Here is a 144,179-nt window from a genome sequence, read left to right as displayed (position 1 = left end):
GACGACGACAGGGAACGGACGACTCAGACTCTGAGTCGGAGGTCGTCGAGACCTCTGGTTTTTGGCCATCGTGGCTAGTGATGGAGGGCGCTGATGACGACAAGCCCTTGTCGGCTCTCAGCCCCTTCGCTGTCCACAAGGGCTTTCAGTGTCTGGCAGGATCGCTCAGATCCATCAAGAGGCTGAGGAGCGGAGCGTTTTTAGTACAGACAGAATCCAAAAGACAGACACAGCTCCTTCTCAAGGCGACCACTTTCGTGGATAGGGCAGTGAAGATTTCCCCTCACAAAGGTCTCAACTGCTCAAAGGGAGTCATCAGATGCCCGGAGTTGAAAGGTGTGTCTGAGGCCGAGATCAAGAGCGAACTGTCCTCTCAGGGAGTGACCGATGTGTACAGGGTGACGGTGAGGAAGGGGTCGGACAGAGTCCCGACCAACACTTTCTTCCTCACCTTCTGCTGCCCGGATGTCCCCAAGGACATTCGGGTCGGATACCTGCTAGTTAATGTCAGCCTGTACGTACCGTCCCCTCTGAGATGCTTTAAGTGTCAGAAATTCGGACACGTGAGAGACAGATGTAAGGAGGAAGAGGCGTGTGGCACCTGTTCGAAGGCGGCGCACCAGGGCGATTGCGTCAGTGCAGCCCTGTGTGCGAACTGCGGAGGTGGCCACCCGTCCTCATCGAAGGACTGCCCCGCCTGGAAGAAAGAAAAACAAATTCAGAAAGTCAAGACAGAACAGAAAATTTCCTTCTTTGAGGCAAGGAAACAGGTGGAGGCCGCGTCGCCTAGGACGTCGTATGCCTCTGTCGTCAGATCCGGGACGGTGGACGTCGCAGTCCAGACGACGTCCACAGGAACGCAGACGGACGACTTAACCGCCTCGTCAGAACCGTTGGCCTTGGGTGGAGGCGCTGTGTCCACCCCTTCCCATCCTGCGCGGCAGTCCTCAGGGGCTGCTGGGCGGGAGAGAAAAGCCTCGGGCGGAGGCACGTTGTCCGCCTCCCGCCCCACCCCACCCCCCGGCCCCCCTCGCCCCGCCTCTCGTCTGCCTGGCCCTCGGGCTGGCGGAAGTGGCCGGAAGCCCCCCGCACCTCCAAAACTCAAGGAGGGGAGGGCTGCGGCCACGGCGGGATCGGGAGGGGCCGAGGTGGTGGATATTCCGACCCGGTCGGAACCCGAAAAATTTATGTCAAAGAACAAATATTCCATCCTGGCGGACCTTGAGCCACCGCAAGTGGAGGAGCAGGGGGTAGCGATGGAATAGGCTGCTGCTTTATTTTTTTTTAAAAAAAAACCTTTTTAATGGCAGTGATCCACTGGAATATCCGGGGATTCTATGCCAACTTCCAGGAACTCCAGCTGCTTTGTCGTGCTTTGAAACCTTCAGTGCTGGCACTGCAGGAGACTCTGCAAAGAGATGGCAAGGTTTTATCTCTCTCTGGTTTTAACTCCGTTTTTAAACCCGCTCAACCGAAGCAAGAGGGGTTGACGGGAGGTGTCGCTCTTTTTATTCGAAAGTCCCTTTTATACAGTACAGTTCTTTTAAGCACCCCTTTACAGGCGGTGGCAGTCAGAGTCACGCTCGAGAAAACCATCACTGTCTGCTCTCTCTACCTTCCCCCTTCCGTCCGTGTTCTGAGGCAGGACCTCATGAACCTGGTCGACCAGCTCCCACGTCCGTTTTTACTGTTGGGCGACTTCAACGGACACTCCCCGCTCTGGGGAAGTGAGATGACATCAGCCCGAGGTCTTCTCTTAGAAAACCTTCTCTCTGACATGGACTTGTGCTGTCTTAACGACAAGTCTCCCACTTACCTGCATCTGTCCTCTGGAAAGCTCTCGTGTTTAGATCTGTCGGTCTGCGATCCATCGTTGGTCCTGGACTACGAGTGGAAAGTGCACGACGATCTGCACGGGAGTGACCACTTTCCTGTCGTCCTCCGCCCCACAGATGGAGAAGGTGACCCTCTGCCTGACCGCCTGTACTACGACAAAGCAGACTGGAGTTTTTTTACCACCAAGATAAGAGCGGAGCTGCAGGAAGAAACAGTATTAAAAAGCAAGGACCCTGCTGACGCTCTGACTCGGATCGTTTTAGATTGCGCCAAAGCAGCAGTCCCATCGTCTACCTCCAAGCCTCAGGTCCCTAGAACGCCCTGGTTCAACGCGGAATGTCGGGAGGCCCGCAAGTCTCGGAAGAGAGCGCAGCGACGCGTCTTTCGGAGACCGGAGTCCGATAGCGTTCGAACCCATCAACAGCTGAGGGCGAAAGCCAGGTATGTTTTTAAAAAGAGCCAGAGGAAGTCTTGGAGAGATTTCTGCTCTTCCTTAACCTCCAACACACCCAAGAAGAAAGTGTGGAGGGTTTTAAAAAGAATTAAGGGCAAAAACGCATGCCCGACCTTCCACCATCTTAAACTTTCAGACGCTCTGGTCACAGAGAAGAAAGCAGTTGCCAATTTGCTTGCCTCCACAATAGAACAGAACTCGAGATCTGCTAACAAATCTGCTCGCTTTCTTAAAACAAAAAACCTGTCAGAAAAAACACCATGTAACTTCTTTTCCGACAACACAGAGAATTACAACCTTCCTTTCACAATGAACGAACTTAAATCTGCCCTTCAGACCTGTACGGATTCCTGTCCAGGAATGGACGAAGTCCATTATAAACTCCTAAAGCACCTTCCCCAAACCTGTCTGGACACCCTGCTTAAAGTTTATAACCACATCTGGGTCACAGGTTTCTTTCCACCCTCCTGGCGGAAAGCCCTCATAATCCCGCTGCCGAAACCGGGAAAAGACCCCTCGAACCCCTCCAACTACCGCCCAATTGCACTGACCAGCTGCGTCTGCAAACTGATGGAGAAGATGGTCAACGGTAGACTGATGTGGAAACTAGAGACCGACGGCCTTCTGGCGAAGGAACAATGCGGTTTCCGCAAGCATCGCTCTACCGTTGACCATCTGGTTCGTCTGGAAACCACGATAAGAAATGCTTTCGTCAACAAACAACATGTGGTGGCCATATTTTTTTACCTGGAGAAAGCTTACGATACCACGTGGAAATTTGGTATTCTTTCCGACTTGCACAAGCTCGGCTTCCGAGGACACCTGCCTCAGTTTATCCACAATTTTTTACAAGACAGACAATTCCAGGTGAGAGTCGGCACCACCCTGTCCGACATTCACGAGCAGGAGCTGGGTGTCCCGCAGGGGAGCATCCTGTCGCCGGCTCTGTTCAGCATCAAAATTAATGACATCGTTCAATCCGTTCAGAAAGGATCGGACAGCTCGCTGTTCGTGGATGATTTTGCCTTATATGCAACCGGCAGCACGTACGCCAGCATCCAGCGACGGCTTCAGCTCTGAGTCAACAAAATCCAGTGTTGGGCAGAGGAGAATGGCTTCACATTTTCGTCCTCCAAAACTGAATGCATCCACTTTCATAATTTTCGCCAATTCTATCAGGACCCTGAAATCCGTCTGGGAACATCCACCATCCCGGCGGTCAAGGAAGCCAGATTTCTAGGGGTCGTCTTCGATCAGAAGCTGAATTTTCTCAGCCACATTAAACAGCTGAAAATATCTTGCCTAAAAGCCCTGAACATCATCCGAGTTGTGGCACACACGAACTGGGGTGCTGATAAGAGGACTCTCTTGCACCTCTACAGAGCCCTGGTCCGGTCCAAACTGGATTATGGAAGTGTCGTATACGGCTCGGCCAGACCGTCCTACCTGAAACTGTTGGACCCTGTACACCACCAAGGGCTCCGTCTCAGCTTAGGTGCTTTCCGCACCACCCCTGTGCACAGCCTGTACGCAGAGGCGGGGGAACCGCCTCTTTCCAACCGCAGACTGAAGCTGACCCTGAACTATTATTTGAAATTGTTTTCGGAACCTACAAACCCTGCTTACGATGCTGTATTCAACAACCCTTTCGATAAGAAATTTACAGACAACCCAAACTGCATACCTCCTCTCGGACTCCGCATTCAGCCGCACTTGGAAAATGCCGATCTGGATGTCGGTGGCATCTCAGATTTCTCTAAGTTCCCTGACAGCCCCCCGTGGACCTTTACAACACCTGAGGTCCGATTCGATCTGGCCTCGTACCGTAAGGACACCACCAGTTCTCTGGCCTACAGAACCTACTTTTCGGAACTGTGCCACAAATTCCCCACCTTTCAAGGCATCTTCACTGACGGTTCCAAGTCAGAGGACGGAGTCGCCGCATCTGCGTTCTGTCCCGCCTTTCCTGACCGGCCCTCAACGGAACACATCCTGTCTGACAGCTCGGTATACACCGCGGAACTGACTGCACTGGTCCTGGGGTTAAAAATGGTTCTCTCTTCCAAACAGAAGAGATTCATGATCTTTTCCGACTCCTTATCAGCCCTGGAGGCGATCGCCTGCAGGAATATCACTCATCCCAAACTGCTGGAATTTTATGAAACTTTTACTCTCGCAACGAAGAAAGGATACGAGGTTGTGTTGGCCTGGGTTCCCGGACATGTTGGCATTCGTGGTAACGAAAGGGCGGACCTGCTGGCCAGGAATGCTGTAAAGAAAGAATTGTCCAGATCCTTGGTACCCTATACAGACATGAAGCGGAAGGTCAATACTTACGTTAAGGATCTTTGGCAAGAGAAGTGGAACACCCAGATGGACAACAAGCTCTTCCAGATCCGTCCGGACCTGGGGGAGACCCTCCCTTCGGGGGTGAAGAACAGAAAGGAGGAATCTGTGCTGTGCAGACTGCGTACGGGGCACACTTTTTTTACTCATTCTTACTTGTTGAAGGGGGAGGAGGCCCCTCGATGCGTTCCCTGTGACGAGCCTCTCACCGTGAAACACGTGCTCCTTGACTGTTGGGATCTGCATGACGTTAGACGCAGACATTACACGGCGGTTTCTTTGAAGACTTTGTTTCGTGATGTCCCTCCGTGGGCGCTGATGGACTTCTTAAAAGAAGTGAACCTTTTTAACCAGATTTGAAGGTTTTAAACTATGGAAGTTTTTTTTTTTAACTTTGGAGTGGAAAGTTTGAAGTGGTGACTCGTTTTAATTGGTTGGTTTTTTTAGCCTTGTAGCAGTAATTGACGCGGCGATAGCCTTGAGATGGCCTTAGTGGTCGGCGAGGCTCTAAGCACCATAATTTCATTTCATTTCATTTTTTAGAACTTTGTGTTTATAAACATTGTGATCAAGTTTGTGTTTATAAACATTGTGACTATTACATGTATGTTATTGTTGTTTTTATTGTTGATAATGTTGTGTCCTTTGTGTTTTTCAACACCGTAACAATATCCACCAGATATACACAGTTGAGAAAATCTCTCTCTCTCTCCCATTCAATCCGCCTTTCTGTCTGTCTGTCCATCCATCTCTCTCTCTCTCTCTCTCTCTCTCTCTCTCCATCACAACCACCACTGGAAAAAATTGTATTGAAATTTGCACAGGTAAACACAGAACTTTACAAAATGTACATAAACCCAATGTTGAATTAAGTATTATAAATGACACATTTTAGCCAGGATTCATGAGAATGAGAAATGCTGCACTTGCACACACATGCACCACACACCACAGGGAGCATAAGAAGTAGTTGCTTATAACAACAATATAGTCAGTTTCAGTTCAGTTGCTCAAGGAGGCGTCACTGCGCTCGGACAAACCATATACGCTACACCACATCTGCCAAGCAGATGCCTGACCAGCAGCGTAACCCAACGCGCTTAGTCAGGCCTTGAAAACAATATAGTCATGCATATGCATACAGTGCCTACTGTTTGAGGACATTGGATAAACCAGAGTATTTCCCATAATATCCAGAGACACCGGATATAGCGTCCACAAGGACAAAAATGGCCGCTACACCCAATGCGTTGGATATAGTGGACAGTGGATAAATTGACATATATATATATATATATATATATATATATATATATATATATATATATATATATATATATATATACATGATCTCCATATAGAAAATGGCAAACACAGGTAAAGAAAAATGTGCAAGAGTGTGCAAATTCTGTGGAATATCAAAAGATGAGTATGATTTTCTCAAGAAATGTGTGAGACATAATTATTTCAAGAAGTTGAACAATATAAAGTTTGAATTAACAAATGTTGATAATACTTATACAGTCAGTCATGTGTAAATATGACCCTGTACAACCTCATCTAGCACAGTGCATATTATTATGTTGTTTCAAAGTACACATCAGGTTTAACTTAGTATTAGATGTGTTATATCTTACTATGAGTTATACAATGTTTGATTGGTTTTACCCTTTGTTGTTATGTCTATAAACCTTTATTAATGGTTTTCATGACAAATAAATGTGATTGACACAAGCACACAGTGTAAAGTGACTCAATGCTATCTTTCAGGAGAAGAGCTGGAGGTGTTGACTTGCACAGGCACTCAGGACGACTGGTGGGAAGGACACATCAGGGGGCAGACAGGCATATTCCCAGCTAATTATGTCAAACTGTTATAGTGCTGCTTTGGTACATCATGTGTGGGTGGTGGTGGTATGGTGTGTCAGTTTGCCAGTGAATGAATAACAGTGTGTGTATGTGTGAGTGTGTGTTTGTCAGAGATTGAATGACAGTGTGTGTGTGTGTGTGTGTGTGTGTGTGTGTGTGTATTTTGAAGGGTCTCTAGCCCTGAAACAGTCACTGTTGGTCTGTTGGGCAATAAATAAAATGAACCAGAAGTGAATCCATGCCGCTTTTCCTGCAACTGAGTATTTGTATTTCTCTTTTTATCACAGCAGTTTCAGTTTCAGTAGCTCAAGGAGGCGTCACTGTGTTCAGACAAATCCATATACTCTACACCACATTTGCCAAGCAGATGCCTGACCAGCAGCGTAACCCAACACGCTTTGTCAGGCCTTGAGAAAAAAAAAAAGAAAAAAAAAGAAAAAAGGAAAAGAAAAAAGAATTAATTGATAAATAATAATAATAATGAAAATAAAATACATAAATAAAAAAAAAAGAAAAAAAAAGACAACAATGATGATAAGTAAGCAACAAAAAAAAACCCCCAAAACAACAACAAACAAAAAAAAGCAGACTCACATTCACACATACACACACATATGCATAACAGATATGCACCAAACATGCAGTTTCACAGATATGAAAGCACAATCAAATACACATAAACGTACATGAGCCCCAACCCACACACACAACCACACACACACACACACACACCTTACCCTGCACCCCCTCTGCCCCCCTCCACACACTCATTTCTTGGCTACGTATCGCAGCTTCCACATCACACACACACACACACACACACACACACACACAGGCACACTTACTTGTACAGGTGCACACACATATGCCCATATCCCCCACCCCCAGCCCCACACACATATATACAAAGATATATATATGCACACCCGCACGTTCCAATATTCGGTTGCACCCACAGTGTAGGCATGCATACACACACATACCTCATCCTCTACCCCCTCCCCACCCCCCACTCCGCGCCCCCCATAACCCCCACCACCTCCCACACACACACATACGCACGTGCACAGAACTCTCCTGACACTTGTGTACACTTACACCTTTGCGCATGCACAAATGCATACAAACACACAGACCCACACAAACACACATACACACACACACAGAGGCTGCCACTGATTGGCTGCAAGAGGGATGGGAAAAGATCTCTGATGCCAAGAGCGTGGCATCTGGTGTGTTGCTGTCTATTGTATTTGGAAAAGCCCACAGAGACTCTGTTCCGTTTTGAAGAAATTTGCGCAATGTTGGTTTGGAAATGATGTCGATATTTGTTTGATTTGCAAAGCATCATGCTCTACCTTTCATGCTAGACTTACGGCCACTCCCTCTCTCTGCCTTTATCTCTTTGAGGCAGTCGATGGTGTGATGGCCTTGTACCTGTTCTTTTTGATATTCTTTGACTTTTCTGAGGATTTCCGATTTTCCTAGATGTAGGCTGCTCATTGTTGTTGCGTTACCAGCAAGTCTGTCAGCTCACTCATTTCCCTTAACACCTGCATGTCCCGGGCAGTATGACCATGTAAGTTTTTTAATCTGAAAGTTGCGCATTGCCTTATGCCACTCTGGGCTTCCCATTCCAATTTCAGTTTTCTGTATGAGGTTCATTGAGTTAGAATCATGGCATGTTGGTTTCCGGGCATATGGATAGACGATAGCCACTGGAGGGCATGTGTCACAGCTTCAGCTTCCATCATTAGGCTGGAGGTTGTGACTTTGTAGGCAGCATTCTCTTCCCTAATTGTTTTTCCATTTTGTTTCGCAGTGAATCCCCAACCGGATTGGCCTTTGGTGACTGAGCCATCTGTGTATATGATGATGTCCTCTTCTTTACTGTTTTCTTCTATGAGTAGCTTCACTTCCATATCAGTTTTGCCCTGTGGCCATTCCCGACAATGTCTTCCTAGAGTGGGTGAAATGGCTGTGTTGAATAGATGGTTGAGGTTTTTTTTTGTTTTTCTCCCATTCTTTTGTTTCTTTCAGGCCTTGTAGTTGGCATACTAGCTGGATTGTGTCTTTTGCTTGCCCCATCCATGATCTTCCTTGTCCTAGACGGCTGCCTTTTGGTTCTTTGACTGCGTCATGCAGTGGGTTTTGAGGGTTTTCTGATGCTTTGAAGTAGGTCTTAACCTGTTCTAACTTGTTTCTGGCCTGTACTGAAGGAAGGTCAAGCAGGTATCGCATGGTTTCCGTGGGCGTGTCTTTTGTTGTTCCAAGGATCAGCCTCATAGCTTCATTTTGAACTCTTTCAAATTTTAGGAGGTTGCTTTGAGATGGTGTTGTTAGCCCAAGTCCATAGTCGATCACACTGAGGACGAGTGATTGGTATAGCAGGAAGAGGTGGCGTTGTTCAATACCTTTGGTTGCCATTGCTTTTAAGACTTAAAGGCCCTTTTTGCATTTGAGAACAGTATTTTCCATATGTTTTCTGAAGGTCATCATCCTGTCAAAGTGTATTCCTAGGTAGTGTAGGCATTCAGTTTTCTCGATCTGAATCCCATCGAATGACACAGGTGGTGGTGATTTGCTCGCGTTTCTGTTGTTGAGGGTGCACAGCAAGGTTTGGGCTTTCACTGGATTGATGGAAGATCCTGTGTCTTTGCACCATTGAGCAATATTGTTTAGTTGTTTCTGGACGGCTTTAGTTCTTTCCTGAGCATCTTTCGAAGTTTTGAAGACCAGGCCATCATCCGCAGAAGTAAGGACCCGAGCTATTCCATTGTTGTTTAAGTCTGCAAGGCTCTTCGTGTAGACATTGTAGAGGACAGGAGAGAGTGGAGACCCTTGTGGCAGTCCCATGGGTGCAGACATCTAATCTCCGAGGTGTAGGACGACGGTTCTTTCCTGAAGCACTGCTGCTATCCATCTTGTCAGTGTCAAACTTACTCCATACCTTAGTAGCAGCTCCATGAGGTGTGCAAACTGAACTTTATTGTAGGCATCTTCAAGGTCGATTGCAAATGCTAGTGTTTCTTCTTTTTTTTGAAATCCTCCTTATATCTCATATGCAAAAGCAGCTGCATTTTCCCATGTGGACTTGCCTGTTCTGTAACCACCTTGATTTGAAGGGAGAATGTGCCTGTGTTCAAGATCCCTTGCAAGTTTCCTGGCTATCATGCGTTCCATGAGCTTTCCAGCACTGTTTTGCATGGTTAGGATTCGGTAGCCGCTTACCTGACGATGGTCCTTTCCTGGTTTTGGTATGGGTTTTAAGAAGCTGTGTGTCCAGTCCATTGTGGAAACTGTTTTGATACAGATTGAAAAGTTTGCTTCTGTCTTCTTGATAGCTCCTTGATGTCCAAGTTGCGAACTTTGTCTGGGCCAGGAGCCGATTCTTTCTTGCATTTAGCTATTGCTTCGTTTGGATCATCTATTGTCAAGTCATCATTGGGTCCAGTCTGCATAAGGGTTTGGTTTAACTCCTCAACATATTTCTTTTTTTCATCTAAGTTTCTTTGATCACTCTGTTGTATGAAATGTTTGAGCAGGGCGGATCCTTTTTCTTCGTTTGTCTTAAGCTTGGTTCCGTCAGTAGATTTCTCTCCCCAGGGAGAGTGCGTCGCTATGCTACAGCCCCACACATTTTTTGGGGGTATTTTTTCCTGCGTGCAGTTTTATTTGTTTTTCCTATCGAAGTGGATTTTTCTACAGAATTTTGCCAGGAACAACCATTGTCACATGTCAGATGCATGGTCTGTCCTGTGTACAGTCAGAATGGTTGGTGTGGGATTTGCATGTCACAGTCGGAAACAGAAATCCACACTCAATATTATGAAAAAACACAGGGTCAGTGTTTATCAGGCAGTGCTCATATTTTGACAATACAACCTTCTGCACTTTTTTCACTTTTGCAGTGTGTGCAAGTATTATATATAATAATGATTACAACGATATCAGCACAGTGATATCACAGTGGAAAAAAAAAATCAGTCAAGTTGTTTTCCCACAATATTACAGTCAGTAAGCCTCTCTCAATTGGCAATATATATGTGTGTGTGTGTGTGTGTGCAGAGAGAGAGAGAAAAAATAATAAATCCAAACCCAGATGTCTTCATTTCACAGAAAGAAGTGGAAGAAGTGTAGAAGTGTAAAAAAAATTGCTTTAACTTTTTACCATTCAAACTGATTTGCACTTCGGGTGGTATTCTTAAAAATCTCTCATTTATACTCATGTTGGTCATGCTGTTCCTCCAATAGGGAGGTTACTATGCACCACAAGTAGCAGCTGTTTCACACTGTATTGTGCTCTTCAGGTTTGCTACCCACTCCTGATTGCCTAACACTTTCATTCTAACCTGAACACCTCACGGATCGGCAGGGACCTCTTTGTTCTGTTTTAAGAATGTCTCTTTAAAATGAGCATGAGCTGTCAGCAGCAGGGGGCAAGCCCAAACAGTACCACATATTGCGCAACAGCAGTCACTTGTTGTGCATAATAACCTAATAACCTCCCTACTAGAGGAACAGTTAGACCAACATGAGTATTGACGACATTTTTAAAACCACCACTACTCATGTTGGTTTTTTACAGCACATGATATTAAAAAGTTATGGCTAGCTAACTCGTGAAAGAAGACAGGATGACATGTCTTTGTCACTGCATACCATTGGAGATGATCTGCAGTTTTATACAGGCTTCTGAAGATCTTCTAGTGGAGACATTGATTATTTTTCATTTTTGTCATTGCAAATTTGATTGAGAATTGGTTTCTTTCAGTGTTTTCTGTTTTTCAGCTGACGCATTTCTATCAACTTGTTTCAAATTGGCTTCAAAATTTGTTTGGTGTGCTGTACTGCTTTTCATTTTTGATTTGTAAGGCCTGAAATGTCCTCTTGTGGTTAGCTGGGCAATAAACAACATTGATGTGATGTTTGGGGAAGTCTTTGTGGACATGATCATCATCTTAGTAGTCAACCAGTTCCAATGATGACAGCTTGCACAACTCATCTGTTGTTGACTTTAAGGTGGCTGTGGAGTGCAATTTTTGAATGACATGGTGGTTCATAGTGGGGGTAAGGGAACAGTCCTGGTTCAGCTGGCACAGTTGCTGCTACCTTCCTCCTAAAAAGGGCATTTGTGATGCTTGCACAGCATCCCTCTTAAAAGCTGTCATGTGCCTGCCTTGAAAGAGCATGCCAGCCAAGCCTATCCCGTGCATGGCGCTTGAGCTGCCTTGGGGTAATCCCGGCAAGGGCTGCATTGGCCTTCACAGTCTTTGAACTGCTTGCAGGGCCTGCATTGGTTCTGCATGCCTGAGCAAAGCTTGCCATACAGCAGCTGCTTAGGCATGCTGGAGTCTTCCATTCGGATGATGTGCCCTGTCCATTGAAGCTGAGTTTTCAGAAAGATCATGGTTTTGATGCTGGTTGTCTCAGCTCTTTGACAGAGCACCCAGTTTGTGATTCGGTCCAGCTAGAGGCACACGTGGAACTGTTCCAGCTGTTTCAGGTGTCTACTACTACTAATAATAATAATGGTATTTATATAGCGCTGGATCTTGTGCAGAGACAAATCAAGATCTTGTGCAGAGACAAATCAAAGCGCTTTCGCACCAGTCATTCACATGCATGCATAACTCTAAAACTGTAGAAACTAAAGACAAGGAAGGGCAGGCAAGGGAGGCTATTTTGGGAAGAGGTGGGTTTTAAGGCCAGACTTGAAAGAGCTGAGTGTGGAGACTACTGTACAGAGTCCATGTCTCACATCCATATAGGAGACTGGAGAGAATGATGGGCTTATACATCTTCAGCTTCGTGGACAGCCTGATGTTGTGCTGATTCAGGACACATGATCTCAGATGACCAAGAGCATGGCTTGCTTTGCAGAACCTGGCAATGACTTCTTTGTCCAGGGTTCTATCACTGGAAACGACACTGCAAGGTACTTGAATTCTGCCACTGTCTTCAGCTCTGTCCCTTCAATGGTCAAAGAGGGGGGACGAGCAGTGGAAGTGGGGGCATGTTGTAGCAGGACCTCTGTTTTGCCCAGGCTGATGGCGAGACCAAAGAGAAGGAGGCTTCCAGCAAACTTGTTGACTATGAGCTGAAGTTCAGACTACTTGTGTGCCATGAGGGCACAGTCATCAGCAGAGAGTTTCCAAGATTATCCTCTCCATTGTCTTGGTGCTGAAGTGGTGAATATCAAAAAGAGATCTGTGCAACATGTATCTCAGGTAGACCCTGAGTTCAAGGTCCCTGACAGCATGATTAAGCACACAGGTGAAGAAGAGGACAGGAGCCCGAACACATCCTTGCTTGTCGCCATTTGTAATGCTGAACGGCTCTGATGCTTCTCCACCAGAGAGTACCAGTCCAGTTATGTCATCATGGAACAGGTGAATCAGGTACACAAACCTGTTCGGACATCCAAACATTGACAGGATTGTCTAGAGGGCCTCCCTATTGACAGTATCGAACAACTTGGTCAAGTCCATTAAAACAGGGTAGAAGTCCATGTTCTGCTTGATACATTTCTCTTGATGGACTATAAATATGTCGATGGTGCTGCTACCTGGACAGAATCCACAATATGCCTCTGGCAGGTTTTCCTCTATGTTGATGATAGTGCTGATCATACAAGTGTTATGGACATGACAGTGTTCATCATACAGGTGTTCATGGACATGATAGTGCTTATTGTACAGGTGTTAATGGACATGATAGTGCTGATCCTACAGATGTTTGTGGATATGATAGTGCTGATCCTACAATTCAGTTACTCAAGGAGATGTCACTGCGTTTAGACAAATCCATGTATGCTGCGCATCTGCTAAGCAGATGCCTGACCAGCAATGTAACCCAATGTGCTTTGTCAGGCCTTGAGGGAAAATGAAATAAAGTAAAATACAGTACATGAATAAATGAATATGATCCCACAGGTGTTTATGGACATGGCGGTGCTGATCCTACAGGTGTTTGTGGACATGATAGTGCTGATTCTACAGTGTTTGTGAACAGTGATAAGAAACTCTTGGGAGACCTGGACAGTACAAGGTCTTCAGAGAAGAAGCCCCCCCTCATTCAAGTGTTTCGGCCCTTAACTCCTTACATGCTGTGGGGGCTGGGCCGCACCCAGGTCATGACTCCTGGATGCCTTTGTATTGCCACATTTTATTGTCAAGAAACATAAGGTTTATAAGACATGAGGGACACACACAAATAGTAGTAATCATGTATTGGGAAAGCATTCTAAAATAGATGTTCTCAACACTGGTTAACTTAGCGAAGTAAAATCAACTGACTGGGAACACTGACTTTGGTTTTATATTCTTTGGTTTTGTATTCTTGTTCTTTAAAAAGACCTGGTTGTATAAAAAGTTGAAACTGGGATCAAGGAGATGGATTACATCTTCCAATATTTTACAGCTGCAAGAAGAGAAGTATATTCAGTAGACTGATAATGCTGGACTTTACATGAAGAATGAAATATGACCCAAGCATCCATTCTGATCACACAAAAAAAGCAAGGAATAAACATCTTTTGTTTTTAAATCTGTCACTTGAAATAAAACGTTAATGCTTCATTGTCCTATTACAATCAAGAGTAAAACATGTGATGATGATAACCTTAGATCCTTCACCTGACTTGAAGAGGATTCTGTTACCATACAAGGCAAGAGATGTGCAAATACAATACTCCACAATAGTTTTTTCTAATTTCAACTTTATTCTCCTTATACAAAAAGACAACCACAGGCACTCACCTGATCAGTGTTTCAAAACAATAGAACCACAATTCAGTACAAGATAATTCTCACACTGCAGAGACATTTGTTATTGTGTGTCAGGCACCTATGGTGGAAGCGTGGGATTTTCTCAGACACACTGCTCACTGATGGACCCCTACTTCCTACCTCCCTACTCTTCTCCCCCACCCCCCTTCCATGGCATCTATCCCCACCAACACCCCTCCCCATACCCTCTCTCCCTTTCCCCCCCTTCCCTTGGCCAAGTACAGAGGGAGCAAGTTATCAAGAAATACTAAGTAAAGATGGTCTCTCCTCTGACCATTCTCTTCCTATACACTCCCCTGCCCTTTTCCTTCCACTCCCATCACCCTCAACCCCGTCCCCCCCAAACCCCCTCCTTACCCCCCATGTCGATCTCTGGCAGGATGGCATCTGCCTCAATGGTCACCACATGGTGTGGTGTGTTTATCATGAGCTGTTTAGAACAGAATCAGGGCTGGGTGATCTTTCCTCCTCCTTCCCTTCCTCTTTTCATCACCCCCCCTCCCCTCCCCTTCTCCTTGACAATGCTGGGTTCTGTGAGAAAAGTGCTGATGTGCAAGTCTAGCACTGTTGGTCCCAGATTGGTCTGTTAACTTCAGCCAATTGGAAACGTTCTGGGTCGGAAGATAGTTTGCATACAGCGCCAGCTTGTGAAGAGGATAAAATGAATAGGCAAGTGGGGTTTCTTTCTTTTCCTTCCTTGAAGCAGGCCAGGAGAGCTGGACGGTCAAGACTACCATGGGGGCTGTGAGTGTCAAACTAGCATCTATTTTTCGGACTTAGTTGAATGCTTGATTTATGGTATACTTGGATTCTGTGACTAATACACTGGCTCAGTGGGATTGTGTTCTGCTACATGAATATAAAGTGAACCCTGTAACGTTGGGGGCTGTGAGTAATGCTTGTACTGGTAATTTGGTTTGTTGGCAATTTACTTTTTGGTTTTTGGAAACAGTTTGGAGTTCGTAGAATTGTGATGTTGTATCACAAGAACATTATGACACTTTTGGCTGATGTGGTATTGCACAGTTAATGTAACTGGAATGTGTTGATGCAGATACCATGACTTGTGAGAGAGCATAGCCAGCATGTGTATGGCTTAATTGTATTTGAGGCTAGTGACTGAGGGAAAAGTGGTTAAAATATACAATGTAGCCAATACATGACTAAATGGAGTACTGGTTTAGGGTATTTGGGTATCCCCCCCCCCCCCTTTTCCTGTTTCCTACAGGTTGATATTATGGTATGATGCTTGGACATGTTTGGGTTTACATGTTGTGCATTTTGGCTTACATAAATGATAATGTTCAGTAACATGTCAGTGGTGTGTCAATTGTTGACATACGGTGGGAACAATGTAAGCATTCAGTCACAAAGAAACACAGAGATTATGTGTGTGTGTTGCATCTGCGTAGAATGTTTTGGTTGTAATAGTTGGAGTTATTTTGAGGTATGACATACTTATTTTGTATGTTAGGTGGTGATGGTTATATTCAAGGTGAACAAATTTACAGGCTAATTGGATGTTCATGCTTTTCCATGGGTGATAATGCAACATGGGGAACATGTGCGACTTGGTAGTTGTGATTACTATGTGCTGTAGTCATGTGTTATATGCCAGTGGGGTAACACACAGCTGTATGTGTTCAATAAGATTTGAGACCACTGAGAGGCAGTCCTATGTTGGTGCACACAGGTTGCTATATATTTACCAAATTACTTGGTAACTATATGATTCCCATGTAAAAAATTTTACCACTGAGATACTTTGCTGACACAAAGTACAGATTTGTTCAGTTTTAATGGAAACAGTTATTACTGTATGGTGATTTAACTGGAGTTAAACACTGGGAGTTAGTATTTGTTAGTCATATATTTGGTGCACATTAACTTATGTGCCACTGATTGTTGATAGTAAGCTAAATGAAGTTTGTTTTACATTTTTACATAGATCTCTTTGAGAAGAGAGTGTACAGCTAGACATTGAGTGTCAGAATGGAGAAAGGTTATCTGTGGAATTGTTTGCTTGTCCAGACAACATAATGATGTTTCTGTTACATCAGTGTAATTATGTCTAGCATATGTTTTGGTATTGATTTAACCTGGGTTTTAATATTGTGTGTGTTCCAGGTGTGCTGTTAAGTTAGAGAAATAAACACCTCAATTCATCTTTCTAAAAGACCCTGCTGTGGTACGAGGAGAGAGTGGATTGTGCACCTATCCTCTGCCTGTTATCCTACTCAACCCCTACCCCCACCACTACCACCCCTTTAACACATTTTTCATACAAAGCAAAGATGGAGGAATGTTAGTCCTGCAGAAGAAAAAAAAAAGTAGCTGTGCATACAATTCTGACAATCTTTCTACGTAGGTGTAACGTTCCACAGCACTGAGCAGTCTGGTTCTGTCACCAGAATTATCAGTAAACACTTTGCTAAAACTGACAAAATGGTGTTAGTTTGGAAACGGAATCTTCACTTTTATCTGTCACAACGTGAAAACGGGGCATGCAGACACCTGCAACCAGCATCACAAGAGTTAAACAAAGTGACCAGTGCACAATGAAGTGATGGTGAACACTTGTTGGGACAGAAAAAAAAGTGCATCTCATCTTTTTTTACTTTCATTTCAGCTGTGTAAACACTGACAGCAAATAATATACATGGCACATCACTAGGAGTTGCTAAGACTGCAATCTACAATTTAGTATTATGTTTTGGGGAATGATGGGGTTGGGGGGCGAGACTGAATGGGATTGCATCACAGATTGGTAATGTTGACAGTTGACAATGCTAGGGTGTTGGAGAATAGCATCATAGTTTCATGGAGGTGTCAAAGCTTGCAGACCGATCCATATAAGCTGCACCACATTTTCTTCAGAATTTTTTTTCTTTCAAAGCAGATGTCTGACCTACGCGTACACCCAACACCTGCTCAGGCCATGAGAGCCCACCACAGGTATGTAAACTGCATCATAGATAAATGCTAATTTCATGACAACTTGATTAAACAATTGTGATGATGTCGTTACTGTTACACAAGTCATGGCTAATACGCAATGGCTTAATTTACAGCTGGACACCACAAGACATGGGTAAAATAGGAGCATGAAAGTTTGGTTGATTTATTTGTCTGTTCCTACTATCTGCAAGAAACCGCTTCGATGAGCTTAGATGCTAAGCCACATGTGAAGGCTGGAGATTGACTTTGCTGTCAGAGGCCTTTGGAGCATTTTATAGAGCATTAGCAGCTAAAGTTATCCTCACTGTCCACCCCAGGCATAACAGCATTTGAAACCAGAATATTTGGTGGTTTCAGAGGCAAAGTAAATAAAAATACTGTAACTGTCATTGAAATCATAGCAGAAAACAAAATAATATACCAATTCAAATATAACAACGCAAGGAAGAGGGGGGGTAGAGAAATACAAAAAGTATTTACAGCAAATTTCTTCACAGGCTATCTATTATGCAGTTAGCTGGTTCCAAAAGAGACCTTTTTGAACAGTAAACTATTGTCCAATTCATTTGAAACTGTCAACACAATCATAAACTTCATTTTCAGTAACTTCAAGGGTCAAGAAAAAAAATTTTTTTTTTTATATACAGTGGAGCAAAATGGACTCAACTGTTCTGTTTTTATTATACACATATTTAATTTCTTTACACTTTGTATTGTATGGAAATAGATGATGCGGATGATGACCTATTCCTGAACCCCTTCAATTCACTTGCTCTTGCTCTCTCTCTCCAAGCTTCATATACAAATAAAGAAGTGGTTTAGCTTGGAATCTTTATTGTGGCAAATCACCATGCCCCTAGGTCAGCTTCACCTCCTCACTCATTTTGGTTCTCAAATGCTACAATTGTATTATGGCCAACTTTTGTTGTGGCCTACTTTTTCTGTAGCTCACTTTTGTACTGTGGCACACTTTTGTGTTTTGGCCAAAGGCTAATGACAACAAATCTTTCCAGTTATTGAATTATCCCCTCTCAATCTTTTTAAATACCACTCATTTCCTTTCCACACCCCTTCTCACACCCTCTTTCTTGTTCTGTGCATGTGAAAATACAAACATCAAAACACTTAGCCAGAATGCTAATGTCTATTTTTCCTGCAAAAACTCTCTGCTCATGATCAATTTCACACATGATATTTATTGCCAGTTTCTCAACATGTTGATACACCCACACTCCAAAGCACACCAGATACAGAAGCTAGTTTATTTTGTCATATAATCCGGATAAGGAATTCTATACTGTTGATTCTGCACACGCGCACTTTCAATATTCACAGCATCTGACTGGTTTCATCAATAATACTCTGTCACAATCAGGCATTTGGCATGGCTTATATGCACATATTTTTAACAAAAGGTAACATTTTTAACAAGCATTTTACACAGACATTTTTTGAAAGCTATTTCACATTGAAACAAGAGCTGCTCTAAACTGCTTGAGGAAGTGAGTGCTCACATATGCTATGATTCAAACACTTAACACCAATAAAATCCAACACTGAACAGTGAGAGAGAGAAGAAAAAAAAAAGGTACCTTGCAAGTTCCATTGAACATTATTGTTCTCCGACTTGTGTGAAGGTCTTTTTCCTCCCTTCTCTTGCACAGGAAAAACACAGCAAGGAAACTGACAGTGGTTCAGATGTCATTTCCTTGTCCATCACAACATGAACAACAGGCTGAGAAACAGTTGCTGTGACTTGGGGAGGGGAAACAAACTACCACACTTCCTGTTCAATCCGTTTGAATAACAGGGTCAGAATGGAAAAGTTGCAACAAAAAGACTTTAAAAAAAATGTCAAAAGCTGTCAAAAAGTTTTTAAAGTTCTGTGACTGGCATGGCAGCTGAGTGGTTATTGATTGATGCAGGTCATATACAAAAGGAAAACAGTGGGGGGGATTGAGGGACATTTGCTCCGTTGCCTGCCTTGGTATGTGAGGCTTATGTCCCTTTTTTGCACTGTTGTATGCCTTAAGGACACATCTCTCATGTCCTATTTTCATCAGTTGATAGTTAAGGGGACTACTTTGTTTCCCTGTCTTCAGAATGTTTGAAGACTGTTTACATCCCTTGGACTTGTCAGATCAGAACTGTATGACTCATGGGCAGTAGGAAATTCCGAAGTCATTTGCAGACATGGTTGGTCAAAATGGTGTTTTCTTGCAAAGACTGATCACGGCTCATTTTCTGAAGATTCACAGCCTTATAGGTGCCTTAGGAAATACTGAAAGATATGGATTTTGGAGAAGAAAACCTGTGTAGTAGTGAGAGTGATGAAACAGATGCAGATTTGGATGATAAGTCACAACCCACTTTGTGACGCAAGAGCGAAAGTAACAGGGTGAAAGTTTTATGCCCGAGACTGATCAGTCTGGGTCTGTAGCACGCCAGAAGTGACAATGAACTTTAACCAGTGGCCAGCGTAAGCATCATCATTCTACATATCTGCCACTCTACATATGTAGTTGGAAAGGGAAAGAGGGTGAGGATAGGGGTTGGTCAGTCAAGCTCACCACCAACCCAGCAGGGGAGTGGGTTGGGGGGTGGGGGCAGGCGGGGGGGGGGGGGGGGTATATCTGTTGGCCAGGTTTTAACTCACAGCTGGCTGGCCATCAATTTCTGGTGTAATAGTGGGCCACAGGCACCCAACAAAATATGACTGGGAATCCTGGAACTGATTTTAATGCAGATAATTTTAACCACTTCATTTCATGGAAATTTTCTCTGACTCGTATCTAACCATTTGAGTGCCTATAAGATGTCAGCTGACATCCTGCAAGTGTTGTTGCCATAGTGCCGAAAACATGTCCACTGATGTCCTGAATGTATTTTGATTTTCCGACATCACAGTTTGGTACAATGATTCTGAATGGTTAGTTTTATTTGTCTGGATTATAAACATACAGTTTAAGTGAGCATTCATCAGGTGGAAGATCCCCTTTTTCTCAATAATGATTTGCTAACTGGACCACTTGGTGCACGTATGTAAGGCGTTGGACACTTCATTATGGGAAGACATAGATCCTAAAAAGCGGATTTTCACAATTTTGCTACTGTGCTGATATGTACGAGTGATGAGAGATGAGAGATGGATCTGTCATCTTACGATACGTTTGAACTGGAAGGTGACGACAACAACAATGATAAAATTGACGACATCCAACTCTTTCTTCAGCCCATCTATCCAATCAGACATCAGTTCTGAGCAAGTGACCATGACTGACAATGAAGGGCAGCATTTTCACGTGATTCCAGAAGAAGGGGAGGAGAGAGAGAGGAGTGGTGTAAGACAATAGGTCAAAGGCCAGACAGAAGGCTGGTTAGGGGTGTGGCACCTGTCTGTCACTTTTCACAGTGATCAACTGCCAGAAATGGCAACAGCCAATAATCCATGATTTTCCTGAATCCCAGGGTTGACAGTCGACAGGAATCACATATTTAAAAAAAGTTTTTCATGCACGCTGATCAACTGACTGATCTACTTATAGAGGAGAAAAACTGGATGCACAGCAGGCACTTTGTCTGATCAGTTACAAATTAGAGGAAAGGAATATCAAAGTGCTCTCTCTTCTAAGGGGGGACACTCATAGGTGTATGAAAAACTTGACTGCTTACTCTCTGAGAACATTACTGACTTTTCTGAACCCATGTATGTCGTTGGGACAGTTATTCACTTACATGACTACAAGTATTGTGATTGTTATCATAAATTTATAAGCCATTTTCTTTTACAGGTATAATCGGACGATAAGCTTATTATTTCCAGCTGTATTCTGTTTGTTTTCTTTCTTGGTGTCATTCTGTGGAGGTGCAAAGAATTTTTAATGCATAAAAATTATTATCTTCACCTAGAAATGCCTGAATAGTTATCTAGATTAAAAATAATTAGGAAAAAGGCCTGGATTTAGAATACACATTCATTTTCCTTCACAAAAACATTACATATTTTTTTGTATCTCCTATAGTTTTTGTGCTAGAATTAAGAAAAAATGATCACCCCTGAATCCTCAAATTTCAAGGAGAGAACACTTTTTTTCCTCTTTTTTTAAAATACAAAATTCTCTGGCACTGAACTTGTTAAAACAAAAATAACAACAGTTATCCAATGTAATTATAATAACCATCATCTGCTTAAAGCATTATTATTATTATGATTATTTACATCTAATCTTGAAAATAAGCCCTAGGCGTTTACAAATAGAACACACATAAATATCAAAAAAGAAAAATTGAACACAAGACACACAACACACTGGGTAATGACAAGAAACCAACTCCAATAATAAAGGAAATATTTTTATAAAAATAAGGGGGACTTCCCACAATTTCTCACAACTGAGAGAAAATTTTGGAGGGGAACCACCACGATTTCTCTCACTTTGAGTGAAATTGTGGGCTTACATGGGTCTTCAGACTAGAATTGAAAGACTGCAGCAAAGATGAGTGACAGAGAGGCTGAGAAAGCTGATTCCAAAGAATGGGGGCGTTGGCCATATGCTTTGGTTTGAACAAGAGTGATCCTAAGCAGGTGGGTGTCAGAAGAGTGGAGTTGGCATGAGGGTATGTAAGGATGAATAAGATCAGAGAGATACTGTGGACCAGTAACCTGTCGCCGGCTCTGTTCAGCATCAAAATTAATGACATCGTTCAATCCGTTCAGAAAGGATCGGACAGCTCGCTGTTCGTGGATGATTTTGCTTTATATGCAACCGGCAGCACGTACGCCAGCATCCAGCGACGGCTTCAGCTCTGCGTCAACAAAATCCAGTGTTGGGCAGAGGAGAATGGCTTCACATTTTCGTCCTCCAAAACTGAATGCATCCACTTTCATAATTTTCGCCAATTCTATCAGGACCCTGAAATCCGTTTGGGAACATCCACCATCCCGGCGGTCAAGGAAGCCAGATTTCTAGGGGTCGTCTTCGATCAGAAGCTGAATTTTCTCAGCCACATTAAACAGCTGAAAATATCTTGCCTAAAAGCCCTGAACATCATCCGAGTTGTGGCACACACGAACTGGGGTGCTGATAAGAGGACTCTCTTGCACCTCTACAGAGCCCTGGTCCGATCCAAACTGGATTATGGAAGTGTTGTATACGGCTCGGCCAGACCGTCCTACCTGAAACTGTTGGACCCTGTACACCACCAAGGGCTCGTACCGTAAGGACACCACCAGTTCTCTGGCCTACAGAACCTACTTTTCGGAACTGTGCCACAAATTCCCCACCTTTCAAGGCATCTTCACTGACGGTTCCAAGTCAGAGGACGGAGTCGCCGCATCTGCGTTCTGTCCCGCCTTTCCTGACCGGCCCTCAACGGAACACATCCTGTCTGACAGCTCGGTATACACCGCGGAACTGACCGCACTGGTCCTGGGGTTAAAAATAGTTCTCTCTTCCAAACAGAAGAGATTCATGATCTTTTCCGACTCCTTATCAGCCCTGGAGGCGATCGCCTGCAGGAATATCACTCATCCCAAACTGCTGGAATTTTATGAAACTTTTACTCTCGCAACGAAGAAAGGATACGAGGTTGTGTTGGCCTGGGTTCCCGGACATGTTGGCATCCGTGGTAACGAAAGGGCGGACCTGCTGGCCAGGAACGCTGTAAAGAAAGAATTGTCCAGATCCTTGGTACCCTATACAGACATGAAGCGGAAGGTCAATACTTACGTTAAGGATCTTTGGCAAGAGAAGTGGAACACCCAGATGGACAACAAGCTCTTCCAGATCCGTCCGGACCTGGGGGAGACCCTCCCTTCGGGGGTGAAGAACAGAAAGGAGGAATCTGTGCTGTGCAGACTGCGTACGGGGCACACTTTTTTTTACTCATTCTTACTTGTTGAAGGGGGAGGAGGCCCCTCGATGCGTTCCCTGTGACGAGCCTCTCACCGTGAAACACGTGCTCCTTGACTGTTGGGATCTGCATGACGTTAGACGCAGACATTACACGGCGGTTTCTTTGAAGACTTTGTTTCGTGATGTCCCTCCGTGGGCGCTGATGGACTTCTTAAAAGAAGTGAACCTTTTTAACCAGATTTGAAGGTTTTAAACTATGGAAGTTTTTTTTTAACTTTGGAGTGGAAAGTTTGAAGTGGTGACTCGTTTTAATTGGTTGTTTTTTTTAGCCTTGTAGTAGTAATTGACGCGGCGATAGCCTTGAGATGGCCTTAGTGGTCGGCGAGGCTCTAAGCACCATAATTTCATTTCATTTCAACCTCAATGGACTTGAAACAGAGATGACTTTGTAAATAATTCTTCCTTGTACTGGGAACCAGTGTAAAGTACAATGTATGAGCAATCATCAAGCAAAATTTCAAGGAGGAAGTAGTGCATGTTAATGCACAATTAGGAAAGACAAAATTGTCAATTAAATGTCAGACAGGCAAGGGGTTAATGGCTGTAACTGTTAGCCTCCTGCATCTGGACATCACTCAGCCACTTGCCATGGAAGAGAAAACGTGGATTGTGCAGTCCCTGTGGCAACGTCAGCTGCACTGAAGGGAACCTGGACAGCAGTGCCTGGTCCATGTCACCTTCACCACATCATTGGTTCTGGTGATCTCCACCTGTTCAGGTAGCTGCTATCCCTGGTTGCTCATGTTTCTGATGAACAAGGAAATACTGGCTGCTAATGGTTTAAAAGAGGAACAAGTTTAAACCCACTGTTTAGGTTCTCCATATTTCACAAGAACAAGAGCAACACTTACATTTCAGTGGTAGTTTCAATAAACAAGGCGAACAAGGTGTTGGCTGTTGACTTAACATTTCAGCAAATGCATGCTTTGTTCTTATGACCTCTGTAAAAATGTATGATAAACAATAAAATATCATATAATCATATAATAACTGCAACGACAATCTTTTAAAAAAATTTATATTAAAGATTCCTTCAATCAGTTGCCAACACTCATTTAATAATCAGAATCTGTGTTGGCTGATACACACTTTGACCAAAGTGTTAAACATTTTCAGTGAGTGAAAAAGACAAAACAATGTTGAACACTGCAATGACACAGGATAAGCGAAAGCATGAGAATGACTGTATGAAAAGCCACTGTGAAAAATAAGCTAATCAAGGTATTCTTCATCTACAGTTGAACCTATACTTGTGAAGCCAGGTATCTTGGCCCAACAACAAACTGAAGTAATTAAAGCCCTGTGAAAACAGAAATTGCTCTGAAATTTAATTTCAGAATCCCAGTGGAGGTAAAAAACAACAACAAAGGAACCCCAGGAACCAACTCCCCATCGCCCACATCCAACTTCCACCTTCTGCCTGACCCCTACTATCTTTTCCCCACCATGATCTATCTCTCCTCACTCCCATCAACTGTTTCTCATCAGCATCTCTGCTGCCCTCTCCTGGTCAGGTTCTATCTCCAGGTTCTAACCTTTCCCACTTTATCCCTGCACCACAGGGATCTTAATCCCCCCACCCATGCCCCAGGATACAATGTCACCCAAAGGATGCCTCCCCCTCCCTCCCCTGATCCCCGCCCCTCCACCCCCAATCACTTTTTACCCATTTGCTAACCACGATTCAGTATGTCACTGCAACATCCTCCACCTTCCCACCAGGATCCAACTTACCCCCACTGTCCTCCCATGACCAGAATCTAACTTTCCTCCTCCCAAAGATCCAACTTTCCCCCATCAGGATCCTGGTGTCCTCTATTGATTTTTCAGTGAAAGCTACCCCCATCCACCTCCATTCCTCCCTTAAGACATCCTACTCTTCTCATGCCATAAACCCCTTACCAAAGGTCTCCCCATTCCCACCTCCACATCCTGTCCTTCCCTCAAACCACCATGCATTTTCAAAACAGGGCTGCTTGGAGAGAAGGCAACGCTGGTGAAAAGGACTGCTGAACACATTTTCCAGGCAAGAAATACATAACACAGCTTCACTGCTTCCTATATCAGAAAAAACACACAAAATACAACAAACCCCCCACCTCATTTGGGAATAAATTAAACAAATTATCCTTATGGCAAAAAACTGAAGTGAACAAATCATTCACTAACACTTATCACAAAACAAAATTGAAAAATCAATGTGCCATTTGATTAGAAATATTCTTTAGCGAGTGAAAAAGAATTTGTCAAGAAAAATGTCTGAAAGTAAAAACAAATCATGATTAATTGAACCCATAACACAAAAATATGTCTTACTCTGAGCATTTGCCTTTGAAGAAAAAACAAATGAAATAACCAAAACACACAAACTTGAAAGCCATAATGAAATGGTGACTTTCAGTTTCAGTTTCACTTTCTCAAGGAGGCGTCACTGCGTTCGGACAAATCCATACACGCTACACCACATCTGTTGAGCAGATGCCTGACCAGCAGCATAACCCAACGCGCTTTAGTCAGGCCTTGAGTGCATGCTTACATATTTGTGTACCTATGAAAGTGGATTTCATTTTACGTAATTTCGCCAGAGGACAACACTCTCGTTGCCATGGGTTCTTTTTCAGTGCGCCAAGTGCGTGCTGCACACGGGACCTCGGTTTATCGTCTCATCCGAAAGACTAGACGCTCAGTTTGATTTTCCAGTCAAACTTAGGAGAAAGGGCGAGAGCGGGATTCGAACCCACACCCTCACGGACTCTCTGTATTGGCAGCTGAGCGTCTTAACCATTCTGCCACCTTCCTCCACTGAAATGGTGACTGACAAAATGGAATGAAAAAGTAAAGGCAAAAATTATGAGGTCTGAAAATGTTTCACAAGTGAACTGCATCATCATTGCAACCTGTCACTTCGGCTGTCAACCCCCCCTGAAAATAAAAAGTGAATAAAAAAGAAAAGACTTCTTGTCTTTTTCTTTGAAATTATTTTGTCAATAAAACTAAATAATATATGTCATGTACAGTGTGCACACAAACACTTCCACACACATCCAGCCATGACCTTGCAAACAGAAGATCATCCTGAATACATGCACATGTGCAAAGTTAAGCATGAGTGTGTTAGACTTAACAGTCATGTCAATATCTTTAAAGAAGAGATCTTTGTTTTGAAAGTTCCAAAACTATCGCAGTCAAACAACAGTTAACTTTCAATAACTGTCCAAAATTTGTCTCCGAACTGATTAGCAAACTGAAAAGCTGGGGAAGTAGGAACCATATTAAAACAGCTGCAGGCGCACATTATGTTTGCTTCAAAAAGAAAGAGAAAAAATTATTTATTATTTTTTTGCTAACGTTTTTTCACACTACAAAAAAAAAAAATTACATAAAGATTCCTTTTTCTTCAATACACATGCACATACATGCTCACATACAAATTCACATCATCTTCCTGAGTCTATCTGAATAAATTTCCCATAAGTAAACAATAAACAAATGCTCAAATTATCTTAACTGATTTTAATTTTGAACCATAAAACTAAAAGGAAAATAATCAGCCAACTCCTGCCACCCACCAAACTGTTCATTTGCTATCTCTCTGCATGGTGTGCAGTGTGAGCACTGATCTACCACCATCACAGGCCACCCATGTTCCACACATCTTTCACTTCCCTCTTCCATGCACCGTAATGGAAAGCCACCAAGAGTCCTCCTTGGCTCTATTTCTTTTTTCAACCACCGTCAGTAATACTCTTTTCCCTCCATCTATTGTCACCATGCTTTTTGAGGAATTGTTGTCTTCCTTTGGTTCAGACATACCAAAGGTGTTTTTCTTTGGTCAGAATCCAAGCATTCAGCCGTTCTACATGCACACAGATCAACTGCTTTCTCTGTAGACTAGAGTGGCCAGCATTGCTGACGCACAATGCTGCCAACATTTTTGTTGTTGTTGTTTTTTGGTTGCCTCAACTGAAGAGATGTTACAGGACACTACCAGCAATCCACAGTTAATTTTCTGCTTGCTTTAGTACAGAGTGTCAACAGAACAAGAGGTGAAGATGTGTTAAAGAAATTGCTGTTAAAGAAATGGGGGAAAATGGTCACCACTACATCAAAGTTCTGCTTTGTGTGAAAGTTCGTCTTGATTTACACTGAAAATATGATATACTCTTTTGAAGTATTAAAATGTATTTTTGTTTTCTTGTATGTGCAGAAAAAAACAACATGAAAGGAAGTCCATATTCTATGCATGTGACATTCAATGCAGCTTTATCAAGCCATCTTTATCACTGAATCATAAACAGTGCTACACATCTGATGACTAAATGCAGCTAATTAGTAGAGGGCACACTCTGACAAAGGAATCATGTATTAGTTTTAATTTGATCTTTAATCTACATGATCATCATTTTCACACAACTGCACTTTTGCTACAGATATAAAATTTTATTGCCTTTTGCAGTGAAAGCACACAGGCTAAAGACTTACTTTCCCTAGCAAAGCCAGCCAAGGTAAAGAGGTATAGCTTTGAATAGCCAAAGGTATAAGGGAATAGTTTTCAACAAACCTCAGCCATGAGAACCAAGGTTTATGGAATAGATTTCAACAGACCTTACCACGAGAGCAAAGGTTTAAGGGAACAGTATTCAACAGACCTTACCATGAGAGCCAAGGTTCAGGGGAACAGTATTCAACAGACCTTACCATGACAGCCAAGGTTCAGGGGAATAGTACTTAAAAGACGTTACCGTGAGAGCCAAGGTTTAAGAGTACAGTTTTCAACATATCTTAACCAAGACAGCCAAGGTTTAAGGGAACAGTTTTCAGCAGCTCCAACAGAGACACAGCCAGAGAAAACCCAGAGCTCTGTGCACAGGCAGTACAGCTGATGGCCTGGATTCCTTCCTAAGAAAACATCTCCTCCTCCACGGGTTTCTTCACCCAACCACAACCCATCCGCTGGAACTGGCGCACCATGGCTGCCTTGGCCTGCTGGAAGGGGCGGGCGGGCTTGCTTATTGTTGTGGTAAGTGGGGGCTTCCAACAGGTCATGGCGACCCAGCCGCTGGGCCACCACCTTGAAGCTGTCGTACAAACTGCGCTTGGCCAGGCGTGAGAACAGGCATTTCTCCACTCTGTTAAACAAACAACATTCAAAGTTCAATTACATGTACTTTTTTTGTTTTTGACAGAATATCTTGGAAGACTTTTGTCTTTCAACAGTGAAACATCAACAGAGATCATTCTAATTATGAATACCTCCCCATGAACAGTTATTCTTTTTAACCAGCTGAGTACCTTTAAGATGTCAGTTGATGTCCTACAAAAAATCATTTATTCATTTATAGCCTGTTCATCTAAGATGATGATATTAAACTGAAAATAAATGATATTATCATTATTATTTGTATTAAATATTTCTGTCATAATGATGATTATTATTATCATTAATTAGAAATCATCATTTACGAAAATCAATGGCAGGGGAAACAAATATTCAACTGAAAAGGTGGCGGTTGAGGTGGAGGGGGTGTGGGGGTGGGGGCGAGGAGGAGGGGATTGAGAAAGGAAAAGAGAGAGAGAGAGAACAGAATGTGGAAAAGACAAGTACAAAATGTTAAAATGGAGAGGGTGGGTGAAAGTGACTGGAGAAAGAAAAACATAATATTGGAAGCATGTGTGTGAGAGGGGGGATGTGGGAAGTGGGATAAGGTCAGAAAATTAATTGTGAGAGGAGGGATGTGGGAAGTGGGATAAGGTCAGAAAATTAATCAATAATCAAACATTGTATGCAATACTTCTACAGATTATTATATGAAAAGAGGATGATGTGGGGACCGACAATAAACAACCAACTGGACAATTTAACACATAACTAGCTAACTTTAATAAAGAACATTTTGAAATACATAACTTAAAAAAAAAATTCACATTTGAAACTGGTAACATGTGTTCAGTAATTTCTGGAGGCAAAAAAGGTTTCATTTCTAAACAGTGGGTTAAAACATACTCTACCGTCAAACAACCCTTGCAAATGCATTCAATATTTTCACAATATTATGTATATGGGGCATTTAGTAATAACCTAAATGCCATGCTCTCCAAGTTTTGCAAGATGATCTGCAGTTCATTAGAAATAAGCCCACAGTGTGAGGGAATCCAACATTTCAATATTAGTTCCTCTCATTTGAATACAGTAAATCAAAAATCTTATTTAAAAAATGATGTTATAATTAATGTTTGTACCACTTGATTTGATGGACTGCAGAACTGATTTTGAATTGACACAAAATGAAACATTAATCAAGTTTAGGGGCAGATCAATTACATATGTTAATGCCATGAGAATGACAATTCAGCTGTAAAAATTGAGAAGACCTTTCCAATATATGACTTTTCAATTTTCAAAAGCAGGAATTGTATATCCAGAACCAGCAAAGTGACTTTCTAGAACAGAACCGTCTATATATTCTTAAGTGATTTGGGTATGTTTCAGACAAGTATGATTTGACCTGAGAAGCTAGAATATTGGGATTTTCATTGTTGTTAATGTCACAATATTGGATGTCAAAAGCTGCTCCAGTTAATTCCCATAATGGAACTGGTGAAGTGCTCATAATACAAGCAACATTTTGTGAATGTACATTGGACTGGTCAATAGTATCAGACCCATATGCAGAAATAGTTTCTAGATTTCTGTTCTGTTTCGTTTGTTTTGAAAAAAAGTTTATCAGACCATACTTGTCTCAGTTTTGACAAAATTTTCTGTAGCATTTGTTCTAATTACATATTTTGCCGATGCTAGCTTTCTTAATTCATAAAGAGGTAGTATTCCTGCAGCTCAGTATGACTGTAATGTGTTTGTATGAAACGGAACACCTAGAGCTGTCTTTATGGCTTCGCTATCTAGGCTTTGTAATTTTTTAAGGTAAGCATTTAGAGCAGAGAAAAATACCTCCTGTCCATGCGTCAATTTAGATCTTATCAGTGCAGTAGCGAGATGAATAACTGACGATTTTCAGAAACTTTAAGCTTTTCATTGCTTTTGATACAAAAACAATTTGCCATAGTGCCTATAAGATGTCCACTGGTCCTTCATATATTCCAATTTTTCCTTCAGAGTTTAGTTTAATGAAAACAGACTCTGAATAGTTAGTATAATGTGTCTGGATTTTAAACATACTAATTAAATGAGCATACGTCAGTTAAAGGACCCCTTTCTTCTCAATAATGTTTCACTAACTGGACTTCGTCGAGAGTGCCTGAAAAGGGGTTTGCGTCATATGCAAAAATAACGTCAGAAACTTTGTCCAGCTAAGACAATGGTCCCAGTCTATATATTTACAAAGGTCTGCAGACTGTGCAGATGATTTTGATGGTAATAACAATGACAGATGTATCTATCTTGTCTGATGATTGGTTTGAACTCAAAGGTGATGATAATGACAGTGACAAAACTAACAGCAATGTTCAATGCTTTGTCAAGTCCATTTATCCATTCAGACATCAATTTTGAGCAGGTGACAATGACTGACAGTAAGGGTGCAGTGCTTTCATGTAATCTGAAAAGAGGGGGAGAAGATCAAATCAAATCATGGTGCTGAGAGCTCACCAACCACTAAGACCACTGCCACGTTAGCATCTACTTCAAGTAAATAGAAACTAATCACTGCTTCAATCCAGCTTTAAAAACATTCAAATCTACTTAAAAATGTTCACTTCTTCTTCAAGAATTCCATTAGCATCCACAAAGGGACATCATGGAAGTAAGAATGAGTAAAAAAAGTGTGCCCCGCACGCAGTCTGCACAGCACAGACTCCTCCTTTCTGTTCTTCACCCCCGAAGGGAGGGTCTCTTTTAGGTCCGGACGGATCTGGAAGAGCTTGTTGTCCGTCTGGGTGTTCCACTCCTCTTGCCAAAGATCCTTAACGTAGGTGTTCACCTTCCGCTTCATGTCTGTATATGGCACAAAGGATCTGGACAATTCTTTCTTTACAGCATTCCTGGCCAGCAGGTCCGCTCTTTCGTTACCACGAATGCCAACATGTCCGGGAACCCAGGCCAACACAACCTCGTATCCTTTCTTTGTTGCGAGAGTAAAAGTTTCATAAAATTCCAGCAGTTTGGGATGAGTGATATTCCTGCAGGCGATCGCCTCCGGGGCTGACAAGGAGTTGGAAAAGATCATGAATCTCTTCTGTTTCGAAGAGAGAACCATTTTTAACCCCAGAACCAGTGCGGTCAGTTCCGCAGTGTACACCAAGCTTTCTGTACTGTATAAAAGGGACTTGCGAATAAAAAGAGCGACACCTCCCGTCAATCCCTCTTGCTTCGGTTGAGCGGGTTTAAAAACGGAGTTAAAACCAGAGAGAGATAAAACCTTGCCATCTCTTTGCAGAGTCTCCTGCAGCGCCAGCACTGAAGGTTTCAAAGCACGACAAAGCAGCTGGAGTTCCTGAAAATTGGCGTAGAACCCCCGGATGTTCCAGTGGATCACTGCCATTAAAAAGGTTAAAAAAATAAAGCAGCAGCCTATTCCATCGCTACCCCCTGCTCCTCTGCTTGCGGTGGCTCAAGGTCGGCCAAGATGGAGTATTTGTTTTTCGAAATTATTTTTTCGGATTCCGACCGAGTCGGAATATCCACCACCTCGGCCCCTCCTGATCCCACCGAGGCCGCAACCCTCCCCTCCTTGAGTTTTGGAGGTACGGGGGGTTTCCGGCCACTTCCGCCAGCCCGAGGGCCAGGCAGACGAGAGGCGGGGCGAGGCGTGCCGGGGGCTGGGGTGGGGCGGGAGGTGGACAACGTGCCTCCGCCCGAGGTTTTCCGCTCACGCCCAGCAGCCCCTGAGGACTGCCGCACAGGATGGGAAGGGGTGGACACGGCGCCTCCACCCAAGGCCAACGGTTCCGACGAGGCGGTTAAGTCGTCCGTCTGCGTTCCTGTGGATGTCGTCTGGACCGCGACGTCCACCGTCCTGGGTCTGACGACAGAGGCGTACGACGCCTTAGGCGACGCGGCCTCCACCTGCTTCTCTGCCTCAAAGAAGGATATTTTCTTTTCAGTCTTTACCTTCTGGATTTGTTTTTCTTTTTTCCAGGCGGGGCAGTCTTTCGATGAGGACAGGTGGCCACCTCCGCAGTTCGCACACCGGGCTGCACTGACGCAATCGCCCTGGTGCGCCGCCTTCGAACAGGTGCCACACGCCTCTTCCTCCTTACATCGGTCCCTGACGTGTCCGAATTTCTGACATTTAAAGCATCTCAGACGGGGATGGCACATACAAGCTTACACTGACCATCAGGTATCCGACCCGAATGTCCTTGGGGACATCCGGGCAGCAGAAGGTGAGGAAGAAAGTGTTGGTCGGGACTCTGTCCGACCCCTTCCTCACCATCACCCTGTACACGTCGGTCACTCCCTGAGAGGACAGCTCGCTCTTCATTTCGGCCTCAGACACACCTTTCAACTCCGGGCATCTGATGACCCCCTTTGAGCAGTTGAGACCTTTGTGAGGGGAAACCTTCACCGCCCTATCCACGAAAGTGGTCGCCTTGAGAAGGAGCTGTGTCTGCCTTTTGGACTCCGTCTGCACTAAAAATGCTCCGCTCCTCAGCCTCTTGATGGACTTCAGCGATCCTGCCAGACACTGAAAGCCCTTCTGGATAGCGAAGGGGCTGAGAGCCGACAAGGGCTTGTCGTCATCAGCGCCCTCCATCACAAGCCACGATGGCCAAAATCCAGAGGTCTCAACGACCTCCGAATCGGAGTCTGAGTCGTCCGTTCCTGTCTTCGTCTTTTACCCGAGTTAGGGGTGTGTGATTTTTTGGAAGTCATGTTGAAAAAAATGTAAATTCATCCCTCCCTTACCCACCCACCATGGGGTCCAACTTAGGGGCCAGGGTCAAGGGAACACCAGCTTGACCCCTTCCAGGTTTCAGGGAGGGATATACGACCAACAGTCTAGCTCCAACGTGTTCCCCCCCGATCATGCCCAGCTCCCGGGGACAGAGAACCGAAGCACTACGGGGGTTACCTTCGTCAGCCTCTAAACTGCCAGTCTTGACCCAGCCCCACGAAGGGGTAGCCGATTGACACACACGGGCCAATGTGTGCCGCCTGTCTTAGGAGAGGTCCGAGCCAAAGGGATGTGTTGAGAGCAGCGTGCTCTCTCAATCCCCAGGATCTCATTCCCCTCCATCACAGGTCGCGCCGCACGGCAAACACGGCGGGCCTAAAGAAGGCCGCAGAGAAAAAAGAATGTGGAAAAGAAGGCTTGATGGGGAGCTGAGGACAGAAAAGAGGCAGTAAAAAGAAGAATAGAGAACAGCGAAAGGGACAGTGGGTCACGTTTAGTTTGGGCCTCACTCACGACCTGTTCGGCATGGGAAGCCCTATCAGGGGCATCAGTACAAAACCACCACTTATTCAGCCCTAACAGCTACGATGGCTATGTAGGCTGTCAATTAAGACCTGGGACCAGAGCACCAAACCCCAAGAAGCACTGATGCCCCCGCCGACATAGCTCGCTCGATCACTGGCCACTAAGCCTCCCGACCACGACAAGGTAGTGACCCTCCCGGGAGTGGGTCAAGAGAACACCAGCCTGACCCCCTCCAGGTTTCGGGAGGTGATAATATGGATGTGAGCCATGCCCCCTCAAGTCTCCAACCCCTCCTCTACACCCCTCTCACACGTCCACTTTATCCATTTCTCATCAGACCGTGTTAGCTGAGTGCCAAGAAAATCGCTCACACTGTCCTGCTAATAATTCAGTCACTTTCTGTCGTCTGCTATAGTCGTACAGCCGACATCCACTCACTGGTAGTCGTATCTTGGCCACCTCTCTTGATTGCTCCCTTTATTTTTCTATCAAATTGTCTATAAATGTCATTCACTGTCTTCTCCTTCAAATTTACACTTCAATTCTTTCTCAGCATCAGCTAAAGAAAGTAATTGGTTGATTTCGTTCTCCACAATTGCATGTCTTGAGCACGGCGTCAGTCCAACATTTTGAGTGAGGTGAGCGAGGAAAGGAGCCAGGCAAAACACTGCTACAGTAACCCAACCAAAACGTTCAAATAAAGGACTGCCTCATGAGTAGATGGTGTTTCTAGCTATGAATAGAATCTAGAAAGATTCCACAAGCTAAAGCTACCAGGATTTTTGTCAATGAACTGAATGCCAACCAGGGAAAAGTCAGAATATTCGATGATGAGTTATCTCGTCACTGTGGCAGCAAAGCATACATGCTTCCAATGACGAGTTGTCTTGTCATATAGGCAGCGAAGCGTACATGCCTGCGATGATGAGTTATCTCATCATACAGGCAGCCTAGGGTTAAGCAGTTTCAGATGTGTCAGATTCCTGAAGCAATCGCCTCCAGGGCTGACAAGGAGTCTGAAAAAATCATAAAAAGCTGTGTGTTTTGCTTGTAGAACCATTTTTAATACCAAGCCAGTGCGGTCATTTTCCACAGTAAAATGGGATGTCAGACGAATGTGCTTCGCTGAGGGCTGGTCAGAAAAGGCAGGACTGAATGCAGATGTAGCAACACCCTCCTCAGACTTCGAACCATCAGTGAAGATTTCTGATTGTGGGAAATTTCTGGCAGAGTTCAGAAAATTAGGTTTTATATGCCAAGGAACTGGAGCAGCTTGGGTTGTTGTCAAATTTCTTACTGAAGGATTAATAAAAACACTATCGTAGGTAGGGTTTTTCAGTTTAGAGATGAGTTTCAAATAATAGTTGAAGGGCAGTTTCAGTCTGCCATTCAAAAAAGGTGGTTCACCCTGCCTCTGCATACAAACTGTGCCCAGAGAAAACGTCAAGCAGAGACAGACCCTTGACGGTGTTTTAGGGTCCACAGTTTTAGATGGAAGATCTTGCCAAGATGTAGACTACACACCTGTAGTCTTGTTTTGACTGGACCAGGCACTAGAGGTGCAATGATATTTTCTTACAGCATCCCTTTCTGTGTGTGCTACAACTAGGACGATGTTCAGAGCAAGTTTTCAACTGTTTAATGTGACCGAGGAAAGAAATGAATGAAATTATGGTGCTTAGAGCCTCGCCGACCACTAAGGCCATCTCAAGGGTATCGCCGCGTCAATAACTACTTCAAGGATAAAAAATTAAAAAAACCCAATTAAAAACAAGTCACCACTTCCCAAACTTTCACTTTCAAACATGGAATGGAATCCTAGAAGATTTAAAATACTTGGTCCCCTGGTTTAAAAGATCTTTCCAATTTACAGAAATAAATTCAGAAATTTAAATAATCATTAATCCTATCAAAATTAACTCACTCGGACGAAAAAATTTTCTCCCTTGCCCTTTTCCCCAAAAGACGGCCCATTTGTAAGGATTAGGAAAAAAAATTACAAAAAATACAAAATACTGTGTAAGAAAATGAAACTTTCAGAACTGGTTTATTACGTGTTGAGCTATCACAAGTAAAAAAATCAAATTTCTCATAAAATTTTTACAGTTTTGCCATATGTAGAAAAAAACTGCCAATTTTTCACCCCAAATCACCATACCCATGCTCGCTTTCTGCATTAAATTCGCTTTCTTCTTCGTCACATCCACCTCTTCAATGTCCGACCCTTCAGTTTGTAGCATTTCAAGAAACTTCGGCAACCCTAAAACATTGCCGATACTGCCTTGTTCGCTTCACAACATTCCGAGAAGAAGCCGCTTTGCTAGCAGGCTGGCACGCGAGCAGACGACCGGGTCAGTGACTTTGTCAGCGTGTGTGCGAAAACAGGCCACACATCCCATATTAACCAATCATACTGTTCGATTGTGGAGTGACCCAGAATAGCGCATTTCTGCTTGGCTAATCACAAAATCACGTGAACAGCACATGATGGAATTTTACTTTTGGAGAATGCTATTCCATTCCTTCGCCCGAAACCGAATACGTTTTGTGTAGGAATGCGTGAGCATTCCTTCATCCGGAAAGAGTTAATATACCTCTGGATTTACTTCTGAACCCACCAGACAGTCATATTAAACAAATTCAAAAAATGCGTTACAAACCAGCCGCCGGGTGAAGTGGTTAGCATTGCGGACTGACGGCGGAGGACGTGGGTTCGAATCCCAGCAAGGTGGGTTTTTTCGGGCCCGTGGCTGGCTCCTACCCAAGCTGAGTGCCTGTGGGCTTAATGGGAGACTGGACCCCAACAGTCGAGGGTCATCCACTTCAAGGATGCGTCTTTGGGCGTGTTGCTCTTATAAACCTTACCAACACTGCAAGTGTCTGTATCTCTTGGGGGCCCGGTTAACCCCGGGATATCATTATGACAGGAAGCGTAGAGTACAGCCTTGTTCACGCAGTCCCAAACCAAATAGACCTCCATAGCAACATCGTCATCATCATCCTCCTTCTCCTTCATCATCATCAATATAAAAAAAAACAACCTCAAAGTCTGTGGCCTTTCATGCCCTGCTCTCATGGTGACCTCAGTTTCGATACCCCTCCACTTCCATGCCTGGGGAGAGTCCTGTCAATGTCTTCAGTGTCGGCAGATTCATGGGGGTTGTTTTTTGGAGGGACGTGGTGGCGGTCCCCCACTGTGGGGGAGACGCTCAATCAGTCTGGCTCCGCGACCAAGCCATTATTGTCGTTAGTAGGGGCTTAGTAGGTGGTGTCCCTAAGTATGTTAAATCAGAACAGGCACAACTGAACACCACCGATTGACTCAGCAGCAGTGCAGGGTCTCCTTTGGGTGTGTGGCCTCCGGGCGACCTAACACTGATGGCTCCCTGTGGACTGCCAACATTGGAATTGCAACGGACGAACCAAGTGTGGCCGTGTATGGGGGAATCTAAATGAGCGCTTGGGAGTAAATGCCACGAATGGAGCAGATGATGGGGCAGCAAAAAAAAAAAAAAGTGTTACGAATTTGTATGGGACAAAAAACTGAAAAAATTTAAAAGAAAATATTCTGTTCATAATACAGAGAAAGGGGAATAGGAATTCAAACATCGAAGTATACATAAATGCATTAAAAGTATGGGGATCAGAAAGATAATTAAAGGGACCCCAAAGTGGATGGAGTTTAAATGCGATCTGTAAACCCCGAAGTAAATGATATCCATAAATTTGGTCCGAAACTGTTTGAGAAGAGCAAATTCAAAGCTTTTTGGAAAATGTTTTTTCAGCATACCGCATGCAAAATTTTGCAACAGGTCAATTTAACAAATGGTAACGAATTATTAGCTGAACCGATATTTCATAATGATAAATTCAAGATTAATCTGAATGTTGTCAATCAAAGGACATGGGCACAACAATACTGTTTTAGTAAAAAATCGGGTGAATAGAAAAGGGGAGTTCTTACTTATGGAGAATTGTTAACAAATTCAGGATCAATGCACATTTTTTGGAATACACAAATTGCCTTAAATCAGTTTAAAGAGTACAAAAAAAAAATCAACATTAGGTATCTGACAATAACAGTGACTCTTTCACAAAAGCAGTACAGTGTTACTCAGTGTGAGAAAAGGATCAAAAACATGTTACAACATTTTACTTGAGGAAATAGAAATATTTGAAAAAAAAACCATTCGTCAACTTTGGGGTCGAAAATTAGATATACAGACGGACTGGGAAATAATAAATTAAAAAAAATAAAAAGAATAAAAGAAGTAAAGTTAAAATGGTTTAAAACAAAAATATGTTACAGAATCTTGGTGAATAACAGCCAATTTTTTTTAAAAAGGGTATGCGAGAGCGACAGGTGCAATTTCTGTGACAATGAGAAAGATGCAACTGAACACTACCTATATAGTTTTTATGCTCAAACCTTTTGGGAAAAACTAGAATATTCTAGTAAAAAATGTACACATATTAACAGATTATTGTTTTGACGTTGATCTGATTCTATTTGGTACAAACAAATCGTTACAACCGATGAAGTATTGGACTTAATTATACTACTTGGGAAGCTTTTTTCTATATAAGTGCAGACTAAACAAAAGAAAACCAAATATAAAAATGTTTCAGAAAGAATTACGTGAACAGTAAAAAGGTTGAAAAATAAATGAAATTTTCTTCAAAAGAATAACGTCAAATTCCAGAGGAAATGGTTCCCATAACCCCCGGTATCTTTGAAAAAATGAATCTCATTAATAATTATAGGAATGGGCAACAATCCCGTAGGAGGGTTTGGAATAAGCAGTTTTTCATTAGATATTTAAAATGATATTCTATTTGGGGAAAGTAATGATGATCACCAATTTAAAATCCAGCATACTCTGTGCAGGTATACCCAGGAGATACTGATTAATTTATCAATCTAATTAATGACTTATTTTTTAGTACAGATCCTTTTGAATGGGGACACAGTCATTGAGGAGCATTCATTGTTTGTATGGCTATGTGTCTTTTTTTCTATTCATTATTTGCTTTTTGTTGGGTTTGGGTTTTTTTGTTTGTATTTCTTCTGTATATGTTAATTTATAAAAAAACAAAAACAAAACAACAACAAACAAAAAAAAAACAAACAAAAAAAAACCAAACCCATCTTAAGCGATGGCAAAGGACAGCAGCACAAAAAAAGACCAAACTGATGACCAACACCTCCGACAGCATCAGCAACCATGTCAGAATTAACAATGAAAACTCAAAACCGCCCAAAGCTCATGTGTCTCGGGGCAATCGTTTCAGACAAAGGTTCTAAGCCGGAAATACTCTTCAGGATAGCTCAGACAGCAACAGTGCTGACAAAACTGAGGCCCATCTGGAAAGACAGCTCAAAGATCAGACTGATGCGCTTCACTGTCATTTCCTGCGAGACATGGACCTTTACAGCTGAACAAGAAAATAATATACAGGCCACAGTATCAGTATCTCAAGGAGGCGTCACTCCGTTTGCACAAATCCATATATGCTACACCACATCTGCCAGATGCCTGACCAGCAGCGTAACCCAACGCACTTAGTCAGGCTTCGAGAAAAAAAAAGGAAGAAAAAAAGATAATAATAATAACAGGCCACAAAGATGAGATGCTTCTGGAAGATCTTTGGCATCACATACAGGGACCACATCACAAATGATGAAGTGCGTAGAACAGTCAAATAACCTACTGAGCCACATTATGATCTACTTACCACTGTAAAGAAAAGAAAATTGAAGTGGTATGGCCACATCTCACGTTTATCAGGACTGGCCAAGACCAAGATCAGGGAGCAAGGAAAGGAGGCAGACAGAAGAAGAGATGGGAGGACAACATCTCAGAGTGGACAGGTCTGACCCTGAGTGAGACAGTCAGAAAGGCAGACAACTGCAAGGGATGGAGGAGGCTGGTTGCTAAATGTGTGGAGCCCAAACTGTCTATAAGACTATGGGATAGATAGTGTTGAATTATATCGTATCGTATCATATCGTATTGACTCTTCTGTCACAAAGGATTTCTCTGTGTGAAATTCAGGCTTTTCTCCCCATGGAAAGCACGTTGCTACAGTGAGAGCTCCAGCCATTTTTTCAAATATTTTTTATGTATCCAAGTGTATTTTTCCTAACAAAGTGGGTTTTTCTATAGCATTTTGCCAGGGACAACCCTTTTGTTGCCATGGGTTCTTTGACATGCAGAATGTAGATGCTGCACATAGGACCTCAGTTTATCATCTCATCTGAATGACTAGCATCCACACCATCATTTACAGTTTAGTGGAAGGGGAGAAAATACTGCTGAGTGGGGGATTTGAACCAGAGTGCTAAAATTTTCTTGTTTTTTTGTCGGACATGTTCCCATAAGCCAACACTACACACACACACACATATATATAAGCACAGATCTATAAAAACACCTGCAAACATGCACATCTGTGCATGATTTTGACATAAATATATAGATATCTGTACAAACATTTACAGTCAGCTTAAAAAGTTTTTTTTCCTTTTAAGTTCACATATACTAAAATCAATATCATTCTGAGGTGGGGGTGTTCCTTGAAGACGAGTGTATGTCTGTAGGTGTGGGTTGAGTGCCACAAAAAATGCTGAGCGGTGCACAGCCTGAGAAGCTGAGCATGGATGAGGCACTGCTACTGGGTGAGGCTGTCAGAGGCTGATAGAGGCTACTTATATATAGCCTGCAAGAGGTCATGAAGACCCAATGAAACTGAGAAAGAACCACCCATGGCTGGTAGTAATGTTGCCTTGAGTGCCTGGCCGAGTAGGTACAAGGGAAGTTATCACTCTGCTAACTGCTGTGGGTTCAAAAAGTGAAGTTCCATCCCTTTGTGTCATCCTTTTGTGTGATGCCTTCCTCCAAGTACAGAGGGAGGATATCCCAACCCAAACTGGGAGAGGCATGCTGTGTGATGGTGTCCGCATGGTAGATTGCCACCATAGCCATCACAAGTGAATATAAGACCGCATGGTGATGGTTGGCCCAAGGGAGAAAATAGTTATGTCCCTTGGTGCCATGGTCATTAGTGAGGGGTTGGGTGCATTATTTGTGTGTTGGATTGTCCCCTAGTGGATCACCTTCATCCCGAGTAGAGGAAGGGCATCCCTATATGGTGTCAAATGGGTCACAGACAACCTCTCACATCAATTATGTACACAGCAGTATGCGACAATCTTGGTGAGTTGTAACCAGCCATGTTGCCTTAAGTCTCTAAGTACCCCTTTCCGTACTTTCTCTCTCTTCTCTAAATCTAGGAATGAAGGGACCACAGTATCATTGGAATCTGGGAACAAGGGGAAGTAATAGTTCATAGAAAAACAGGAACAAAAAAGTTTAAAAAACAACAACAACAACATGGTGATCACAACAGGCTGCCATCAAGAATAGTGCACTACATGGTAAGTTTATCCCTATTTCTTCATACTTGTCAATAAAAATATACTGAGAAATGTTAGTGAAAAACAAACTCATATATTATTGAAGGTATATTCATGCTGGTCACACCAGTCTAGATCAGGAAGAGTAAGCAAATTTTGTACAAAAGTTAAAATCGTACACTGAAAGGTAGGTTTGTCCCTATTTCTTCATACTTGTGAATAAAATTATACTGAGAAATGTTAGTGAAAAACAAACTCATATACGGCGAAAGAAATAATGGTTGAATTTATAGTCTGATTGTGACTTCTGTTGTCTTCTCATTTTCAAGTCTTATGTTCTTGTTCTTTAAGTTTCGGTTCATTTCCCTATTACCAAAGGTATATTGATGTCACACCAGTTTTGATCAGGAAGAGTAAAGCAAACTTTGTCCAAAAGTTTCTTCATTAAATATCATCAGAAAACAGAAATGTACACTTACAGCTATCAGTCAGAAATAGTCTTTTGGGCCCTATATCCAAGCATCTTGGAAAATTACTGTACGTGAATAGAGACATTTTGTCTTCAATAGTGAAGTTTGGCGGCCAAGACCCACTGAGTACCATGTGGAAGATTTCTTATACAGCTGTGGGATAGAACAGTGAGAAGACTGCAAAGGTGTGCACACTCCCTTTAACTCAGATGACAGTTCCTGTCTGCTGGATGACTTGTAATGCTGTGGGTTCAACACATATGCCACAGTTGCAAGCTCATCATGGATTTGATATTGGAAGAAGACTGGTCCCAAGGTTGTCATAGCCGAGGGGTGGCAATGGGGACAAGCTCCCATTGTCTATAAAATGCCCCTCACAGCGCGCGTCTCCAACAGCCTCTGACAACTAAGTCCAGCTCCTAGCCTGCTTGTGTGGCTTAGATATAAGCCCGGCGGAACTGCTACTACTGATAGGAGAAGGGGCGAAGGTGGGTCACCTGGCACCTGAAAACCAGTGCTTTGGGTAGATGGGGCTCATCAGTCTGGGAAGACAGCTCATCTAAGAGAAGGAAAACTCTGATTTCAAACCTCCGCTGCCTTGCGGCCATACCCACTCATAGGAAAGGCTTCGGGAGTCAACCCTGAGGAAAAATCCGGGCAGATGGAGTCCGTTAGCCTCAGCAGGCAGTTCTTTCAAGAGAAGGAAAACTCCCAAGAGAAAACCCGGCCAACTGTAAACCGTTACCAGAACAGGAGATCACCGAAGACGGTGCCACAGTGGCCTCTCTAAGGGGCGTGATCTAGTCAAAACCGGCTGTGCACGCACTCTACGACACATGGCTACGCAGACAACGTTAGACTGATGTGGTGTCATCTTCCTGGACCATGGCCGGGGGGAGATGGTGCCGGGCCCTCAGCCTCAAAGGGGCCCATCCACTACTACCGACCACGGACGCGATCCTTCCCAGACTCTTTGGGGAGAACAGAATGGAGCACATGGGCAAGCAGCACTTCGTATCGTCCACTGGAATGCGGAAGGAGTACAGCGCAAGAATAATAATAATAATAATAATAATGGATACTTATATAGCACACTATCCAGAAATCTGCTCTAGGTGCTTTACAAAAACGCTTTTGATAACATAAAACATTATATCTATGTTACATACACACACCAAAATGTGACCACACACACACACACACACACACACACACACACACACGCACGCACGCACGCACGCACGCACGCACTGCATACATACATTTTAACATACATGTGTATCTAACAGCTACCCTAACACATACACACACATAGCAGGCACATACTTACATAAACACACGCACACACAATACACATTCATATACATGCATGTAGTTGTGGGCCTGCCACAACTGAACTTATTGCTGAGGGAAAAGGTGAGTTTTGAGACGAGATTTAAAAGATGCGAGGGAATCACAATGACGGAGGTTATCAGGGAGCTTGTTCCACGTCTTTGGCGATTGAAAAGAAAACGATCTGTGTCCATAGGTCTTACTTCTGACGTGAGGTATCCTGAGAAGTCGAGTATCAGAGGAAGAACGGAGTTGGCGAGACAGGGTATAGATATGGATGAGTTCAGAAAGATACTTTGGGCCAGATCCGTTGACTGCAGAAAAGGTCAGAGTGGATAGCTTATAGTCTATTCGATCAGAAACAGGCAACCAGTGGAGAGACTGAAGGAGAGGAGAAACATGGTCAAATTTAGAAGCTATGCAAATGAGTCTGGCAGCATTATTCTGAATTCGTTGGAGTCTGTCTAACAGGTATTTGGGAAGGCCGGCCAAAAGAGAGTTGCAGTAATCCAATCTTGAGAGAACCAGAGAGCATACAAGTGTCTTGGTTGCATCGGTTGAGAGATAGTGGCGGATAGAGCTGATTCTACGCAGTTCCAAATAGGCAACTTTACAGATATTCGAAATGTGCTGTTGGAAGGAAAGAGACTGGTCCAGGATTACACCAAGACTGCGAACAGAGGGAGAAAGTGAAACAGGTGTGCTACTGATCAGAACAGAGTCAGGAAAGGAAGGATGTTGACGAAACTTCTTTGGACAGGTTATCATAAATTCAGTCTTATCATCATTTAATTGCAGCTTGTTGAGAGTCATCCAGTCCTTTAGGCCAGCAATGCACTCCTGTGTTTGAGTCACCAGTGCATCAAATTCAGCTATGGAAGCCGACTGATAAAGTTGTGTGTCATCAGCAAAGCTCTCATGCGACATCGCATGATGACTGATGACATCCGACACAGGAGCCGCATACAGCACGAAAAGAACAGGACCTAGGACGGACCCTTGTGGGACACCATATTTCAAGGCAGATACTCTAGAGTATGTACCATTTACACACACTTTCTGTGTACGATCTGACAGGTAAGACGTGATCCATGCTAGTGCAGTGTCACGAATACCAAAGGAAGTTTCAAGTCTGTTCAAGAGGATAGAGTGGTCGATAGTGTCAAAAGCTGCTGACAAATCTAAGAGAGCGAGAACAGATATCTTATCCTCATCAAATCCCGAAAGCAAATCATTCACTATTCTAAGAAGGGCTGTTTCGCAACTATGACCACGTCTATAAGCTGACTGGTGGGAATTAAGTAAACCATTCTGCTCCAGATGAGCTAAGAGCTGAGACAATATGATCTTTTCTAGCAGTTTTGATAAAAATGACAGATTAGAGACAGGTCGATAATTTTTCAAACAATTATGATCCAAAGATGGTTTCTTGATAAGTGGACGTACAACAGCAGACTTGAAGCTTTCAGGGAAACAACCAGACAGCAAGGAAGAATTGATGACATGAGTAATATGTGGCAGTAGAACATCAATACATTCAACCAACAAAGAAGACGGGACAGGGTCAAGCTCACAGGATTTCGTACAAGCGCTCAGACACACTTTCTTCACAAAATCTTCAGTAAACGGTTGGAAACAATGTAAAACAGGACCACTGTACACGCGTTCTTGAACGGGTGAAGAAGGAGACACAACAGTCAAGCTTCTCACGAATGCATGATATTTTGCCGGTGAAGAAGTCAGAAAACTTTTGAGGGAGTTCCTGCACCGAAAATGTTGTAGGGAGAGGAGTGTTTTTCATTTTACCTAGTAGATTGTTCGTAGCGTTGAAAAGCTGTTTGGCTGTGGTGCATGCAAGTATTTTAGAAGAGTAGAACTTTGACTTTGCCCTGTCAACAATGTTTGTTACATTATTCCTGGCTGTCTGAAAAATGTCCCTACTGATGGTCAAACTAGTGGCATGCCAGTGCCTCTCAGCTCTCCTTCTCTCCCGCTTGGCCTCCAACAGCTCTGGTCCCACGGTGTTGTACCAAGGCGACGGGGGACGATTGCAGATCAGGCGCCGAGTCGACGGGGCGTGCCTGTCGAGTGCAGCGCGTAGGACAGTGGATAGCTGGTCAGCAGTCGGCTCAAAAGGGATATTAGTCAGCAGGTCAGCTTTAAATAAGTCTAAGTCAATTGAGGTCAGTGTGCGCACCTCCCTATACACACGGGGCATGGGAGGTTTGGTGAGGTTCAGATGACACGTCACACTGTGATGGTCGGAGGACAGGGTGTGATCGACGGTGGTAGACTTCAAGAGGCAGTCCTCATTTCTGTGCAACACCCAATCGACGATGTGACCACGATTGTGTGTAGGCTCGGTTACAGACTGGTTAAGATCGAACAAACTGACAATTTCAAGTAATTTAGAGGTATAAAACTGTGTGGGTGAATCAAAATGAAAATTAAAGTCACCAACAATAAGTAGGGAGCCTGGTAAACTATTAGCATATTCTAAGAAGTCCGGAAACTGTTCTATGAACATCGTATCAGAAAGTTTATTTTTCTTGTTTGGTGGCGGACGGTAGAGGCAGAACACATTGAGGTGGGAATGTGGCAGCGACAGTGAAAGCTGGGCCAGTTCGAATGAGGCATGGTTGAAGGGAAAGGCAGATGTGTACGTTGTGTGTGGGAGCAGCCTGTCTGACACAACGAAGGCGATTCCTCCCCCGCAAGTTGTTGTAACACGAGGGAAGGAGGTGGTAGTGTAGCCAGGGGGAGCGAGATCTCGACATTTAGCTTCATCCCCAGTACTGCAAAGCCAAGTTTCTGTGATACACAGGATGTTGAGGCTGATTGAGAGCAGATGTTCGTTGATCGCTGAGCGTTTGAGGCGAGGACCAACTGACTGGGCGTTGAACAGACCTAGAGAAATTTGAGTTGAGCGGTGGGAGGGAAAGCAGGACAGAGGTACACGAATATGGTTATTAAAGTTGATGCATTTAACAGGATGGTCAGTAGAAGTTACACGTCCAGTACCACACACAACAGCTATCTTCCTCTGCTTGCGACGTCCTGCACGATGAGTGCGAACACGGGGGAGGTGACAACCTATACCCACAACTCTGATGGCGTCGATGACAGAAGGGTCAAGTGCTGCAGGAGGCACGGACAGGAGTTGGTCCCGTGTGTAAGACACACGGGGAGAATGAGCATTAAGCAAGGGCCTGTGGTAGAGGTCAGGTTCAGGAACACGCGGAGCGGGCTGCGCGTGCGAAAGGGGATGGTGAAGAAATGGCGTGCTCTGACAAGCAAGAATACTTGCCAGGTTACACAGAAAACATGTCCAAATAACTTAAGTTCCGGTGGCAGAATCGCACAAAACAAGCACCAGTGTATACTCCACTCCATCATAAAGTACATACACAACTTTTACGTCAACGCACAATCACATTCCAACACAACTGACGAAAGAAATGAGAGCTAGGACTATGCTGCCTGTCAGGCGTAGCCCTTGCCCTATTTTGTTGAAGGTTTCTGCGTGAAAATGCGATCGATGTATGTTGCATCCAAGAGACCCACCTCAAGAACACTCACCGCTTTTTCATAAGAGGTTATGAGTTGTTTAGACAAGACCGAGAGAACACACCAAAGGGAGGCCTCATCACCCTGGTAAGAAACAACATCCCAGCGGCAGAGACCCAGACTTCTGGTCAAGCTGATCTAGACACAGAATTTCTGGGAGTCAAGTTGGTGTTGCCAGGCACGTCAGTGACAGTCCTCAATGTCTACTCACCTACAAACCAAATACAGCTTGACTCTATCCTCGTTGACTCCCACAGCTGGATCATCACAGGAGACTTTAACAGCCACTCACCCAGCTGGGGCTACCAAGATCTCAACAAGAAGGGAGAAGATGTGGAAAACTGGGCAATCAGTAACCAGCTGATCCTCATCAACAGTCCAAAAGATCCACCTACGTGCTACTCACGAGCATGGAGGACCACAAGCACTCCTGACCTGGCCTTCGCGACAGACGACATCCATAGCATTGCCCAAAGGGAGGTGTCGCCCCAGCTTGGAGGCAGCGACCACAGGCCAGTGATCGTTACAGTACAGAGACATTTTGAAACCCATCCCACCAGGCTCCCAGCAAGCTGGAATTACAAGAAGGCAAACTGGGACCTTTTCAAGCACGAGGTAGACAAGAGGACTTCTGCGCTGACACTGTCGCACCAAGACATCAACGAAAATGCCAAGAATTTTAATAAGGCAGTATTAGACGCGGCGCAGGCAGCTATTCCACAAGGCAAACGCAGGAACTACCGTCCCTACTGGACACCTGAGCTCGACACCCTGCACAAGACCCTCAGTGAAGCCAGGGACACGATGGAGAGCTCCCCCACTGACGAAAATGCACACACAACAGAGCGAAAGCTGCGTTCACAAAGGAAAAGCTGCAAGCAACACGCAAGAGTTGGCAAGACAAGACATCCTCACTGAACATGGAGACAGACATGCAGGGGCTTTGGAAGCTGACAAAGAAACTGAATGATGACAACCCCAGCAGAGGCAAAACCGTCATCGAGCAGGACAACCAGCTGAAAACAGAAAAGGCCGCAGCCAACACTTTTGCGGAACTATACCGAGAGGATAGTGCGATCCACATGTCCAGACAGCGCATCAAGCAGGTACGAGAGGAAACCACAAAACTTATGACATCAGACCCACATGGCGTAGATGACAGCTGTACGAGCGAACCACTAACCATGAAGGAGCTGAAACAAGGCATTCACAAGCTGAAGCCCAAGAAAACTCCGGGGCCTGATGGTGTCACTGGCGACATGCTGAAACACCTGGGACCAGCATCCAGAACAGTGCTGCTTCAGATCTTCAATTACAGCTGGACAGCAGGAGTTGTGCCTTCCATCTGGAAAGAGGCAGAGATCATCCCGATCCCAAAGAAGGGAAAGAACAAGAAGGACCCCCAAAGCTACAGACCAATCAGCCTTCTGAGCTGTGTCAGCAAGCTGCTGGAAAGGATGGTCAACTGCCGCCTCACCTTCCTCCTGGAAACACAGAACATCCTTTCACCTACCCAGACCGGCTACAGAAAATTCCGAAACACAGAAGATCAACTAGCCCTCCTTGTCCAGGACATCAAAAACTCTTTTCAGGAGAAGAAGAAGACACTGGCCGTGTTTTCTGACCTGTCGAGAGCGTTTGACAAAGTGTGGAAGGAGGGCCTCATCCTGAAACTTCTCCAAGCCGGCGTACGTAGAAAGATGTACATGTGGATCCAACACTACCTCTTCGGCAGGACCGCAAGGGTCAAACTAGACGGCTTCCACAGCAGAAAGGTCAAGCTACGTGAGGGTGTCCCCCAGGGAGGAGTGCTTTCCCCAACATTGTTTCTGTTGTATATCAACGACATCAGAGACAACATCACGAAGCACGTCTCCAACAGTCTGCACGCAGACGACCTGGCAGTATGCACATCCGCTGAACACACCAGCACGGCCTCCTACCGGCTTCAGGAAGTCGTCAGCAATATCGCTACATGGACAGAAGACTGGGGTCTTGAGCTCAACGCCACAAAAACCAACGCAACACTTTTCTCTCTCTCCACCGCCAACGAGCAAGTCAAGCTGAAGCTCCAGGGACAGGTCTTGCCCCAAATGAATATACCAACATTCCTTGGTGTCAAGTTGGACACCCGCCTGACCTGGAGGCCCCAGATTGAGGAGATGGAGAGGAGAGGCATCCGCAAGCTAGCCCTGCTGAAGAAGCTGGCCAGGACAACTTGGGGAGCAGACAGCAGGCTTCTCACCAGGGTCTACATGGGAGCGGTCAGACCCACCATGGAATACGCCTCAACCTCGTGGGGCACAGCCTCCAAGACCAACAAGAGCCGGCTCAACAAAGTCCAAAATATGGGACTACGCCTCATACTTGGAGCCATGAGGTCCACGCCGATCCATGACATGGAGAAAACTGCTAACGTTGAGCCCCTGGAGAGAAGACGCGACCTGAAAGTCCTGATGCAGGGAGAGAAGCTCAGAAGACTGCCCTCACATCACCTACACCACAGACTGGAGCAGCCCACCAAGAACCATCTCAAACGTCAGAGCCTCAACCACCAGTATAAAGCACTCAGAGCACAGCACAGCGATGTTCTGGCGGCAAAAGGGGAGTCTTGCACTGACCTTGCCTTGCCTGACTGGAGGCTTGACCAAGAGATAGAGGCCACCATCAGCCTCAGAGTTCCTGGCATCACCACCAAAGACCAGCAACCAGCTACTCTCAAGATCCTGACTCTGGCCATGATAGAGGAGTCCTACCCAGCCAGCTCCTGGACCCATGTATACACGGACGGATCAGCGGAGGAAGCCACACACAATGGAGGCAGTGGTGTCTACGTCAGATTTCCCGATGGAGAGCACAGCAGCATCGTACTCCCTGGAGGAAAGCTCTGTTCCAATTTCAGAGCTGAAGTCCTGGCCATCAAAACAGCAGCAGAATTCCTCTCCTCCTGTGGAAAGCCCCTTGGCAGCATCTCCATCTTCACTGACTCCATGTCCACACTCCAGGCCCTTGACTCCCCTGATCCTGGTCCACTGATCCAGTCCCTTAAGGCCTCCCTCACAACCCTTACCCAAACAGCCCCAACGACCCTCCAGTGGGTGCCTGCACATGTAGGCCTCCCAGGCAACGAGCGTGCAGACCACCTCGCTAAGGAAGGAAGCCAGCTCACACAGCCAACCATTCCTGCCATGTATGAGGAAGCAAAAACTCTCCTCCACAGCAGATTCCGAAGAGGCTGGGTCACCCTGAACGGAAGCTACCAGGCACACCAAGATCCCATCAGAACACTGGAGAGAAGACACCAGACTACCATCTACCGCCTTCGCACAGGACACTGTGGCCTCCGAGCACACATGAAGAGGATTGGAGTGGCAGCCACATCCCTATGTGATTGCGGCCAGGCTGACCAGACCCCATCCCATATTCTCCAAGACTGCCCCCTGTATGAGAAGATGCGGCAGCAGTCCTGGATTGGGGGTGCTGACCTCAACACCAAGCTCTGGGGGACGGCAGCTGATCCTCACCGGACGTCCGAGTTTGTGGCATCCCTCGGACTTCGACCCTGACTGCATAGCTGTCGAACGCAAAGAAGAAGAGAAGAGGAAGAAGACCAAGATGATACACAGTAGGTTTATTGTCCTAAAGTACACGGCACTTCCATGTTGGATGCATACCATTCTGGGCAGTCAGAGAGTACTTTTCTTCTGTGGACAACATGCATTGATGTGAGAATTGTATTGTGGCTAGGTGTTGCTGCTGGCAAGGCAAAATGAACAGGTTGATGATTTACAGTTCTTCAATCTCTGTGGTGCCTGCGGATGAAGACAAAGAGTTGCTGTGCTCCTTAACATTGGATGTCTCAGACTGTGAAAGGACTTTGAAAGTGAGAGGGAATGTATTATTCACAGTGGTAACCCCTATTGCCCAAGCAGCAGTTCCAGCAACATGGAGAGCTACTTGAGAGGGGAAGACTTTGCCCCTCAGGTAATGGAAAAGTGCCTCAGTGCCAGAGACATCAAACTGGGATGAAGCTAGTTATATCAGCCGCAGAGCATAACATCAATGTCCCGAATCTTACACAGAAGACAACAGGTGACAGTGCAAAGAGGAATGGTCAGAGTCCAGCTAAGAAAGACATAACGCAAAAAAGGTGTATCTAACAAACAAAAATGGAGCAAAAACATAAAGAGCTTAGAAAAAAGGGAAAGGCATATAAAATTAAGTTAAAAAATAACAAGGGAGGCAAGGCCTTCAAGCCTCACTTGGGCCAAGCACTTTATTCAGTAAAGGAATCAAGAGAGAAAAAAAGTGATAAAAAAAAAGGTATTGTATTAATGTATCAAATATCAATAAGCTTTGGAAAAAATAACAACAACAAAAAAAGCCAGGCATGATAGTGGTATTGAACCAAGGATGTTCTGTTCCGAAGCAAATAGTCTTATCCACAACGCTACAGCGAATCTGACATCACTCCGCCAAACTTAATATTCAAAGCTTTTTTTCTTTTTTTTTTAATGCTATAAATACATTATTGCATTGGAGGTAATAAAATCATTTAAATCATGTTTTGGATACAACTCTTATCAATTTAAAAAATTCTTTTAATTTGGCAGTAAAGGAGATGGCTTTGTCATCGCCTAAGGCACACCTCAACATATATCTGCACAAACCAATCTCAGGCTACAACAGGCTGACCGAAACTGATAGAAACAATTTAATTTTTCTTTTATGTTTATTCCAGTCAATTCAGTATCCACTTTAGAATATTCATAAGAAGCAAACACGTCGATGGTGAAGTCAGTATCACTTAAGTGTTCTGTTCAGAATTTGTATTTCTTTTCTTTTCATAACAAACAAGAAAATCGATTTAACACCGTCTTCTTACCAAACACAACCAACGTTCTGGCAACTGGGAAGCAGTAATATGGTGTTTTTGGATTCCAGATCGAGCCTCAATGAAATAAACTGTTAATAATCTGGATGTACAGCCTAAATCGGAAGACTTACAACCTATTATTGGTATGACTGTGAAGATTTTTTTCCTACAATGTTTGATCCAAATCTGGTAAAGATAAAGTATTTCTAGAGAAAATGGCAATGTTAAAGTTTACCATGTACACACAGACATACATACAGACACACACACATACACCTGAATACCAGGTTATAGAATAGACTCACTTTAGACTGTTAGAACGTGTTCTGTATATGATATTATAAAACTTCAGGTAAAAGAAAAAAAAGGCATCAAAGTAGATAAACCAAGCATTTTGGGCACGAGTAAACAATCTTACTGACAGCCCTAATCTGCATCAACAAATGACGTTCAAAAATTGATGTTTTTTCAGCATGATAAATTGGTTATGGTATTTGAGGAGATAACGCCAATTAAATCATGTTATTTTGGTATATTTCCAGCATTTCAGAAATTCTTTAAAGTCCGCGGTAAAGGAGACGTTGCCATTGTCTCAAGCACACCGCAACTTGTATCTGCTTTCTCCATATCTGTAGAGATCTTGTTCGACAGGCTCAGCCGGCAGAAACTACAGTCCATTCAATTTTTCTTTTATATACATTTTAGATAATCAGTATCCACTTAAAACATTCATTTGCAGTAAACATGTTGATGATGCAGTTAGTGCCACTGTATGTGTTCTGTCCAGAATTTGCATTTCTTTTCTTTTAATTGTGAACAAGAAAAAATAAAGTCATGCCAGCTTCAAACTCAATCATTTTTTGGATTCAGATCCTTAATGAAACACACAGACAACCGAACACCAGGTTAATACACAGACTCGCATTGTTTACACAAGAAAGGCAAGGCCTACAAGACTCACTTGTGATACACTTTTACAAAAATCCAAGCTTTTTATGTATTGAGTATAATGCATTTACTGTTATATTTATATTTTTTGTATTCTCTAAACTTGGCACTTTGATCTGATATTCGACCCAACAAAAGATCTGTCATTATTATCATTATTTGTTCAAACAGGAACTTCCTTTGCTAAGCATGGAAGTTTTATTTATTGCAAACGTTTTGGTGGAGACATTAAAACAAGGGAAATTACTCTGCTGGGGAACTTAGTTTGCTTTAAACTGATCTTTCTCATCTTAAACATTACATTTTGAAATTATACTCAATACATAAACAGCTTGGATTTTTTTTTTTTAAAGTGCATCACAAGTGAGTCTTGAAGGCCTTGCCTCTCTTGTTTCAAAATGTAATGTTTAAGATGAGAAAGATCAGTTTAAAGCAAATTAACTCCACTAGCATTACAGAGTAATTTCCCTTTTTTACTATCTGCATCAAAACGTTTGCAAAATAAATAAAACTTCCATGCTTAGGAAAAGAAGTTCCTGTTTGAACAAAAAATGATAATAATGACTGCTCTAGCTGTTGGGTCAGAATATCAGATCAAAGTGCCAAGTTTAGAGAATACAAAAAATATAAATATAACACTAAATGCAGTTTGCATATAATTAGGCTTCATTCTTTATTTTTTTTGTGCCCATCCCAGAGGCGCAATATTGTTTTAAACAAGATGACTGGAAAGAACTGAATTTTTCCTATTTTTATGCCAAATTTGGTGTCAACTGACAAAGTAGTTGCAGAGAAAATGTCAATGTTAAAGTTTACCACGGACACACAGACACACACACAGACAACCGAACACCGGGTTAAAACATAGACTCACTTGTTTACACAAGTGAGTCAATAAGTGAGTCAAAAAGGGTGAGATAGTCACAAAACATCTAGAATCCAGACAATAAGGCCCACTATACTCTTCAGCATTTTGCAGGAAATCACCAAAAATAAATCTAAAAAAGAAGCTGTATGACCATTTCATAAGAAGTCAGAACACAGCTTTTCACATCCTTCTAGGAGGACATGACATGGGAGCAAAGAAAAACATACAATGCATGCCTTGTTTTAGAGCAGCCACAGAAGGTAAAACAGCACACAGAAAGCAGCATACAGAAAGCAGAAGGCCTGTACACTTCTGTACCATCTGTGCATCAAGGACAAAATTAGACAAATCTGCAGAGAAATACTTCTCAACACATTTGGACTGAAAGAGTGGAAAGTCAAGTCATGGGCAAAAAGGGCAACACAGGAGTCCATTCAAATCCATCCACTTCACCATATACAACAATACATCAAGCAAAGGTCAAACAGGTGTGTGTCTTTGTTGAAGCCTTGCCAAAGTTATCTTCTCACTTATGCTGGTAAGATACCGACAAGACATTCCTCGAGGGCACAGAACCCAAAGGTAGGCTCTACAGATTATTTTGAAGTTACTGCGATTCACAAAATGCAAAGCCTGTTTGCAGACAGATATTCTTTCAGACTTCACAAAATCTCAATATTGGAATACAGAAACCCTGTGAAGACCTATGCAACATGTGTTTGTCCTATAAATATGGGTACTGAACATGAAGAGTAAGACTGTGGCTCAGGGGGAAAAAAAAAAAAAAAGCAAATGGCAGAAGATGATGAACATGTATTGGTACTTACAGTGGACTTGCGACTGGTCCTTATAGCTCCTATGACTGACCCACAAGAAATGTGGCATGAAGGCCAAGGTGACAACAACTTTGTTTCATGCTTTGTTAACAACTTCAAAGTGCAAACCCGTACTTTCATATCCAGCAAAACTTTTCTATTCTGCAAAACATTCTTGTTTGGGGGTCAACTTAAATATAATTTGGAGCAACTTATATTGCTTACACTTTGTTGAACTGCAGTAATTCAATTGTTATTCTAAAAAAAAAAAGAAAAAAGTTTTTTAAGTGGAGTGTTGCACAAGCATCTGGAGTTTTGTTATGCTTTTTTCAAAACCAGAAAATTGTGATGAAAACAGGGAACTTTAATAAATCTATTCCTTTTATGATTGTAAAGCAATGATATATGCAGGCTACTTTAGCTGAAAACATTCCTTTTCTAGCATACGACTGTCTGACACCCATTCATTTCTGATGGTGAACAAAAATATGATTTGGATTAAGATATGTGTGTACTTTAGAAGTCTACTGCAACACTTGTATGCCACATATCTGCTTACAAGAAAAGAAATCAAACCCAGAAGCTTGACCTACATATAAACCCAAATACACAGGTGAGACTTTAATACCCTATCAAATTCTCAATACATATAAAAATCAAAAACAAATATAAGCAAATGAAGCAAACAGCCAGGCAACAAGTTAGAAACTGACTTTGAAAGGTGCCAACACACAGAATATGAGGCACTGACCCAGTGTAGCAATGGCCCAGCGTACCATCCAGCACCTCAGCCTTGGGGTCCCCGATGGTCCAGTTGATGCTGAATGCCTTGGTCTTCTGGGTCTCCCTGAGCGGCTGACAAGCCGTGACCCTGCCCAGCCAGGGGTGGTTCAGGCGGTACCCAGAGGGCAGCTCAGGGGTCAATGGGGGATCCTCCTTGGCCAGTCGGCAACACACCGCCCGAGACAGGTGGCCATGGTCATAGAGAAAACCTGAGGGGCCATAACAGGACTCTTGGTTTGTCTCACTCCATCACCAGTTTCTTGGAGGATTGTTTTAGCAAGGTGTCAACATTAGACTGGGGGATAAATTTTCTTTTTGTACTTGCTTTTTTTTTTTTTTTTTACATTCCATTTTTTGCTATGTTTTAAAAAGTCATTTGTAATACACGAGAGAAAAAAAAAGCAGGCATCCACAAGCAAAACCCATCAATGGTTAAGTCACACATCCTACATAATACAAGTGTCCAATATGAATTCCAGTGAAAAATTTTAAAAGAATAAAAGAAAGAAAAGATTTTCAAGAGTAAATACAAGTGTCCATTGGTATTGGTTCTCTGATTCCAGACACACTCGGAATCAAAAGTTAAAAATGCAAGCAAGTTCAACTTTTGATTCTAAGTTGTGAAATTTCTTCCATAAATACAAGTGAATGAGGGACTGGGAGTGTGGAGGATGTTACTTTTCAGTCATACTTGCCACCTATTGTAGGTTCTATGGATGTCCTGTCACAGAATGAATGAGGACACACTGCTGAGGAAAAGCTATTCCTTTTATAAAGAGATGAAAAATCAACAAGGAATAACAAGCCCAGACCTGCCAACCCCTGACAAAACTTGAGAATAGCATTTTCATGATATGAGCAAAGCTAACAGTGTCTGACAGTTGCAGCACCAACACTCAAAATCATAGTCCCACTGACATTATAAAAGAACTAAGTGTTGCCGCTTTTCCCAATTATCATGTTTAGAGGTTTTAACATGTTATAAAACACCATTCATTCCGCTAAGTGACACTCTGAAGTCGAGTAGACACAAAGTGCACAGAGCACAGTTTGAACTCTCAGACTAAATTTGAATATACTGGTATTCTTTGCTGTAAGCATCATGTTTGCATCTTTCTGGCACTCATTTTTTTTGCTGTGGTATCAGTTCATTGCTGGCTCTTCTTGTACCAGAGGGAAGTGAACACCACAGGGGAAAGAGAGCTGTAGGGAAGAGTCTAATTCTCAAGGATGGAAGTGGGGGAAAATATAAACTGACCTCCTACTGGCTCAGGCCAATTACAAGCCACAGAATGAAAAACCTTGTTGGGAGAAAGTACAGCACCACCTATATCACAGGCCAATTTTCCAGCCTCCTCTTTTCCCTTTAACGCCAGTTCAATGAACTCACAGTAATGAGTGATTTACCAAAGAAAAATGCTCCTTGATTTTTGTTGCTTTTGTGAAGCATCTTTATTGTAAACACAGTAGTGTAGCATTCTGAATCTTAGCCGGGCATACTATGCTCAAAATGTAGTAGTTGGCAGGTCTGCAAGCCAATCCATCCAGAAGCCAACCCATCATTGTACCAAGGGTGAGGGAATCCAGGTAGACGGGCTCCACGAAGTGAGAGAGTAGTGCCCCCTGCAGTCCCAGGACATTCCAGCGACAGATTTTATCAGTGCAGGACATAGTGCGTAGTCGCTCCCCACGCACCACACCATCCCATGTCTGCATGGTGACTTCTCTGTTGTCCACAGGGATCGTCCCTTCTCCTGACACACCACTTGTATTTTTACTACACACGTGCACTGCTGGGCTTTCCCACCAATAATACACAGCAATTACACAAGCAGATTTTTATATAAACATACACCCACACATACACACACACACTACATACACACATCCACATAAATCTTCTCTCCTGCAGCAAATTTTCACAGGCAAACATGAATGCAGACACAAGTAAAACATTTTTTCAGTGATTTTTTTTTCGTGGTTTTTTTTCTGTTGCTCAGGTTTTCTTTCTCAAGAAGACAACATAATTCTTTTTTTTTTTTTTCTTTTTTTTTTTTTTTACAATACTCACATCAAAATACAATACCATACACTGGAAAAACAAAATACACAAAGAAAATATTTTAATGATGCATTCCAAGCAAAATGAAATCTTTGTATCATATGACCAAGTTTTTTTTTTCAAAAATCTCCCATCTGCCGCCTCCATACCTATACCAATCATTTGCTCACTCTCACTGCTGCTAATTGCATTATATCATGCATACTCCCTCAGTTTTCTACCTTACCCCTCGCCTCCATATGAACTATTCCTGACACACTTAAAAGAACCATGTCCTACATGTTGACCACTAATGACATTTCCCTCCTTTACTTTCACAGCACAATAACAAATGAGGACATGTGGCTAAACACACACAAACTTTAAAAAAAACCCACAAAACCCCCCCCAGATGTTGGTATCTGCTGATGTTTCTCCCCTACAATGCTGCATACATAAATATGAATGCAGACTCATGGTTACACATCCACACACATACATCCAAATACATACATGTACACATCCAAACACACATATCCACACATCCACAATTTCACATGCCCACACAACACATCAGCATGTACGCATCCATGATATGCACAAACACATAGCCACGGACATACACACACACACACACACACACACAAGAACATGATCATTATGGAACAAACATTAACAAGAACACAAAGAATGTGGACTGTCAAAACATGTACAAGAGACATCCGATCATTGCACTGTGCACTGTTTTGCATTGTATAACAATATTGTGTAATATTCTCTTCTTCATGCACATATCATTAGAGATTATTTCATTGCAGTCCACAGGCTTAATCAGAGAGGTAAAAGTATGGAGCCTGAGAAACAGACATTATTTGTTTGTACACTACATAAAGTGACGACAGAACTAAATTGAGATAAACATAAATGTAAATGAATATATTCACTCCAGTGGGAAAAGAAAAAACTAACCTCCTTCCATCTTGGTCCGGAGGAGTCCCTGCACGTTGCTGGTGAATGTTGGATGATGTTCTCGTTTCTCTGTGTCAGCCAGTTCTGCTGAGTTAGAGGCCATGTCCCTGTGCACACATCAACATCATCATCACTTTGCCTATCAAACTTGTTTTTGTCCTTGCCATTAGTGTCAATGTAAGTACATGTAATACACTGCAATGCAGAGATAAAAATACCCAGCAACATTCAGTGTCATCACTTTCATGACTGGCTCTGTCTCTGTCTTCAACCTGCTGTCATTTCAATACACTTGTCTAATTGCTAGACAATTCAGGTCTAACTTTTATTATCAGCCCTACACTTCAGGTCTAATTCTTATGATCAACCCTAATCTTATGATCAGCCCTAATCTTCAGGTCTAACTGTTATGATCAGCCCTAATCTTATGACCAGCAATAATCTTCAGGTCTATTTTTTATGATCAGCCCTATCCTTCAGGTCGAACTTTTATGATAGTCCTATCCTTCAGGTCTATTTTTTATGATCAGCCCTAATCTTCAGGTCTATTTTTTATGATCAGCCCTAATCTTCAGGTCTATTATTTATGATCAGCCCTAATCTTCAGGTCTAACTTTTATGATAGCCCTGATCTTCAGGTCTAATGTTTATGAACAGTCCTACACTTCAATGATCAGCCCTACTCTTCATGTCTAATTTTCATGATCAGCTCCACACTTCCAGTCTAACTTTTATGATCAGCCCTAATCTTCAGGTCAAACTTTTATGATCTGCCCTACACTTCAGGTCTAACTTCTATGATCTGCCCTACACCTCAGGTCTAACTTTTATGATCTGCCCTACACTTCAGGTCTAACTTTTATGATCAGCCCTAATCTTCAGGTCTAATTTTCATGATCTAAATCCAGTTGACATGGAAATTTTATTCTTATCCCAATCACTTTGAAACAAAGAAAACCTGCCTGTGAAAAAAAAAAGAGAAGAAAAAAAAGGAGAAGAAAGCCAGGTATGCAGAGATCTAGGGTGGGGGTGGAGGGAGGGGGCTGTGAAAGCTCCTGGTGCCACCTCACTGGAGGGTCTGGGGAGCAGAGCCACCTCTGAAGCTGACCAAATAAAGTTTACAAACCCCAACAGTATGAGAATCACCAATGTTTCATTGTTATGCATGGGATAATATAACCTTTTTTTTCTTCTTAAATCGTACAGACACACATAGGAAAGAACAGTGTTTCCTACAAGACTAAAATCTGATACAAAACCAAAAAAACAACAAAAAACAAACCATTTCTGTTCATAATGGAGATGAATCTTTTGTAGTTCGTCTATAGATCCCAGATCTAAATAACATCTACAAGCTGCAGCCACCAAATGTATCACTGCATTATCATCTAATGTAATTTCATCACACACGCACACACACAAAAGTAATAGTCAAATGATGCAGTTTTCATTCCTTAAAGTGTCCCAATGGCCCTTGTGGCTAGATAGGGACAGAGATCCCGTGTGCACAGGTGTGTTTGTATGTTTGTGTGCATGTGCTAGATTTCATCAAAATGACTCGGAACTGACTCACAGTCAGATCTAAGTAATGCATAATGTTTGGAACATGAGATCTGCCATCAACACAAAACAGATTTTATATCAACGGGCCTTTCATTATCAGTCGTGCGGACAGACGAAAAGAGTGTGGCTTTTTTTCTTTCCATGATTTTGTCGTCAAATACTCAAATACGTCAAATACATCAAATACATCGGCAATAGCATTGCAACACCATGGTATCCAGGTGACATCATACTTAAGTTTCACTCCCTTCCCCCTCCCCATTTTTTCTCCGGATTTGCACATATCTCAGGAATGGCCTATGACTGGGGGTTTTCTGCAGCAGTCACGCCTGACTAACAGTAAAGGGTTTGTTTTTTTTCAATAAGATCTTAAAGCCCATTCACGAGTAGCTCTCACATCACTTGATCCAGCGCTTGAGTAAATGCATTCAAGTTTGCTGAAAGAAAAGTCAAATTTGCTTTATGGACATTAACTCACTCCATGCCAAGAGTTTTTCCCCTTGCGAAACCCAGAAAACCCAGGGTTTGTATAGGATGGGGAAAAAATTCTCAAAAAACAAATAAACACCCAGACAATTGAAATTTAGTATGTGTATTCAGTGAATGTTGTTACATATTTGTGCAAAAAATTAAATTACTTACTCACCATCTTGTTGTTGATCACATCCTAACACTATTTGAGGAACTGAAGACCTAGTACATGCAATGAAGTATGAACAGATGGTGGAGAAAGTTGAAATTCACGCACACACACAAAAATATTGTCTCTACATAAAAAAAGGAGTTCACTGTACACAAAATCCTGATGTATTATCACTGACAATAGTCTTGTCTGGAGTGCCTCATGGCAGGTGATGTTGAGTCCTGGGCAGCTTCACACACAGTGGAACTCCACATTTTGGACACCAGTTGGCAGTTTGGTGTCTTGGTGTGTTGTGGCACTTGAATAGGTCTTCACAGACCTTGCACTTGCAGTAGCTGGTCACTCATATCCACTCCAGCCATGTTGGTGATGTAGTCTTGTACTGCTGGCTTCTGTCTTTCAGGATGGTGTCGTGTTGTCACACTGACCATGGTAGTTGGCAGCATGACTGTTGTCAGCATGTGAACTGGCTTTTTGTCCTGCCACTTCAGCACAGCAACATGACCTGCAACCATACACACACACAAATGATCATGCAGGTCTGACTCTTTCTTCTTATTGTTGTTTAAATTATTTGCTTATTCCCTTGTTTATTCTAAATATTTATGTGAATGGAAGAATAATGTGGTAAGTTTTTTTTACATGTAGTCAAAGAAAACCACCTTAGATTTTTTTTTTTTTACAATATTACAAACAATAATGACAGTATCATCAGTATTAGTACTATTACTGTCATTTCTATAGCACCTTGTTCTACAAATAAACTCCATGTTATTGTAAAACAGAAAGTAAGTAAACATATGCATGCAATCACACACACACACACACACACACACACAGTTGTACACCTGAGCATGTGACATTGTTTTCTTTCAAACACACACACGTGCGCGCGTGCACACACATATATATATTACATACACACTCACCATTTTCAGTCCAGTCACTGGTAAAAACACCAGCAAAGTCCCCCGTTTCCTCAGTGATTTCGTTGTCAGTGTCAGTCAGCTGGCACGTGTTCAGGACTCGCTTTCCTCTCCACTGTAAACACCCTCTTCAGCGGCCGAATCTATTTCTAGTTCATCGGGATATGGTTCAAAATCACTGTCCGATGAATCAACATTATCTCCTTCAACATCAGAGCCTTCAGTTTGGATCATTTCCAAAGTAGCTTCAACGCTGTGTTGCGTTTGACTTCTCCTACTGTGTCGAACACTTTGATGCGACGCCATCTTGTCAAACAACTTGCAGAGCTGACCGAGGGTATGCTTCGTTGTCGTCTGCTAACGAGCGTGTCACTTCACACACGCAGTGTGTGTGAATGAAAAGCTGGCCGGAGATAACTTAAGAATCAGTTCTGCTTTTGATTTTCGTATCCGGCACGTCACTCCAACAGCGCGACTTTTTAAAATCCAAATCTGCATATGCGGACATCGGCATCCAATGCTTTGTCCGACGACATCCGCATATGCAGACAATGGCAGCGAGTGAGTTAAAGTGTGGGTTACTGTACACCCACGATGTACAACAACGTCTTGTTTCTTCAAAGAAAGCATGGGTTACTGTACACTCATGACCAATGGCAAAGGGTTAGTTTCAATACAAAAACCATGGGTTGTTGTACAGCCGCGATGTACGGCAAGGAGTCATTCCTTTATAGAAAGCATGGGTTTCTGTACACCCACGAAATATGGTGTGCAAAATTCTAGACTACGTACGGGAAAGGTTAAGCATGTAATGTGTGTATATCTGAGGGTGGGTGTTTCTGTGTGTGCGCGCATGTATGTGTAGGGCATTTTTTTGTGTGTGTGTGTGTGTTTGTGTTTGATCTTATCTGGAAATGGTAGTAATGTCTCAGTGTATAAATACTAATAATAATCCAGGCGGGGTGACTATCCCCAACCCGGTGGGTCCCCAGATGGCGGATAGGGGAACGGCTCCCAGATATGAGTGTTAGCTGCGATATAAGTCAGGCTTGCCTGGTTGCATAAGCAGTCCCGGACCAAATGGCCAAGTTTCTACCAGGACGGGGCGGGGTAACAGGTGGCACTGTTACACCATATCAAATTCCACATGTGCCCTATGACGGGTTCATCATGCGAGTAAGAGGCACATAAAAACCTCTAGCCCGGGGGAAGGAAAACCTCAGAGAAACAAACCAGAGTAGGGGATGCTCTTAAACCTTGGACGGCAAGTCACCTATGAGAGGAAAACTCGGACAAGAAAACCAACGCTGAAGACTGATGTACTGGGCCCCTGGTGCGTAACAGCAGTACAACGCATTTACGTCATAGATGAAAAACCTCAAATCTTTTCGAGATGGTGCTCTACCAGTGGAGTCCTGCGAGGCTAGTAGAGTGCCGGGCCCTATGCCTCAAGAGGGCCCACCCCATGCTACTAGTGGTCACCCCGTCCCGGTGCGAGGAGCCAGGCTTCGGAGGCAGAGGAAAACTGCAAATCGCTGAAAAACATCTGACCCTGGAGAAACCTCTAGACCACTCAACATTCTCCAGTGGAATGCAGAGGGCGTCTACCACAAAAAAGATTCCACTTACTGAAAGATTGTATGCAGAAAACATTGATGTGGCCTGTATCCAGGAGACAAACCTGAAATCCAACCACAGGTTCAGAGGTTACCAAACTTTCAAGATGGACAGAGGAGGAAGATCAAAAGGAGGAGTGCAGATACTTGTCAAAAACAGTATATCAGCCTCAGAATTTACAATGGATACAAATCAGGAAGCTGAAATCCACAGAATCAAGATTACAGTGGACAAGACTGTCATTGCCATCTTCAATGTGTACTGCCCTCAAGACAAAGAGCTCTCTATACAGAGAATGGATATACTATCAAAGAACTGCTTGGTAGTAGGTGATTTTAACAGCCACTCAACCTGTTTGGTTTACAGTGAGAATGACCGAAGAGGAGGCAAAGTGGAGGACTGGCAGACAGAGAGCAATCTTCTTCTGCTGAATGATCCAGAAGACCCACCAACCTCACCATGACCACCCCAGATCTTGCCTTTGCCACTGAAGTCCTTGCCCAAAAAACAGCAGGAAGGCACAAAGACAGTTGGCAGGCAGCCACCACAGACCAGTACTACTGGCCATCAATTTGCAGTATACATCAAGCGATGCCAAGTCCTTTCCCAGATGGAATTACAAGAAGGCCAATTGGGAGATGTTCGCACGCCTCTCTGACGAGTACTGCAAGACCATCAAAATGGATGATTACAACATCAACAGAGCCACCCAAAACTTCAACCAAGCCATCCTGAAAGCAGCCTCAAAGGCAACTGCACGTGGCTCTCGCAAGAACTACTGGCCATATTGGACAGAAGAGCTGCAGCAGCTTGAAGATGAAGTGACAAGGACTAGAGAGGAGATTGAAAACAACCCAACACAAGAAAACAACATTACTCTCAAAGCCTGTACTGCCAAATACAGAAAGGCCTACATCCAAGCTGCAAGAACAAGCTGGATGGAGAAAACAGAAAAGCTGAACCTTGACAGAGATGGCAACAAACTCTGGAAGAGACAAGGTCAGCACATGTCACGCTTCAAAAAAACCAGGAGATGGTCACAGGGAGAGAGGCAGCAAACTGCTTCATAGACAGCTATGAGTAGATCAGCAACATCACTGTGTCAGAGGACAGAAAACAAGTCCATGATGAAATAAAGAATCATCAGGATGACCGAGACCAACCTGAATACATGGGCAGGCCTTTCAAACTGAAGGAGTTTGAAGAAGCCATAAAGTCTTTGCAGGACAAAAATTCTCCAGGTCCTGAAAAAATCACCAACGAAATGCTAAAACACCTTGGCACCAAAGCAAAGACCAAACTCCTTGCTCTCTTCAACAACAGTTGGAAGACAGGGCATGTTCCACAGAGCTTGCGAAAAGCTGACATGGTGCCCATCCACAAAAAGGGCAAAGACAGAGCCAGGGCTGACTGTTATTGCCCTATCAGCCTCACCACCTGCGTGGGAAAGCTCCTAGAGTGTATGATCAACTCGCGCCTAGTTTGGCACCTGGAGAAGAGCGACATCGTCACTCCAGAGCAGGCAGGCTTCTGCCAACATCATTCCACTGAGGACCAAGTGACCTACCTAGCCCAGAAGATCGAGGGTGGCTTCCAGGACAAACAGCATACACTGACGGTGTGGACAGACATGGAAAAGGCATATGACAAAGTCTGGAAGGATGGCCTCCAGAGGAAGCTCCAGAAGAGTGGTATGACTGGCTGTATGTACCAGTGGATCTTGCAGAACCTGAACAATAGGAAGGCCCGAGTCCATGTCAATGGAGCATACAGTTGGAAGAAGACACTGAGAAGGACTTCCTCAAGGAGGTGTCCTCAGCCCTACACAATTCCTCATCTTTATCAACGACATCATCAAAGATATGCCACGCAAAGTCCAGGAAGCCATCTATGCAGACAATCTTGTCCTATGGTGCTCGGAAGAACACCTCACAACTGCCGACTACAGACTACAGCAGAGGCTGAATGTTCTCAAAAGCTGGACAAAACAGTGGCTGGTGACAATTAATACCAAAAAGACCACATACACTATTTTCAGCCTCTCACCCAAAGAACAGAAGGCCAACCTGCGCATCAATGGACAAACTCTGCTTGCTGAGAACAACCCCACGTACCTGGGAGTCACTTTTGACAAACGCCTGACATGGAAGAAGCAAACAGAGAAAGCAGAATCAAGATCAAAAGTACAACTTGCCCTCATGAAGAAACTGGCAGGAACAACATGGGGCGCAGACAACATAACCCTCAGGAGCCTGTACACTGGTAGAGTCAGGCCAGTGCTGGAGTATGGCATGACTTCATGGGGCACTACGGCCAAGTCCAACTTTGAACGGATCAGCAAGGTTCAGAATCAAGCTACCCGTATCATCACAGGGGCCATGAAGTCTACGCCAATTCAGGAGCTTGAAACCATCACAAAGCTCCAGCCCCATGAGGACCACAGAGACGCCAAACTCCTGACCCAGGCTGCCAAGCTCTAGAGGTTGCAAGGCCACCCCATGAAGAACAGACTGTCCCAGCCAACAAAAGGACGGCTGAAGAGAGAGAGCTTCATACACCAGAGCAGGATCCCAGAACGGCAACACCAGGATATCCTTGACCATGCCCCCAAAGTGATATCCCGGTGTCTTGCCGTCCCTGCCTGGAGCAAAGGAGCCCCTCCCCTCATCTAGTGCAGCATCCCTGGTGTTGGCCCTAAAGATTCCCAAAGCAGCCCTGAAAGAAAGTCCCTCACCCTTGAACACCTTCACACCCAGTTCCCCAAAGAGTTCTGGACTCATGTCTACACTGACAGCTCTGCGACAGATGCCATTCAGAATGGAGTCTATGTTCAGTATCCAGGAGGCAGAGAAGAAAAGATCTGCCTCGCTACCGGCCTATACTCCCACCAATTACAAAACTGAAGCAGAAGCCTTGAAAACAGCAGCAGCCCACATCGAGGTCAGCCCCTACACCAGCCACAACATCTTCCTGACTGATGCCCTGTCCATCTTGCAGGCCCTTTGGTCCAACAGAGATCCCGAACTCAACGATCTGTCCTCCTCCTCACCTCCCTCTGCACAAGTCACACAGTCACCCTACAGTGGATTCCCTCCCACTGCAACGTGCTTGGCAACGAGACTGCTGACTCCCTGGCAAAGGAAGGCGCTACGGAAGAGCAGATGGACAGGTCTACCAGCTACTCTGAATCCAGGACCATCAATAAGGCCAAGCAGCAGAACAAGTGGAAGCAGCAGCATCCATGCCACAACAGAGCAGACCTGTACTACCTGCTGACTCATCGAGAGCAGGTAGCCATTTTCAGGCTCAGGAGAGGCCACAACTGCCTGAAACACCACCTATACACAAAACTCCGTTTCGGCGACACAGAGCAGTGCCCTTGCAGAACAGCCAGCCAGACACCAGAACATCTGCTGCAGTCCTGCCCACTCCACCAAGCGCTCCGAGAGAAAACCTGGCCCGACCCAATCCCAGTGGCCCGGAAGTTCTACACAGGACTGGAGGACCTGCGATGCACTGCTGCCTTCGTCGAGGAGACAGGGGAATCCATCTGATAAATGACGAACGAGATAACAAATAATAACAATAATAATAATAATAATAATTTACATTTATTTAGCGCCCTTTCTCTCTAAAGGCTCAGGGTGCTTTACATGAAAGAAAAATATTACAAATTACATAAATCATTCGTGACAACTCTTTCTCAAAACCCCTCCCCCCATCCACCCAAAGTGAGCTGACATGGGTGGTGTTGCAGAACAATGAAGCAGAGAGTGCTTACAGACAGGTTTTTGAAGTGATGAGTTCTTAGTGATGAGTGAAAAGCAGACATAGAATCAGATGCACTGATATGATGAGGAAGGTTGTTCCAGATGTGAGGAGCAGCAAAGAAGATCGAACGTTCACCACAGGTTCTTGTATTGACACGTGGAAATTTCAAAAGGTAACAGTCAGAGGAAGAGTGGTAATTTCTTGAGGGAGTGTAAACACTGATAAGGTGAGAAAGATATGTAGGTCCTGCAGAGTGGAAAGCAGAATAGCAGAGACATGCAACTTTGTATTTAATTCTCGCTTCAGTGAGGAGCCAGTGTAGAATGCTGAGGTGGGGAGAAATATGATCAGTACATGGGACTCGAGTCAGACAGGCAGCATTATAAATGTACATTATTATCATTATTATCATTTATACACCAAGACAATACTACAATTTCCAGATATGAACACACACACAAACACACACACCAAAAAATGCCCTACACAAACACGAACGCACATACAAACACCCACTCTCAGATACACACACACTGCATGCTTAACTCTTTGGAGATGTGCCGGCGCTTTGGCGCCAGCGCTCTGCATGCTCAGAATGATGTGCCGTAGTGTAGTATTCGGTGGATCGCAGAATTTTTTTCATACACTCAGGAGTGTTCAATTAAAGGGAAACTAATCAGGCTGTCTTGAGGGATCAGTCTAGGAAAAACTGAGTTATTTCCCCTTGACTGTTAACTGCGTGAAAGGCTTTTTTTTCTAAACTTTTCTGGACTGGGTGAGAGGTCGATCTTTACATAACCAACTAGTGTTGTCATATTCTTTTAACAGTTTGTTGTGCAACATTTGACTTGAAACTGTTTCATGAGAATCAGGGAACCTTACTGTCTGAGAAAATCATCTTATGCTGCCTTGTGGATTAGCTGATGGATATGACATGCCTGGTGGGTACAGTATACCTCAATTTTTTTCTTTCTTTTCAGTATTTAATGACATAATTTAAAACATTAAAAAAATATTTAGCAGCATTTAATGAGAAAACTGTTTTAAAATGTTAAAAGAAGAGATGGTAAACTTTCTATTGATATATAATGTGTATGTCTTTGTCTCTGTGTGAAAGTGTGTTGAATTTTTCAAATATGTCCATATTTGCCCGTCACAGTAAAACTACATGCACTATTTAACTACGTCTCCATAGAGTTAATCTTTCCCGTATGTCATCTAGAATTCTGCGCACCGTACGTTGGTGTACAGAAACCCATGCTTTCTATGAAGGAATGACTCCTCGCCATACATCATGGATGTACAACCACCCATGGTTTTTGCAAGTGAACTATGGGAACTAACCCTCCGCCGTATGTCATGAGTGTATAGTAACCCATGCTTTCTTTGAAGAAACAAGACACTGCTGTACATCGTGGGTGTACAGAAACCCACACCTTAATGTCCGTAAATCAATCAAAGAACTATATTGCATTACAAATAAGCCCTGTGGCAGAACAAAATCTTCTTTGCTTCCTTCTATCTATCCATCTTCAGAACTGCCCAGTGTCTTCTCAGATTTTTTCTGCTAAAAATTGTTAGCCTCAGGAAAGAACTGGATTAACACTCAGTTGTGTCACATCCCTTGAGAAAAGAATTTCATGGTGTTCCTTTTGTTGCTTTCACACCTGTATCAGAGACAGCTGTATTTAGTCTGCTCCAAAAATATTTGACCTGGACCCCCTTCCCACACCCCTGCTGTATCAGTGTTTGGATGTTGTTTTGTTGCAATGAACCTCATACAAAAAAATTGAAAGTGGAATGGGAAGCCCAGAGTGGCATGAGGCAATGTGCAACTTTCAGATAAAAAAACTACATGGTCATACTGCCAGGGACATGCAAGTGTTAAGGGAAATGAGTGAGCTGACAGACTTGCTGGTAACGCAACAACGACGACCGGCCTACATCTAGGAAAATATGAAGTCAAAGAACACCAAAAAGAACAGGTACAAGGCCATCACACTGTCGATCGCTTCAAAAAAGAAAGGCAGAGAGAGGGAGCTGCCGAAAGTCTAGCATTAAAGGTAAAGCATGATGCTTTGCAAATCAAACGAATATTAGCATCATTTCCAAACCAACATAGCACAAATTTCTTCAAAACAGAAAAGTCTCTCTGGACTTTTCCAGATACAACAGACTGAGCAACACGCTAGACGCCACATTTCTGGCATCAGAGATCTTTTCCCACCCTTCTTGCAGCCAATCAGTGGCAGCCTATGTATGTATGTGTGTGTTGTGTGTGTGTTTGTGTTTATGTGTGCGTGTGCACGTGAGAGCACATCCATATGTGTATTTGCTTATGTGTGTAGGTGTGGGTGCGGAAGAGGGTGTGGGGGTTGTGAGTCGTGGGGGCTACAATTTGTGCTTGTTTGTGTGTGTGTGTGTGTGTGTGTGTGTGTGTGAGTGTGAGTGTGTGTGAGTGAGTGTGTGTGTGTGTGTGTGTGTGTGTGTGTGTGTGTGTGTGTGTGTGTGTGTGTGTGTGTGAGTGAGTGAGTGTGAGTGTGTGTGTGTGTGTGTGTAGAGGATGAGGTGTGTGTATATCCATGTTTGTATTGTGGGAGAAACCGAATATTGGAACGTGTGGGTGTGCATATATATATATTTATGTGTATGCGATACATAGCCTACCTATAAATACATGTGTGGGGAAGGGGGGGGGGGGTGCAGGGTAATGTGGGAGATGGTGTGTGTGGCAGTGTGTGTGTTGGGGCTCGTGTACATTTATGTGTATTTGGGCCTGTGCACTTTTGCTTGTGCTTTTGTATTAGTGAAACTGCATGTTTATTGCATATTTGTAATGCATGTGTGTGTGTGTGTGTGTATGTGTGTGTGTGTGTGTGTGTGTGTGTGTGTGTGTGTGTGTGTGTGTGTGTGTGTGTGTGTGTGTGTGTGTGTGTGTGTGTGTTTTACATTTATTTGCTTATTTGTTTATTTATTATCATTATTGTCTTTTACTTTCATGTTCATTTTAAAAGATTTTTTATCACCAATTTAAAAAAAAATTATCTATCGATTCATTTAATTTTATTTCATCTCTATTTATCATTATTATTATTATTATCATCATCATTTAAAAAAATATTATTACACTTCTTCTTTCTTCTTTTTTTCTCAGGGCCTGACTGAGCACGTTGGGTTAGGTTACGCTGCTGGTCAGACATCTGCTTTGCAGATGTGGTGTAGCATATATGGATTTGTCCGAACGCAGTGATGCCTTCTTGAGCTACTAATACTGATACTTGCCTGCACTTAACAAAAATTATAAATGATTCTTTAATTTCTGGTGTCTTCCATGCACTTGTTAAGCCCCTGCTAAAGAACACCACTCTGGATCACAATAACCTCAAAAGCTTTCGTCCTGTATACACTGCTTTTGTGTCCAAAATTATTGAAAAAATTGTTCTCTCCCAACTTTCAGACCATTTAGCATTAACCTTTTCTCTTCTTTTCAGTCAGCATACAGATCTGCCCATAGCACTGAAACTGCTTTGTTGAAAGTAGTTAATGACCTGTTACTGTCTGTTGATGAAGGTAAACTGTCGGTGTTAACTTTGCTCAATCTGTCAGCCGCATTTGACACAACAGACCACAGTATACTCCTTTCCAGACTTGAAAGGAAATTTTCTATCTAAAATTACGTTTAAATAACATACTTACCGTGACCCAACTAGTGCTGACTCCGGCAGGGGTCTGACATTCCTGTCCTGTGCAAACTACTATCCGCCTATGCGGAGAAAACGAAAGCAAATACGACCGATAACCTCCCGGAAGTAGGTAACCTCCCCTTTGTCCCACTGGCTAGCGCCCTCTTTTGACGGCAATATGCCATCACCAGCGCAGCGAGCAGGGAGAACAGGAAGCGGGGAGGACGGGAGGGTCTTAAATTTGGGTCACGGTAAGTATGTTATTTAAACGTAATTTTAGATAGAAAATTTCCTTTTAATTACACATACTTAACCGTGACCCAGCTAGTGCAGAATAGCGCAACAAGGTGGAGGGCTCGCCTGTTCTACTGTCTGTGTGCTGCGATGGCCTGTTGTGCAACTACCACAGAAGCGATGCCTCTTGAGCCATCATCCCGCAAGCGTGCGACATCTCCCAGGTAGAAGTCGATGAAGGTGGCAGGATTTTTCCAGTATGCAGCATCCATGATGTCTTGCAGCCATGTTGAGTGCGCTAAGGCAAGAGAAGAGGACCATGCTCTGACTTCATGTGCTCTGGCTGAGGAGGCATCAACTCTCAATCCTTCTGTTCTATCGCCAGTTTGCTGCAATGGCCTGTTGTGTGACCACTGCAGAGGCAACGCCTCTTGAGCCATCATCCCTAAAGCGATAGACGTCCCTCAAGTAGAATTCGATGAAGGTAGAGTGTACTGTGTCACCTAAGGATATTGGTGCGGGCAAAGAAAACTAAGGTCCGCAGCTGTATTGTGGCAGAGGTCTGTGGACCACAGCTGTGCTTTTCTGATTCACTCAACAGTTCTCAATTGGTTTTCTTCATATCTGTCCAACCGCTTCGCGATTGTCTCTGTTAACAACTTAAGTCTGATCCAACCCTGATCTCCAATGGTGTGCCACAAGGCTCTGTCCTGGGCCCCATTCTGTTCGTTCTGCACACGGCTCCTCTTTCTGATGTCATTTCTGGCCATTCTGTTCTTCACCACTCTTTTGCTGATGTTACTCAGTACAAAAGTCTGCAGAACCAAACCAAGTACACAGTCTGATTCTGTCAATGCATGATTGTATTCTCAATGTTAAATCCTGGATGACATTCAACAAACTAAAGTTAGATGATGACAAAACTGAAGCTATGATCATTTCCTTTGCAAGAATGTCCACATCTACTTTATCTGCCTCTATTGTGGTTGGTGATGTCACAGTTCAGTTTTCTAAATCAGCAAGGAACCTTGGAGTCATTCTTGACTCAAACCTCAATGTTGTTTTTTTTTCATGTGGAAATGTATGCTACTGTGCACTATTGTATATAAGTTTCCTGCGAGATGCTTAGAGCCCATAATATGAGGAGTTTGTGCCACATAAGTATGATCTATTATCATTATCATTACATATCTGACTGACTCAAAGAGATGCAGGAAATAACAGCATGATAGCACACCTTGGAGAGAAGAGAGCGCCATCACCACAAGGTGCGGTGGAGATGTAGAGGTGAAAGGTGATGCCGGCTTTCACCTTCAACTGGCCACTGCTGCAAGGTTCAAAGAGGTCGTGGGGCTGGCCGTGCTCGTACTTTTCCAGCTGCTGGTACAGGAACCTGAGCAGGGACATCCAGCACTGCTGAGTGATTGGGGTGGGGGTGGGGGTGGGGGGGTGCGTGGTGGTCACGAGAATGTGGAGTGGTGTGGTATGGTGTGTGTATATGTGTGCAGTGTGGAATGATATAATCACCATAAAGTATGGTGTGGAATGAGTGTGTAATGTAGTGTGGCATGGTATGATATGTTCACTATAATGTGGTGTGGTATGGTGCATGTGTGGTGTGGTGTAGTGTGGTGTGGTGTGGTGCTGTATTGTGTGTGTGTGTGTGTGTGTGTGTGTGTGTGTGTGTGTGTGTGTGTGTGTGTGTGACAATAGTATAATTCTTATAACATAGTGTGGTGTAGTGTGGCGTGTGTATGTGTGTGGGGTGTTGTGTGTGTGTAAGGTGTTGTGTATGTGTGTGCATGTGTAATGTGCAAGTGTAGTGTTTTTGTGTGTGTGTGTGTGTGTGTGTGTGTGTGTGTGTGTGTGTGTGTGTGTGATGGTAATAATATATTCAATAAAATGAGGAGTAGTGGGCATGGTGTGATGAAATGGGTGTTGTCCTGTCAAGTCTGTCACATTTTCAGTTTTAGCAAGAACTCTAGATGCTACATTTTAGCAGAAAAATAATAATAATAATGATAATAACTGGACATTTCTCAGCACTTTCCTCATTGCACAAAGCACTTTACAATCCACACACATACGAAACACAGTCCTCAACTCACAATTATGCATAATAAACATATATATATATATATGCACATACAAACTCGTACGCACAATACAAGCATACATTCATCGATATATCCATCCATGCATACATACACACATTCGACCCATACATAATACAGCATTCCAAATATACCTAAACAGTCAACTAACTATTTTCATGATTGAGAGAGGGTCTACAAGAAATGCTGCTGGAAGAGGAAAGTCTTGAGGTTAGATTTAAAGGAAGGCAGTGAGGGGCTGTGACGAACATGGTGAGGCAAAGAGTTCCATATTTGAACATCAGATGATGAAAAGGCTCCACCACCGTGCTGTCCTCTTTGTATTTCAGGACGCAGAGGGTTCTGTCATCAGCAGCAGAGCAAAGAGAACGGGAGGGTAAATAGATTTGAAAGATGTCAGAGAGGTATCGGGGTGCAGTTCCAGATATGACATGGTAGCAGAGACAGGCAGCTTTGTATTTGATTCTTTGCTCTGTGGATAACCAGTGCAACTCTTTGAAGGGGTGTGCAGTGTGTGGATCTTTTTGCTTTATACATCAGTTTGGTGGTGGAGTTTTGTACCTGCTGTAGTGGTCTGAGGAGTATTTGCTACGCAATGTGAATGATGACAGACACTTTCATTTTAAAAGTGAACCAAAATCCAGCAGCTGAAGAAATTCTTTAGAATCGGCAGTTGGAATTGTTCCAGCGCGAGAATGAGAATCTCAACAATTGAGAAATTGGCATATGATTCTGACATTTTATGTCTCCAAGAGACCAGGACAAGTGCAGACAGACCAATACATTTTGAGAATTTCACAGTCTTTTAAAGGAATGAAGGAAGAGGAGTAGCAATCATACTGAACAAAAACCTAAAAAACAAAGTTTCCACCATAAATCTAGAGAAATGGTGTAGCAACTCATGTGAACTAGTGGGGGTGCGTCTCGAAAAACCTGACGGAATTCACAAAAGCATTGTGCTCATCAATGCCTATGTTCACCCAGGAACCTGCACAAGAAAAGAGGATTGGGCCTTTTTAGAGGAAATAGAGAACGAACTTGGAGACTCAGTCATTATCTGTGGAGACCTTAATGCAAGATCCAAGCTATGGGACCAGCGGAACACCAACCCACAAGGACTCGCACTTGAAGGAATGATAGGGGAAATTCTTCTTAGCCCATTAACAACCACATCCCCAACTCACCTTGGAACAAGACAAGGGGACAGTGACAGTGTGATCGACATCGCTCTAACATCTCCAAAATTCAGAGCAGAAATGAATGCAGAGACACTTCCACACCAAGGCAGTGACCACCTCCCAGTAGTTTTCAGTCTACAGAAACTGTCAGATAAACACTGCATGAAACCGCATGATCCATTTCAGTATAAAACCAAAAAGACAACCGTCATCGAAAAATTAAGACGCAGAAGAAACAAAAGAACGGCACCGAACAGGATGCAAACTATTCAGCCCCCATGGTGGAATACCGACACAGAGAGAGCCTGGATAGAAAAACATGTGGCTGTCAAACTTTGGCAAAAAGAAAGAACAAAACCATCTCCAGACAAAGATACTGAAACAAAAATGAAAGAAAAAACTAAGTCTGAAACCACTGCTCAAGAGGCCAAAAATGACAAGTGGAAACAGTTTTGCGAGGCACTCAGTTCTGGCAATTTTATCGTCGCATGGAAGGGAAAACGTGCACAACAACAACCCCAGACATGGTAGACACTGACGGAACCAAGCTTAAGACAAACGAAGAAAAAGGATCCGCCCTGCTCAAACGTTTCATACAACAGAGCGATCAAAGAAACTTAGATGAGAAAAAGAAATATGTTGAGGAGTTAAACCAAACCCTTATGCAGACTGGACCTGATGATGACTTGACAATAGATGATCTAAATGAAGCAATAGCTAAATGCAAGAAAGAATCTGCCCCTGGCCCAGACAAAGTTCGCTACTCGGACATCAAGGAACTATCGGAAGAAGACAGAAGCAAACTTTTCAATCTATATCAAAACAGTTTCCACAATGGACATGTGCCGGAGGACTGGACACACAGCTTCTTAAAACCCATACAAAAACCAGGAAAGGACCATTATCAGGTAAGCGGCTACCGGATCCTAACCATGCAAAACATTGCTGGAAAGCTCATGGAACGCATGATAGCCAGGAAACTTGCAAGGGATCTTGAACACAGGCACATTCTCCCTTCAAATCAAGGTGGTTACAGAACAGGCAAGTCAACATGGGAAAATGCAGCTGCTTTTGCATATGAGGTGTATGAAGGATTTCAAAGGAAAGAAGAAACACTAGCAGTAGCAATCGACCTTGAAGATGCCTACAATAAAGTCCAGTTTGCACACCTCATGGAGCTGCTACTAAGGTATGGAGTAAGTTTGACACTGACAAGATGGATAGCAGCAGCGCTTCAGGAAAGAACCGTCGTCCTACGCCTCGGAGATTGGATGTCTGCACCTTCTAAGCTATCCATGGGACTGCCACAAGGGTCTCCGCTCTCTCCTGTCCTCTACAATGTCTACACGAAGGGCCTTGCAGACTTAAACAACAATGGAACAGCTCGGGTGCTTACTCTTGTGGATGATGGCCTGGTCTTCAAAACTTCGAAAGATGTTCAGGAAAGAACCAAAGCTGTCCAGAAACAACTAAACAATATTGCTCAATGGTGCAAAGACACAGGATCTTCCATCAATCCAGCGAAAGCCCAAACGTTGCTGTGCACCCTGAACAACAGAACCGCGAGCAAATCACCACCTTCTGTGTCATTCGATGGGATTCAGATCGAGAAAACTGAATGCCTACGCTACCTAGGAATACACTTCGACAGGATGCTGACCTTCAGAAAACATACGGAAAATACTGTTCTCAAATGCAAAAAAGGCCTTTCAGTCTTAAAGGCAAAGGCAACCAAAGGTATTGAACAACGCCACCTCTTCCTGCTATACCAATCACTCGTCCTCAGTGTGATCGACTACGGACTTGGGCTAACAACACCATCTCAAAGCAACCTCTTAAAATTAGAAAGAGTTCAAAATGAAGCTATGAGGCTGATCCTTGGAACAACAAAAGACACGCCCACAGAAACCATGCGATACCTGCTTGACCTTCCTTCAGTGCAGGCCAGAAACAAGTTAGAACAGGTCAAGACCTACTTCAAAGCATTAGAAAACCCTCAAAACCCACTGCATGACGCTGTCAACCAACCAAAAGGCAGCCATCTAGGACGAGGAAGATCATGGATGGGGCAAGCAGAAGACACAATCCAGCTAGTATGCCGACTACAAGACCTGAAAGAAACAAAAGAATGGGAGAAAACCCCCGAAAACCTCAACCATCTATTCAACACAGCCATTTCACCCACTCTAGGAAGACATTGTCAGGAATGGCCACAGGGCAAAACTGATGTGGAAGTGAAGCTACTCATAGAAGAAAACAGTAAAGAAGAGGACATCATCATATACACAGATGGCTCAGTCACCAATCTGGCTGGGGATTCACTGCGAAACAAAATGGAAAAACAGTTAGGGAAGAGAATGCTGCCTACAAAGTCACAACCTCCAGCCTAACGATGGAAGTTGAAGCTGTGACACATGCCCTCCAGTGGCTATCGTCCATCCATACGCCCGGAAACCAACATGCCATGATTCTAACAGACTCAATGAACCTCATACAGAAAATTGAAAACGGAATGGGAAGCCCAGAGTGGCATAAGGCAATGCGCAACTTTCAGATAAAAAAACTCACATGGTCATACTGCCCAGGACATGCAGGAGTTAAGGGAAATGAGCGAGCTGACAGACTTGCTGGTAACGCAACACCAACGAGCGGCCTACATCTAGGAAAATCGGAAATCCTCAGAAAAGTCAAAGAATATCAAAAAGAACAGGTACAAGGCCATCACACCATCGATCGCCTCAAAGAAATAAAAGCAGAGAGAGGGAGCAGCTGTAAGTCTAACATGAAAGGTAGAGCACGATGCTTTGCAAATCAAACAAATATCGGCATCATTTCCAAACCAACATTGCGCAAATTTCTTCAAAACGGAACAGAGTCTCTGTGGGCTTTTCCAAATACAATAGACTGAGCAACACACTAGACGCCACGTTCTTGGCATCAGAGATCTTTTCCCATCCCTCTTGCAGCCAAACAGTGGCAGCCTCTGTGCATGTGTGTATGTGTGTGTTTGTGTGTATGTGTGGGTCTGTGTTTTTGAGTGCGTTTGTGCATGCGTGAGAGTGTAAGTGTACACAAGTGTCAGGAGAGTTCTGTGCATGTGTGTGTGTGTGTGTGAGGGGGAGGTGGGGATGCAGGGAGGAGGTGAGGTAGAGGATGAGGTATGTGAGTGTATGCATGCCTACACTGTGGGAGCAACACGATATTGGAACGTATATTATATATATATCTTTGTATATATGTGTGTGGGGTTGGGGGTGGGAGATATGGGCGTGTGTGCGTGTGCTTGTACAAGTAAGCGTTCATCTGTGTGTGTGAGTGTGTGTGTGTGTGCGTGTGCATGTGCGTGTTTGTGTGTGTGTGTGTGTGTGTGTGTGTGTGTGTGTGTGTGCTGTGGAAGCTGCGATACATAGACTAGAAATGAGTGTGTGGAGGAGGGGGTAGAGGAGGTGCAGGGAAATTTGTGGTGTGTGTGTGTGTGTGTGTGTGTTGGAGCTCATGTACATGTACGTTTATATGTATTTGACTGTGCTTTCATATCTGTGAAACTGCGTTTTTGGGGCATATCTATTATGCATGTGTGGGTGTATGTGTGAATGTGTGTCTTCATGTTTTATATTTATTTGCTTATTTATCATCATTGTTGTCTTATTTATTTAATTATTTATTTATTATTATCTTATCATTATTTTCATTACTACTATCTTTTTTTTTATATCATAATTATTATTTATTTATTTATGTATGTACGCTTATCTATCTATATATATATATATATATTTTTTTTTTTCCCTCAAGGCCTGACTAAGCGCGTTGGGTTACGCTGCTGGTCAGGCATCTGCTTGGCAGATGTGGTTTAGCGTATATGGATTTGTCCGAACGCAGTGACGCCTCCTTGAGCTACTGAAACTGAAACTGAAACACAGCTGTGACTGATAAAGATGAAATCCATTCACACATTTTCCATGAGTTTAGTCTATCACTGACCTTGAGTCATATTTAAACTTTGAAAACACCCACACAAACATAACAGTCAGGTGACGATGGACAAAGGGACACAATGTCCCCTCACCTCATAAATCCACGCCTGGTGATGATCTCGGCATGAGAGTCGTTCACTGTGTTTCCCTCCAAACTCAATTTGTCTCCTGTGATACAGCGATTTCCTGAAAATATATAAATTAATCGATAAACATATCAATAAATAAAGCTACTGTCAGTGCAGTGGCCCAAACATCATCACTAATAGTAATTGTTTACATGTGAGAATGAAAGAGCCTTTTGGTGTATATTGGTTCCTGAGCACACTTTTTTTTTTTTTTTTTTTTTGTATTTCCTTCAAGCAATAATTACACAAAATTAATATATATATGTGTGTGTTTTCTCCTTATGCTGATACAATATGTAACACAAATATTACGAGATAAAAAGAGAGAAAAAAAAAGTCACCAGTGTCATGAACTGTATTACATGAAGACAGAAGAGTTTTCTGGGAAGTAAGAAAAAGTGAAGAAGACAGAAATTTGTAATGTAAATATTTGAACTGGCTTTTTACTTTGAGAGCAAGAATATTTGTGATGACCTTCGCTGAAGGGTGGATGCATGGAAAGTGATGCTGCGATTAACTAGACTCATCTGTTTGTGCTTCTCGATGACTTCTGGTGTTGGAAGTCTTGACATTTATAACTGTTGTGGATTCGTGCTGGGGTTAGTGTCTTTGTCATTGATTCTGTGAGCAACTGAATAAATTTTTTTTTTTTAAAGCGTACTGTAGCCGAGGGGGGGGGGGGGGGGCAGTTGGGGGAGGGAAAGTACAAAGCCCCTGATGAGATGAAAAGGTGACACCTCACTGGGAGGTCTGGGGGGCAAAGCCCATCCTGGAACTGACCTCCCCCACACCCCCAATTTTTTTTTTTTTTTTTTTTTTTTTTTTACAAACTCCAGTAACAGTGCAGGGATCATTGTTCTGCAGGGGTCAATATCAACTTCTTTCCTTTTTTTTTCTTTCTTTTTTTTTTTAAACCCTCTCAGCCCTTTAAGGTCTTCCATCTGTGCAACCCTCCTTGCCTGGCATGTTCTGGCCTGGCTGCATCAACGGGAAGGGGGGGCTTCACTTCAGGCAAAAATTTATAGCAACCGCTCAACCAACAGCTACCAAACTTCACATAATGACTAAAATATGATTTTGACACGTTGCTGAAGTCTCAAGACAAGGGTTACAATAGTTGTAACTTCAAATTAAAAACAGAAATGATAAAATGTCAGCTTCCATCAATGTTGAAGGTTGTGGGCTATCTTCTTGATTTGAATGTCTGCCATTTTGTCCTTCTCTTTCCCAAGAATTATTGGATGAATTACAAGTAAATTTTTTGTCATTATCTGGGTTGAATTCGCTGCAAGAGTCCATCATAATTTCATCAGTACTTAATGTGCTGTAAGCCTTTAATATTTTACCATATCAATGTGCAAAACCGGATAAAAAAAAACCCACACCAATCGTTAATTTTTATTTTAGTACAACTTGGCGTGCCAGTGAGGAAGGAAGTTAAGTTCAAGTTACTTCCTTTACCTAGCAGTTTAATGCATAATGATGAGCTGATGAAATGGTTTAAGTAAACAAGTTCCTTTGCCTGCCTACTAGGCGGGCTCAGCTGGAGAATGGCAATCAGTGGTTGAATGAGTTAAATGGCACAAACACACAAAAGAAAGAACAGTGTTACCTATCAGCCTAAAATCTGGTATAAAATAAAACATATCTTCTGCTGGTAATGGCGGTGAATCTTTGGTTCTTCAGCTAAAGATCCCAGATCTAAATAATGTATTAATTGCAGCCATCAAATGTGTCACTATGTTAGCCCACAATTTCTCGCAATCCCAAGATTTCTCTCACTTTGAGAGAGATCATGGGATTGCGAGAAAGTGTGGTCATTCCCTTCCCTTATTTTCTCTCAACTGCGAAAAAATTCCCTTTGTCATCAGGGTTGGTTTCTTGTCTTTTACCATAATAATTCTTAGAGAAAACTAGAGAGAAAAGGAAATGAGAAAGAGGGGGACAATGACAACAACAATCATGATAATGATGGTGATGTTGATGAAGAGGTGAAGGTGATGGCACAGTGCTGGTTTAAAAAATGTGTGCATGTATGTGTATATCAGTGGGTGAGTGCGTGCGCGCATGTGTGTGTATGTGTATGTGTGTGTGTGTGTGTGTGTGTGTTTCCTTTTTTGTGTTTATTTGGCTGGTCGATTTGTTCTTTTTCACTGTTTTTAAAATAATACATTTATGCTCTGAGTGTCTTCAATGAAACTGAGAATCTATTTTCAGTGCAACCTTGTACGCGAAAGGATGCTGACAGAAACAGATGAATAAATAAACAAGTATGAAATGAAGAACACTCTAAATAAATGTGACAGAAAAAGTTGCATCACAACAAACATCAAAACCAATTGATCCAGTTTACATGAGGGTAAAGCATTGTGAAAGACCTTTTTTGTCACATTTATACAGAAAGTTGAATCATTCTGATGTTATTCCCAACATCCCTCGTGAAAGATTTGTTTCAAGTCTTATAATATATCATACTATATTGTATTATATTATATCATATGACATCACATTATATTACATTACATTATACCCAATCATATCATATTTCTGTTTGAGTTATACCATTGCCTTAATTGCCTTAATTTCATTGTTTGCTACTGATTCTGATGTTGAATTTGTGGTTGATGCATTGAAATGAGCCATCTTATGTGAAATACAATAAACAGATGTGTTTCAGTGTCAAAACTGTTATACAATAAACAGATGTGTTTCAGTGTCAAAACTGTTATACAATAAACAGATGTGTTTCAGTGTCAAAACTGTTATACAATAAACAGATGTGTTTCAGTGTCAAAACTGTTAATACTGCTAACTCCACTGTCATTATTATGATGGTCGTTGCCGCTTCTCTTTTTTTTCCCTCGCTCTCAGATTTGCATTTGAAAAAGACAAGAAACCAACTCTGATGATAAAGGAAATATTTTTGATAAAAATAAAGACTTCCCACACCATCTCACACATTGTGAGAAAATGAGGGGAACAACTACACTTTCTCACAATCCCACCGTTTCTCTCAAAGTGAGAGAAATCATGGGATTGCAAGAAGTCATGGGCTTACACACTGCATCAATTGTTGACGTGTTTTCAGCATACACACACACACCCCCCTAAAATGTTGTGGTTTTTGTTGCACATAGTGGCGACTGGCCCTTGTGGCCAGACAGGGGCAGAACAGAGATCATGCATGTGTGTGTGTGTGTGTGTGTGTGTGTGTGTGTGTGTGTGTGTGTGTGTGTGTGTGTGTGTGTGTGTGTGTTCCCTGTCACACTGGGTTTAGTACGAAAAACATATATGTGACTGTCTCCCACAAAATGATAGATAACTGCATTCAATTGCGCTACAGGTAAAAACAGTGCTGAGGGTCCATCTGGGGTAAATTGAGTTTTTTGCACCAGTGAATAGTTCAACCTCTAAATTACAACATATCTTACTGTTTTTGCCAGATTCAAACTATAAATTTGAAAATTTAGTTAATTTCCACACCTAGGTGCTGATATTGTGGAGCAATTATCCCGAAAAGCATATTTTACATTAATATCTATTCAATATCTTAATAGAGTACATGAACATCAAAGAAAAAGAAATACTAAAAACAAACATGTAGGTAAATACATAAAAATATAATGAAGTGGAAATAAAGGATACTTAGAGGGCAAATCACTGAAACAAAGAATGAACAAAAATGGGTCACACTCAGCGAACCCCTGCGCACCCACCCACACGGGCACCCACTGGCAAATTTAAAGTACAATAAATAAATAAATATGTAAATAAATAAAAATCACAAGTTTATTTCGATTCTTAACAAAAATCAAAATTTAGATGTGCATCTCTCTAATTCTGATGTAAAAGAAATGAAAACAAAAGAAGCTTTATTTGTTGAGAGATCAAGATGAAAAAAACTCTTTTACAAGCATTCAAGATTACATTAATATCATCAGTGTGAATATCATTGCCCAAAGCAATATATCTTTATATCCTCAAAAATCGACTTATCTAACATTTTGTAGAAGCTGGTCACATATTGGTACCATTCGGTCACTAGAACATCAGTATGCTACCGAAGACAGGAGTGATTCATTATTTGTTTGTTTGTTTTTGTTGTTATTTTTAATCCAAAGCGTGTTTGTTTGTCTGTTGTTTATAAGTCAAAGTGCACTAGATTTCATCAAAATGACTCAGAATTGACACTTACCCAGATATAAGTAACGGATAATGTTTGGCACAAGAGTTGGTTCCATCAATACTGATCAGAAGTGGGCCTTTCATTATCTGGATGGATGAAAAGAGTGTGCCAGTACTTTTTCTTTTTTTTTTTGTCCCGTCAAATGCATCAGCAGTAGTGTCACTACAGCAGTGGTTGCCGAAAGCATACCCAAGATTCACCTCCTTACCCCTCCATTTTCTCTCTGGATTTGTACAGATATCAGGAATGGCCTCAACAGCTTTTTTGCGGCAGTCATTCCCAACTGACAAACTTTTTTTTTTTGTGGTTGCCATGAAATGGAAAAGTGCATTTCCGCATAGCTTTCACATGCCCGTTGATTACAGACTTCCTTTTTCATTTTCTTTATGATTTGCAGAACTGTCTGTGCACTTTGTGAATATTGGGACTCGACTCTTACTTTAGATTTCTTTGGAGTGTAGTTTAGTGCTCTTTGTGAGGTTAATCAGTAGACACAAATGGGCAGCTCATGAAGCTGATTCTTCCTTTAGATTTCTTCTCAGTGTTTTTTTGTGGTGGTGACTTTGATTGGTGGATATGAATAGACAGCTCATGAAATGAACATCACTGAGTATCTGTATTCAAAATATAACTTCAAATGTAACTGAGAAAATCTGATGTATTACAAAATCTCAAATAATTAATGTCCCCCAAAACATAAAATTTGTTGTGTGAAGTGATACAGGAGTGAAAGGGCTGCATGTGAACATGACCTACTGTACATCTGACTACAATAAGCAAGTCATTCTTCACAATATGTATGTGTGTGAGTGTGCATGTCTGCAAAAAAGACTGTGCACATAAAGATGTGTGCAAGTATGTGCGTATGCATCCTCATGCAAAGCCACTTTCATGTTATATTATATGCATGCATACACACACGCAAACACGCAAACTATCATGTATACATATTTAACACAGACACTGTCTCAAATACACAACCCACCGTAACACATAAACATACATTTACACAACACACATATTCCTCCCTTTAATTATGTTTAGTTTTATTAAACATTGTGGTAAACTGAAGTTTTCTGACAGGCACATCATCACCCACCAGTTCCAATGCTGATGACCACACCCACGTCATCCTCGCTACGTTTCATCACCAGGCCCGCGATGACCTTACGACCCGCCAGGTTCTCTGGAATTGTGGCGATGAGCGTGTTGAAGGTTTGATGGGTCAAGGCCGCGATCTTGTCAAAGTGGGTCATCGCCTCAGGCGCAATGTTGACCTGAAGACCAATCAGGGTGAGACAGAACCAATCATGAATTTGGTATGCTCGTGTTTTTTGTTTCAAAAGAATTTTATATATACATATATATATATACTTTCACCCAGTACCGATGTCCATAAAAATAAAACCCAGAACTTGTGATGATTTGTGACCTTTGTCCATCAGTTACAACAGTAAAGATACTCCTGTCATGGACTCAGGACAGTTCACTCAAAGAGTGTTTTATCTTTGCTTTTGACTATATTTGAGCTTTACTCCATGCAGTTTTTTCCTTTGATTTTCAATCACTGGTGATCGAAGGAAAAATTTCAGATATCATCAAATATACGAATACTTTTTTATTGATAAAAGCAATCATTAACTAAAAAATAAAACTAAACAGATGCATTTATCATGAAAAATGTATTATTTAAAAAAATCATTGTCCTGAATCTAAACGAAGGGAGGTCATCACATGCTTTCTCTTCCGATGCCATCTTGAATTTTGACATTTGAACCAGCAAGTGCTTGCCAATTTTTCCTGCAATATGATTTCAAACACCTCTTTCTGGGAAAATTAAGCCTTTTATAGCTCTGATAAAAAATTAAAAAAAACACCTGGGAGCTACAGCTACAGGATGCTCTAATAGTGATACAGACAAAAACCCTATCTCCCTTTGTCAATTCCAGACCATAGCAAACGACACCTGGAGTGAGTGTTTAGTTTTCATCATTCAATCTTAGTTAACTAAAAATATCACCGTTGTAATACACAAACGATGGAAACTGGTCAATGGAAATTATTTGCAGACTTATTTTTGATGTGTTATATTCACCACGTGACAGTCAATAACATGAAAACATATAATTCTGCTTCAACTCATTACATGCTGGATCTAGCAGACTGACCCAGTTTCCGCTTGCAGCAAGCAAGTGCTTCGCTATGAGAATCCAAGACAAACTGAGCAATTGTATGAACTGTATTAATGCTGCACTGTATATAATCATGTGTGTCCATGATTTATGCATTTTCTCATGACAGTCTCTGTGTGTGTATGTGTGCATGTGCGTGCGTGCGTGTTTTCCCCCCTTGCATACAAGGTTGTGTGTGTGTGCGTGTGTCAAGTGTATGTTTGTGAGTGTGTGCATTATCTTTTGGTGCACATTTCTTTCAGCTGACAAAAAGTGAGTTTCGCTTTTTGTTACAGGAATGCAGGTTACAGCACGCAAGATCCATGTTCACAGAACCCTCTACCCCTTTTGAAGCTAGAGTCTACCTGAAGGATGTCAAAACAAGGGCTGACATCAACCAATATTTGTATTTGTGTTTGCATTTCTTTTTATCACAACAGATTTCTCTGTGTGAAATTCGGGCTGCTCTCCCCAGGGAGAGCGTGTCACTACACTACAGCGCCACCCATTTTTTTGTATTTTATTCCTATGAGCAGTTTTATTTGTTTTTCCTATCGAAGTGGATTTTTCTACAGAATTTTGACAGGAACAACCCTTTTTTGCCATGGGTTCTTTTACATACGCTAAGTGCATGCTGCACAAGGGACCACAGTTTATTGTCTCATCTGAATGACTATATTTGCAGCCAATGGACCTAAAACATACTTAATATGAAATGGAAAGACAACAAAATTGTTTCATTTCTGTCAGCAATGCATACAGCAAATACATCCGGCTTTGTTCATCATACATCAAAAGTTCTGTGGAAGTTTAGTAAAAAATCAACATCAAACAGCCACAGTAGACAGTGAAAATATGGTTGGGGTGGACAAAAATGATCAGTTAACAGGAAATTTTTTTCCTAAAATTACGTTTATCTAACATACTTACCGTGACCCACTAGTGCAGACTCCAGCAGGGAGTCCGATTCCTGTCCTGTGCAAACTACTATCCGCATGTGCAGAGAAACCAAAAGTAGCTACAGCTGATAACCTCCCAGAAGTAGGTTACCTCCCCTCTGTATCCCTGTCTAGCTTCCTCTTTTGACGGCACCTAACTGTAACCAGTGCAGTGTGCAGAAAGAACAGGAAGCGGGGAGGACGGGAGGGTCTTAAATGTGGGTCACAGTAAGTATGTTAGAGAAATTTAATTTTAGGAAAAAATTTCCTTTTCACTACACATACTTAACCATGACCCACTAGTGCAGAATGACACAAGGTGGAGGGCTCACCTGTTCTACTGCCTGTGCATGGTGATGGCTTGTTGTGCAACCACTGTAGAGGCTATGCCTCTTGCCATCCTTGCTGAAGTGGTAGAAATCAATAAAGTAGCAGGATTTTTCCTGAGTGGGCATGGCGAGAGATGAGGACCATGCCCCCTGACTTCATGAACTCTGGCTGAGGAGGCCGAAGTCCCAACCCTACATCTGCATACATGCCTTTAATCACATTGATTGTCCTTCGAGACAGAGATGTCTTGCTGATCTCGTGAGAGTGGTCAAGGCGTCAACTGATGAACAGTGTCGAACCTTTCCTATCAAAGTGAGAGGTGGCAAAGTGTACCTTGTGGGGTTTTCTGAATTGAGCTAGAGGGCAGACAGTTTATCATGAAGGCCTCGAGAACTGTAAGAGGGTAGGTGGAGGCTGAACCTCAATGCAAGGTGCATGTGGCCTGATCCGATGAGTCAACATCTGTTGTGGGCCAACTTGGAAAGAAATAATTATGTTTAAAGGGATCTGTGACCTCAGGCAGAGGCAGCCCACCAGGATATTGGGCTTGCCTCAGGCGTGACCGTCCTATCTGTAGAGCTTCTCCATGTGAGCTGATAGGTGACGGGTGCACTCCCCCCACTCCCCTTTTTTGTAGCTACAAAAAGCGACACTGGCCTGTTGCCTGAGCATAGAATGGCAGGCATTAGGCTACAAGAGACATGATACTCGGTGGCTTCTCTGCGCCGGTGTGGCATGTTGGGTCAAAATACAGAATGTTGTAGGCAGTCATTAGGTGGGTTGGATCAGGCTGTGGGAGTGTGCTTCAGGTGCCTCTAGGCCATAGAATTTCTTTCTGTGGTGGGGTTCCTAATGGAAGAGGTGGTCTCCATGAAGAAAGTTTGTACTGAAGGCACTAACTGAGAAATGCGACTAGATCCATGACTGGGTCTGGCCCTGTGTGGTACGTTTGAAGTATGGGATGGAGCCATGAGGGGTAGTTGGGACAGAATGGCTGTTGATCTGCTGTACTAGCCATTGGAGGGCATGAGTCAGCATGAGTAAAACAGGAAACGGCTGTTGTGTGCTTGAAGTATGAAGGTGGCCACCAAGGAGGTTCTGCTGAAATGTAAGGAAGCCAGACGGATGTAACATGGTCTTGTGGGTCAACTGTGTGCCTGAAAGACATGGTGCTTGCTGCCACAGTGACAACAAAGTCATCCTCAGACAGGCCCTTGGCTGAAGAATGAGGCTCTGTAAACACCTCAGGGGGTGTCCCACTGGCAAGACAGTGCTTGTCGGCAGGGGACATGCCAGAGTATCCACCTTTCTGTGAGAAGCCCCTGTGGCGGGGTGGTCGCTGTGTTGGGCGACAGGGGAAACAGGAAGTGACCCTGTGAATAAGGGGCCTGCATGAGGAGTTAATGAGGGGCTGCCTGTAGTGCGGAGAGTGAAAACTCTGGAGAGTGGGAACAAGCATCACAATAGGGACAATGCCGGCTAAAAGAACAGAGTAGGCTGGAATTGCGTGCTGCCACATGACTAATGGCCTTTGTTGCAGTAAGATCCGTTGCAGAAGTGTATGCGGAGACTGCCCCTCTGTAACCACTGCAGTGGTTGTGTCAAAACTGAAATAGGTCAGGCAAGTAAGACAAGGTGAGGAAATCATTTTCCAACACCAATGGTTTTAGGAGTTGATGCGACATTCATGTTCATGCAGGGTGGCGGGCCGAACTAACTGACCAAAAAGCGGCGGCTGCTGTGCTGGTACGAGAGGGCACAAAGGTGTGCCTCTGTGGCCAGCAAACGATTGGTTGTGCTGTGGGAGAATCATTCCCCTTGATCAACATGTCGTTCTTCTTAAGCATAGGGGAACACAATTTTTAACCAGGCTTTCTGCTACCGGTGAGGAGTGAGAGGGATGGACCTTGGGTTGAGCAAGTAAGAAGTGTACCTCATGCCGAGCATGGGGCCTGATTGTCTCCTGCCCAGTGGGCAGTCTTTAGGCCTGATAAAACTTGGAAGGCGATGGGTGACATCCATTAATGGAAGGGCCAGCTGGGATGTTTGTCTGTTTCTTTCATAGTTTCTTCTTTAGGAAGTTTAGTGTAGATTCTTCACATATACCTATATATTTTCTAAAAATAGATGTCTGAAAACAAATTGGTTTCTTTTAGACATTCTCTTCATAACCCATTTGTATCCAAAGAACCAAAGCAACTGTTTCCACTGTAAAAACAGGTCAAATGTCCAGGTGGGAGTGGTCGGTCTATTGTTACTAATAATATCAACAAATCTATTGTTAAAAAAAACAGAAACTGACTGTCGTTTGTAAATAACTTATATTTTTGTATCCTTGGGATGCTACACAAGTGTTTACTGTGTAAACTCTTGTGTTTTCTCTGCAAAACAAAAAGTCACTTATGGTGTGCAAGACTTTTATGATTTGTCGAAATCAATCAGGAAATATAATTATGTTTTTATTCATAGCACATGTAGTTTTTGACATAGTACTGTGAATTTTGTTTCAGATGAAAGAAAAATGATTACTTTCTCAATAAATGTTCTGTGAACTTGAACTCAATATCTTGGATTTCTTGTTCAGTGAGAATGTGCGAAATACTGAAAGTGCTCAAAATTAATATTTTTAGCAACAGGGATCAAAGGTAATCAAAATGACTATGTTCCACAAGTACTTTTAAAATTTTCAGATTTTGAAAGTTAGTTTTATTCTGATGACATTCATATATTACACATGACGTTTGATCTATAACTGCATATTTTATAAGCATTTAAAAATTGCTGCATATTTATTGTTAAAAAAGTGCGAAAAACTCCAAAACTTTGAGAGTTAAGGATTTCAACATGGACATCACATAAAGAAAGACAGATTGAAATTAACCAAAAGCCTCGTCTCTCAAGTGACATATTATCCATTGGTGATCCACAAGCGTCTCTACTGTTTTTGTAGCCACCATCTACACACAACGTGTGTTGCATGCACACGCATACCCACACACACATAGGTTCACCTACAGAGGGGGTGGGGGCAGCAGCAGAGTACTGGCCCTCAGCAATCAGGGTTCTCAGTGCTACATCTGCTGCCTCTTTCCTCCCATCCTTCTTGTTGCTGCACGTTACGCCCGGGAACTGCCGACTGCCCACCCTAGCTGCCATCAGAAACCTGTCACACCACACACACACCTGGTTGCCATCAGAAACCTATCACACTACACACACACCTGGCTGCCATCAGAAACCTGTCACACTACATACACACACACCTGGCTGCAATCAGAAACCTATCACACTACACACACACACCTGGTTGCCATCAGAAACCTGTCACACCACACACACACCTGGCTGCCATCAGAAACCTGTCACACTACACACACACCTGGCTGCCATCAGAAACCTATCACACTACACACACACACTTGGCTGCCATCAGAAACCTATCACAATAAACACGCACACCTGGCTGCCATCAGAAACCTATCACACTACACACACACCTGGCTGCCATCAGAAACCTGTCACACTACACACACACACACACACACATGGCTGCCATCAGGAACCTGTCAAAACACACACACCTGGCTGCCATCAGAAACATATCACACTACACACATATACCTGGCTGCCATCAGAAAACTGTCACACCACACACACCTGGCTGCCATCAGAAACCTGTCACACTGCATACACACACACCTGGCTGCCATCAGAAACCTATCACAATAAATACACACCTGGCTGCCATCAAAAACCTGTCACACTACACACACACCTGGCTGCCATCAGAAACCTGTCACACCACACACACACCTGGCTGCCATCAGAAACCTGTCACTACACAAACACCTGACTGCAATCAGAAACCTGTCAGGCTACACAAACACACCTGGCTGCCATCAGAAACTGCCATTAGAAACCTGTTATACCACACACACCTGGCTGCCATTAGAAACCTGTCACACCAAACACGCCTGGCTGCCATAAGAAACCTGTCACACTATATACATACACACCTAGCTGCCATCAGAAACCTGTCACACCACACACACACACACACCTGGCTGCCATCAGAAACCAGTCACACCACACACACACCTGGCTGGCATCAGAAACTTGTCACACTACACACACACCTGGCTGCCATCAGAAACTGCCATTAGAAACCTGTTATACCACACACACCTGGCTGCCATTAGAAACCTGTCACACTACACACATACCTGGCTGCCATCAGAAACCTGTCACTACACACACACACACCTGGCTGCCATCAGAAACCTGTCACACAACACACACACCTGGCTGCCATCAGAAACCTGTCACACCACACACACACCTGGCTGCCATCAGAAACCTGTCACACTACACACACACCTGGCTGCCATCAGAAACCTGTCACACTACACACACACCTGGCTGCCATCAGAAACCTGTCACACCACACACACCTGGCTGCCATTAGAAACCTGTCACACTACACACACACCTGGCTGCCATCAGAAACCTGTCACACTACATACACACACACCTGGCTGCCATCAGAAACCTGTCACACCACACACACACCTGGCTGCCATCAGAAACCTGTCACACTACACACACACCTGGCTGCCATCAGAAACCTGTCACACTACATACACACACACCTGGCTGCCATCAGAAACCTATCACAATAAACACACACCTGGCTGCCATCAAAAACCTGTCACTACACACACACCTGACTGCAATCAGAAACCTGTCAGACTACACAAACACACCTGGCTGCCATCAGAAACTGCCGTTAGAAACCTGTTATACCACACACACCTGGCTGCCATTAGAAACCTGTCACACCAAACACGCCTGGCTGACATCAGAAACCTGTCACACTACATACATACACACCTAGCGGCCATCAGAAACCTGTCACACCACACACACACACACACCTGGCTGCCATCAGAAACCTGTCACACTACACACACACACACACACACCTGGCTGCCATCAGAAACCTGTCACACCACACACACACCTGGCTGCCATCAGAAACCAGTCACACCACACACACACACCTGGCTGGCATCAGAAACTTGTCACACTACACACACACCTGGCTGCCATCAGAAACTGCCATTAGAAACCTGTTATACCACACACACCTGGCTGCCATTAGAAACCTGTCACACTACACACACACCTGGCTGCCATCAGAAACCTGTCACACCACACACACACCTGGCTGCCATCAGAAACCTGTCACACCACACACACACCTGGCTGCCATCAGAAACTTGTCACACTACACACACCTGGCTGCCATCAGAAACTTGTCACACTACACACACCTGGCTGCCATCAGAAACTTGTCACACTACACACACCTGACTGCCATCAGAAACCTGTCACACCACACACACACCTGGCTGCCATCAGAAACCTGTCACACCACACACACCTGCCCGGCATTAGAAAACTGTCACACTACACACACACCTGGCTGCCATCAGAAACCTATCACACTACACACACCTGGCTGCCATCAGAAACCTGTCACACCACACACACACCTGGCTGCCATCAGAAACCTGTCACACCACACACACCTGCCCGGCATTAGAAAACTGTCACACTACACACACACCTGGCTGCCATCAGAAACCTGTTACACCGCACACAACTGGATGCTATTAGAAACCTGACACACCACACACACACCTGGCTACCTTTAGAAACCTGTCATACTACACACACACACCTATCCATCACAGAAGACACTCTAGTGAAGTTAATTAACAACACACACACACACACACACACACACACACACCTCACATAATACACATTAGCAAACACAACTATACATCAGGGAAAACAAACTTGTGAAAATTCATTAACCCAGCATACACACCTGTCACTTACATATGACAAACTTGTGACATTTGTCAAATTAATCAACAATCATACGTACCTACACCATGCAATATGATGACAATAATAATAATAGTAATAATAAGTTCATGTAGCGCCAAATCAAATGATTTGCTCTTGGGGCTTTACACTTACAATAGTTCCAACTGACAAAAAAAAAAAAAAAAAAAAAAAAAAAAAAAAAAATATATATATATATATATATATATATATATATATATATATACATACACACACACATACATATATACATATATGTATATATATTCAATCATTCATATATACATACATACACATACATATACCCACACATACACATATATATCATCCATTAAACATTAAAACATGCAGGTTGGTCTGACTATGGAAGCAAACATGAAGAATTGTAACAAGACATGGCATCAAAATAATATATACTACATTCAGTGTCCATAGTAAACACCCAAAAAAACAATTCAAACATTTGGAACCAGAGGCATACATCACAACACCCAGACAATGCAAAACCCAATTACAACACCCAAAAATCAGGAAGAATCCTCCCTTCCTTCCACACAGCATCTCAACAACACACACTGAAAACAGAAACACACACCCACACTGTCGCAGGCATCAGGAAATCAATTAAATGCAGTTTTCAACAGACGGGTCTTGAGGTTGGTTTTGAAGATGGAAATGAACTGCAAGTATCTTAATTCCACTTGAATTCCTTTCCATGTGAAGGATCTTGGCCCAATGGACTTTGTCATAACAGAGGGAATTTGGAGAATGCGACTGTCTGATGATGAATGTAGTTGTCTTGTTGGAATGTAAACAGTGAGATCAGAAAGACATTTCAGTGAAGAACCAGAGAAAGTCAAAGTTGTTGCAACTGCTAAGCAGTAATGTGAGTGTGCAGAATGAAAACAGTTTCAAGCTCCAGGGGCCAGACAGAGAGTGGAGATCTGGCTCTTGTGTATGTATGTATGTGCGTGCGTGCGTGCGTGCGTGCGTGTGTGAATGTCCACATGTAAGTGCACATATTTTCCCTGTCAAAAATATGTTAACAGTAAAATGCATGAGGCTTACATACACACACTCATGCTGGACTGTGGGCACATCAGTACGCTTCCAATTAATGGAGTGAATCGTGTTTTTTCTGGTGTTTGTATTTAAAGTGCACTTGTTCAGATAAATTCTCGATCTGATCAATATATTTCCTTCTCAGATAAGCGTAATGTTTGTTACAAAAGTTTGTTGGATCAAACACAGTACCAATGAGAAAATGGCCTTTCTTTATAGGGATGGATGACATCAAGGGTAATTTCTTTCTTCCTATTTTGTCAGAGAAATGGCAGTAGTGTGGCAACACTCCTGTTGTTGTCCACATCACAAATAAGTCTCCCTCCCCCTCCTTCCTCATTTTCTCCCTGTATTTGCACTGCCTCTGGGGCTGTTCAAAAGGTGTTGTTCTCTAGATTTTTCAGAATGGATTTAATTTCAGGCAAGCAGAAGAGCAAATGAACATTATGAATTCCACTGAAAAAGGAAAGGTTGGCAGGTTAGAGTGTCAATGAAATGCCTGGTCTTTTCGCTTCTTGATAAACAACCAGAAATGAATATAAATGGCCTCTTATGATCGTGATTTCTACAAATATCTTGAAAACTTTGGATCGCAAGATTTGTCAGTTGTAGTAGCACAGTTCAGGGTGCCAAAACATAGAAACTACAATGAAATGATATGGGTACACAGAGGTGAACAATTAAATAAATGAAACATTGATAAAAACACACATGCGCCAAATATCATTTAACGAGGAAAGACATACAAATGATCACACATACAGGTTCACACAAACAGACAAACACACATACATCACACTTACACAGGACGGTGAGAGGGCCCCCGCTGACTGACCACCTCGATGACGGCCTGAAGACGCCGTGACTGTGCATACTCCATAAGGGCACTGATGGGGTTCTTGTTCAGGGCAGCAAAGCTCTCTGATGTGATCTTCAGCAACGACCCAGGTCCCTCACCCCCTGTCACCTCACTGCTCAGCACCGGCTGGCTCTGAGAGCGGTGTATGTCCCCACAGCTGCTGCTCAGCTGGTGGCCTGTCCTTTTCACTGGCTCATCTACCAAAGAGAAGACTGGACTGAAAACATGTTTGAATACTGGATTTTCTGAAAAACCCATGAGTTTATTTTCTGGTATCATCTTATGCTTGTTACCGTGTTTGCAATAAAAACAAATAAATTATGCAACAAATGCAACTACTTATGCTCTAAATAAAAATTTTCTTTTTCTTTATTTTCTTTTTTATTCTGTTTTATTTTTTGCCACCCCATCTGCACCATTTCTGTGGCATAACTCTCACGCCGCTCATTCCAAGTACCTCCTGCAGCCATATGCACAACAGTTTTTACTGTGTTACTCAGGGTGCATATCATCTTCAGGGGTGTGAGTGTGTCTATGTTTTCCCCCTGTAAGCTGAAAAACAAATCTTAAAATATGTTTTAACCTCAAATCAAGCATGAACTTGAAAACCAGCATATAATAATAATAATGATAATAATGATAATATTTATATAGCACTGAATTTTGTGCAGAGACAAATGAAAGCACTTTCACACCAGTCATTCACATGCATGCACAACTATTAAACTGAAGAAACTGAAGACAAGGAAGAGGCAGGAAAGCAATCCTCACATTTTTTCTTGTGCTGTGATGAAACCAAATTAGCTGAACAGAGAATACACACTGCAGATCCATTAAAAGAATCTTTTAATAGATTCCTTCCTCTCCATCATTCACTTGTCTTCACGGGATACAGCCAACAAGCAGGATTGTTACATTCTGTATTATACACATTTTCAAAACCCACACTTTCATGCACAAGTTAGATAACTGAATTCCACTTTATGGCAGACTCTTGGTGTAGGCCAGAAAGCCCAATATCCTTTCCTCATATTCACTAATTCAGTCACTTCAACAAAAATTGAAATACAAGGCCATCAGACCATCAGAGTTACAGAAAGAATGATAGAGAGAGGGAGCTGCCATAAGTCTCACCTGAAAGGCTGAGAATGATCCACTGCTGATCAAACGAATGTTGGCATCATTTCCAAACCAACAATGCTCAGATTTCTTCAAAATGGAACAGAGCTTCTCTGGGCCTTCCCATTTACAGTAGACTGAACAACATGCTAGATGCCAAGTTCATGTTCAAAGAGATCTTTTCCCACCCCACTTACAGCAAATCTGTGGCTGTGTGTTTGTGTGTGTGTGTTATGCGAGCGAATATAGGAATATGTGTGTGTGTGTGTGTGTGTGTGTGTGTGTGTGTGTGTGTGTACACAAGCTTCAGTTTAACATCTATCCACATAGTGTGATTTTATCAAAAGAAAAATAAAGATCCACGTATCCATGATCCATGTACAATCGAGCAAGAATCTACAACAATGTAAAATGTAAACTTAATTAAATCAAATGTTCAACTGGACTGTGAAAAGGAGTTTTAATCATACACCCTGTTTGGCGATATATACTTACCATGTCAAACAGGTGCAAGATGGGCGCAACAGCCAAATGGTTAAAGTGTTTAACTCTGAAACTTAAGAGTTCTGGGTTTGAATCCCGGTCATGGCACCTGGTGGTTTTCGATCTCCCAGGTCAAGAGATGTGCAGCCTGCTAGTGCCTGAACCCCCTTCATGTGTATACGCATGCTGAAGATCAAATACGCACATTGAACATCCTGTAATCCATGTCAGCGTTCGGTGGGCTATGGAACAAGAACATACCTGGCATACACTCCCTGAAAAATGTAGCATGATTGCCTATATGGCGGGGATAAAAATGGTCAGACACATAAAAGCCCACTTGTGTATATGAAAGAACGTGGCCCACGAACACAAAAAAACAAACCCAACAACAACAAAAAAAACAAGAGGCAAGGCCTTCAAGACTCACTTGCGCTCTGCACTTTATCCAGTATAGGAATCATGAGGGGGAAAAAAAAGATATTAAAAAATGTGTGAAAAGTGTTCTGTATTAAACATTATGTATGTATATGCTTGGGAGAAGAAAAAAAAGAAAGAAAAAAAAGCTACAAAAAATATGTAAAAAAGTATGTTGTATATGTATATATATATATATATATATCTCCACATATAAAATACAGAACAACTTTTAACAATTCTCTCTCTCCCTCTTTCTCTCCCTCTCTCTCTATATATACATCAATAAGCTTGGAAGGCTTGTGAGCGGGATCAAACCATGCATGTTTAGTTCCAAAGCAGGCAGAGTAATCCCCACTGCTGCGGCGCTTACCTAAATTTAATATTTAAATCTTGTTTTTTCCTTCTTCGTGCTATAAATAGATCTATGTGATTGTAATGGATGTATTAACACCGTTTAATTCATGTTTTTTGCGTGTATTATCATATCTTGATTATTCTTTTATTTTGGCGGTAAAGGAGACAGTGCCATCACCTCAAGCACACTGCAACACTTGGCAGATATCTAAATCTGCACAAACCAGTCTACAACTGGCTGACTGAAACTGAAAAAACACTAGATTCAATTTTTCTTTTATGTTCATTCCAGTAATTCAGTGTCCACTTCAGATTATTTATATGCAGTCAACACGTAAATGGTGTAGTTAGTGTCACTGTTTGTGTTCTGTCCAGAATTTGTATTTCTTTTCTTTTAATTGCGAACAAGAAAAACGAGGTCTGTTGTCTTCTTACCATACATAACCTATCCTATGCCCCACATTCAAAACTAAAGGCATATTTGAGAGTTGTCCTATACAGTAGCATGTGACTTTTTTGCTATATATAGTTTTAAATGCATCTAGTTTTAACCTGTAAATGAATGAGGTGATCTGCCTTAATGCTGATATACTGTAGTAAGGGTTAAACTGAAAAACATTCCAGACTCTATGTATCTATGTACACTTCTTGGACACTTTCATGTAATGTAAACAATCTGCTGTTCTAACCCTCTGCTCCAATCCCATGATTCTTTTCTAATAAATATAACTATATGACATAGACAATGGGAAATTCAGTCGCATATTTCCTATTTACTTATTTGGACCTTTTTTGACAGCTTTGTCAGCCCATTCACTTGGTAAAATTCCTAAGTGTGAAGGCACCCAACAAAATTATATTTGTACTTCCTAAAATTAGGTGATGCATGATCATGCTAATTTCTTTTATAAGGTTAAATTTTTTCTTCAGTTCAGTAGAGCTTGACGCATATAGTACTTACTTCGAATTCACACACAAGAACTCGTAGATTGGAAATGGGGAGATCAGTTTAAGAACTTGTTCAGCAGTAAAAATGGTAGACAGTTTAAAGTCATAAGAATTGCAACATGTTTAGCACTAAAAATGGACTGCTCATGGATTATTGAGAAATGATCCATCAGTATGTACCTTCCAATGATTGGTGTAAGTAGTTTGAATGTGTGGTCTTACAGCATTAATGACAATATTTGGGTCACTGTTTTTCTTACATGAAGTGTGTTCAATGTCAAACTGGGCTTTATTTTGTTCCCAAGGTGGACAAGGCATTTCATTTTGGTCAATGTCAACCTTTTCCTGCTTCATCTAAAAGTTCTGAGGTATAAGTTCCAATGGCTGTTATGAAGGAAATACCTTTTACTCTTTTTGGAAAATGACATCAGATTTAAACTTTACCTCCTCTGCAACAAAATTTTCACAGGTAGAACTTCTGACCACATATTTCACACAAGCAAGTTGTCAGTACTCATCCAAAGGTAGTTCTCCTACTTCTTTGTATGTTCCAAATGATAATGTATAGAATGGAACACCAAGAGAAAGCCAATAGGCCTTGCAGTCTATACTTGGTAAACTTTTTAAGAAGGTATTTAGAACAAAAACTTTTTCCAAACTGTACATGCTTACGATCCGAATTTTTTTCAGAACAAAAGGATGACCAGTACTGTCTTTTTGCTTCAGCTATAACTTTCTAGTTGTTTTTTTCATTCTTCTTTTTTGCTTCCTATTGTTCTTTATGGCTTTCTGGTGATTTTCTTCTTACATAGATCCTGTGTTTTAGTGGGGTTTTTTGTTATTAAATGTTTTATTACATGCTGTGTCCACCATATGTTTCCTTCATTGTGAAATGGATATATTTGCAGCGTTGAGAATTGTGGCTGTAAATGCATCCATCTACATGGCTTGACAAATAATTTTCAATTCTATCCTTGTCTGCTTCTTCATAGTTATATTTTGAGATATTATCCTTTTGTATCTAAAAAAATATGATTTCTCATTAAGAGAATTATAATTGGTATATGGTCACTGCCTTGCTTTTCATCAAGTTATCCACTTGCCATCTGGTACCAGAACTGGAGAAATCAGTGAAGCCTATAGCTAAAGCCCTGTGGGTGGAAATATGAGGGATTCTTGTTATACAGCAATCAACAATGAGTAAATAAATATAAATGACAGTCAACAATATTTTCTACTGAAATGCAATCTTTATCCCAAAAAGGGGACTGAGTGTTAAATCATCTGCTTTGAGGCATTTGGCATTGGTATCTGGAAGATTATGGATCCATTCTGAATCTGTCATTTGGGCCTTTTGGCAGACTGACACAATCTGAAATGATCAAATGGTTATCAAATCTTATTTGCAGAGCACATGAATACAGATCTGGAGTACTATTTGGTGCTGGAGAGGGAATAAATCCATATACAATTCCTTTTTGGATACAGACTATGACACTGATTTTTGTCATTTTATCTTCTTGTTAATGCACAGGTGGATGATAATAACCTGGTAGGATAGGTTGCTTCTTTTTGTTGGCGTTAAGGGATTGATCAGTTTTGCCCTAGGGCCATTCCCAACAATGTCTTCCTAGAGTGGGTGAAATGGCTGTGTTGACCAACCCGGTTGGGGGTGAAACAAAAAGGAAAAACAATTTGGGAAAAGAATGCTGCCTACAACGTCACAACCTCCAGCCTAATGATGGAAGCTGAAGCTGTGACACATGCTTTCCAGTGGCTATCATCTATCCATATGCCTGGAAACCAACATGCAATGATTCTAACGGACTCAATGAACCTCATACAGAAAATTGAAAGTGGAATGAGAAGCCCAGAGTGGCATGAGGCAATGTGCAACTTTCAGATTCAAAAACTTACATGGTCATACTGCCCAAGACATGCAGGTATTAAGGGGAATGAGCAAGCTGACACACTTGCTGGTAACACAACAACGAGCAGCCTACATCTAGGAAAATTGGAAATCCCCAGAAGAGTCAAAGAATACCAAAGAGAACAGGTACAAGGCCATCACACCATCGATCGCCTCAAAGGAAGGATAGTAAAACTTCATGAACTGTCTTGGGTTAGGTCCATGGTAAGAGTCGGAGTCTGGGTGTCTTTTGTAACTTAAAAGTGAGTGTGTGTGTGTGTGTGTGTGTGTGTGTGTGTGTGTGTGTGTAGTGTGGGAGCTGCAGAATACAGGTGTGTGTGTGTGTGTGTGTGTGTGTGTGTGTGTGTGTGAGTGAGTGTGTTGTGTGTGATGTGGGAGCCAGGGAATGTTGGAACGTGTGTGTATGTGAGTGTGGGGAATATGTAAGCTGGGAAATATAGGAATGTGTGTGTGAAAGTGTGCGTGTGTGTGTGTGTGTGTGTCATTGTGTGTGTGTGTGTCATTGTGTGTGTGAGAGAGACAAAGAGAGTGAGAGAGTGTGTGTATGCGCATGGGTATGTGTTTGTATGTGCATGTGTATACAATTATAGATGTGAGTGCTCTGTGTGAATATGCACAGGCGTTATCTTGCAAAGTGACACTTAACCCTTTCACTGCCAGCAAGGTTGGAGTGCAACACTCCCTGGCACCAGCTGATTTTCAAGAAAGAGCAAGAAATTACACCTACCAATTTCAAATTACTATAACATTATTGTTTTTGAACCAAATTACTTCCTGTTTTTTTGTTTGAATTTTTGTGTTTTGGAGCAATAAATGATGTTGGTAAAAGTGAAATATTTTGATTTTTGTGTTAATTATTATGTTGTTTTTTTTCCAATACAAATTTCGTACTTCGACACATTACAGACATAAACAAAGACAGGTACAACACAAACATCACTGCAATGCAGTTGAAAATAAACTAAACTCACCAGTTGAAGTCTTCAGTACAACTATATTTCTCTACTCAGCAGTTGCGCTGAAGAAGCCGGCCGGATCGCCAACGAAAGCTATGCAAGTGAGTAGCCTACTTTGACTGAGAGATCGGTTTAACTTGGTAGTCATTATATTTCCCATGTAATGGTGTAATCCAGAATATAATCCATGGGAAACACAAAATGAACTTGCGTTTTTGTAGAAAAATGATGATTTCTGTCACTTCACTTGAAGGTTTCACAGTGTCCTCACTTGAAATATCTTACTGTGGTGGAACTATAAAAACACTTTACAAATATCTGATGAAACTGAAATTCTACTAAAGTCAGAAAATAAATGAATGGAGGTAAAATATGTATACAAATATGTACACGGGTCTGAACTGTTCACTGTTGGAGACCATGAATTTTGGTTGCTGCTGCTTTCCTGTAGTCCTCCACAGTATGATACAGTTCAAAGCACAGAGTGGGACACATTGGCTTCCTGCACATTATGGTTCCAAATGGCAGGTTGAGCAGCCAGTGTGTCCACCAGTTGTCCTCGATTTCAGGCTTACAACACAGCCCCATCGCGATCTGAAGTGCTGTGTATGCTTTCATCTCAGGGACAGAGGTGTCTTTGGCAGCATTCAGCTTTGAATGTTGACCGAGTTCAGTGATGCCTGACAGCAGCCCCTCTGCATACAGATTAGACTGGTCAGCCATGAGTTGGAATGCTGATTCTGGAAAGAAAAGCATAAAGAAGTCCACTGGATAGAAGTTGTCAGTGTTGACAAGGACACCTGAAAGACATGAGCAAAAAACAACAACAAAAAAACCCCCCAAAAAACCACAACCCCCCCCAAAAAAAAAACAACAATCAGTAATAATGATATAACTGCTGATTTATTATCAGCTAATGATAAATACTGCAAATAAAAGATATTCTCATAAACAAGTGCACAAATAGCAAAAACAGATTTTTACACATGCATTGTTTTACACAGTGTATCTCCATAATCTTCACAACAACAAAAAAAGAAATATTTGTATGGTAAATAAACATACTGCTCTTTCTCTTCAATGTCTTACACTTGTCTGATACAATGCACACATAATTTTATATGTGCTACTAGTGAATGAACAGTGCACCTCTGATCTGTCCATATATAAAATAAGTGCAACCTAATCTTAGTCACACACACACACTCAGTGACATACATGTGGCAGCACACACACACACACACACACACACACACACAGAGCTCTTACCCGTTTTCTTAGTAAAATTTGGAAGCCATTCTGCAGGACAGTAGGGATCATCCATGTGGTAAACACACCCACTGAAACAAATCAGGGCTTGGCACAGCTGTTCCACCACGCCCCCTCCTGGTTGTTGGCGTGTAGTCAAGCTTGACCCACGGCCATGCTGTGTTGTTGGTCTCCAACGTGACACAGATGCTGTGACTTGAGCAACACTCTCTTTCCCTTCACTATCATGGTCACTCACAGCTGCTGATGTGGTGGCCAAAGCAGGAACATGTGCTCCACTCATCTGGCCACGCCCTGTACGCTCGCAACTTGGTTCTTGGCTCGGTGCCCAGTCACCATCACTATCCCCCTCCCCCTCCATCATCATGCGAGAATTCTTCACCTGAATCTTCATTTTGCTGGCCTGGCTGCAGTCTCATTTGCTCAATAACTTGCTCAGTTGTGAAGTGGCGTTGCAGCCATTTTGGAAAATGAAAAGATCAAAGTTGCGGATAATATACTGATATAATAAATTCACTCAAAAACTTGCAGAAGTACTGAAAAGATGGCGTCAATCAATAGAAGGGGAATCCACTAGTCACATGCACAAAATATGGCCTTTCAAACCTCCTCAAAATGAGTGGTAGGTTTGTGTATGACCTACCCTGATCCAGTCGCTTTTTGGCGACATCAGCGGTCTCTCTAATGGGTGCTGAAAGGCGACAACGGTGGCCACAGTGTTAATGCTGTGTGTGTGTGTGTGTGCCTGTGTTTGTGTGTGTGCATTCATGAGCTCATGTCAGTTTGTGCGCATGTGTGGGTGCACACCGGTTCACTGAATGTGGCCCATTTTCTTTATGTCTTTATTTCAATCTGGGTCGTTTTTAATATCACACACACACTCACATATAGTGATAGTCTCTCAAGGCCTGATCAGCGCATTAGGTTATGCGGAGATCAGGCATCTGCTCTTTTTTTTCTTCTTATTTTAAGCAGATGTGGTTTAGCATTTCTGGATCTGTCCACATGCTCAGACATCTCCTTGAAACAAATTGAAATCAGTGAAACCAAAACAAATAAAGTATCAAAAAGATGAGATTTGTGATTTCCTGTCACTGGAGCAGATTATCGATGCAATCAAGAAAAAAATACATCATTCAGTGTGCTAAGAACAGTATGCTAACAAACACAATACTTATAGTAGTTTCTTTGTTTGAAACATTCAGATTCCATCATGATGAAGAAATATCACCCATCTAACTTTCCAACAAGCTTCCTCAACCAGCGCAAAAACCAATAAGACAATGAAAAAAAGATTACAGAAAAGCCTTTCTTCAGTATACCTTTGTAGCTACCGTTTCAACTTACCCAGTGAGTTTACTGCTTGGTCTGTGCTGCCCATCTGTTGCTCAAGGGAATCGACCGACTGTACCATAGGTAGACTGCAAAATCCTGGACCCACTGGCATCATCCTGTAACAAGGTTCCATGTCATTAACCTGTTGAGTGCCAGAGAATTTTGTAAAAAGGTACTCTCCCCGTGCCAGGGAATATTGCGGATTCAGAGGTAATAAATCACAAAAAATTCTAGACAAAAGCTGTGGATGATACAGAAAGAAAGTAAACGTTTTTGAGAAGGAAAATAATAATAATAATAATAATAATGGTATTTATATAGCGCTGGATCTTGCGCAGAGAAAAATCAAAGCGCTTTCGCACCAGTCATTCACACGCATGCATAACTCTAAAACTGCAGAAACTAAAGACAAGGAAGGGCAGGCAAGGGAGGCTATTTTGGGAAGAGGTGGGTTTTAAGGCCAGACTTGAAAGAGCTGAGTGTGGAGACTTGACAAAGCGAAAGAGGAAGTTCATTCCAATCGCAAGGTCCAGGGACAGAGAAAGAACAGCGGCCAACAGTCGAGTGTTTGAATCTGGGTATGTGTAAACAGAGTGGATCCGAAGCCGATTGTAGTGAGCGAGGAGTGCAGAGGTGAAGGCAGCCGCAGAGATAGGAAGGGGCAGTTTTGTGAATGCATCTATAAGATAGAGTGCTGATCTTGTACTTTATTCGGTGTGAGACAGAGAGCCAGTGGAGATGTTGCAAAAGAGGAGTGATGTACTCAGATCTTTTCTTTCTGAGGACGAGTCGGGCAGCAGAGTTTTGAATGCGCTGAAGGGACTGAATGGATGAAGCAGGCAGACCAGACAATAGCGAGTTACAGTAGTCAAGGTGAGAGAGAATGACAGAAACAAGTCTAGATGTTGCGTCAGTGGAGAGATATTTCCGGACGGCACTGATGTGCCGCAGTTGACAGTCGCAGGACTGACATGTCTGACTGATAAATTTTTGCATTTTGTATTGTCAAGGACAACACTGAGGTCCCTGACTGACGTGGAAAGAGGGATGGATGTACTGCCAAGTTTGATTGTGTCAATTGTGATGGAAGACAGTTTTTGTTTAGTTCCTATGATCATTGCTTCAGTTTTGTCTGCATTCAATTGTAACTTATTTTGAGTCATCCAGTTTTGAATGTCCAGGAAGCAGTTGGATGTTTCTTGCAAGAGCGACAACAATTTTTCAGGGGTATCACTCTTCTGGAGTTGAGTGTCATCAGCATAAGAATGATGACTGATATTATGGCGGTTGATAATTTCAGCGAGAGGAGCAGTGTACAGTGTGAAGAGCACTGGGCCTAAAACAGATCCCTGTGGGACTCCATGTTCGATTTTAACGGGTTCAGATTGGAAATGATCAACAATGACAGACTGGAATCGATCAGTGAGATAAGATTTGAACCAGTTTAGAACAGTGCCGTTGATACCAAATGTAAAATGAAGACGGGAATGAGTGTAGATTCTGCTTCTGGGCTTTTATTCCCAATTAGGTTGATTGTAGATAATTGTTCAGGCATGTAAATTCAAGATGATAATTTTTGTGCAACAAAAGTCTATTTCCACCTCTTCATAATGACATCCATAAAGAAAAAACAAAATACAGCTAGACATAGCATGTCTATTGTCAGATTACACCTGTAGAAGAAATTAAAACAGGATATAAGTTTATAAAAACAAATCACAGCTCATGCAGACATGTAAGTAAATCACTGTCCCAACAATGACAAAGGTGGGTTTTGTCAATGTAAAAGGTCAATCACAGTCTCAGAAACTGACCTGGCAAGCTTTTTGACTGCTAAGAGCTTTCGCAAGTGAAATGGTGAAGTTCTTTGATGACATTCACTCCTTTCAAATTGCATGTGGGCTGATTAAAGTGTCTGCTGTGCATCCAGCTTGCCACCTCTTCAAACATGTCAACCATCAATATTCAGCGAAAAAAAAGCATTACAAACAAAAAGCAGGTGTCTCACGTCCAGTGCAGGTACAATCCTGCATTTCATGAAAATGGTGGAGCATTGGCGGTTGTCGATTTCCTACAGTCTGCATTGAAATGTGAGAACACTCATTCCCAATAGCCACACCTCCTTCATGACTTCTGGCTGGGATTCAACCTATAGCCTTACATCACTCCTCTCCCTCTCCTCCCCTCTTCCAACACTCGCTGCACATATTCTGTCAGTCATAGCCACTTGTTCAAAAATGCTGTCTGACTGGACTGACGGACTGAATTACAATCAAATGGTCTGTTAGTTTCATAACTGTCGTCGTCAATCACCTTCGTTTTCAAACCAATCGTCAGAAAAGAGTCTGAAGAGAGATCCGTCTCCATCACGAAATCTGTCCATAACCACAAGCAGAGCTTTCAGAATTGTGTAAATCTGCTGATTGTGACTATTTGCTTTACTGGACACAGTTTTCAATGCATTTGTTTGCACATGATAGCAACCCCCTTTTCCACGTGCATATCACGTGGTCAGTTAGCAAATTATTATCAAGAAGAAAGGGGTCTTCTACCTGATGTATGTTGACTTAAATAGCATTTTTATAATCCAGACACATCAAACTAACCGTTCAGAGTCTGTTTATGTGAAATGAACCAAACTCAGATGAAGGAAAAATCGAAACATATGCAGGACATCAGTGGACGTCTTATAGGCACTATGGCAACACTTTTTGAAGGACATTAGGTCTCATAGGCACTCTACTGGTTAACCAGTGTGGTGCAGCAGATTTTGATTTGCAGCTCCATGTCAGTGAAGCCACTGTTGTGCATTTTATTTCACTGCATTGTTGTAAAGACATCCATTCATACCCTTTTAGATATAGATAGAAAATTTCACATATCACTCCTCTCAGTCAGCCATGTGCACGTACATAAAAAAGAATCACACAGGAGACGGATATCTTTGCAAATATTTATATTTAAAAAAAAAAAAAAAAGAAAAGAAAATTCACTCATTCACTCACACACACATACTAAATATGGTTGAAGGGCAACAACACACAACACATAACGGGAATACTCATGTCCAAGAGTCCGTTTCACTCCAGTCCTCAGTTCCGGACACAGGCTGCTCCTCAGCACCTTCTCCACAGCTTTTCTATCTTTTACATATCTCTCCATGCGGTCTATCTTATTTGTTTCAGGTTTACACCTCTGGAAAATCCTATTGTCCTAAGAAGACTCTTTACTACTCTTTTCTGTTTTTTTACACTCTTCATCAAACCATTCATTAGATTCTTTCATTCCTTTTCCAACTGTTTGGATCATACATGCAGCTGCTCCATGCAATGTACATACAAACACTTGCTGATACTGATAGTGTGCAGGTTAATGGCTAAACAGCTTTTTACAAGAAGAAAGATAAATACAAGCACAAATCTGGTGGTGTTCTAGTTCTGATGAGAAACTGTTTTGTACTGTAACATTATGCGAAGAAGAGAGATATAAGTGTAAAGTTGACCTTGTGTTAAATACCACATTGTGAATTGTAGCCTTTTCCAAAGTGCTGTATTCTTTAAATTTGATAGTGTATCATTTGGTTCGGAAGTTCTGCTTTGCGCTGTGTACTTAGATTTTTCCAATCTCCCAGGTCAACGTATGTGCAGACCTACTTGTGCCTGAATCCCCTTCGTGTGTATACGCAAGCAGAAGATCAAATACGCATGTTAAAGATCCTGTAATCAATGTCAGCGTTCGGTGGGTTATGGAAACAAGAACATACACAGCATGCACACCCCCAAAGATGGAGTATGGCTGCCTAACTGGCAGGGTACAAACGATTATACATGTAAAAGCCCCCTCATGTACATACAAGTGAACATGGGAGTTGCAGCCCATGAGCAAAGAAGAAGAATCATAGTTCACCATGTCTTCAATACTTGACTGCTCACAACCTGTCCTTGCATTCAAATCACCACACACAATCATGTACACATCTTCTTCTTGCATCATATTCAACAGACATTCTTTTAGAATCAATTTATATTCTTATTAAAATCTGTTTCAGCACATAGTGGACCTCCCTCGGGAACAATGTATGCCGCAACTAGAACCACATCTTCATCTACATTAAATTTTGAAAACACTTCTGTACATTCTGATTGCCGCAGCATTAGCACACTCTTTAGTAATTTGCATGTGTGTACACATACACACACACACACACACACACACACACACACACAGAACCTCTTTTGAAAATGGCTGTCTCCTTTTCCTTTTCACTCTCAAATTCCTCACATATAATATAGAGCTTCAATAGGAGAGTATGATATATTATTTTGTATGTGGTGTATTGTCTATCATCAATGCTACAACAGATGAGAATACCAAAATATTGTACTGCTATATATCCATATGATATTTACACACATAACAAGCAATATATGACACACACACACACACACACACACACACACACACACACACACACACACACACACACACACCTGTGCACATTCAGAGAACAAGGAGTCCTTGCCTTGGATGGTCATTATTTTTCATCAAGCAAGCTGACACTGATACTTGGTAGCATCAATGGTGAACTAGAACTAAGATAATGACATGTATCATTAACAATAGGTCAAAGACATACATATTTATAAATTTCACCTAAGGCAACAAAATGTCACCCTAAAAACATCTGGCCTAGTACTTCAGCCTTTAATGCCACCCTCATATCCTCTGGCACATGAAACTGAATGCAGCCTTTTAAATGTTTTTGCTATTTGCAGCTTTCTCATATTATCTATTTATTGTTTTTCATTCCTGTATCATTTGTAGTACATCAAATCATATTTCATACCATTTTAAACACAAACTGACATGCAGGTTTAGGTTTAGGTTTCATTAGTTCAACCAGTTAAGTGCCAATAAGACATCAGCTGATGTCCTGCAAAAAGTGTTGCTGCCATTGTGCCTTTAACTTATAAAGATGTCTACTTACGTCCTTGCATATGTTCTAATTTTTCCTTCATTGGAGTTTGGTTCAATGCACATAAACAGACTCTGAACATTTAGTTTGATGTGTTTGGATTAGAAAAATACTATTGAAATGAACATACATCAGGTAGATGAACCCTTTCTTTTCGATAATGATTTCCTAACTATACCATGTGGAACATGAATGGAGAAGGGGTAGCATCATATGCAAAACAAGAGAGGCAAGGCCTTCAAGACTCACTTGTGATACACTTTAAAAAAAATCCAAGCTTTTTATGTATTGAGTATAATTTCAAAATGTAATGTTTAAGATGAGAAAGATCAGTTTAAAGCAAATTAACTCCCCTAGCATTAATTACAGAGTAATTTCCCTTTTTTACTATCTGCACCAAAACGTTTGCAAAATAAATAAAACTTCCATGCTCAGTAAAAGAAGTTCCTGTTTGAACAAAAAATGATAATAATGACTGCTCTTGTTGTTGGGTCAGAATATCAGATCAAAGTGCCAAGTTTAGAGAATACAAAAAATATAAATATAACAGTAAATGCAGTCTGCATATAATTAGGCTTCATTATTTTTTTTGTGTGTGTGTGTGTCCATCCCAGAGGTGCAATATTGTTTTAAACAAGATGACTGGAAAGAACTGAATTTTTCCTATTTTTATGCCTAATTTGGTGTCAACTGACAAAGTATTTGCAGAGAAAATGTCAATGTTAAAGTTTACCACGGACACACAGACACACACACACACACAGACAACCGAACACCGGGTTAAAACATAAGACTCACTTTGTTTACACAAGTGAGTCAAAAAGGAGTTGAAAACTTTGTCCAGTAAAGAAAGTAGTCCCAGTCAGTGGATTTTCACAATTTTGCAAGCTGTGCTAATAATTATGGACAGCTATAATGATGGAAAAGGATCTCCATTGTCTGTTGATTAGTTTGTACACAAAGGTGAATGAAAATGACAGTTATGAAACTGACAGCCCATTTGATGCTATTCAGTCTGTTGACTGTCGATCCAACCAGACAGCATTTTTGAGCAGGTGACTATGACTTACAGAATACCTGCAGCGAGCATTGAAAGAAGGGGAGGAGAGGGAAAGGAGTGATGTAAGATGAGAGGTCAAATACCAGCCATTGGGTGTGGAAGTGGATGTGCCAGCTGGACTTCAGATAATGTAATTTCAATGCATACTGTGGGAAATAGACAACTGCCAATGCTCCACAATTTTCATGAAACACAGGGTTGAAAGTGCACTGGACATGAAACATGTGCTGTTAGAACCTCTTTGTCACTGAAACAGATGGTTGACTTGTTTGAAGAGGAGGCAAGGCTCATGTACAGCAGACACATCATTCAGCCCTGGAGCAACCTGGAGGGAGGGAGTGTCATCAAATAACTTCACCCTCAAACTGGGGAAAGCTTGAAGCTGTCAAAAAACTTGCCTGTTCAGTGTCTGAGGACATGAATGACTTTTTATGTTGACTGTACCCACATTTGGATTGTTGGCACAGTTATTGAATATTATATTCACTTATATACATGTCTACACAAATTGTTATTTGTTGTTATATGTATGTTTTCTTATAAACTTATGGCCTGTTTTGATTTTTTTCTACATGTATAATCTGACAATAGGCATGCTATTTCCAGCTGTATTTTGGGGGGGGGTTTCTTTATGGATGCCATTCTGTGGAGGTGGAAATAGACTTTTTTGTTGCACAAAAAATATTATCTTCACTAATATAGTAGAAATCCATGTGAATTTCCAGAATTGAGAAAAAAATACATTTCTTCATCTCTTCAAGAAAGGGGCAAACATCTATATGGATGGAAGCAGGGATTACAGAAACATTGAAAGAGGACCTAGAACAAGACAAAGCATTTTGGCCCTATGAAAATGCTTGTAGCAAGTCAAGGTAAATTTATATGAAGAAAAGAAAGTGGCTTACAGAGAGAAGACTAGGCTGAGGGTGCTAAGATGCCATGCATAACAGATGGAACAAAGAAAAACAAGAGAGGCAAAGCCTTCAAGACTCACTTGTGATACACTTTTTTTTTTAAAAATCCAAGCTTTTTATGTATTGAGTATAATTTCAAAATGTAATGTTTAAGATGAGAAAGATCAGTTTAAAGCAAATTAACTCCCCTAGCATTAATTACAGAGTAATTTCCCTTTTTTACTATCTGCACCAAAACGTTTGCAAAATAAATAAAACTTCCATGCTTAGCAAAAGAAGTTCCTGTTTGAACAAAAAATGATAATAATGACTGCTCTAGTTGTTGGGTCAGAATATCAGATCAAAGTGCCAAGTTTTGAGAATACAAAAAATATAAATATAACAGTAAATGCAGTTTGCATATAATTAGGCTTCATTTTTTATTTTTTTTGTGCCCATCCCAGAGGTGCAATATTGTTTTAAACAAGATGACTGGAAAGAACTGAATTTTTCCTATTTTTATGCCAAATTTGGTGTCAGCTGACAAAGTAGTTGCAGAGAAAATGTCAATGTTAAAGTTTACCACGGACACAAGGACACACAGACACACACACACACACACGCAGACAACCGAACACTGGTTTAAAACATAGACTCACTTTGTTTCCACAAGTGAGTCAACAAGAGAGGCAAAGCCTTCAAGACTCACTTGTGATACACTTAAAAAAAAAAATCCAAGCTTTTTTATGTTTTGAGTATAATTTCAAAATGTAATGTTTAAGATGAGAAAGATCAGTTTAAAGCAAATTAACTCCCCTAGCATTAATTACAGAGTAATTTCCCTTTTTTACTATCTGCACCAAAACGTTTGCAAAATAAATACAACTTCCATGCTTAGCAAAAGTAGTTCCTGTTTGAACAAAAAATGATAATGACTGCTCTTGTTGTTGGGTCAGAATATCAGATCAAAGTGCCAAGTTTAGAGAATACAAAAAATATAAATATAACAGTAAATGCAGTTTGCATATAATTAGGCTTCATTTTTTTTTTTTTTTTTTTTTTTGTGCCCATCCCAGAGGTGCAATATTGTTTTAAACAAGATGACTCGAAAGAACTGAATTTTTCCTATTTTTATGCCAAATTTGGTGTCAACTGACAAAGTAGTTGCAGAGAAAATGTCAATGTTAAAGTTTACCACGGACACACAGACACATACACAACCGAACACCAGGTTAAAACATAGACTCACTTTGTTTACACAAGTGAGTCAACAAGAGAGGCAAAGCCTTCAAGATTCACTTGTGAAACACTTTTTTTTTTTTTAAATCCAAGCTTTTTATGTATTGAGTATAATTTCAAAATGTAATGTTTTGAGATGAGAATGATCAGTTTAAAGCAAATTAACTCCCCTAGCATTAATTAGAGTAATTTCCCTTTTTTACTATCTGCACCAAAAACGTTTGCAAAATAAACAAGAGAGGCAAAGCCTTCAAGACTCACTTGTGATACACTTTTAAAAAAATCCAAGCTTTTTATGTATTGAGTATAATGCATTTACTGTTATATTTATATTTTTTTATATTCTCTAAACTTGGCACTTTGATCTGATATTCAACCCAACAAAAGATCTGTCATTATTATCATTTTTTGTTCAAACAGGAACTTCTTTTGCTAAGCATGGAAGTTTTGTTTATTGCAAACGTTTTGGTGCAGACAGTAAAACAAGGGAAATTACTCTGCTGTGGGACTTAGTTTGCTTTAAACTGATCTTTCTCATCTTAAACATTACATTTTGAAATTATACTCAATACATAAAAAGCTTGGATGTTTTTTAAAAAGTGCATCACAAGTGAGTCTTGAAGGCCTTGCCTCTCTTGTTTCAAAATGTAATGTTTAAGATGAGAAAGATCAGTTTAAAGCAAATTAACCCCCCTAGCATTACAGAGTAATTTCCCTTTTTTACTATCTGCACCAAAACGTTTGCAAAATAAATAAAACTTCCATGCTTAGCAAAAGAAGTTCCTGTTTGAACAAAAAATGATAATAATGACTGCTCTAGCTCTTGTTGTTGGGTCAGAATATCAGATCAAAGTGCCAAGTTTAGAGAATACAAAAAATATAAATATAACAGTAAATGCAGTTTGCATATAATTAGGCTTCATTTTTTATTTTTTTGTGCCCATCCCAGAGGTGCAATATTGTTTTAAACAAGATGACTGGATAGAACTGAATTTTTCCTATCTTTATGCCAAATTTGGTGTCAACTGACAAAGTAGTTGCAGAGAAAATGTCAATGTTAAAGTTTACCACGGACACACAGACACACACACACAGACACACACACACAGACAACCGAACACCGGATTAAAACATAGACTCACTTGTTTACAGTTTGCAAAAAATTAGGCTTCTTTTTTTTTTCTTTTTTTTTTTGTGTGCCCATCCCAGAGGTGCAATATTGTTTTATTGTTTTTACCATGGACACACACACACACACACACACACAGACAACCGAACACCGGGTTAAAACATAGACTCACTTTGTTTACACAAGTGAGTCAAAAAGGAGTTGAAAACTTTGTCCAGTAAAGAAAGTCCCAGTCAGTGGATTTTCACAATTTTGCAAGCTGTGCTAATAATAAGTAGTTGCAGAGAAAATGTCAATGTTAAAGTTTACCACGGACACACGGACACACAGACACACACACAGACAACTGAACACCGGGTTAAAACATACTCACTTTGTTTACACAAGTGAGTCAATAACAACACCAAAGCCTGTTCTTGCAAGAGATAAGGAGGAAACTTTGAAGAAAAAAAACAACTGAGACAGCAAAAATTAAGACAGGCAGAAACTGAAACAAAAGAAGAAAGAGAAGAAAAGAATGCATCCAGAAAGAGGGAAATATGAAAAGAAAGCAGCAAAGCAAGCAGGCCAATAGCCAACAAAACAAAAGAGTGCAGTCCAAAGAAAAGGAACAATGCCAACAGCCCCTGATGAACTTTATCAATTATCCACTCCATCCAGTTCAACATCAGAGCAAACATGCAGTTCACTAACACTGAGAAAAGTTGTAGCAAATCATGCAAAAGGACAGCAGCAGAAAAGCTGAGGTGTTGGAATGGATGGTAAAAACACAACAACAACAACAACAAAAAACAACAACAAAAAACCACAAGAAGATCTAACTCCAACAGTAACTGAGGGACTACATGGCAGTCAGCCCACATTAAAAAAGAAAACTGGACTTCAGAACTAAGGTGGATGCCATCAATAAGTAAAAAGGTAAAGAAAACCCTAAGAAAAAAAATCTTGCATTTGTTGCTGGAAGATACTCTTGGAGACACAGAAGGAAACTGACCTTGGGATCAAACAGTTGAAAAGAGCCAGTGAAGTGTTTGACCTTTCTCAACTTAACACCAGAAAGAAAAAGTAGGATGCCTTTGGTGGAGACATCCAACAGAGGACTGATAAATTCACAGGTGACCTGAATTATCTAGATCACTACCAGATGCAAGAGGAATAAAGAAAACCAAGAAAGGTCTGATTAGCAGAAAAGTAAAGGAAAGGTTGAGCAAATCTGCATTTAACGTCTTCATTGAAGAAAATCCGGACATTCAAAGACCTCTCCTCTCACGTGCACTGTTTGCAAGTATGCGTCCAACAGATGTCATGCTATGAGCTCCAACAGAAGAAGAATGCTTGTGTAAATTTTGTGCCAACATTGATCTGATATTGGAGACTATCCAGCAGTTTGCAGCATCACATGGACAGTATGAACTCACTTTTATTGACAAGTATGACCTCTCACATGCAACACTTTTCCCAAACAGTGAATCTTTTATTTTACCTTATCATATGACATATCAATCCAAGCATTTAGAGGTGTGTGTGTGTGTGTGTGTGTGTGTGTGTGTGTGTGTGTGCGTGTGTTGCGGATTCCACAGTCAGCTGCTGGTAAAGCTTTTGCAAGACAGGGTTGGATACCTCTGCTTTATACTAATTTCAGACACTGATGACATCAACCGTTAACAAACATGGGCACTATGTTTTTAGTGTGTTAAAAGCACATCAAGGTGTGAAAACGCAGCTATGGAAGGAATCCCAGCAAGAGTTGATTGATTCATTTTTCTTCCATATCTATTCAAGCAACCTGAGATTGAACTGATTGAAATGATGGATTAAATAAGTGCATTGCCACTTGCCACATCACTGTGTGACATCCAACAAACTGAATTGTATATTCAAGAAATCTGGAGTCCAGCCAACATGACTAAATTGCTAATAATCCAGCAAACTTATTGGAGGCACTTGTGGAAGGAAACTGGCCTGCACTGTAAGTCTTACAAAATATAATTAAGTGTTTGAAAACAACTGTTAGTGAAGACTCGTTGCAAACTAATAAATTTCAGCATTTAAATGTCAAAACAATGATTTATTCCAGCATTGCTTGATCAGTTGATGGAATACAATATTATTCAATACTTGGATTCCACGTAAAGCACACATTTCTGAATTACAAAAACATGACTGTACCAAAATGCTAATCATTATCTTGAAAAGAAAGCTTTTAATACCCAAAACAAATCAAGACATGTCCATGTCACAGCTTTTCCATCGTTTGTGAAATTTTTTTTAAGCCACATTGTTGCTGAGTTCTGGTGTCCACGTACACATGAGCTTGTATTCAAAGCATGAATAATTTTTCTTCACAGGTTCAATATAGGACACATCACCTTAAGTGTCTCTATTGATGGCAGCCACCTTTGCATAAGGCCATGTTATTTTCATTAAAAAGCAGTGCCTAGTGGAAACTATGTAACACACAAGACGTCATTCACCTTGGTCGACAGTTTGCTGATTTTTACTGAAGTCAGTTTAAATATCCCTGTTCCTTTTTTTACTTTTTATTAAAAGTGTATCTTAATTCTTCAAAATATGTTTTGTGTGGTTTTTACAATAATTTTGATTTTTTACCCTTGTGTCCGAAAAGTGTTTCCAGTATTGTATATGTGCACACACACACACACACACAGTCACACACACACATATATATATACATACATATCGTCACACCTTGATATATATATATATATATATATATATATATATATATATCTTTGAAGGTGTGACTACTACACCTACAGGAAGACTTATCATATACGAGTCAAAAAGAAGCCCCTATGACATGAAACAGTGTGACCCACCTTGCTCCTGATGGTGCCACAACCATCAGCCCTTCCTCAGCAAACCTCTGCAGGGAAGGAGTAATAGAGGACATGGAGGAGCCCTGACCCTGGGACTTGAGCTGACCTGGGGTCTGGGAGTCTGAATGATTCAGAGACTGCAGGGCACTGTGTCTGTGTGACCTCTCCTCTGCTGTTTGCCTCCTCTGCTGGAGATCCACACATGTTATTGCTGTCGCTCTGCCTATCGCTCTCTGCTCAGACATATGGATCTGCTGAGTGCTGTTGGCGGCAGAGTTCACCAATATTGATGATGTTGGTAATGGGGTGGATACAAGGGTTGGTGGTGAGGTGAACAGGGACTGAAGAGGCTGGCTGGTTGTTTGACCAACTCCCGCCTCAGCACACCCACCAACCTTGTTTCTTGCAGAGCCAGCACCACCAATATCTCTGCCTCTCCCTGCCAAAGGTTTAAAAGGGGACTCACAGCCTACAGATCTATCAGACCCTATGTGAGGCTGTTTGTAAAATGTGGGATCAGTTTCAATAAGCTGTTGAGGAAACAGGGGCAGGCCTTTTGGGGATGAATAGACAAGGGTACGCTGTGCATGGGTTGAAGAATCATTATAAGTACTGATTTGCTGAACAAGGGATGGAAAAGCATTTTGTTTCTCCCTCACCCAGGCAGCACCCGAGTCTGTTAAACTCCACACACCATTAGACATAGACACCATGTCCCCACAGGACTCCAACACATAGAGGATCTCCTCCTCTGTCTTATGTAAAGCCTGCACAAGCTGATGGGTGGAGGCTGTCTGGTTAGGTTCTAAACTGAGCTGGAGCAGAACGATAGCATCGGGACGAATCATATCCTCATCTGCCATGTCCACCTCTTCAACAAATGTCATTTCTGAGAATTCCAAGTTGCCCATCATCTCCTGAAAGCGCTGGGTCATTTCGCGAGGTTCAAACTCCTGGCCACTGTCATCATCATCAGACTTATCATCATCACTTGTACAAATGTCTTCATCAACCTTCACCTGCTCAGGGAAAGTGTACTCCCAAGTGTGACCTCCATAAGACTGTTTTTTCTCCATAGGTGTGCTGTTTGTAAACTCCTCATACACTGTGTCCTGTGTGTGATCACCCAGTGAGTGACAGCTGCGTTTCTCATCGGATGACACCACTGCCACCTCTCTGTCTTTGCCATCAGCAGACAGTGTCACAGTCATGCCTTCCCCAGTGAACCTGACACTGTCACAGTCCCCACTGTCAGTCATGATGCCAGAGTTGGACTGTTTAATGGGGTCCTGACAGGGTAGGATGTGGGTAGATGCTGTCCTCTGCACTGACCCCGACAGGTTCCTATGGCGCTGACCAACATCTGCAGTGTCATAGGGTTTACCGTGGCTTCGATGCTGAAGCCGATAATGTTGTCTCTCTGAGAGCAAACCAGCTGCCTACAGGACAAAGATATATATATAAAAAAAACAAAAAACAAATAATCAAGTAAATACAGTCAGGAAATAAAAAGGTAAAGAAAGAAAGAGGCGCCCATCTCCATTTCTAAGTAAGTGTGTCAGTTCTGCTTCACTTTTCTCCACAGTGTTTACAAAGAACTGTTCATTTATTTCTGTCACCAGGCAGCCAGGGCAGTGTAAACATTAGTTAAGTAGAACATAAAGAGAGTCTTAAGACTCGTACTGTAGCAACAAAACTGCTGTCCATGACTTAGCATAAATCATAATGAAAGTGGTGGGGGTGGCTCTGATGGTATGACCCCACCCAGCATATTGCAGCAGACTTTTATTTTAAACTTTCCAATTTAAACATTTCTTTTTTAATGGACAATAGAATGATTTAATCTTGAATCCTCCAGTAGACAACAGAACTACAATACATCTCACATACTTGTTAAGCTGTGCTGTCTGCCATATTGTAAACCCCCCAACCCCTCCATGAACCTCTTCAGAAAAAAAACAAGAAACCATTGGATACCTACTCTGCTACTTTTCACAAGATGGTAACACAAAAAGTAAAATTTCAATCCCCCTCACACCCCAAAGTACAAAAAACAAGAGAGGCAAGGCCTTCAAGACTCACTTGTGATACACTTTTTAAAAAAATCCAAGCTTTTTATGTATTGAGTATAATTTCAAAATGTAATGTTTGAGATGAGAAAGATCAGTTTAAAGCAAATTAACTCCCCTAGCATTAATTACAGAGTAATTTCCCTTTTTTACTATCTGCACCAAAACGTTTGCAAAATAAATAAAACTTCCATGCTTAGCAAAAGAAGTTCCTGTTTGAACAAAAAATGATAATAATGACTGCTCTTGTTGTTGGGTCAGAATATCAGATCAAAGTGCCAAGTTTCGAGAATACAAAAAATATAAATATAACAGTAAATGCAGTTTGCATATAATTAGGCTTCATTTTTTTTTTTTTTTTGTTGTTGTTTTGTGCCCATCCCAGAGGTGCAATATTGTTTTAAACAAGATGACTGGAAAGAACTGAATTTTTCCTATTTTTATGCCTAATTTGGTGTCAACTGACAAAGTATTTGCAGAGAAAATGTCAATGTTAAAGTTTACCACGGACACACAGACACACACAGACAACCGAACACCGGGTTAAAACATAGACTCACTTTGTTTACACAAGTGAGTCAAAAATGATACACTTACCCTATTACTCTTATCAGGACTGAATGCCCCTGGTGCGTCACGGTCCTGGCTGGTATCTCTGAACAGTTCTGCCATAGTGCTTGCTTTCTCAAACAAATGCCACAATGGTTTCTGACCCCGAGTTGAGTCTGACACTAAGACCTGGTCCTTTTCCAGGCGGTACAGAATGGGGTTGACAACTTTTTTGCTGCGCTGACCCAGGCTTTTGGCCACTTCAAGGGCAGTCCTGGGCACTTTCTGCTGGCTGAAGTATTTCACAATCCTTTCCTTCAGATTTAAATCTGAGTCTGATGCTGTTAACGGGGCCAGTGGTATATTTGCCTGCACAAGTCAGTAATGTTATGATAAGGGCAAGGAATAATAAAACATAGTTTGGCAGAAAATTATGGTATCAATGGCCATTTAGTGTCCTTTATCAATACACTGAGCATTTACAATAAATCCCAGAAGCATGTATGAAAGACAAAGACATACATATAGTACACAAATGTGTACGCACTCACTCACACGCGCACACACACACACACACACACACACACACACACGCACACACACACACACCATGGACAAAACAGGAAAGTAAATAAACATGGTGAAAACAATGAAAGAAGCCAGATATTTTGTTTATGAATAGAAATTAAATTCATAAAACACAACTAAATGTAAATAATTTTCAGAATGACCTGAATAATAAATATATTAGTAAAAACAGAAAAAGCATAAACATTTCTTAGACTCAAAACAATTTGAATTTCATAGCAAATGGTATCCATGCCAAGACATGTTGTACATGACTCATGAATTCCCTTTTTTTCTGCATTACTTTAATAAAAGTTATCCAAAGGAAATGTATGTGTGCTTAATACCTTGTCACTCTTGTATGTGCACTGAAGAATTACACTGCTCTTGCTTTATGAATTACCCAGTTGATCTGTATTGTCTGTTTATTTTTTCTTCTCATATGTGATTTAAAAATGAATTAAAAAAAAAAGAAAAGAAAAAGATAAAAATCAGTCAAGGCTTGAGATGTCAGTGCAGCGAAAAGAACTGTTGTGAAAGCAGTTGTTAAAAATGACAGTGACATAGTGTCAAACACATGAATGACAGAGGAATTCTGGTCCGGCTAGAATTTGCAAAATGTATAAGGATTTATAAAAAGAAAAAAAAAAGAAGGAAAAAAAGAAAAACATTGGTTGGTTGCCCTGAAGCACAAAATTTTAGAAAAAATCAAGTGAGCAGCAGAGTGAAAATCATGTCAGGACATGCATGTACCTGGAGGAGATCACAAAGATAGGATGGAGTGCTATGAGTGAGAAACAGAGTAAAGACAGCTTGCAATTAAAAAAAGTAATTGTTATTTTCGGGATATAGAATTTTAATGAGCCTTTCACAGACAAAGGGTTTTAAAGGTGGGTAGAGAGGATGGACAGAAAATTTTGGATTTGCCAAGCCCTGAACAACTGACTTCAATATCAGATAGTGGAATATAAAGCAAAGTTTCTGGATGTCATCAACTGTAACAGCAATTCTGACATAATTACTAGCATAAGGTCCAGTCACATTGCTACTAGTGCTAGAAGTATTGCAAGAGGTGCTTTCCCTAAATAGGAAAAATCTACAAGCAGAATGACCCTCACTGAAAAGTTCATGTAGTACTAGTGTATTTACATGATTCCACTCCTTGAGTCTTTTATTGGTCATTTTCAAAGTGTCGGTTTCAGTTCCAAAGAGGCATTAAAGCAGTCTGATCCATACTCAGCAGGCATCTGCTAAAATAAAATAAAAAATTATAAAAATGAAAAAAGCCTGACCAATGCAAAGACCCAGTACTTGAGAGCCTCAACCATCGTAAGGCCACACAAGGACCTCTCCCTCCCTCCTAAAAAGTATCTGTTATATGTTTATAGCATATCATAATAAAATACAATCTAATTCTTTTAAAGTGAATAAAACAGTAAATAATGATGATAATATCAATAATAATAACTGGACATTTATCAGCACTTTCCTCATTGCACAGAACACTTTACAACCCACACAAACACGCATACGAAATACACTCAGTCCTCAACTCACAATCATGCACAATAAACATATATATGTGCATACAAATTTGTATGTACAATACAAACATACATACATGCATGCATGCATGCATCCATTTGACATACACACAATACAGCATTACAAATATACCTACACAATGAATTAACTACTTTCATGTATGAGAGAGGGTCTAGAGGAAATGCTGCTGGAAGAGTAAAGTCTTGAGGTTAGATTTAAAGGTAGGCAGTGAGGGGCTGTGACGGACATGGTGAGGCAAAGGGTTCCATATTTGAACAGTAGATGAACAGGCTCGACCACCATGCTGTTCTCTTTTGTATTTTCGGATGCAGAGGGTTCTAACACTGGCAGCAGAGTGACGAGAACAGGAAGGTACATAGATCTGAAAGATGTCAGAGAGGTATCGGGGTGCAGTTCCAGATATGACATGGTAGAAGAGACAGGCAGCTTTGTATTTGATCTTTGCTGTATGGGTAACCAGTGCAACTCTTTTAGAAGGGGTGTGCAGTATGCGGATCTTTTTGCTTTATAAATCAGTTTGTTGGCGGAATTTTGTACCTGCTGTAGTGGTCTGAAGAGTGTTTGTGGACAACCGATGAAAAGAGAGTTGCAACAGTCTAATCTAGAGAGTATGCATGAACTAACTAGCGTTTTGGTTGCATCGAGTGTGAGGTAGTGGCATATGGAGTTGATTCGTCTGAGTTCAAAGTAGGCTGCTTGACAGGTTTTGCTGATGTGATACTGCATGGAAAGAACTTTATTGAGGAAAAAGCCAAGGTCACAGACATGATCAGAGAAAGAAATAAAGACTGACCGCCACTGGTGCACAGTTCAGCTTGATAATGGTTTCTGCATGCATGACTAATTCTACCACACAATTTAGGCAGCCATACTTTATTTTGGGGGTGGATGCATGCTGAGTTTTTACAACAGCATACTGACATCAAACTGCAAGGGATCTGTCACATATTTGATCCATATCGTTCCCACGTACATATGAACTGTGGTTACGCACAAGAAGGTCCTCACATATGTTGATGTGGGCATCTTGAAATATTTCCACCCATAACCCACCATGCGGTGCCAGGGTTGGAACTACAGACCCATGGAACAGATGTTTAACACTCCAGCCGCCCTGTGATAAGAGTAGTAGTAGGAGGAGTAGGAGGAGGAGTAGGAGGAGTAGTAGTCAGACAGGGACAAGGCAAACTCTGAAGCTTTTAAACTGTGTCTTCTTTGCTTTGTAACATATTTTAGCAGAAATTTTGGTCAAGGTTCAATGCTTCATTATCAAGTTTATTTAAAAATAAAACTTTCCAAATATAGTTGAGAATTCTATGGAATTATTCAGTCGATTCCTGACGGACTTAGTAGATGGTGGCTGTTTTAGACAAGGTGGCAGTCATTTCTTACATTAGTAATGAAGCAAAACTTTCTCTCAACTATTAGTATTTCAGTGTTGTACAAACATCTTTCCTTCATCATTTCTTGTTGAACTGTACTGAGGTTCAGAAAAGAACTGATCCCAAGACACACCGTTATAAAATGTATGTCTCAGTAAGATCATTATGTTTCCTTCTACCCTCAACTCATTCACCCCAGAGCCCGAGCATTGCTCTGGCATTAAAATTTGTCTCATTTAACAGTTTTCATGTTCCTAGATAATTATGCATAAATCATAAGGAAAGGGAACTAAATTCTACAGTATTTCTAGATGTGTACGCATGTAATCTGGAGGAAAAACAGTACATTTTCTGCGTTTTTTCCTCATCAATATGGCATGGAAGCCTGCTGAGGCTGTAAACTGCCCTGAATTGAATGGGCTGAGCTAAAATTATTTCAAATAAGTTAATTGATCATTATAAATTATGTGCCTAGATTCTTGTAAATGCATTGTGGCTCTTCTCTGCATCCTCTCAACTGCACTAGATTAGCGCTTCAGATTAAGGCACCACACTGTGCATCCATACTTCAAGTGAGGTTGCACTGCAGCTTTGTATAGTTTTACAAAAATAACATGGTCAAGATAAGTAAAAGTTCATTTAATTATTCTAATCATTAGGTTTGCTTTATTTATGCTGTTCTGAATGTGCAGGTCAAACAAACGACTTCTATCAATAGTGACTCCAAGGTATTCTTTTGTATAGTTTTACAAAAATAACATGGTCAAGATAAGTAAAAGTTCTTTTAATTATTCTTATCATTAGGTTTGCTTTATTTACGCTGTTCTGAATGTGCACACAAAACAAACGACTTCTATCAATGGTGACTCCAAGGTAATTTTCGTTTTCACATGATTTTACTGGTTTGTAGCATTATTTAGTTGCATAGAGAATGTTTTGTTTGTCAACATTAAAATACAGATTCCATTTCTCTGTCCAAGCACACAGTTTGTCTAAAGAGTATTGATCACAGAACACTTCCGAGTGAAATTACTATAAACATCAGCTTCTGACTCTGAGGAGTACTCATCACAACTCACTCTGACCTTCTGAGTTTTTCCTGTCAAAAAGTCTCTTGTCCATTAGTGTATGCAACAGACTACACCATAAAACAGCATTAGATTCTAATCCTCAGCCTTTCATGTAGTCCACTGTCAAAAGCTTTACGAAAATCTAAATAAATCATATCTACTGGATCACCATCGTTAAGTAACTTTGTCATCTTCCATCGCCTAAAAATGCTACAAGACACGAGACCTTTTGCTTTTAAAACCATACTGGCGCTTAGAATACAAATTATTAGTATCCATGTGTGAAACAATGGCATCTCTTACAAAGGATACTGGAATCTTGCATTTAATGCAAGTTAGACTGACTGGTCCATAGTTTCCTGGCACAGTTCTGAATCCTTTCTTAAAAATTGCTTTAACATCACTTTTTGTTTCCAATCCTTAGGAACAACTTAAGATTCTAATGACCGATTGTACAGTAATGTCAGTGGGTTTGACAATTCTCTAGCTGGCTTTTTTAATATACTCTTAGCAACAAATCTTGGTGGCAACTGATCTGGTCTCTTGGGTCTTTCAGGCATCAAGTTCCCTCAGCCTTTTTTCAACAGCTATGGAAGTAACCCTATCTCTGAAACTGACACATCATGAAACACTGAGTTCTCTGTCAGTACTGATGAACTTCACCGGTGAAGACAGTAGCAAAGAACTAATACATCTAAAGTCTCAGTTTTTTCTTTATCAGAAGTGGAAAAACCACTATCTTTTTGTAGTACACTAATGCCTGTATTGCGTTCTGTTTTTTCTTCAACATATTTCCAGAGGTACTCTGGATTTGTCTTGCAGCTGTTTGCAATGCACTTCTCATTGGTTTTCTTTGCTTTTTACATTATTTCTCATTTTCTTGTATTTCATATAAGCTAATCCATGCTTTTTCTTTCTGTTTTGTGGTTGTTATGTTTCAGAAAGTCATGTCCTTTTGTTTGTAAAAAATATGTTGTACTATTTGTTCCTTTTTCATACTTTTAGTCACTTCCCTTAAAGGGTTAAATTTGTTTGCTTTGACTGAGATTGATGGTATGCACACCTCCATGCTTTCCAATACAAGATTTTGTATTGTGGACCATGTTTGCACAGTCTTGATTCTCCAGCACAGAGAAGTCAAGCTGAATGATGTTTTTTCCCTCACCAAGTCATTATTTCCTTTACTGAAGTCAACTTATATCTTATTTTATGTAAAGTCTTTACTCCTGACACAGATAAGTCAAATACCAAAATGTCATGGTTGCTCTTTCTTAGCGGGTCCACGTGTTTAATGTCTGATATCAATTTATCATCAGTAACTTAAAGCTGGAATTCCAAATTCACAGCACAGAAACGGCACCAGCATGATATAGGCTGTTTTGGACCTAAGTTCTAACAGTAGTCTCAGCAGTTGTGGTCTTGCATTTGTAGCAGTTTTAAAAGGGCCAAGTCTGACTGGGTTTTCAACCTCATCTCTGTCCACATCATCAACAACGTTCTTCCCAGTTGTCTGACTCTATCCCTGTCCTGTTTCCTGCTTTCCTTGTCACTTTCTGGCAAGTTTGCTACAACCTTATTCAATTTTCTTTTTCCTTTTTTCTCTGTGTTCTTTTTGTTAGAGTGTCCTCAATTTTCTTTTCAAAGGACTCTGCACTGTCGGCTGTGTGTTTGGCCTCATGATTGTGCATTCTAACTCTTACACTATCAAGTATTTTCAGTACAATGTCAAGTATCACTTTCCATTCTTGTTGTAACTTCATTTCTGCCTGGTTTTCTATATTTTTTGCAGAGCCACACAATGAAACATTTTCTAGAGCATTGTCATACCATAAACAGATTTATGGTGCACACTGATCCACTATTTTCCTGGTCTGTCCTGCTTTCGCTGTGGCATTCTTGGCGGTGTTTTTGTTTCAGTTTGTCAAGGAGGCATCACTTCATTCAGGCAAATCCAATATGCTACACCACATCTGTTAGACAGATGCCTAATCAGCAGCACAACACACATAGACTCTGAGTGCATACACACACACACACACATATATATGTATTTGTGTACCTAAAGTATCAGAGTAGATTTCTTCCAAAGAATTTGCCAGAGGATAACACCCTTGTTGTCATGGGTTCTTTTTCTGTGTGCCAAGTGCATGCTGCACATGGGATCTTGGTGTATTGTCTCATGTGAATGACTTGAAACGGATTTTCCCATCAAACTTGGGTGAAAGGGCTTGACCAGGATTTGAACCCAGATCTTCAAGGACATTACATTGACAGATGAGCATCTTAACCATTCTGCCACCTTCCTCTGGAGGAGTTTCTATGATGGCTGAGTTTCTGTGATGGTGATTCACAACAATCGTTTCGTGATTTACAAATGAAAAAGCAAGTAGGGATTTGTAGTCAACTATCTTAACCTAACAAGTAAAATGAACAAGCAGAATTCCAATCTAAATCAACAGTAATCAGCAATAATTACCTTACCTGATAAACCTGAAAATGCTAATGCCAGGTATACAAAAGTGACAAGGTGCAATAATGGAAATCTTAACTCCCGCTGAGAAGTAATCACGGTGACTTAATGATTGTAATGACACAAGAGAATACTTCAAAAATCAACAAAAAATATTTTTGTCTTCCAAAAGCTAAACTCCTTTGAAAGATTGGGCTGTTTAATAAGTCCCACATGCACCACTTTGCACTCTTTGGAAACAATTAAGAAGCGCTAAAATTCCCATGAAAAGAACAAGATATTGAACAGCCAAAGTACACCTTGATTTTTCACACTTTATTTTGTGAATTATAAATGTTATCCACTTAGAACTGTCTTTAAAAACAAAACAAATATTATGAACTGTTATTCACTTAGAACTCTTTAAAAAGAATTATAACAAATATAAAAAGTTCACTGTCTGCCAACATGTACAATTCTCCTTTACAAATCTGCAAATTACAAACTTACTGTTTACAAAGCTGTGCACAAGAAAAAACCCACTGAGACTAGGAGTCGGAGTTGTTCCAAAACACACATGCATGCACAAAGATGTGCTGATAAAGAACAAGACAGCTTGCTGAACAAGCATTCCCACCGTCCAGTTATTGAGCAAGCATTGCTTACTTTTCAGAACAGCACATAATAAGTTACGCTTTTCTAATTTTACGTGAACCGAACTCATAGGAGCGGACGAGGAAGTGTCAATGAACAAGAAATCCTCAGCTTGAACTGTGTTCGACAACCAGTCAGTGGTTTTTTGCACATTGCCTGATTTCGGACTGGATGGCACACGAAGCCCACTCCCATCGTTTTCAAAGACCATAATGCCAACAATACCAAGCTAACGGTTGTGATTCAAACAGACCGTGGAACTGGAAAACCCTTACCGAAAACGAAAGTAATAGGTGAAAAATCGTTCTGAAACCGATCGACTTACAAGTCAGCAACAAATGACATTGTGACTGAGGCACTAAATCGGGTTACTGAAAAAAGATGAGTCACTGAACTGCCACGACTGTCGCTGACTTGATGAAACAGAAAGAAAGACTAAGCGTGCACCATGCACGTTATTTTCGAGAATCAAGAGTCGAAATTCACGCCCTTTACCTGTGCATGATTAAGACTCCATGTTGGTGGCGTCGACTGTCTGTTTTCATACACTAGTTTGTTCCGTTTCAGTTTACGCAGATGTGTGCGCAACAAATTCTTGTGGACAGAAATGGCATCAAATAAGTCTGATATCGTTGCGCTCCTTTCCTGGCACTGTTTGAGGTATTCAATTATCTTCTGTTCAGTGCTATCATCAGCCATTTCCAGAGGCTCGAAGCCCCGACAACGAACGACAACTCTTACTGTGTTCAGTTCGTTCTTTTGTTTAGCGTCTTTTCACTATCAGTGATATTAGACGTAGTGATATTAGACTGTGTTCAGTGTGTGTGTGTATGTGTGTGTGTGTTCGACGTCTTTTCACATTGTCATATTGTGTGATTTTAGACACCCCCCCTCCCGCCCCCCGCCCCCACCACCACCCCGCAAAATAAAAGAAGAAAAAAAAAAGAATGAATGAATGAAAAAAAATGAAAAAAACAAAACAAAAAACAGACAAGCGGTTCAAACAAACAAACGCACAAAAGGCCTTGGTGAGCGTTAACTAATTACTGACGTGACAAAAAAAACAACCACCAAAAAACTAATCACTAAAATGTGTGTGTGTGTGTGTGTGTGTGTGTGTTGAAATAACGCCCTGGTGATACCCACAGTCTTCTTATGGACGAACCATGCATCCTGTAGCTCACCAGTGACACTGAGCTTGAGGCGACCGTGTTGCGCAATCTCCCAAGTTCAGTGAGCAATATGACCGCGCATGATTGCGTGCAGTGCGAGCGTGAAAGTAGAGCGAATGTTTGAAGGGCTCTTGTCGCTGAATCTGCCTCCACTGAGCCGAGCTTTTTCAGTTGGCCGTGCACAGCAGGTAATATTGAATTGTCCTGAAATCTGACATTACTTTTTCTTCTTTTTTTTCTATATAGTTGCGCGATAGTTTTTCCCTTGTGGGGTGTTTTGATTCCGTCATTTTTTCATTTTTCTCTGAATTGTCTCTTCATCAGTTTCTGTATCCTCGAGTCACTCCCTTCGCTCTCTCTCTCTCTCTCTCTCTCTCAGGCTCTCTCTCTCTCGCGCGCGATCTCTCTCTCTCTCTCTGTGTTCCGATTGCAGGTGCCGCTGGACCCGTGCCGGACACCGTATCAACACTATTAATTCAGTTGCGAGCACGGGTGAAAAACTACCAAACACTGCCAAAACCAGACAGAATTGGCGCCGGTGAGACAACTGAAGTGAAACTCTGTTGACTGCTACATTTCGCCGGACTGTGGTTTTTCTTTTTGTTTCCCCCCTTACTTGTTTGGCCGTGTGTATTTTCTTCAGTTTCTGGTGTCGGTTGACTGTTATATTGAATGTTTTATATAGATTAATCGAGTTACTGATTGTATGATTCAGGCTGTATTATTAATTGTGTTTCGTTTGTACCCGGTACATCATATTTGGCATCATAGCGTGGCGTTTTTGCCAGTTTGTTTGTTTTCTCTACTATTCTTCTTTTTTTTTTATCTTTTCTTTTCCGTCGGCAATTTACTGATTTTCATTTATTCATGATTGTTTTCCCGCTCCCCCCCCCCCCCCCCCCCCCCCCCCCCAAAAAAAAAAAAAAAAAAAAAAAAAATTCAGTGAACACAAACCGGGCAAAAAGTATGGCCATCTAAGACGGTCTTCGAATCAGTAGCACATTTAAACATCAATCATAAAGTTAACAAAACCACAGAAATATGCTCGCTGTTAAGTAACCGTGGAAAACCTTTTCATTTTGCCTACTTGGTCTGCTTGAATTTGAAACTCACGGAACATATCAGCGATGCCGCTGAGATGCACGTCCTAGGCTATAACGTTATGCGTAATGACCCCACAAAAGCCAGGGAGACTCGGTCTCCTCCTCTGTGTTCGCGAATCCCGGCCTCGCATTTAAACGTCTACCATATCTTCAACAGCACGATGTAGAATCAATGTGGATTGAAGTCAAATTAAAAAGCACCCCTTTCATTTTAATTGCTTTCTGTTATAGAAATCCAGCAGAACGGATAAACTGGTTAGATAAATTCACCGCAATGACTGATACCCGGGATGCGGTCACGTTACTGACTTGGAGATTCAACACTGATCTTACCAAAGCCTATAAATACAGTAGTGGAACGCGACAATAAGTCTGTTTAATCTGCATCAGCTAATTAACACACCCACCAGAGTTACGCACAAATCACAGACGCTCATTAATACACCGGCTTCCAATTAGAACAATATATTAGGAGCTTGCGTTCTGATATTTTAACTGTGGTGATTACTACCCAATTTGTGTCACATGGGGAAAAAAAGGAATAAAAATTCCCAATGAATTCCCAATAAGACAATAACATATCGTTGCTACTCGAAATTTAATGAGCAGCTGTTTATAAATGACGTGAGTAGCTCCAAACTTTCATCAGTACAGACCCCGATCTAGCAATAGAACACTGGATCGAAATATTTACTGCAGAAATATATAATAAACATGTCCCACTGAAAACTATAAGAGTTAAGCACACTCCTAAACCAGCTTGGTGTCCAAAGAGTTAAAAGTGATTCAAAGAGTTGAAAGAGGCAGGCTACATTAGAGACTATATCTTAAAGAGAATGGCTACCACGAAGAATCGAAAAGAAAAAAAAGAAGAAAAATGCAGTAAACTCACAAAAGCGCAAAGAAAAGAAGAAATATTACCAGGACTTAATATCCTCCAAAGAAAACCCCAAATCAGTGTGGCAAGCTATAAACCAACTCACTAACAAGCAATCTCCGTCAAAATCAACCGTGATCAAAGAAGTTTCTGTGAATCAACTAAATAAACACTTTTTCAAAAAATTATTACCACAAATTACACAAAATTGAATAACCTTGAAAATAAAAATTGATTTGAAATAAAAACACATCAATCAAATTGAATATTCCACCCATAACAGTATCTGAAGTCTACAACTACCTTATCCAACTAAAACAAACAGGAACCCGCGGACTGGATGGCATCGACAGCAGAATTCTTAATAAACTAGCCGCTGCAGTTATTACGGACACATCAACGCAAATTTTAATCTGTGTATTGACAAAAACTACTTTCCGATCGCATTTAAGAAAGCAAAAGTTATTCCACCGATCCTTCATACGACATGCCAATTTCCATTACATCTGTTCTTTCCAAACCACTTTAAAAGCACATAAACAAGCATATTTCATATCACCTTTGATGTCAGAGAGCTTTTACATCCAGCTCAGTCTGGTTTCAGACAAAAGCATTCATGCCACACAGCATTCGTCAGCCTCGTAGATGACTGGTTTACCCATGTCAATTACAATGGATATTGTGGTGTTTTATTCGTTAATTAAAAAAAAAAAAGCATTTGATTTGATGACTCGGCACAACCTCTTACTTAGAAAACTTGAACCATATGGTCTGTCAACCAATAGTCTTAGTTTGCTAAAATCATATAAGACAAACAGGCAACAATGCGTGTCAATGAGTACATCAGTCTCTACACAAACAACACGAAATTGATTATGGCATTTCTCAGGGGTCTATTCTAGGCCCTTTACTATTCTGAATATATACAAACAACCTTCCGCTCCATATGAAATCCGTCTGCAAACTTTCTGCGGATGATACAACAATCCACACTTCTCATACTGACATTGATGCTCTTGCAAAGGACTTAACAAAAAAAAAGTACTGATGACCTCGTTAGATGGACCGAACTATAAATCGCGCATGTCTCTTCACCCACCAAAAAAATATGCACATGATGTCAGTCACAACCAGACAAAAGAGGCAAAACACTAGATATAATTTCCCGTCCATCCAACTCAAAGGTGAACCTACTGAACAAGTCAGTGATCATAAAGTACTGGGAATCATAATCGACAACAATCTCACTTGGAATCATCACATAAATTCCCTTTGCAAAAAGAAAGCCCAGAAAACCCATCAACTATCCAGAATCAAACATTTCCTTGACCTTCACTCACGGAAATTATTTTTTTTCAAGCACATATCCAGTCTACAATAGATTATGCATCAACTCTATGGGACTCGGCAAGTGCGAACACCATGAAGTCATTACTGAATCTTCATAAACGGGGACTTAAGCTGGTACTCCTTAACTCACTCAGTACCGCCAGTCCTCTCTTCTCCTCTACACAGACCCCTCGGATGTCCAGTGGGTGTCTCAATGACCCAACCTTTAGCTTCCGTCGTCAGAATTGTGGTATTCTTTGTCAACATTCACGTCTTCAGTATAAGAGCCTTCCTCTTGCAATATTTTGATGATGGTAATTGGGGTGAAACGCTGTTAACGTCGTCTCTTTCGCCGTTCGTATGGATAGAGTTAAAAAGACTTCCTATTTAGACTCAGACCATAAACAAGCGAATATTCTCCCACTAATCCGTAGATTAGAGTACAACAAAGGAATCACAATGCACAAGATTATGACAGGTTATGCACCACAACATTGATAATCGAATTTGCTGTAAATTCATCAAGGAACCCCCTCGATCAAAATCCCACTGAAGAATTTACTTGTTCAAATCCAGTCTGATTGACTCATGCAGGCGCCTATGGAACTAACTCCCAGAAACAATTAAACAACACCATTGCCCAACCACCTTCAAAAAACATTACCTTTCCCACCTTATGACATAATGTTGGTTTTGTGTGTGTGCGTGTGTGTGTGTGTGTGTGTGTGTGTGTGTGATGATCAGTTACGAAATAAATATGTTCCTAAAAAATATTTGTCTCCAAAATCAGTTTTTAATTTTTGTAATATGCTCAAAGGAGGCAAAAAAGTCATTTTAGCTGTAAGTAAGATGATTAGATTTGCAAATGTTGCCTAGCTACACTTTTGGAGTTAAAAGACATTTATGTTTCCTCAACTTTTATGTGACACTGTTGTGTGTTTGGAAACTGATGTTTGTTCTGGGCATGAAAAGATTATTTTGCAGTAATCCTCCAAACTCCAATAGGAGTGAAAGGATAATTAAAACTGGAACTTGAACTTATATTATTATTTTTTAAATTAATTGTTTAAATATTGCCCTCTGTTGTGTATTTCTACTAACACCACGCTTTATCTTATTTTATTTAGTGTTGTGTAGTGTAGACCCTGTTCAGGGCGAGGACAGGATGTAAAAAAGCACGCCAGTGCTTATCTATCATCCTCGAAATAAAGAATTTTGTCTTGTCTTGTCTTGTTGTCTCTCTCTCTCTTTCTCTCGGTCTTGGGGGTATTTTGGGTATTTGTCAAACTTTTATTTTTCGAATATATATGTTTGATAACGTTTGTGTATGAGTTTATGTGTCTTTGTTAGCGTGTGTGTGCGTCAGTGTGCGAGAGTGTTATGTGGAAGGGGGGAGGAACCTGGACTACAGCTTCTGGTTGATATTGTTTTCACTATCTGTACCTTATCTCAGACTGTCTCTTATCTCAGTCCTTGACGATGGCGACGTTGAGACCGCCAGGGTGGTGTGAGTGATCTCTGTGTATAACCTTCAGCTGCAGCAGGAAGAAGCGAACGAAACCCTCATCTGGTCAAAGAGATACGGATGGTCTAAACCATTTTTGCCCGTTTGACTTCTTCCTCTGTTCGTCCACAGGAGGAACAGATACACACACACACACACACACACACACACACACACGCACACACACAGGCAGAGGTCAGGTGGCTTTGACATCACTACCATGATGATCAAAGGCCTGTTAGGTGGAGGACAGCCCTTTGTTGAGTTCTATTACCTCTCAGTGTAGAACACACTGACACACACACACGCGCGCGGGCTCGGGCGCGTTGCATCGTCACAGCAGCCTGTTGGCCTCAGCTGCGCGGCCATTCGCTCGGTCCACATGTAAGCTGTGGTCCCGAGTGGTTTATTATTACAAGTTTCAGTTTCAGTAGCTCAAGGAGGCGTCACTGCGTTCGGACAAATCCATATACGCTACACCACATCTGCCAAGCAGATGCCTAACCAGCGGCGTAGCCCAACGCGCTTAGTCAGGCCTTGAGATAAAAAAAAAGGTTGATAAATAATAGATAAGCGTACATAAATAAGTAAATAAATACATAAATAGATAAATAAATAAATAATTATTATAATATGAAAAAAGGTAGTAATAATAATAATAATAAATAAATAAGTAAATAAATAAGACAACAATGATGATAAATAAGCAAATAAATGTAAAACGTGAAGACACACATTCACACATACACCCACACATGCATAACAGATATGCGCCAAACATGCAGTTTCACAGATATGAAAGCACAATCAAATACACATAAACGTACATGAGCCCCAAAACACACACACACACACACACATTACCCTGCACCTCCTCTACCCCCCTCCTCCACACACTCATTTCTAGGCTACGTATCGCAGCTTCCACGACACACACACACACACACACACACACACACAGATGAACACTTACTTGTACAAGCACACACACATACACCCATATCCCCCACCCCCAACCCCACACATATATATATATATATACAAAGATATATATATACACACCCGCACGTTCTAATATCCCGTTGCTCCAACAGTGTAGGCATGCATACACTCACATACCTCATCCTCTACCTCCCCCTGCCCCTGGCACCCCCACCTCCCCCTCACACACACAAACATACGCACGTGCACAGAACTCTCCTGACACTTGTGTACACTTACACCCTTGTGCATGCACAAACGCACTCAAACACACAGACCCACACATACACACACGCACAGAGGCTGCCACTGATTGGCCGCAAGAAGGATGGGAAAAGATCTCTGATGCCAAGAACGTGGCGTCTAGTGTGTTGCTCAGTCTATTGTATTTGGAAAAGCCCACAGAGACTCTGTTCCGTTTTGAAGAAATTTGTGCAGTGTTGGTTTGGAAATGATGCCGATATTTGTTTGATTTGCAAAGCATCGTGCTCTACCTTTCATGTTAGACTTACGGCCGCTCCCTCTCTCTGCTTTTATTTCTTTGAGGCGATCAATGGTGTGATGGCCTTGTTATGTTGTCTTTTCTTTTGTACTCTTTAATTGATTAGAGGCAATTTATGTATTAAAAAATAAAAATTAAAAAAAAAAGATAAAAAAAAGTGGATTGATTCCGAATTTGTCTATGTTAAGAACTCACCATTGCTGTTCACCAGACTTTTCACTAAAATAATATTGTTGTGCACCCATGTCTTTAAACTGACAACATTTGGATTGATCTTGAACTCATAATTATGAAATATCGATTCAGCTGATAATTCATTTCCATTTTTTAAATTGACCTTTTCACAAAATTTCGTATATGCAGAAAAAAATCTTCCCCAAAAGCGTTAAATTTGCTCTTTTAAACAATTTCGGACCAAGTTTGTAGATATCATTTACTTCGGTGTTTAGAGATCGCATAATTTCCATCCACTTTGGGGGTCCCTTTAATCATCTTTCTGATCCACGCTACTTTTAATCCATTTATGTATACCTCGATGTTTGGAATTCCTATTCCCCCTTTCTCAGTATTATGAACAGAATATTTTCTTTCAATGTTGTCAGTTTTTTTGTCCCATACAAATTGGTAACATTTTTTTTGTTTTGTTATTGTTTAATTTGACTGTCTGGTGGATTTGGAAGTAGAATCCAGAGGTATAATAATTTTGATAGGATTAATGATTTGAGTACAGCAAATCTTCCTTGAGGAGTGATAGTTCTTTATAACCATATTTAGAATAGGTTTTTAATTTTAAGGTACTTATCATCTGAAATTATTTCTGTAACTTGTGAAAGATTGTTTGTTAGCCAGAGTCCAAGTATCTTTAACTCTCTCCATATGAACGGCGAAAGAGACGACGTTAACAGCGTTTCACCCCAATTACAACCATCAAAATATTACAAGCGGAAGGCTCTTACACTGAAGAGGTGAATGTTGACAAAGAATACCACAATTCTGACGACGGAAGCTAAATGTTGGGTCATTCAGACACCCACTGGACATCCGAGGGGTCTGTGTAGAGGAGAAGAGAGGACTGGCCGTACTGAGTGAGTTAATCTTGTTGGATTCCATTCCATGTTGTATTTGTATTTCTTTTTATCACAACAGATTTCTCTGCGTGAAATTCGGGCTGCTCTCCCCAGGGAGAGCGCTTCGCTTCACTACAGCCCCCACCCCCACCCCCTTCCCCATTTTTTTCTTTTTTTCCTGCGTGCAGTTTTTTTAATTTGTTTTTCCTATCGAAGTGGATTTTTCTACAGAATTTTGCCAGGAACAACTCTTTTGTTGCTGTGGGTTCTTTTACATACGCTAAGTGCATGCTAACACACGGGACCTCGGTTTATTGTCTCATCCAAAAGACTAGCGTCCAGACCACCACTCAAGTGGAGGGGGAGAAAATATCGGCGACTGAGCTGTGATTCGAACCAGCGCGCTCAGATTCTCTCGCTTCCTCGGCGGACGCGTTACCTCTAGGTCATCACTCCACATGTTTTTGTGAATTGAAAATTTGACTGTAGAGTTCTTTTTGCTAACTAACCACACATTTAATGTTTTTTTCACAATTTAATTTCAATCCAGAAATATCTTCAAATTCGTTAAGGATTTCAAAGTTTTTTGTGTGAATCTCCTTCTAAAGTGAATGTCGTGTCATCAGCAAATTGGTTTATCTTAATTCTGTGTCTGCTATTCTCACACCTTTTATGTCTTTATCTTCTCTAACCCTATTTGCTAATATTTCAGCACATAACACAAATAGGTACAGAGATATTGGGTCTGCTTGACGACAGCCTCTTGCTATTGCAGAACTTGTGGATAGTTTTACATTTACAATTACATACGCTTTTATGACTTTATAAAATGTAGAGATCCATTTACAAACAATTTCTCCAAAGCCAAATTCTTTCAAAACTTTATTCATATATGTCCAGCTAATTGAATCAAACGCTTTTTCAAAATCAACTGACACTAACAGGCCAGGTAATTTCTTTTCTTCTAAATAATAGATTATGTCATATATAGTTCTAATACTGTCTCCAGTATACCTGCCTGATGCAAATCCTGACTGATCTTTGTTAATTAGTTTTGGTAAAACTGATTTTATATGGTTTGGAATACAACTTGATCCAATCTATAAATCACATTGAAGAGAGTTATGGGCCTCCAATTTTTCAGATATTCTTTGGATTTTTCTTCTTTTGGTAAGCATATTATTAACCCTTCCTTTTGACTAACTGACATTTCACTTGAAAGGAAACTTTTATTTAAAGAGCGAACTACAAAACTACCTAACTGTTTTCAAAAAACTTTTTTAAAATGTTGTCATTCCGTCTGTACCTGGGCTTTTATCGCTTTGGATATTTCCTAATGATTTTGCTGCTTCTTCGAATGTAATAAACCCTTTTAATCTATCCGATTCTTCTTTTGTTGATCTAGGCAGGTTGCTTCCATAATTGTTAATATTAATTTCTTGTGTTCTTTCTGTATATAGTGACTGATAAAACCCTACAGTTCCCTTAAGCATATCGTCTGTTTTAGTATATACCTCGCCTTTAAATTTTTTAAAATTTTTATATATATAATAATCAGTGTTATCATTTGCTTACTGATGAAGTGTCTTTTTTCTTGGGAGCAGAAATATTTACTTATTTTTTCACCTTGTGATGCCCATCTTGCTTTGGATCTGAGAATTATACCTTCCATCCCCTTTTTCTTATTTTCTCTAGCTCTCTTTTTTCCTCTTTTTTCTTTCTTTTTTTCCTTTTTTTTTAAATAGTAATTTTGTGTCAAAATCGTTTAATGATAAGTTATTCTCGAGTTCTGTAATATTTTTTTTCTTCTAAATGTTGTTCTCTTCTGTTTACTTTTTTCTTTTCCCTAATGCTAAATGTTATGGTCTGTGCTCTTATTTCCATAAGAAGAACATCAAGAAACAGTTGGTCTGAGATAGTGAATTGGATTTCATTATTTGGTATGTATTCTAAGTTGTCTATCTGATAAAGCATTACGGCATATTGTTCTTTCACTTTTCTAATTGTTTCATTTACAAGGTCAACGTAACTCCTATCTTTAAGTAGGGATGAATTGAATTTCCAGATACTTTTTAATCTTTTCTTCTGCTTTAAATTCGAGGGTGATATATATTAGAGAATGGTCACTTCTATGTCCGTACAGTGTATCAGCATCCTTAACGTAAGTGTAAGTCATTAATGAATCTGTCACTAAGAAAAAGTCCAAACGACTATGTTGGAACGGTGTTCTTCTCCAATTATACCTGAGTACTTCAGGGTCGAATTCTCTCCAGATGTCTACAAGCTGAAGATCTGTCATCATATCCATAACTTTTGCCTGGGCTCTTTGGTTATTAATGTTCTTATAGTAATCTAGTCTCCTGCCATTATCACATTTGTTATTTTCAGATCTTCTATTCTCTTTTGTAATTCCTCACAGAAGGGTGGATTATCCCTATTTGGCCCATAAATATTTACTAGAGCTACGTCTCTCTCCATAGTATTCAAAACTAGAATGATAAGTTACCCATATTGTCTTTTACTATGTTCTTAATTTTGAAATCAAAGTTGTTATTAAGTAATATTACTACACCTCTAGATCTTGAATCGTTAGAAGCAAAACAAAACAAAACAAAACAAAGACAAAACAAAAAAGCACATTTATGTAGCGTCCTTTCCAAGAGCACAAGGCGCTTTACATGAAAGACAAATATTATAAGTTACATAAAACAACCATGACCACTCTTTCTCAAAAACCCCTCCCCCTCACCTCCCTCGCCCCCCCACCCCACACCCCCTCATCTCTCCCTCCCCCACTCACACTCTCCGCGAGAGTGCGCAAGATTCATTTTGAACAAAGCATTCAACAACTGATTTTCCATGCTCGTGGAAAACCTCGTCAAATGCATGTGAGATGAGCGCTGGCTCACCTGGCTCAACATGGAGTGACCGTGCAAACAGAACACCTCGAATTAAACATTCTAACATTACTGACCATGAATGTCCATGCGCCCGGAAAACTCCGCCAAATAAATGTTGGGTGAGCGCTTGCTGCCCTGTCCGAATACGGAGCTTCCGTGCATCCACTCACCCATTCACCTCCCTCTCGCCCCCCACCCCTCCTCCTTACAAGTTTTACTCACGCTAATACTCGTCATCAATGCACTCTGATAACTCATCGAAAAAGCTTCCATGCTCGGCATATTTAACTAAACAGACTGTATAGCTCTTCACCTGACACTCTTCATCACTCAATACACGTAAACAATTCTTTGTGCCAGCAAATGAAAAACCAATTCTTTGTGCCAGCAAATGAAAAACCAACCCTCCCTATCACTTAGCACGTTAAGATTTAATACCACCTTGCTTGTTGAACACAATGCTAAAATCCCCAGATCGTTCAGCTCTGAACTTTCAGCACAAGAAGCACTCAACGCTATCATCTCACGTCACTGCATATGAAAGTCCACGCTCCACATGAAATAACAACACATCTTATCTCCCGGTAAATGAAACAGACGCGCTCCACGTCAATAGGTACTTGAAAACTTGACAATCCACGTCTACATTAGCATGAAAAATCAACTTTCCGTACTCTTAGGTTAATAAAGAATTAACTTTGTACACCGTCGAATACATATGAAAAATTGACACTCCATATTTCTAAACCTTATGGAAAATCAGCACCTGGAAAAAACAACAACTAAAAACCAAAAAAACACCTCAAGGTTCATTCTGAATTTCCCATCCATATCGCTAAACGCCTTCCTTGTTCCAGCAACCTCAGCTGCCTAACTTACACCCCTCAGCAAGATCAATGTGTGTGATCAAATTCAACGAAGATGCAGGTATAGCCTCTGTATTTGAAATTCCCAAGTATCCAAGTTATATCCTGTCAATGTTCAGATGCTTTCTTTAAGAGTTTATGGTTCATTTGAGTAAGGTCTCTAACTGAAATGCCAGACTGTTTGAGTTTACAGCAGTCAGCGAGAACTTGGCTTCTCAGTCTCCTGGTGAAGAATCGTGCGATGATGGGGCACGGTCTGGCATCCTCCGGCTTGCCAACACGGTGTGCTATCTCAGTGTCTTCTGTAGACACCTTAACCCCCACCTTGTTGGTGAAGATTTCCGCACACTGTCGAACACAGTCGTCCGCAGTCTCCTTGCCTCCCTGCATCTCCCGCACACCGTAAACTCGAACATTGAACTGACAGCCGTGTTGTTCAATACCATTCAGGTCTCTCCGCAGTTCACTGTCCTTTCTCGTCTGCTGAATTTGTCCCCGGAGCTCCTTGTTCTCCTCCCTCAGTCTCTTCCCCTCCGCCCCCAGCGCGTGTCTTTCCACTTTTCAAGTTTTCGGACTATTTTCTGGTCCAGCTCTTCCCATCCCGTTTTTGTACGTGCAGCTAAGTGGCAAGTATAGTTTCTGGTGGTCTCATGCCGCACTTGCTGAAGATTTCCGGGTGTATCTTCCCCATTCGTAGCTCAACTGTGCATTCCCAATCTTCGGCACCACCAAGCAGCCCACAAAATGTAACGGTCGTTTCTCAGTCACGATCACCCAATCAAGAAGTACTTTCTAGTAAATTTGTCCTTGTGCATTCACATTTACACACACATATGTATACAGAGTCACATCTACATATTTTGTAACATACATTCGCTGGCACACACACACACACACACACACACACACACACACACACACACACACAATGTATTCACATAATAGCATGCACACACACACACACACACACACACACACACACACACACTCACTCACATAAGCACACTCACACACTATCTCTCCCTCCCTTACACACACACACACACACACATACACACATGTACACACACACCAACATGCGCGCGCGCACACACATACACATCTGTGCGTGCATTGCATCACTTACTAGTAACGTTCATCCCGTCATTGCTCTGTTAAGTGTTTCATCGGCATTTGCAAGTGAATCCAGTTTCACAGTTTTACCGTTTTTTATTTTTGTTAGAATTTTGTTGGCCTCGCACAACTTGGCGCCTTTGTGCACAGCAGCGCGCCATTTGTTACGGTCCACTGCAGATTCCTCCCAGGAGTCAGGGTTGATATCAAACGCTTTCAGAGAGACTTTCAGAGTATCTCTGAAGCGCTTCTTCTGACCTCCGTGTGATCTCTTCCCTTGTTGCAGCTCGCCATAGAAGAGCCTTTTGGGCAGCCGATGGTCTGGCATGCGCGCCACGTGTCCAGCCCAGCGAAGCTGGGACTGCATCAGGATGGTGAAGATGCTGGGAAGGGTGGCTTTTGCGAGCACCTCTGTGTCTGGGGTCCTGTCTTGCCACTTGATGTTCAGTAGCTTCCTGAGGCATGTTGTGTGGAAGTGGTTCAGCTTCTTGGCATGTCGTTGGTACACTGTCCAAGTTTCGCAGCCGTACAGTAGTGTGGGGAGAACTACTGCTCTGTAGACCTTTAGCTTGGTCTCAAGACTAATGCCTCTTCTGTTCCAGACATTTGCATTGAGTCTACCAAAAGTTGCACTTGCTCTTGCAATCCTGACATTCACTTCATCGTCGATGGTTGCATTTCGTGACAGTGTGCTGCCAAGGTATGTGAACCGCTCCACCGCACTGAGTCTCTGACCGTTGACTGTGATGTTGGGCTCAACGTAGGGTTTCCCTGGGGCTGGCTGATGGAGAACTTCAGTTTTCCTCGTGCTGATGGTAAGGCCGAAGTTCCTGCTGGCAGTGGCAAACTTGTCGACGCTGAGTTGCATGTCAGCTTCAGATCCAGCGTTGAGGGCACAGTCATCAGCAAACAAAAAGTCTCTGATGATGTCTGTCATGACCTTCGTTTTTGCTTGAAGCCTTCTGAGGTTAAACAGCTTGCCATCTGTTCGGTACTTTAGGCCGATTCCAACATCGCCATCTCTGAAGGCATCAGTAAGCATTGCAGAGAACATGAGGCTGAACAGCGTTGGAGCCAGGACGCAGCCTTGCCTGACACCATTTGTGACAGCAAAAGGAGCAGATGTTTCGCTATTGTCCTGGACTCGAGCCTGCATGCCTTCATGGAATTGGCTGACCAAGGAAATAAATTTCCGAGGGCATCCGTACTTGGCCATGATCTTCCACAGTCCCTCTCTACTCACGGTGTCAAAGGCCTTAGTGAGGTCGACATAGGTGGAGAACAGATCAGCATTTTGCTCCTGACATTTCTCTTGCAGCTGCCTTGCAGCAAACACCATGTCGGTGGTTCCGCGCTCTTTCCGGAATCCACATTGGCTCTCAGGCAAATGACCTTGGTCAAGGTGTGCTGTGAGGCGGTTTAGTAGGATCCTGGCAAGTATCTTGCCTGCGATGGAGAGCAAGAAAATGCCCCGATGGTTATCACAGGCTTGCCGGTTCCCCTTTCGCTTGTACAAGTGAATGATAGATGCATCTTTGAAATCCTGGGGGATCGTCTCTTCTTTCCACATGAGTGAGTACAGCTGATGAAGCTTCTCAGTCAGCACAGTGCCTCCATCCTTGTAGACCTCTGCTGGTATGGAGTCTGAGCCAGGTGCTTTGCCACTGGATAGCAGACGGATTGCTTTCTGGGTCTCAAGAAGTGTTGGCGGATCGTCCAGTGCTTCGTTGGTGGGGACTTGTGGGAGACGGTCTATGGCTTCATCATTTATGGAGGAAGGGCGATTTAAGACACTGTTGAAGTGCTCAGCCCATCGTTCGAGAATGTTCTCCTTCTCGGTGATCAAGGTATTCCCATCTGCACTGAGGAGGGGGGATGATCCTGAGGATGTGGGGCCGTAGACTTCTTTTAAGGCATCATAGAACCTCTTCATATCGTGCCTGTCAGCATATCCCTGGATCTCATCAGCTTTGTCACTCAGCCACTTATCCTGCATCTGGCGTAACTTTTGCTGAACAGTCCTGCGGATGGCATTGTACGCATCCTTTTTTGATGTGGACTTTGGGTTGCTCAGGTGGGCTTGATGCAGACGGCGTTTCTCATCCAGAAGCTGCTTGATTTCATCACAGTTTTCATCAAACCAGTCTTTGTGCTTTCTGGTCATGGGTCCCAGGGTCTCTGAAGCTGTACTATAGATCAGCTCACGCAGGGTAATCCAGTCAGACTCCACATTCTGGTTGTTCAGAGAGGCGGATTCCAGACGATCTTCCAGCAGCTCCACAAAGGACTGTTTGATGGTGATGTTTTTCAGCTTAGCGATGTTGAGCCGTTTTGGAGCCTTCTGGCCTTGGGGGCGTCTCTTGGGCTGGATTCGAATATTCAGCTTCGAGACTACAAGGCGATGGTCTGTCCAACACTCGGCGCCGCACATGGTCTTTGTTACACGTACATCTCGCCTATCCCTTTTCCTGACGATGACATAATCGATGAGATGCCAATGCTTTGAGCGAGGGTGCATCCATGACGTCCTGTTACGGGTAGGGAGGCAGAAAACTGTGTTGGTTATCAGCAGTTCGTGCTCTGCACATGTCTGAAGCAAAAGCAATCCATTTGGGTTGCAGTGGCCCACACCGTGCTTTCCAATCACTCCATCCCAGGAGATGTAGTCAGAGCCAACTCTAGCATTGAAGTCCCCAAGAATGATGAGCTTGTCTGCTTTAGGGATGGCAGCACTGACAGAGTGAAGGTCCTCGTAGAACTTCGCCTTCACTTCATCCGGGCTGGTCATGGTTGGGGCGTAGGCACTGACAATGGTGAGGTGCTTCTGGCCAGATGCCAGTGGGAGTTTCATGGTCATAAGCCTATCGTTGACTCCCTTTGGGATTCCAGCTAGCTTGCTGACAAGTGCTGTTTTTACTGCAAAACCAACACCAGCCTCACGTCGCTCTTCGCTTCCTCGTCCACTCCAGAAGAAGGTGTAACCAGATCCCCGTTCACAGAGCTCGCCTTCGCCTGCAAGCCGAGTCTCACTCAAGGCTGCGATGTCGATATTGTATCTGGCGAGTTCGGATGCAACTAGTGCTGTTCTTCTTTGGGGTCTGTCCGCGTTATCTCTGTCCAGGAGAGTCCTTATGTTCCAAGCACCAATGGTGAGAGGAACGATCCTTGTTTTTTTCTTTTCTTTCTCTTTGTTTCGACCGCTGATGTAGGGTCCCCGCCAGCCGCGGTATGCTGGCCAGGGTGATATGGAGCAGGCAATTTTTAGGGCACCTTTTCTAGCCCCTTCCTCATGCCAGGGAGGTGAGCAGTGCATTCCTAAAGAGGGCTGCTCAGACGCTCAGATGGCTGCCGAGCTCCATCGCTGCTCCTGTCGACGAAGAACGACCCTATGGCCTGAGCCGCCTGCGTGCAGGTCTGCGGCTGCGACTGCCAGTGTACCCACACCTGTCGTTTCGTCGCTCGCCTGTCGCCACAGGACTTGGGGGTGATGAAATGATGAAGGATGAAAGGTCATTTAGGATGACTGATGACTTGCGCGATGAGTTTGTTTAAAGTGAAGAGGAGTTGCGCAACGTCGACCTCACTCTCTCGTCCGGGTCCACCAATTTCCAGTGGCAAGACTAAGTCGAGACGACTGGAGGATGAGCACGGATGCAGTGGATGACCAAGATATCCTTTCGGTGTCTCATCTTGCTCTCTGCACTCCACAGTGCGTTGCTGTAACCGCCTTCCTCTCCGTTGAACCGATAGGTTTCTTCCGCAGATTCTGCCGGATCCAGACTTCGCATGCATGGGTAGACACACCCGGGGGCCAACTGCGTGTGGCATGCACACAGCACGGTGGAGCTAGATGGCCGTCGGTGGCTCTCCTGAGCCGACGCCCTTTTATGGATCTCCATAAGGGTGTCTAGCCACTCGCCTCACCAGTCCCAGAAGGGAGCGGTGGAAGTGCCGGTTTAGTCGTCGGCAACCCGACCCTGAACAGGTTGTACTGGATTACAGGTTACCAGTAGCAGATCTAATGACCTGACCTGACCTAGTATATGAGTATATACTGGATGGAATGCAAGTAAATGTAGGTGGGCATTCTGTCTCTCGTACAAATATACAGTGCATCAATACATCATATCAAAGGAAAGGAAAACAAAATTCCTATGCTATACATCATGCACCCTCACTCTCTCTCATACAAATATACCGTGCATCAATACATCATGTCAAAGGAAAAGAGAGCAAAAAACCAATGATATACTTCAGCAATGGATCTTGTACCAATCACCCCAAAGTATCATACTCATACATGCAAACACACCTGAACGCACGCACACACACACACACACACACACACACACACACACACACACACACGCACACACACACACACACACATACACACACACACAAAGTCGATGTGCCAATGTGCACACATTCTTTAACACAGATGCGTTTTGTACTCATATACACAGATATCTCACTCTCGCATGCACGCACGCACGCACGCACACACACACACACACACACACACACACACACACACACACACACACACACACACACACATACACACACACATATTTTACCTTTTTTTCTCCCCCCCCCCCCAACCCCCCAGTAAACATGTAAAACCGCTTACTTCATTTCCTTGTCTCAGTATTACACAATCTTCGAAAGTTCGGAACATTTGATATTGAAAACATTCTTTTCAAATGACATCGCAGCTTTATGCTGTTCTTCAAATCCAAACATACATTCTGTGACTGAGAAGACAAGGTTCAGATTTTTCAGATATCTGCCTGGTCCATTTATGCTTCAACAACTTGATAGAAGCGTTTGATGAGGTTATGGGGACGGCTATGGGGGTCTGGGGAGACTGGGAAGGTAGGCTGAGGATGAGGAGATGGGGGAATGCCTGAGGGGGCAAAAGGAAAAGGGGGGGGGGGGCGAGGGCGGTGAAGGGGGGCAGGTGGGGGGGCGGGGGGGGGGAGCAAAAGGATATCAACGCTCGTATGGAGGCTGATATTCGTGTGACTCGTGTCAAATACAGTGTTGGTTATTTCATACACATACATATGCCTATATACACATACTTACACATGCACATGTGCATATACCTTTACGTACATTCACATACACACTCATACATACACATACATGTGTGTGTGTGTGTGTGTGTGTGTGTGCGCACACACACACACATGCATACGTGTGTGAGTGCTCACTTGTGCGCGTGTCTACACACATCGCACACATAATTATAACGAACATTTTAACTGTTCCATAGTAACTTTTTAGCATTTTGAAATATAAAATATGTAACACACGAAGATTGTCGCGTTTAAAGTTAGGCAACAAAGTAGCACTGAGTTAAGTGAAATTACATTTGTATCGAGCATTTTTAATGACCAACTGAGATGAAATAGACATCGATTCTGTTGCCAATAATGTCACTGACATGAACACAAAATGTAACGGTCGTTTCTCAGTCACGATCACCCAATCAAGAAGTACTTTCTAGTAAATTTGTCCTTGTGCATTCACATTTACACACACATATGTATACAGAGTCACATCTACATATTTTGTAACATACATTCGCTGGCACACACACACACACACACACACACACACACACACACACACACACAATGTATTCACATAATAGCATGCACACACACACACACACACACACACACACACACACACACACACTCTCACTCACATAAGCACACTCACACACTATCTCTCCCTCCCTTACACACACACACACACACACACACACACATACACACATGTACACACACACCAACATGCGCGCGCGCACACACATACACATCTGTGCGTGCATTGCATCGCTTACTAGTAACGTTCATCCCGTCATTGCTCTGTTAAGTGTTTCATCGGCATTTGCAAGTGAATCCAGTTTCACAGTTTTACCGTTTTTTATTTTTGTTAGAATTTTGCCGTTGGATGACCACGCTGCCAGCACAGCAGAGTGTTGCTTTGCTCTGGAAAGTAGTTTATAATTTGTCACAGGTAGATCTTCAGCCACCGAAATGCCAGTCTGTTTTAAGTTTTTTCGGTTCTTTAATACGGAGGTTCTGACCTGTCTGGAGAAGAAGCGGGCCAGGATGGGGCGGGGTCTGGTTCCACCGGGCTTGCCTGAGCGGTGCGCGATCTCCAGGTCGTCGGGCGTAACGGCCACACCCAGTTTCTGGCAGAAGATGTCAACACACTTGTTGACACAGTCACCCACAGTTTCCTGTTCTCCCCCCGGCTGCACCTCCTTTACCCCGTACACCCGCACGTTCCAATTTCTTCTGTGCTGCTCCTGGTCGTTGACAGCTGCACGTACACTGCTGGTCTCCCTCTGCTGCTGCGTCAGTTGTCCCCGGAGGTCGGCATTCATCTTCTGCAGCTGGGTCACCTCCTCCCTCAGCTTGTCCTTTTCTTTCTGAACAGTAAATACTGCATTTTCAAGTATTTCTATTCTTTTGATCATTGTTGTCATTACTTTGTCAATTTTTTCTTCCATACTTTTTAATGTCTTTTCTTGTAGCCATGTTGACCAGTATTTTACTGA

General features: G+C 42.0%; 2 protein-coding genes across 2 annotated transcripts in view; one reads left to right on the top strand and one right to left on the bottom strand.

Annotated features, from left to right (window-relative positions):
- The window catches only part of LOC143286821 (SH3 domain-containing YSC84-like protein 1), a 197,010-nt gene extending 190,275 nt beyond the window's left edge, over positions 1-6,735 (top strand). Inside the window, exon 8 of the mRNA XM_076594628.1 lies at positions 6,407-6,735. Coding sequence (XP_076450743.1) covers positions 6,407-6,516 — 110 coding nt within the window. The 3' untranslated portion in view covers positions 6,517-6,735. The remainder of the gene's footprint in view (positions 1-6,406) is intronic.
- Positions 6,736-27,920: 21,185 nt separating this feature from the next.
- Positions 27,921-124,898, bottom strand: LOC143286820 (uncharacterized). The gene is given in 14 exon segments (XM_076594627.1): positions 27,921-28,169; positions 28,171-28,297; positions 54,592-54,832; positions 56,192-56,377; positions 57,634-57,740; positions 71,308-71,463; positions 77,432-77,525; positions 82,753-82,930; positions 88,108-88,255; positions 92,874-93,126; positions 101,756-101,859; positions 113,880-115,318; positions 116,546-116,866; positions 124,681-124,898. Coding segments are annotated over 14 exon segments (3,660 nt in total). The 5' UTR covers positions 124,885-124,898; the 3' UTR covers positions 27,921-28,067.
- Positions 124,899-144,179: the final 19,281 nt, after the last annotated feature.

Source organism: Babylonia areolata, chromosome 10, assembly GCF_041734735.1.
Source record: "Babylonia areolata isolate BAREFJ2019XMU chromosome 10, ASM4173473v1, whole genome shotgun sequence".
Taxonomy (NCBI): domain Eukaryota; kingdom Metazoa; phylum Mollusca; class Gastropoda; order Neogastropoda; family Buccinidae; genus Babylonia; species Babylonia areolata.
Note: the sequence above shows the minus strand (reverse complement) of the source record. Positions and strands in the feature narration are given on the sequence as shown.